Here is a 144,179-nt window from a genome sequence, read left to right on the forward strand (position 1 = left end):
TTGAAAAAAAGAAAGTCTTTCACAGATGTCTTTAACCGTGTGTGTATGTGTGTCAAAGGGACTCCCGATACTCACACAGTAAGCGGTGCATCATCAACAAACGACTGTATAATTACACAGAACTCATAAGATATATTAAGAAGGTGGACCCCGAATAAACTCCACTAAACAGTGAGACGTCCTGTGACCTCTGTGGTCTTTAATTTGAGATTGTTTTACCTTTGACATGAACCAAATGTGACTGTGACTAACTACCAGAACCAAAAAGCTCTCTTATTACTATCACTACTTAAACACTGAGATCTCATTCAGGTTGCATGATTCCCAATATATCTGCTTTGGAAAATATGACTTTGTTCATCATCCGAGATCTTAGAATTAGCTATTTGCCCCTAACTCTAACCCCCTAACCCTAGCCCCTAAATCTAGCTATCTAATACTACCCCCTTAACTCTAACCCCAACCCCTAAAACCCCCTTATCGTAACCCCTAAACCCCCATAACTCTTATCCCCTTACCATAACCATTGTACATTTACTGATTTGCTGTTTGATCTTAATATCAACAAATCTGATCTAAAACACTTAAAATGTGCTACAATAGCTTAAAAGCCAAACACTTTCACCAGGACTTGGAGGAGATCAAAAACTAAGTCAAACTTTTTTTTTTAATGTAAAATCACCAGGTTGCCAGAAACAACTCCAGACAGCATACTCTTCAAATTAATACTAATATTGGTTAATGTTTGCTGATAATGTGAACATAAAAAACGTTTGTCTTCCAAGTTTTCATCAACAACAAATCTTTGAAAACCAATGCATGAGAATGAAGGGGATCGATTATTGATGTTTTACCTTCTAAATCTGTCAGTGGATTAAATTAAATCTGTAAATACAATCTCCAGATTTATGGCTCGTTTCTGCAGCTGCACTGACCAGAACAGGACTCAGAGCCACAGCCATAATCATAATAATTAAAGTCTTTCAGAGCCCCACTCAACCCAGACAACAATTAAACTCCCTGCCTGGCCGTTTTCCAACTCTATTACTTTTGCCTTTCAGGGAGACATACTGCCAAGAATAAGAGGATCAAAGGTATCAAGGATAGCCCCTTCACCTTGCAGGAGAGCACTTCTCTGTGGAGTGCCAGTTTGGTCCTTGTGCGTACAGGACTTTTACATGAGCAGAATGGAGAGGACAACTTTGCGGGGAAAGAACATTAGGAAGAAATATGATGTAGGATTCTAGGCAATTTCCGAGCCACCATCATTATCTGAAATGATCTCATTTATTTTTATTTCTGTATAACTGAGGGTCCTTTCATAGCCACCTTGTTCGGTCCAGACCTTCTGACTTTTCAGTTTAATGCAAACCAAAGGTGTAAAAGATGCTGCAGACCACAATCCAAACCAGTGGACATAAATTTTGTCCAATCAACAGAGGTGGTCCAGATCAAACTGAATGAGGCTTGCAGGATTGCTTGCAGTCTTAACAAGCTCTTTTGGCATATTTAAACTAGTCAGTCTATTTCAAATTTAAAGGTTCATTGTGTAAGATGAGATGAAAGTGATTGCGGCTCAATGGCATATGTTGATGCCACCGGGGTCTCACCACAGCAACCAGATACGAACCACTCGCATTTTTTATTCTCAAACTAAACAAACATACATTTCACCAACTCAACTCAAAGTTTCATGGCAGCTTTGCAGCTCAGCTCTGTCTACCATGAGTCTCTTGTTTCTCTCTTTTTCTCTTTCTCTCTCTCTCTTTCTCTCTCTCTCTATGTTCCTCCTTGTGTCTCTCATACGTCTCTCTAGCTGCTCTGCTGCTTCCTTTTAACAGCCCTCAGCTGCACTGATCGATCCCCGGCCACAGGTGGAGGTGCTCTCCCAACCCCCTCCATGCCGACACACCGCCCCTCCATCACCGAACTCAGGCAGGGTAGCCATCCGTTCAGCTGCAACATCCTACTTCACCACTAGATGTCACTAAATTCTACACTATGAACCTTTATTTTTTAGGAAAAGCAACAGCCTCAGTGCACCTTCATACCAATGGTAAGACTAGCTGCCAAATTGACAATATGTTGACACATGCCCATCTACAAACCAACTAAGTATAGGTTGACACAGCCTACATAGGTCATGAAGACAGGACTTATGTAAGTCAAGATTTCTTTAGTCCATTCCCTAAGTGAAACCAAACCTAACGAGACCGTATTGGAACAAAGAAAAGAACCTTGGTTCACACTATAGTGTGGACTTGCGTGAAAATGCCCCAAAAGCAAAACCCTATTGTAGTGTTTTACAGAAACCACAATGAGAGACGGAAGCACTTAAGACTCGGACAAGCAACATATTAACGGAAACGTGAACAATGTTCTCTGTGTGGAGAATCAAATGTACCTTTCTCGCGTAATTGTCACATTTATGAGTTCTGCCTATTCCAGTGCAGCAGGTAACAACATAACAGCTTCTTTCAATAAAACCTGTGGGACCATGTGACGTGTGTCCCACTTGTGGCTGACCTCTTTTCACAGTTACACAGCTGTCAACAGCTTTGGATCGGTCATCTACTGTTGTTTTTTTTCATGCAATTATCACTTCAAGCTCGACTGATGTGACTGGTGCTCCTAAGTGGTAGGTAGGTGAATATTTTTAACGGAGCTGTGGAAGGATACGTCCCCTCTGATTAAAATCACTGACCCATGATTGCTGTTTAATCAAATCAATATTTATCTATAGCTAAAAATATCAACCTCTTCATTATTGCCTCCGAGGACTGTATGGAATATGTAGAAAAACTGGAAGGTGCATGGTCATTAATGAAATGGAAACTGGAATATGTCCTATTTAAGGATTTTACCTCCATGTTTACAGAGTTGTCATGTGATCGCACTCTCTTAATGAATTATTCCAATAAGTACACTAATAGAATTCTGAATAAGATTCAACTGTGTTTTATTTTCTTTTGCGGAAAACCATATGAGTGGCTGCCCTCAACCACATCTATTCCTTTTTTTCTTCTCCCCTTTCAAGGGCAACTGTCTACAGTAGGTTATTCACAAGTGTTTGCCCTGGTTTCTAAGATACTGAGCGAGCATGTGTGTGTGTGCATGCACATGTGTGAGTGTGTCTGTTTGGGTGTGTGTGAAAGCTGCCAAGTTTCATTTTCAATTTTGCTGTGTTTATCCAGCAGATTCTGTGCAATCTGTTGACAAAGAGCCGGCCATGACAGCTAGGGCAAATGTGGCGGGATTTCAGAGCGGCTGACAGAAGAGGCGAAACTGACGGCTGTCGGCCCTGAATAACTCTTTATAAGGGGGCAGATCTGTGGAGACGATTTTCTCCGACGATCAAACACCAAATGTTGAATATTAAGATGATCCAAACAAAAATTATCCTGCATTCACGGCGGGAAGGAAAACTGGCGTGGTGGCCTTTTGAACACGTACACAAGCAACAGGTTTTTTAACTTGAGAAGGTTTTATTGAGGGCGCGCAGGAGGCAGTGGTGCCGGAACGGAGTCTGGAGGTGATGAAGACATTGATTAGCTCCGCGGCAGTGAGTTACACAGGTGGTGCCAGAGATAGGCAGCATTTCTCTGCACTGAGAGGCAGCCGTTTTTTTTTTTTTCTGTGTCATTGACATACTTGGAGGCAAGGAGGGCGCCGCGGTTGAGGGTTGGGGGATGAGGTGACACTAGTGTTGATGAGAAGTTATGAGTGGAGAGGGAGAGTGGAGTAATTGGGCTGCAAATTTACGATTTGAAATTTATCACTGTTGTGTTTGAGGAAGATTAGTTTCTCTTAAAGCAAGACATTGGCGAGGAAGGTGGATGAATCTGGTGCTGAGGTGCCGCAGCGACGATAAATCCTATTTTTTAATTCTTCATTGAGATATATCACTATGTGTCACAATAAAAGTTGACGGAGGAACCAGGGGAGGAAGCGTCTCATGATGCAGGGAGAGGACTCAGACTGTTGCAGATGAGAGAGAGGGGGGGGGGGGGGGGGGGGGATGCCAAGACATCAAAAGCTGCACTTATGGCAAAGGAGGAGGATGCCAAGACTTTGTCTGACATCAGGAGAGACGGGGCAACATTCAGAGGTGTCAGTCAAGTTAGAGTTTCATACATTCAAAGGTTTTAAGATTTGTCAAAAGTAAATCTGCATTTGGAGGTCAAAGAATGAGGATAATGCAAGTGGCTGTGATAATCCGTCAGCCAATGAAATCCAGACACTCATAAGAACAAAGAGTTTCTACCACCTCTATAGACGCCCTCCACGTTTTCAGATGCACGGAAATAATCTGCTTTGAATCATAATTTGTGACCGACATGATTTTTCACCAAACAAAAGAAGAATATACCATTATACTCTGAGTGCTTTGAATTCCTCCTACTCCTATCTGCACTGGAGGTTCACACATCACAGATCAACTTAGACAGATCTTCTTCAGCAGATGAAAACACCCTTCTAGTCTCAAACTCTACACACCGTGCGTCGTTCTATCCACTGAAGGTTGAAAGATCCCAGCGAAGAGTGGAGGGGGAAACTAGGGCTGACAGGAGGCTGCTGTTGTCTTGAGATTCATTTGAATTTCAATAGATTTTCGTGTAACCTAACAGCTGGATGCTAAATGCCGACGCTGTCGTTTTACTCTGGGATTGCTCTGTGATTGGCTGGTGGGATGTTGCAGTGACTTGGTGAGAGTCCCATGATAATATCAGCAAACAAAGTGTTTGGGAAAACTGTTGAGAATTATTCGGGCGACAGAGCAGAGACGGGCTGTCATAACCACAAAAGCTTAACTATACAGACGTTCTCTCTCGGGGAGTTTTCCGACTTCAGATGGTTTTGGTTCCAGGATTCCAGGGCGGCAGCAGTTATCTCTGGCAAAACCTTGAGACTGTGTCTTACTTACAGCAGAGATACACATTAATGTCATTACTAATAAAATAATTAAACATCAATCTCTCCCAGAGATGGTGCTCACTCTCTCCCTCTCGAGCTAGAGCCACAGAACCCATATAGTATTACTCTATTAAATTTATCATTTTAGTATTACAATTGTTATTGTATTATTGTGGTACTATCATTAATAACATATATGTATATATATATATATATAAGTTTCACTTTTATAATCTTAAGTTCATTATCAGTCTAACAGAGCTAAACAACTTTTCCTAGTCTATCTCTCTCTCTTTTGATAAAATTATTATTAGCTCTCCCCCTTTCTCTTATCTCCCCACTCTTCCTCTCACCTATCCTCTTTTCCCCATATTTCTCTTCTCACTATATGTCAAGTGGCTTGAGATAACGTTGGCGCTATAGATATTAAACAAATAGAGTTGAATTAACACTGGCATGTAAATGTACTTTTCTGTAATTATCGATATGAGATCTACAAGAGATCTCTGAAGGAGGCCTTGCTGCTTCATGTCAAGCGGCAACTTAAAAGAAGCAGATGAACCATTAGGGTGAAAAAAAGATGAAAATAAATTGGTCACACGGGAAGCTAAAGGCCAGGAGACGACTGGCCTTTAGCTTTTAGCCTCGGGGTAGCAGAGTGGGACCGGCGGTCTCATGTGGGCCGCACGTAAACCACCGGCACCATTTGAATGTTGCAATTAGCCAAATGTCATGAGTCACAAACCAGCCGTTCCCAGGCAAGGTTACACATAATCGCCGTGAAAAGGTTGTTCCACCTCACGTTGGGGAAATTTCATGAGAGGATTCAACTCGTGCAGGAGTGAGACCTTCAGAAAAGATAGAAAAACAGAGAATGACACTCTTCCTCCTGTGAAGCAGCGATGATAAATATTGTACTGTGTTACCAGACTCAACAGAATACAGTTCAATTAATGCAGTGTGGATTCTTGCCTGAGTCTCACACAGTGAAACTTAATAACCTACTTTGCAATTCATGATATTGTGTTTCAAAATACACAGTGGAGTTCGACAAGCTCTCTATTCACATGGTCTCTTTTCAAAATATGTTCGTCTACGTCGACAATCTGTTCTGTTTGGAAACACTGCAGATATGAATAACCTGCATGTCAAACCTTTATGCTAATTACTTTTGTTATATGTTGAATAAACATGTCGACTGTTTGATTTATGTGTAGGTAATTTTCTTAATGTAAATTACAGCCGTTCATTATTCTTCTTTTCAATCCATGTTCTCTTGATGAGATGCTGATTTACTCATAAATTATGACTTTATTTATTTATCAGAATCCATGATGACAGCCCCACTTCCAGGGCACATGGCTGATTTTGTTCGAATTCATTTTATTTTAATATGGTCTTGTGAATACTGCAGTAACGATCTTTGACAATTTCTTTTAATGAACTATGTGATTCTCCTGATGTGTTATTTGTCATAGATGTTTGCGGCACATAATTCTGCGCAATGTTATGATGATGAAACCTGGCACTCTTGAGTTTTATAACACCCGTTTTCTGATATTCTGATCACACCATCATACATGTAATGCTCATATTCACTTTTCTTTCGATAAAATTCTGTAATATTAATAAAAAAATACGGACGGTTTAAACCTCTATGCTCTTTTTTCGTGTCATTATTCTTGCCTGAAGAGAAAAAGCTGCATCGGGAAAAAATATTCTCCGCTGGCTTGAAGCTGTGTCCAGAGAAGTGCAGCGGTTTAAAGCCAAATTGTTCCCTTGAGAGCTGAAAAAAAGGATTTCAGCAATAAATATGTTCCAGCGAACAGATTTTTCACCGAACCAAAACCACAACATTCCGTGAAGTTACCGCTCCATTCAGACACCAGCATATTAAGCTATGTCTTGTAATTGGGCTCTGTGGGCTCGGCCATGTTCCCTTGTCTTTTTCTGTCTGTCTTTCTTTTTTTTTTTTTATTGGTAGAGGAACACAAACATAATGGGGGTTTAACATAGGTAGTTTTAAAAGATATGTTTTTAAAGGGCAGGACAATAGGTGACTGGATGGGGGCTGGGTGGTAGTTGTCACTTTCCACTGGGATATGGATTATTTTTTTCTTTTTGTTACAGTATAGTGAGACAGGGCTGCTCCTAAAGTGGTTAAGCTGCAGACCCTTGGGAGGAGACTAAAAACCAGGTGCCAAACCTGAACTGCCCACAGGCCCTCAGGGAGGTAGTTTATTCCTTGTGTTTTATATATATATATAAATATAATGCAATCACCAAAAACCTGCCATTCCAGATTTACACACATACAAAGGCCAAATTAGATTGGGGTAGATTGGGCTGGTGGTAATACATACATTCTCTATATTCTGCCCTTTATTTCTCTCCCTCCCTCATCATCCTCTCCTTCTCCCTCCCCCCTCCCTCCTCTCCTCTCATGTTTTTCCGTTCTTCCGATCCACTTGCACGCGAAGCTGAGGAGATGAGGACGAGCCTGTACAAGACTTGGAGCTGAGATCGTGGGTCAGTGTAGCAGTCCATTCAAATTGTGTCAAAGCGGTTACATGACCGACTACACAGCACCAATGGTTCTGTCCTCATAGCAACACTGGACACCCAGCCCATTTCTAAAGATAAATATCTTCCATGATGGATTGTGCTGTGATTCTATTCCCCGTCTATCTGCCTGTGGATACAAATATTGACAGGATTGTCCTGAACAATGCAAAGCACCTGTTTCATCATCACCTGCAGATACATCTTCCTCAGAACTGTGCAGATCTGTGCCAGCAGCAGTGAGATTATCTGCATGTGGCCGCCCTACGTTCCAGAGATAACACAGAAATAAAGCTGAATTTGAGGCTGAAAGAATCCCCGCCAGACAAGGTTCAAGGTATGATTAAGATAAAGCATGTTATTTCCATATCTACCACTCTCATGTGTACAGGAAGGTTAAGCAATTTAAAAATCAAAGCATGGCCTTTACAATATGTTGATGTATTAGTATCTATTAAATGAAACCAAAGCAGGGGCACTGGCACATATGGATTCATTTTGTTTGAAAGATTTCTGTCTTCCAGGTTTAAAGTCCTTAGTTTCACTTCCTGGCACCTGTGTGAGACAGATTTCTAACAGAATGCTCAAATGGCCATTAGGCCCATATACCAAATGTTGGATGGCACTGAATCCTCATTATAAATATAAACATATTTTCAATTGTAACTGGTTTGGTGCAAAGAAACAACCCACATTTTAAATAAAAGTCTCTGTGTACGTGTTGTTATCTGGCTCCGGTTTCTCGCAGGTGGTGGCGTTGGCGTTTCAGGCATTTCTGTTTACAAGACAAGTATTTTGAATATGTCGTCTGAGCAGCATTAAAGCACTAACCAGCAGGCACTAAAGCAGAGCCTGCTGGGGCTAGCTTGTTAGCACGCTAACTTCAGTTAAATCAAAGATATGACTGAGATCGAGGGAGAATTAGTCTTCACTTGCTCTTGACAAATAAAGGAATGAAGTTAGATGTTGAACCTGCAGCATTCATGCTAGTAAATAATAAGCTATAGGCGATGTAGCATTAGCGAAGACTAACATGTAGTCCCTTTAAAACTTTCCACCATACGAAAACATTTAAATACAAAATACACGCATGCAAACAGTGTGTCAGACTCACAGGCGATGGGCTTGGTTTTCACATACACATTTTATTTTGCATCAAGGTATTGAAAAACGGCCCTACTGTATGTGGCTGTGTATTCCTGAGGGCAAACCAATCTGGCAGGTAATGATTCTTCAAGGGGATCGAGAGCCATTCCCAGAACAATGATCCCAACAAAACCATCCACACAAGTGTTAAATTGCATCGTGAATCTCATTGGCAGAAAATACTAATTGGCTATAATTTAAAAACGTTCCTACTATTGGCAGTCTTTCAAGTTTATATATCCTAGATTGATAGTGTGAATCCAGTGTAGTGCATAACAACAAATCTATTATAATTCCTTTGATGTTTAACATCACATACAGTCGTCATTGAATGTTGCAGCTTATCTGCCTTCAGGTGACACCAGGACATTTTTAATGCATCTTTATCTGCTCCAGCAAGGTAACACATGGCCTGTGGCTTTCAAAGACTCACTTTCATCTTCCTGTTTCCCTTTACTGTCACGTTGTCCTTTGAATATTGCACTATCGCCACGCCACTGTGTGTAATTGGAAAAGAAACAAATAAATATATATATTATTAGCATACTCTTCCTCGGAATGGCAGAGATACTTTTTTTTTTTTAGGTTTTTGCTTTGGATATAACAACTGATGTGTTGCTCTGTCACCATAAAAAGGTTCTGGTAATCCTTTGCTAGATCAATGTTAGTATAAGTCATAATCCCAGTATGAAACACAGTTAGTTATTTTGGCATATTATTTCCTGTGTTTTTTCCTTGTAACTCTCAATATATGGGTATTTTTACAGCACAGCCAAGTATATATCCTCTGTTTAGGTTCTGTTTAACATAGACATCCCTCTTTGCCATTATGATTCTCCTCCTCAGCTCAGCTGACAATGGGTTTGTGCTTATTTTCACCAAAAAACGCTCTGTGCAAAGTACAACAATACAGTAGCTTCATTGAAATCAGCTAACATTTTGAGCATCAATGAAAAAAAAAGAAGATTCACAGTAATAAAACACAAAAGAGAAAACATTAGGTTTGGCTTGCATAGCAAAGCAAAAGAAAGAGAGAAAACATTAAAAAATATATTTACAAATTATGCAAGTCCCTTCTTGTTTCAATTAGTCATTTCCGTGTGAGTTTTCTTCTTCATTTCCACCGTGTGAACTGTTGTACACCATGTGACAGAAAATAGAAGCGGACATTTAACATACTGTTCACTCTTTTGGAGAGGGGGGGATGAAAATAACACTGTGAGACTGGTGTCTGTGTCTGTACATGACATTTACAGCTCTGCATTCTTTCTCTCACTCTTGTTTCCTCCGTCTTCAAGTCCGCCTCCCCTCCGTCTTCACAACATCATTCCGTGTCGCTCGCAGAGAGAAAGAGAATTTCATAGCGCTTATAAACAAGGTGTCCTGGGACGGCAGGCAGCCACTGCAGGGAGTGAGGCTTCACAAAGACTCTGAAAGAGACACAGGCCGACAAAACATCAGTGAATACTTCTGCACTCTGTTAGTCTGCATCTTCATTTCCCCCTCCAAGGACGTGCTGTGTCTTAGCATTAATTCAAGTCAGAAATAGTTGGCTAGTTGCTCCGTGGATTTGCTTTGTAACAGTAAGCGAATGTATTATATACCACTGCTAAAATTGTGTACGTGTTACTGTGCCCTCAAGGTCCTGCTGATACATGCGCTAAACCAATCACGAGTCAGTGTCAGCTGTCAATCATAACTTCTCCCTCCTACCTTACCTGGAAAATTAGCCCTTTAATATAAAAGTGTGATAAGAACAACTGAAATATTTGGGAAACATTTATGAAACGTGTACTTTCTAGGACTTTGATCCATGTCCCATCCACTGTTAAAGAGGAGGCACAGTTTATCCTCTATATACTGCAGCCAGCCACCAGGGGGCAAAGCAAATGATTTGGCTTCACTTTCGGGAAGCTATCTTATCATCCATCTTTATAAACAGTGTTGTAGTGACACATGCTGCAGCTGGTTGTTGTTTCTGTTTGTGATGGTCCTTGTGCAATCACAGGGTAGTCAGGTGACCCCGTGCAGATATCCACAATGGCTGCTCTAGGTGAAGGTGTTTTTAAAAATCATGTTCATGTTGAAAGTTGTGGAAGGCTTGTGAAGGAATTCACACAGGTTTCCATAAGAAAAACAATTTGACACAGCAGCATCCAAAATCTATCATTTGAATCATCTTTCATCTTCACGTCCTGTCATCACATTGTTTTTATCTCTATACAGAAGAGTCTCTGTACTAGGGGCGTTCTCGAGAATGACTAGAGGAGACAAATTTGATTTGTCTAATCATTTTCAAAAGGAAGTGACAGCCCCAAATTACATCCAAGTGAAGTTTCACTCTGAATTATGTTTTTGAAATCGGAAAAACTGACAGCTTTATTGTGCTTTATTCTCTGGGGTATAATTTTAACAACATGGCTTCTGTGTTATGTTTTCTCAGTTAGAGGTTAAAAGTGTTAAAATCAAAAAAGTAAAAATGTAAACAAAGGGTCAACTAAATCTGCATGTTATTTGCATGGGCCTGTATCCATTTTGTGCACTTGGGTTCGTCCTCATGAGGATAGATACTCACAGTGTTCCCTCCTCTCTGTGCTGTTTGTGGGAGGATGCCCGTTGTGGGAGGCATCTGTGCCAGGTCTCTTGTGGGAACCCCTACTCAGGGTGGCCCTGTTGGATGTTGTCGTGCCGCTCCAGGAAGCCATATGCTGCCGCTCCAGCGTTGACACGGTCACCATGCACTCCTCAGAGGGGTCTGAGCCTGCAGCAGCCCACGAGCTGTGCATGCGGGAGCCCACGCTGTGCAGGGACTTGATGGCCGGTGTGTGGGCTGCTGGAGTGGATGGTAGACAAGCGCATTTGGCAGAGGATGTAAATGAGGCATCATGATACCTATCCTCCTCGTTGGAATCACTGACAAATTGTGTCTGAGAGTGTGAGAGATTCAACTCACCGTCCGCGTTGGCGTCCCTTCTTCTGGACAGAGTCCCGACCTTGTCTGTCTGGGGTTTGAGGCCAGTCAGCGGTGCCCTCTTGTGGCCAAGGCTATGCGTGCCCTTTGCGCCGTGGTCGGCAGTGCCAGAGCCGTCTGAGCGACACAGCTGGGGGGGTTTACCTACGATGAGTAGGAGTGAGAGGGAGAGTTGGTGAATAAAGATAAATAAAGATTTGGCTAAGCATCGACCTGGGTAAGTATTTGGCTCTAACACACACACACAAACAAACATGTGGGATGGAGCCAGGAACTGAAGTGAGAAGTGGAATTTCAGAGCTGCATGTCAGCCAGATGTGTCAGATCCAGAAAACGACAATAAAAATTAACAAACCAAATTAACAATTAAATCTAAATGTGAATACTTGAAAAATTATGCACAAAATATTCACACATCTATATATCTATCAATCAATTGTTTGTATGTGGCTTGCATATCTTGAGAACCTATCATATTATCAGCTGTTTTGTTGAGGGCCCAAGGAAGTTCAGGTCAATATTAATAATCTTCGAATGAACATGAGACCAGCCCTCTGTAAAGGCAGGGGCTGGGTCACAAGAAGCTCTGGTGTCGATCAGCGGATCAAGGTTCTGCGGCAGGTCTTTGGCTGCTGCAGGTCACTTTAACAGTTTCAGAAAGAAAAGCTCCAACCAGCATCAGCACAGACCAAACAAACAGCCCATTCCAAACAGGAAGGTTTAGAACAGACACTGCACTAGTGCTTATTAAAACCAGACACCAGACATCACTGAAAGACGCATGAACAAACATGCCATTTAAAGCAGTAAGCCACAACTACACTATGGCACCCCCTGTGGAAATACTGCCAGCACGTTGGCTTTGTTCACGTTAAGGTTCACCCGATACGACGACTTACGAAAAGTGACAGCTAAACATGAGCTGAAAAAAATGTTTGCATTGCTAATGTTTGCAAATATATTTAGTCACGCTGACCTGTTTTTCTCCCTGCAGCGGGTTATTCAAAGTGTAGAAAACACACATATTCTCAATGCACAAGTCAATCCCTTAACCTGTCAAACAGTGGAGTCTAAAAATGGTGCAGCTGTGTCCCTGTGGGAGGAGCTTTGAAGTTTGACAGGGCCCTATTTATAAATGCATCAAATCTTAAACGTTAGACATGTGACTTTTAAGTACAGTTGTTGAAAGATTATACGTTATGGTTTCGGTGTGTGTTTCTAAGAATGGCTTGAAGTAACTTTGAACAGACTGAAGGAGAGTGAAAAGGGTGACCATGATTTACATTAGGATGTCTGAATAATTTGAATTTGTGAGATGATAAAAAACTCTTCTACTTGACGGCAGCTTTGATGGCCAATCACCGTCCCTGCTGGCAGAGCTTCTATGTAGGCTAATAACCAAAAGTACATCCACTAGTGTGTGTGTGTGCATGCATGTGTGTGTGTAAATTGGCTATTGTCTGCCTTGGTCTTTTTGATAATACAGTGTGCCCATAGGTGATAGTTCAGCCAAGCAACAGACTGCACAGTGATTTCTGCCTCAGTGGCCCAAACCCTATTGGCAGACCAAACATTTATATTGGACAACACTGCAAAGACCTGGATTATGTTAAAATATTTGGTTTTTGTATACTCAATGCCAGTGTTGTGAAACTGGGATGGGGTGGACAAGAGTAAAATGTTGCTCAGGCCCAGGACATGTCCATTAGGAGAACCCTACTGCAAATACAGAAGCGATGCCAAATTCAAGGCACACAAAGAAACAATACAAAGACGAATACAACAATGGAAATTTGCTGAAAATATAAAAGAGCAAACCTGCTGCAAGGAGCCAAAACAAATACATTAATGGCAAACTCGCTTCAAATAGAAAAATCAATTCAAAACCACAAATGCATGCAACAGAGAGAAAAAAAAAAGCTGCAAATTCAGTCAAGAAAACAGAAGTTCTCCTGGCCTCTGGGGGGAGCGCTAAGTGGAACAGCTTGAGCTTTCGACCCGAGAGACGAAGACCAGGGCCGCGGTCGAAATAACTAAAATCACACAAACCCAACCACTTTTCCTTGACCTAGATGGAAAACATCAAAAGGAAAGGACAACCGCTGTGCCAACAAAATCTGACTGCACCTCCACTGGGCGTTTTCCTTATTTTTAATCCAATTTTCTTCCTAACACATGGAAGTTAAGTTACGTTAAAAAACTCTATGCAGTAGAATTCAAATTCTAAAGAGAATCACACTTCGTAAGAGAGCGTGGTTGTATTCAGGTTTTTCATAGACCGCACACAACAATCAGTTACTCATAGTAACAAGTAAACAAACAAGATTAAAAAAAATCAGGAAATGAGTAAATAGTATTCAGACCGAAATACACACAGTTCCCTGCATAGTAAAACAACATTGAACATCGATTCATAACAAATGTGTACTATTACTGAAATAGTTTTCTTGGCATATATTCTAACGTGTTTAAAGACGCCCATGTGTGGTTGACATTATTATTCATCCGCCTGCAGCTGCACTGGAAAACATTTCCTCAGATTTACCGCAGTGGAAACCATGAGATGATGAGTTCCGTTAGTTGTGGGTCTGACGTCTTGCCGTCGCTGACCTGCCGCTCTACTTCTTCAACAGCGACGGCTTCAGTGAAATGAGTTTCACCGTGTGTCAAACGTACCTGAGCCCTCCAGGTTTTCCACGCTGTGACCGGGAATGTATTCAAAGCCACACAGATTCTTCGACACCATCGCGTATCTCTGGTCCTCCTCCTCGTCCTCGTCGTCCTCGGAGAGGAGAGTGGCTCCCAGATCGGAGCCCAGGGTGCTGGACATGAAGTCGATCGGAGGGATGGGGGTCTTGGACATGTTTGGAGTGCTCTTCATGTGCCTAATTGATTGTCGGGGAAACACTGTGTATTAATGACCAAAATAAATTTTGGACGGAGGGATGATAATGAGTGAAACTACTGAAAAAAAACATGGATGCTTAATGGCTGCGTGGGGAGAAAGGCAGAGATGCAACGTGCCGATACGGTAAACGCCTGATGTGGTTTCACTGATTACCTTCTCAGCACTGGTGTGTGATGTGCGAACACAATGGAGTTGTAATTGGACTGGATAGAGGATATCTGGATGGGCAGGGCTGTCACCAACATGCCTGTTATCTCCTCCACAGCTGTCCTCCATGATGGCTCACATCCCGCCATGGAGGAGCATGCATGCATAATTACCGGCTCTATTTACTGATGTCAGAACAGCGTGTTAGACTAAACCCAGTCATTACCCTCCAACACATGTCGCCGCCGACTTGTCAAGATTCTCCCATGCTCCATCACAGGTATAATCAATGGAGGGCTGTTTTTATCGGCCGCAGGAAACATGCGCAGCGGGTTCCAGCTGACACGTGTAAATACCAGCCTTACAACACGTTCACACACTGGAGACGGATATGCAGAACCTAAACTTTTGACAGAATACAATGAGCTTGAGGACAAGCACAGCTAATAATCAGGCAATGCTTACTTTTTTGTATTTTAATAATACAATTTGAAATCTATAACAGCAGAGCCCATACCTCCGAGCCCATACCTCCGCTAAGGCCCAACAGGCCCCTTTGATTTACTAGATCCAGATTTTCATTTGGATCAGAACCGCATTGCACACACTCATAAATATCAGTTTCCTAAATATATGCGTTCAAGATCCTTGGATTATTCTCTGAGAAATCAAGGGAAATGTTTAAAAGCGCCCTATTTCACGACGTTGAAGAAAGACCAAAATAAATCCTTGATCGGCCCCCTGATTATGAGCTGCACTGTATAATGTTAAAGTTTCATTCTGATCTTTTCATTCTAATTCTCATTCTAACTAACAGACAAACAAATGCTGATGAAAATATCCTATTGGCGGAGTTAATGACATCATCACCTTCTATACTGTATGATGGCAAATGATTGGTTCATCTAAAAAAGATGTAGATCAGGTCTCTTACGTTATTGTACAACATATATTATTTATCTAATATTTATGTTAATTAGCATTATGGCTGTGTCTATATTCTTACAGGTTGCAGAGATGCATTTTGTGACTTCTTCATGATGTCATTATCATATTACATCATATAAAGTGTGGAATGCACACATGTATAAAACAAAAACAAATGTGCACACAATGATAAATACACACAAAAAACACAAAGGCTCAAATTAAGGTCTCAATAGCTCTACCACATCCTTACCACGTCTGCTTGGCCACCTCGTACTGGTAAGCTCTGGTCAGCTCGTCCAGGTGGGCCTGTAGGATGGATTGCATCTCTTCATGGTGGGCAGAGCTGAGAGAGGAGGACGAGGGCTGGCTGAAGGAAGATGCAGCTGGAGATGAAGATCGTCCTCTCAGCGGAGGAGTGGGACCTCGCTCCTCCTCTACCTCGTTGTCCAGACTCTGGTGGTGGTAGGTCTGGACCGACATGGGTGGGGCCCAGCTGTTGCTGTCATATCTTGGTCGTGGACAAAAAGAAAGGAACAGGAAATATGGAAGGATTTTATTCCAGAAAATAAATTCCCATTCTCATCTTCTAATTCCAGAAATCTCTGTCTGTCTGTTTGTGGCTCACATATCTCGTGAACCGTTCATCTTTGCGGCTTCACACTTGACACATTGGTCGAATTTGGTGCGATTTGGACACGTGATACATCCAATGTTAAACAAGTTTTAAATTGACAGGCAAATAATGCCTTGCAGTCAGGGGGGGGCGGGACAGCATGCCTTCAGTCTGTGGACCAAGCTGAACAGCAGTAATATCTGTCCCGCTCAACCATTTTTATAATTTGATAATTTGTGTTTCACCATAACAGACAAAGACATTCATGGGAGTGTGTTAAATCGACCACAATTACAGAGCTTTTATTTTGAAAAATTGGTTCTGTTAGTTTGTGTCGATTAACAGAGGAGTTTACAAAGTGGCATCTGGAGACCCCTTTGGGATCCCGGTGAATTATTTCCCTCAGTTTGCAAGTTAAATCTTGACACCAGCTGAACACAAACCTATTTTGTTTAGGGACAACACACAGCTCGAGGTTTATTCAAACACTGTGTGAATGGTGTGAAGCTCTCTCATGAATCCAACACACACTCTGGCCACAGGTGCAGGATATTGTGACCTCTGTGTTTGTATGTTTTTCTTCCGTCCAATTCTATTATTATTTTTTTTTTTTCCAGTTCAGAGATTGATGAGATATGAGAGTATCTTACCCTCCTCCGTGGTTTTCCTCGGGGTAGCGGTCAAGGTCGACCTCGGTACCAGGAAGCGGGTGCATGGGTGGTTGAGGCAGGGGCATGTTAGCCCAACATGTCCCATTGGATTTAGCGGTCTTTGTTCCACCCTTCACCTTCTTTTTCTTCCCACCCTTTGCACCTGAGGGTGGGTAGAGAGGGAAGGAGGGTTAGCTGTCTCCGCGCAACACTGAGAAATCCCTCTACACTCTACCCACAAATACTATTCCACACTGACTCCATGCACACAAACAGGAACACACAAACACTCGCCGTCTGACTTAAAAAGCTCTCCTCTATCTTCTTCTGTTATCCTAACTTTTCCAAACCTGTCTCCTGCCTAGCAATCCTTATTTTTTCCCTTCGCTGACAGCAAATAAGGACTTTTTCTAAATCTACCACGTTAACTTGCTTCTATGCAGCTCCACCACTTGCTCCACTTCATCTCTGGAAAGCCTGACATTTAACTGAGCACGCAGCCTATTGTGCAAAACTACAAAAAGACAAACAGACAAAAAAACTAAAATCCCCTCTTGGCTTCGCTAAGTGTCAACACGTTGCACAAATATCTCAGAACACTGAGGGTTGTTTTTTTTCCCCGCCACCACTAATCAAGTTAACCCAAAGAAATGCGTCATGATTGTGTGACATTTCTGGGCTAGATACGCTCCCAGGGGGGAATTGTGATGAAGATAGAAGAGTAATTAAGAGCATTATCCTAAGGGTCTGTTAACAGCAAATATGCTAATATAATATGTGAATAAAATCCTTTGCATTCTGCTCTTCCTCTGGTATACTTTGCCAGCTGCAATGTAGTAATTTCACTGGAAAAATTTAAATAAAGGTAGTTTTCGGAACAGAATTGTTGCTTTTGCTGTGTGTTCAATCAAGGCTGCAGTCGTCTGAGATTCAAGACGCATAAAAAGGAAAAACAAAGAAACAAAACTCTCTGTTGTGCACATTTTTCATTATTCGTACCACTGCCAGGGTGTCGGTCAGTCAGCGAGTAGCCAAGGTTTGCCATCTCCTGGTGGGCCTGGAGCGAAGCCTTCCAGCGGGGATCTGGCCTGTCCACAGCCAGCTCGTGGAAGCTGTTGGACTGCAGTATCTGAGTAGTGGCGTAGGGGGTGGGCTGCGTGCCTCGTGCTGGGCTGCTGTAGCCGCCCTTCCCCATGAAGTCAATGCTGCTGTAGATGGCACCATCAGACAGCATGGTGCCGGTCTTCTCCACCGCTGCGGACGGTAACACATCTGAGACAAAAAGGCGGTGAGCGAGAGAGAGAGAGTGAGAGAGAGAGCGAGGAGGGGAAAAGGGATCATGGAGAGACGCGTTGATTTGAAGTTAACGATCTTTAAGGTCATTAACGCTCCCCGCTGCCGTGGCACTCCGTATTAGTTAGATACCGGTCTCAAATGGACTTGATATAAATGAAAGTGATTATCTACTGCCATAATTAGCATGCAACACGCTGTTGGAGCCCAGCGGAGTGCTCGCGAGAGGGACACTCAAACAGCGCTAACCTTCAGCTCTACTAGCCTGCGCACATGGAGCCTGCAGCTCGCCGGGGTTCCAACGAGCTTAGAGAGCATGCAAATATACGAATAATTAAAATGAAAACTTACACCTACACCATCTACCTCATGCAACTTTTATAAAAATGCACAACGGCAGGGCATGAGAAAGAACGACAGGCAAGAAATATATGCAAACACCACAAATTTAAGCCAAAGATCATCCTTGTCAGATCAAATTAGTAAAGCGTGGCCCTCAAAGGCTTTTTTAATTTGTGTTCGTGTGTTTGTTTGTGTGCATGCTTGCTTATGTGTGACGTCCTGTCACTGCTCTTCCCAGAGGCTGAATGTCAAAACTGTCCGACCAGGCATTGCTAAAGCTGCGTCCTCCCGTGTCTGTTTATGGCGTCTTACCTCCTCTGCCAAAGTTGTTGCCGCCCTTTGGACTTCCTAAGCCGCGGTTGGCCGGGAGGCTCGTTGAGGGCCAGGAGTCGGCCAACCAGGGGAGGCCTTGGTCGCCCGCTTTCAGCAGCCCCGGACGGCTGAGAGAGGATGTTTGCAAAGACACGAGACAGCGGAGGAGAGAGAGAGATAGAGAGAGACATTGTTAAATATCCTGTCTGCACCCTGACTGCATTGCTCATTTTCTTCCTGCTGCATCAACAACAAATTGATGCGAAAACTCATTCAGCATATTCTCGCCTGTGGAGCAGCCCGGCGCGCACGGGCAACAATAAACAACACACAGACATAAAATGGCAAGTCTATAAATCAGACTTCTGCCCGCCCTCGACTCCAGCACCCCTTAACTCTCCCCGGAGAAACCAGGCAGGCCTAAATACACACTAAATCCACTTTAGAGCCTTAGCACAACAGAAATTTACATTTTAAATTGAGAATCATGGACAGCCTCTGGCAGATCGGCTACTCCGGCGCCCCGTCGCCATGGCAACAGAGACAGCAAAAGCCCATTAGCTGGTTTGGGAAAGCTACCGTGTCATTTTGTCTTAGTGAAATACAGCAGTCATGAAAACCGGCTTTGACTCCAAGGTAGGGAAGTTGTGGGCAGCCATTCAGGGAGAAACAGACGACAATTTACAACTAACATTGTATCAGTTGCTATCATAAAATGGCTAAAACCCTCACATGCTTCATGCATCCGGTTTGCATATGTTTGCTTAATGTGCGGCTACACAGTGCATTTTCCACAGAGCCTGATTTGCCAAGTGCCAGGGGAATTGTTCACAGCTGACTTGGTGATGGCTCAAAGGTGTTCAAACAATTATGTCAATAATTTCCCCCTTTAAAACACACAGGCGTATACATACATTTGCATTCATTTGCTCAGGAACACATGCTGAGAGCAATAACACACATGTGCATATTCAGTGCACATAATAAAAAAGGCAAGAAAGTGTTTATTTTTAGTGCCATCATTTGCCACATTTGCTCTGTCTCCGGGCTTATCTGTTTGTTTAGGTGTGCCAACCAGGAAAGAGGGAACGGGGAGGGGGGAAGAAAAGAGGACCTTCATTCTTTCACTTTCTGCAATAGAAGTTCATCTTTTCCTCCTGTGGTGTTTCGCTACACGTTAATATTGTGGGTGGGTACAGGGGTGTCACGATACGGATTGTGCAGTTCTGTCATCGCTAGGATAAATCAACAGCCTCACTATCAAAATAGATCATTTGAATTTATTCAAATGCTCAGTCGTGGTTGGAATACGTGTCCTCATACTGTGGGACTTATAGCAAAGTGGAGCAAGTCGTCCTCTAACCAGAGGGTCGGCGGTTCGATCCCCATCTTCCCCATTCCAGTGTGAATGGGTGAATTGCAAAACTGTACTGTGAAGCACAATATGAATATGGATAATTTTTATCAGCGTATCTTCATGCGAGTGCCTGTGGTAAAAAGGGAACAGCCAAACGGATCAATTAAAGCGTGTTGAGGACGCGTCAATGGCCCCTTGAGCTTTAAGAGATGAGGGGAGTGTGGGAACCAGACTGGGACACAGACGCAGCCACAGGACGGGAATCATTCCCCAAAAAAGGAAATAATAAATCAAGTCGTTTGTGCACGCAACGTGACAGAACCCGACCTGAACACAAATATCAATTTATCATTTTGGTCCAAATCCAGGCCAGGGCCCGATGTGCTCGGGTCGGGTATCCACACTCTACTACGCAAGCTTTGTCGAGATGTCATGGAAACAAAAGCAAACTGTTCTAACATAAAAAAAACATCATGTCTGTGAAAATGAGGCGGCAACTCACATGCTGGTTTGAGCCTGGCTGCAGGTCAACCAGTGCGAGTTGAGCACTGTCGTTTATATGTAATGCCATATAAACGACAAAACTAGTGAGAGATGGAAGATGTTAGGAGAAAGGACCGGGTTCTCCTCTGAAAACCGTGAGAGTGAAAAATACCGTGTTATCATCTCCCCCACTGCTACTTGATGTTCAGTGGACACAACGGAACAGTACGCTTCACTGTGGGCATTTACATGTGAATTCCTGAAGGCTCCGAGCTGAGCCTCAAGGTCCAACTGTATGCCGAGCTTTTCAAACAGCACATTCATCACCTCTCCCCTCCCCCTCCCACGACCTCTCACTCTGACAGCCACCTCGAATAAACCGAGACGATCCCGTGAATAAAACAGCAGCCACCTGCGTTAATTTGGTAGCACTCACGTCAAAAGGAGTGATTAATGATTTCATCAAGTGCATATCACACACCGATATGAGGAAGCCGGAGGGGGGGGGAGGGGGAGTTACTGGATCATCGAGTTGAAGCCAAATGATCAGGTAAAGAAGTTTTCATTTCAGCTCTTACAGAGACTGTGAGCTCTGAACTGTGGCAATAACATGTCAGTGGGAAACTTCCAGCAGTAGCGTGTCTTCGATTTTATCAGTGAAATTAAAATCTCACCTTCCGTTTCTGATCAGGCCTCTGTCTCTCTGGAAAGTAACTTGAGGAGAGAAGAGGGAGGACAAAAAAAGAGTTTCAATCATAAAAATCGAGAAAACCAACATCAACTTGAATGAATGATACATCAACGCTGTCAGAATGTTGGCAGCTGCTGTAGTTACAGTGGTGTTTTACACTTTAAACCACAATGTAGAGACGTACCTGCACGAGTGAAGGTGAAGGACTGAACTGCAAATACAAAAGAAAGGAGAACGTTTTCATTAGAGCCCAATTATATAGATTTTTGGGGACGATGGCGATATTAAGGAGAGAAAACAATAGCTCCTTAGATGTCGTTATCAAAATTGAGACAAAGAAATGTGATTGAGTCTTGATATTTTACATTTATATTAATTTTTTTTTTTTTTTTATATTGTTTTTTCTGAAAAATTTACCTTTTCATATTGTTGCATATCTGCAAACATAACCATAGTCAAATCTGCAGATATATATTGCTCATAAAAAAGAAAAGACGGTGAATAATAAAACTGAATGTAATAAGGTGTGGAAATTCTTTCATGTCCTTTTAGTTTTGCTTGTTTGTTCAAATATATATATCTTGATGTCAGCACTGGTAAGCTTTTTATAAAATGGGTGGTAATGCATCAAACTAGAGATTTGAGCATTTTTCTGAATTACATTGATCGTCCTATAGGGGTTCAAGTTCAAATGAAGGTGACACCTTTGACCCCTATTTGCTATGGGACATCTTCATCATCATCATTTCTATATTAGCTTCCATGGAAAAGAATAAAAAAGAGAGCGAGTATATGGGATATTAAAAGGAAATCTCGAATGGAAATGGGATGTTTTGGAATTAAACTCCTCAGTTTGTATTGAGAGAGGGGATCAGAGAAGCAGCGCTCAGTCGTGTAAATCCCCATTGAATTAGGAAATCACGGTTCCCACTCCCAAAGTCACAACAATGAAAAGCTCCAATACACATTAGGGTAATGGCACACAGCTATATGCTTGACTCGCGATGGGATGAAGGCGAATTTCATACCTGAACCTGAACACACCTCATGTGAATGTGCAAACACCACCAGCCATGGTCTGATAATAGAAGGGGATGTTAAATTACTTATCTGGCGTGAACATATTAGAGTGGTGAGGTGTGGTGCTGATGGAACCCGGCACGACTGATGCACATCAGTGCACAGTGAATTAAAATAAATAGGGCCTATTTCCATCTGGGCTGAATCTCCTTCCTTTGTTCTGCATTTTAGCTCAAATGGAGTCGCGTGTGTGACGACATCAGCTTTCACTGGAGAAGCTGAGAGCGAGAGTCCGACTGTCCTTTGAGAGTCTGTGTTGGTGCAGAACCATGTGAATTGATTTTTTGTTGTCTTTGTACCTGCATAGTTGCTGAGTCCCTTCCTCTTTTTTCTCCTCCAGTACAGCCAGGCACTGAAGCCCATGAGGACAATCCAGCAGGCCCCTCCCAAACCGGCGATGAAGGCCGGCTGCTTCACGACGTCCGAGATGCTGTTGTTGCCCTCAGATCCTGTCATCACGTCCCTCAGCTCTGCACCTGGGGGCACAACACACACACACACACACCCACACCCACACACACACACACACACACACACACAGGAAAGAAAGAACGAAACAGTTAAATGCTGGTTTTACTGCACTTGAATGAACACATGATTGTATTTTGGTCATTGCTGTGCATGAAAATCCATTGGGATATTAAAAAAAAGAAGAAAAGAAAAACAGAAAGAGACCCTTTTTACAATGTGGTCCCTACAAGACATTTCTAATATAAGAAAAAATAAATTAAACTAAAATCAATTGGTGTTGGCGCTGTGATACACTGTCCAGGCTGCACATGGCCCCTCACCCAGTGTCAGCTGGGACCGGCTCCAGGCCCCCCCCCCCCCCCCCCCTCCCCTCCAGCAACATCCAATGGATAAGTGGCACAGATAATGGCAGATAAAATAAACTAAAATTGGTGCTGGCTCTGCAATATGCTAGCATGTCCTGCCTCACGCCATTGTCGTCTGGGAGTGGCTCCAGCTCCGCCATCCTCCCTCCAATGGGTGGAAAATAAAATGAAAAATTGGAAGGAGGACAATGAAAACAAACAAACAAAAGAAACGCCATATATAATATTGGTCTAACTGTATACAATGATATTGATTGATTATTTTATCATATGAGCAAATGATCAATTTTCAAAATATACAGACAATAAAAGAAAATCAATACTGTATATCAACCCACATGGACCCAGTAACAGGCAAAAGATGAGACCATGAATAAATGGAAAAAACACATACACACACACACACACACACACATGCATGGAAGAAAAAAACCTGCATCAGTGCATCCAATATGTCGGCAGAGTTAATCAATTCAGCGGTGCACTTATCAACTTGAGCTGCAAGACACGAGATTGACAGAGCAGCTCTGACAGAGTTTGATTTTCTGTTGCGGCTACTGTGCTGTGAAATTAGATTCACAGTCTCCAGCAGGAACCCCCCCCCCCATCATTAAGCCTCAGTCCACATGTCTGTGTTTCCCTTTCTCTGCGCGTTAAGGGTGTTATTATATATCAGTCAAAAGTCACCGATGAAGAGCATCTGGCCCGGGCTCCCATATTGATTCAGTGAGCTTATACACTCCGCGCATCCTTTAGCTGTTTGATAAGATGTGATAGGCTGATAAGCTCCCCACGAAAACACTGTATACTTTGTTAGCGCCAGCTGCCCACATATTGAACAGGATTATTGATATGGCTAACAGTACTTGGCACTGTGTTACCAGACTGCTACACTTAATGAACTGCTATCGATTTCTCAGCAGGCGTCGGCGTTGTAAAGCGCAATCTTCTTTCTTCAAGTGCGATAAATTGATAAATCAGTTTTCCAGACCCCCCAGTGATGGAGACCCAGGTCCCGGCATTATGAGGTGCTTTCATTTGACTCCAGTTTCAGTGTGTGTGTGTGTGTGTGTGTGTGTGAGTGTGTGTGGATTACCCAAGATGATGAGTTGCGGTTTGCTCTTGACCCCCACCCCGGCGCTGGTGCCTGCAGCCATCTCCACGCGGTACTGCACACCGGTCTGCAGACCCCCGACAACCACTGAACGGATGGCCGCGTCCACAGACTTATTGACATGGAATCGCGTTTCGTTGGCCAAACACCAGATCTGATGAAGACAAACACGCCAGGTGGAATACATTGGAAGGTGGAATATACAGTGTGTTAATAACAGTTGTGTGAGTTTGAATCTACCTTGTACTCCTGGATGATGCCGTTCTGCTCGTCGGAGGGCGGGGGGTCCCACGACACGCTGATGGACGTGCTGTTATGGCTTCCCACTGTCAGCACTGTCACTTGCTGCGGAGGCGCGCTGGGTGCTGATGGGTGAAAGTGGTGAAAAACATTAAAGAATCCGTCTCACCCCAATATTCAGTGGAATCTGTCTCACCCACTACTTCGATTCATATTCATACAGTGAGCCACACACACAAAAAAGGTGCTTTCTAAGCCAGTGTGACAGATGGCTGGCAGAGCACTCTCAATTTCATATCTTAATGGTAAGATTTTTTATTTTTTTGCTGCATAACTGCGATGCACTGGCGATGATACTGAATTTAAAATAGCTTTATATTACCGACATCCCTGGATTATACACATCAAGCATTCAGGTCCAAATAGTGCTTTACTAATTGTTTAAATGATAACCGTTCCAAGCAGAGCAGGAAGTTTAGATATGTGTGGAATTGCCTCTGCCGGGCCCAGTATCTAACATCACTTCCATAATGGATTACCACCATTACAAGCACATGCCTCCAAAGTAGCGTTATTCAATTTTGCATATCTAGATGATATGAAAATCTCCATGTCCCATAATGAGGGTTTTGACATGGTTTTTTGACAGAAACGCAGAGCTGTGCCTCACGGTGCCAAATCGAAACCCTTCTCTAATGGGACATTTTTTTAACTGGGCCCGATAACCTGCGCGGACAGAGATTTAAAGCGACTGCGGGCAACAGGAGGCAGACGCCATGTCTGTGCAACTGAGCAAATCATCCTTTCCCTGACCGGGAGGACTGTGAAACCACTCTAGGCACATAGTACCTCATGATTCCTATTAAAAAATATCATTATGCTCAGACTGAGTGAATGGAATAAGTACTCGGAATCCAGTTAAGTAAAAAAATAATAACGCTATCTGCTGCGGATCCGTGTCAGCAGTGAGATCAACAGCAGCAGAATGCAGAAAAGCCAGAGCAGGTGGGTCGGGGCTGTTGTCTTGTTTGCCACCTGGCCGGAGAGGAACATGGATAGCAGGACTTAAATTCTCCAGATGGACCTGGTGCTGTGAAAATGGCTGGTGAGAAATGCAATAAACATGTGCACAGTGCCTCACACAGGCATGGTGCACGGTGCACGTATAGGGGGATATGATCTAATAAAGCCAGGAGTGCAATAACGAGAGTCTGTGCCCGTCCTGAGACTGACATCTGGATAGCTTCCAACATCTGGCTCAGTTAACTTGTAAAGTTATAGATTTTTTTTTGGAGTTGGAAAGATGAGACAAGCCCCCCCCACAAAAAAAATGATTTCACTTCAAAGAGAGGCTCAATGCAGACGCTGCATGTCGGCAAAATATCTGACAGCCTTGAAATACAAAGGAATTTATTCAGCCGCATGAGATGCAGTTTATTTTTATTACATTTAACAAATTGACTCAACCTAGTTTGAGGGTGGCTATATTCAGCTACTTAGACTGTATCGACTTTCTGAAGCAATTACTGTTAAACCGAGTGTCACAGATCTACTGTCTCAATACATTGAGGATTCTCAAGCTCCAAAAGCTAAATCGGTAATATAATGACAGGCCGGCCCAATTTAAAACTAAAGAAAACTTTGGATACGTAGGATATATTTATATTGAATTCAACCATAGATCATGGACATATCACAAACACAAATGAAGCTTAGTTGAAACATGTAGGTGGGCTGTATTAGAAGGAAGCCTACTTTTATGAGTTATATTGAGAGCCTCGGGGTGAATCAACATTACTGTTTGTTTGAAAACGCATCAAGTCGGCCTGGCGTCCACATAACTCAAGGATTGTGGAGCCGTTAAAACAGAGAAGTTTCAAAATGAGGTTTGGAAATGATGACTTAGACCCTCGCAGCCGCTTGCTGATGGTAGCCTTCACCGATTGGTCAGGCTCCTATCACATGACCCCCCAAACCTGAATAAAACAGCTGGCATTAGCCTCGACTGCCAGTGTAGAAGGCGACATGGATAATCAAATACAAGTGTTGCTAACCCTAACAGCTGTGGTGGAGTTATTCGGTATTTTACTTTTATACACCACCCTTACATAGGAGACAACCTATTGTTGAAAGCAGTCTGCAACTGTCTTTTTTACTCCAGAATGCAACGCTCATGTGGACAGAGGTTGTTCATGTTTCATAGAAAACATAGTAGTATTGCTGTAGTTCATCATTAATTAAATCAACTGAAGGAGAAAATCAATCTGATCCAGCAAAACGTATCATTTGTCAGCTGCTAAATCCAGATGTTGGACTTTTGCACTGGCACATGAATGCAGATTAATAGCTGGAAATTTAAAAAAATGTTGAGACACTACACATCTGGACAGTCACCAAAGTCCCTGGGTTTTGGCCAAAAGCACTCAATTGAGAAGTTTTTTTTTTTTTTTATATAAAAGCATCTTTACAAACAACCCAACATCACTGGACTAGTGGGAGTTTTTTCTCTTCTATGCTAGGCAGTAATACTCTACAGTAATTCTGTGATCTTCTCAAATGTTCAAATGCTCCATCCTTCTGAATAATGCTCATTGCTGCAATTAAGCAAAAAATATGTTAAAAGGTAAGAGTGTTGCATTACAATTAGATCCTATGCTTTCTGCTTCATATAATTCCAGGGTGCCAGCAGCGAGCATAGAAAAGTAGCAGCTGCTGCACAGTGTGGGTGTAGAAGAATAGAAGGAATAATAATAAAATGAGGGGAATGGGGAGAGTTGCAGAACGTCTGCACAGTAGCAACTAAAATATACTTTCAGTTTCACATAGTTTTCATGTAAGCAACCAGGAGGATTTTTAATTTATAACTACATGTTGTGTGCATGTTTGTTTAGCTGATGTTCGTGCACCAACAAGCCACTAAGCTCCAGCTTTCAAACCCGTCACGTCCGTGCTGCTGCTCCCATGCAGCAAAGTGACGGAGCTTACAGTCAACCGTATATGTCAGGAGAAGTCAGAGAGCATAAAGTGCAGCTCTGTAATTTCCGTATATGTATGAAGAACAATCCCCCTCAGATGAGTAATGGCTGCAGCACCAGTAATGACTCAGGACTGCATAAACAACAAACGGTCACAGCGGCAGAGAAAAGGGTCAAAGAGGTCATAACGTGACTAACACTGATAGTAAGGCCGATGAACGCAGTAGATAGAGAGCAATTTAAAGTAATTAATGCCCCGATGGCAGAGGGACTGTTTGGGTTTTTACTCACAGCTATGGTGCAATTAGACAAAAGGCACTTAAGCTGCCTAATGTCCTGATATAGAGGTTATAAAGTGATAAACACAACCTGTTATGCAAATATCTGGAACAATTAAGCTAATTAATTCCGGAATTAGCAAACATTTCTAAGTCAACATACCTGTCCCCATATAGCACAGGTTAATCTGGGAGGATCAAGGAGCTGTGTTCCGCACTGGAAGGCCTCGTCGTTTTACTGAAGCCTTCGTCTCATAATATCAGTGCATTGTCATCTTCACAGCTAAACCTGCCTGAGACTTTGTGAAGCGGTTACCAGTCTACCAGACAGCTCATTCTACCGACTTATTTGTTAATTATTGTAAATACCGGGGTGATTTGGTTGATACTGTAACAGCATGAGAGCAGCAAGTGCCCTGTCTACAGCTAGCAAATCTAGTAAGTGCATTTGATTTGCTTATTTAAAGTTGTGTTCATTTAAACCTGCATTACGGTAATTTTGCTTAGCTTCTTTCCTTCTTAAACACTTAAATATGGGGCTTTTTGGTGCTATATTATAATTTGTATTCTTTAGCAAGCAAAATCCCTCCTTTCTCATTGTTTGTAAATGTTGCAGATTTGATAACAAAGTATATGGTGCTAGAGTGAGTTTTTTCATTGATAGTACATATACATATGTCAGTTAAATATAAAACTTGAAATTACTTTAGTTTGTTTATCATACCTTTGACCATTTTCTGCATATCAACACAGCAACAATAATTCTAATGCAAATGTTTATGTTTCCTATTGAGCTGTGCAGTTTACACAGTTTTAATTGTATATTTCAGTAGGAATAATTACACAGCATTATTGTTGCACCTGCATAATTAAGTGTACTGTTACATAGGTCATTGATTAAATTTCATAACCTAGAACTTTAATCAGTATTTACTTTATGTATTTTCACTTGTAACATTTAAGTTGCTGCTGCGTGTCCCCTTGCCATGGAGTTAATTGTTTCCTACCTGTTTCACAAATGGATGAATGTAATCGGGTGGAGTAGTGTCGTGCAACAGAAATGTGGGAGTCCTGTTGTGAATCCAGATGTTTATGAACTCGTGTGTCGAGTTGATATTTATTAAATGAAAAGTTTTCAAGTGAAGTTGTAGCCTGGTTATTACCCAGAGCCCAGAGGAGACTTGAGAGTTTCATCTCTACCTGCGACTTCAGCACTAAATGCGTTAACTTTTTTTGCAGCAGTGCAGGATGGAAAGCCTGAGCACCCTGTTACCGACAGTGATGACGCTGACGTCAAGGAGCCAACTGCCTCCGGCCACATTGCCCACAACACAAAATTCATCGAAGGGTTTCAAGGATCATTAATCTTGATACACATTTCCCCCCCCTGTATGCAGTGAGAAACATCAGCTGTTTTGACCCCTGAGACCCCCGAGATGCCCCCTGTAAGGGTTTCACAAAGGCAATGGCACATTCCCAATCTACCTTTGATGGATAGCAACTGTTTTTCCTCATGATTCTGCAGAGCTGCACATTTCCAGCCTTAAATTTTTCGTGTCCCACGATGCCTCGTTTCCAGAAGTACAAGTAGACACAGCGTCGGCAAAAACCTCCAGTGGCATTTTAATTGGACTCCAGTGTGGTGAGTTTCTCTTTCTTCACCAACTGCATCCCCTGTTCAAAACCCTTCCCACTGTGATCCCCTCATCAACAGACTTAAATGCTGTGGGTAGTTTTCTTTAACACTCATTCTCTCCTCATTACTAACTCGGAGTACAAGCCAGGTTCCACACAGTCAAACTAATGTAGCACTTCCATGAAGAGCCCCCCCCCTCTGACCATCCAGCAGGCACAACACAACTTTTGTCAAATTGAGCATAAAAGTTCATTTTGACCTCGGGGATTGAAGTTTGACGAGACAATCCCATCCCAAGGGCCACTCCTTCACTCTTACCCACAGAAGTGGATGGAGCTGATGTTGGATCCGTTGCCATGAGGGCTCTATAGCTGTTTAGCTGAATGACAATCAATAGCACTATGAGGACTTCTGGGTAAGGAGGTGGTGCTTCCACAAAAAAGGTAGTAAGTGGACCTTCAGTTGGGATTGCATAACGACTATTTCAAAGTTCAAGATCACATTATAGCAATCAATCGATGGATAATGTGTAAGAATTCAACAGAACAAATTTTAACAGCAACCTATAACTGGTAAGTCAACAAATGTATGCCAATGATGGTGATAACCACATTTTTAACTGTTAATAAGGACAATGTGCTTGAAAGCTCCAGAAAAAAGCCACTGAATGGGACTTGGTTTGGGATTGTTTTTTGGTGATATCTGATTTTCTTTAGCCCTTTTTTATTTGAAGGTGTTTTACAAAAATTTGCCACATTTTTCGTATACTATTTGTTTATTTATTACCAAGATTATGCCATAAAAGGGATTGATGTTGACAGAGTTTGGAGTTGGCTGGGAGTTCAATGTTGTGACACAAACTGTGTTAAAATTAATGGATCAAAGCTTTAGTTAACTACATCTGCCAAGGAGCTTGTATTTTCACCCCTTTCTGTTGTTTGTTTGTTTATTGTTTGTTTTTTTGTTTGTTAGCAGGATGACGTGAAAAAAAAACACTGAACAGAAAATGGCTAAACCTGGGACAGTGTCCAAGAATGAACCAATTCACCAAATTCCCCACAAATAAGTGGATGCATTTTTACATTGCTTTGATTGAGATTACAAAATAGGGCATTATTTGAAATTTCCACTGATTTCCAAAGAAATAATTCATGAATCTTGCTTAAAATACATATTGATATGATATCTATGCATGTGTTTGGTGCCAATCCAAATACAAATCTATGGATACATGTTTTCATAAGGGAACTGTTGGGCCTTGGGGGAGTTATGCACTCTAATAGTTAATCAAATTATACTGCACATGGTACATTACATTAATTAAACGGTTAACCCTAAGAAATATCTCAAGAGGTGTTAACACCACCAAAGCCTATTGGTGATGAGATTGTGTGTGCGTTAGTGAGGATGAGGGGTCGTATCACAGAGGTCTGGTTGGTGTGACACTGAGGCGGGGCAGCAGGGGTCCACCGAGGAGCGGAGAGAGAGAGAGTTGATGTGTTTCTACTCCCCCACCCCCACCTCGGCTGCCCACCAACCCCTCCGAGGCCTGGGCTTGTCACGAACCCCCACTGCGCTGTCTGGGAGACCTGTTTTCACACAGGGGACATGGCACTGCAGCAGCGTGCGTGCGTGGGTGGGTGTACTTGAAATGCCATTATCCATTAATTTCTCGCAGTGAAGCCATTACCAACAGCAGCTAAATAAAAAAAAAAAAGGATGTGCGCTCATCTACACCAGAGCTTCCACTCACGCATTAGTGACTGAGCCTTACATTTCTCTCAACACGGAAGTCGGCAGACAAATAGATTTTGTCTTCGAATCTCTCCGCTTACCTTCCTCCATGGTGCGTGCTGTCATGGATTCACTGTCTGCACCCTGGAACTCGTTGAAGTAGGGCCGCACTTTAATCTCATAGACGATGCCCTTCTTCAGGCCGGGGAGAGTTATGTCCCTCTCCGAGGCAACCTTCAGGTCCTGTATCTGCCACGGCCCTGGGGAGGGCAGCCCTGACGTTTGCCGGTAAAGAACCCGGTAGCCTTGGATAAACTGGGATGGATTCTCCACCTGAGAGGAGGAGAGGAGAACGGAAGAGAGGGGGGGGGGGGGGGGGGGGGGGGGGGGTGAAGACATTGTGTGCGGTAATGATGTGGGAGGCGTCATACATCTGTGTTGAAACCGCTGTGGAGCCGTGGATCAACATTCAGTTTGTGCCCCCTTGTCAGCGGCAATGCACGCTCGGTTAATCATGAGCTGCAATTAGCAGCTGAGAAGCAGGAAACCATATGACGATGGTAGCGGGATGTTCGCCACAGCTGAGCAGTGTCTCCCGAGCTACAGACCCTCAGTCAAAATAGTCCGAATTTCTATTGATTTTTATTTTTGCCTGTCCATTTGAAGGGACGAGTAAAATATGTGACAGACACAACTCATAGTAATGGCTTGTTAACAGGGACAGAAGCAAGAAAAAGCTTTTACAAGTGATATAAAGCAGCTGTTTATCATCGGAGCAGTCAAAATGTATTATATCTTTTCTCCATCCTCTCTGCAAACCCGTCTCTCCCTCCCTCTCTCTCTGTTGTCTGCATGTCATTAACTAAATGATTTGGGCATTTAAAAGACTTATAAAAACAGGAAGCAGCTCCGCCCACATTTTTGATCCCCAGTGACACTTGAAATAGAATTTATGGTTGAGACCATGACTCAAAATGAATTACCCTCCACCAGCGCTCATTTCACTTTGCCATTGTCTTAGAGGACAGCTGCGCAGTAAATCAACTACTGCAGTTTATGTTGACTCTGCGGCCCCTCCCGCAAAACCTTGCAGTGATGGTCCACTCTTCTAAATCACACCAGTATTAATTATTATCAATTTGTATAAAATAACATCCCCAGGAGGAGTAGCCTGTAGACACTAAGATGGATAATGGTGAACACCTTTTTGATAACCTCCACCAAGGAGTGTTTGTTTGTTAGATGGCAGGGTTAGGCAAAACCAACACAAACACACGTTTCTTTCTTATCTTTTGTGAGAGTTTTAAGCATTTGTGTAGATTTTCAGTGTATGAGATTTGGTGCCGATTCCTTTAAAAGTAGAGTAAATTTAAATGTGGTTTCTGTAACGCCATGGTGCCCTCCGACTGTCATTCCACAGTTCTATAAACATTTATTATTGGAGGTCTTTCAAACAATATAAGTTCACTATTGGATTTGTCAACTGGAATGATGCTAATTTTGTTTTATTTGCTTTCATAATTTGCTTTTAAATACTTTAGCCGTTTTGTGCAGTTGCTTTTTGTGTATTTTTGTCATTATTTCTGACAGTTTGCTCACTTGTTACATAGTTGTAAATAAGAATAAGTCATTTCTTGTGAATAAATAAAGCTGTTTTTTGATTTTGGTAAAACAAAATGAAAAATATTCTGTTAAAAAACACGGACAAGGTGTTGGGCTTACTTCAACCTGTCCTGGTCTCAGTCATTACTTGGAATCTTGATCAATCCCAGACTTTTGTAGGACGGATATGAGAAACTAAAGCACCGAGCTTCATGAAAATATACACAATTCACATGATGGTTATAAAATACACACTGTGGGAGGCATATCTCACACCAATCTCTGGTCCCCTTCAGATCGATCACAAAATGCAGGTTTATCCTCTCACTGTGTCAGTCTAACAGCTGCATTACAGACCGTGGCTGTCATCCTGACAAGCATGAAATAAAAGACTAGTGTAAACCCATCGTCGGTGTGTCATTAACCTACACTGTATAGACACCTTGCCAACAGACAGAAATAACATTCACTGACTGCAAACTTGTGACACATGTAGCACCTAATGGTGATGTATTTGTCCTGAATGGAAACATTATTCTTGATTCCTGCATCATCTCAAACTATTCTAAATTGATGGAGCACCAGCTGTTCTGTATGTGACTGTGTAGCTGCCCCCATAATGTATACTCTGTGTGTGTGTGTGTGTGTGTGTGTGTGTGTGTGTGTGTGTGTGTGTGTGTGCACCAGCTAATCAAAAACACAGTGGCATGCCAAGCATATACTTCTCAAACAGGATTAGAGAAAAATAGCTTTGCTGCTTTGAAAGTAATAGTATTAGCATAACTATATATTGTATTTCTTTGGTGTCATGTTTGATAAATGTTGCTGTAATTTGTCAAGTCACAGACACTCACCATTACTCAACACTATCTTTAAGAAAAATCACTTTTTACACTTTAAAGTCCCTTACGCACAATACTTTTTTTTTCTAAGCATACAATTAGTATGCAACAAGAAACTCCATCAAGTCCTGTTGAACTGTTTTTCTCCAATATTTCTCAACAAAATTATTTCAATCTGTAGTAAAAAGTTGTATATTATGTTCATTGCCTCAGCATTTTTTGTTAAATTTTCTAAATGTATCATTTCTTTTCTTAAATGTTATGAATACTCACAGTCCATGTGACCTGCACTGACGTGGAGCTGAGGACCACAGGGTTATGCATGCTGACCAGCACGTCTCCCAACTCCTTCTGCACGCGGCGGTGGTCCACTCCCTGTGCTGTAGGACTAATGTCTGGGAGAGAGGAAGAAGAGGGAGAGCACTTAGAGTGGAATAGTGCTACTCACCACTTAGAATCCATTACAATATAAAGGCCACTTATATCTCTACCTTGTGTCCGGACAGGTTCAGACATGGGGCTGGGGTCTCCGAGCCCTTGAGCATTCACGGCCCTGATGATGAACAGGTAGACTGTGTTGGGTCTCAGGTCCTTAACTGTGTACTCAGTGGTCTTCACATGGTCTGCCACTGTCTGCCAGCTGTTACTCACTGACTGACTGCAGAGAGAACCAATCAGATCAGTTGATGAGAATCGTTTTGTTACTGTGGAAGAAACTTTCATTGAGGGGGCAAAAATACACCACTGGGACCGGGAGAAACATTTCCTGCTTAGACTACACTTTTATTGTTTCACTAAAATAACAGTAGAAGTGTAAAAGATACCGTTACTTTCTGGAAACTGTCCCCCCCACATATGTTACTGCCATGAGAGTTCGGGGTCACTGAACGTAGCCCGAGGCCAAAGGTCACAGACTTACCCAAAGGCCTCAATGACATAGGAGGACACCGGGGTTCCCGCCTCTGGCCCCGGTTCCCATGACAACGAGATGCTGCTCTTGGTAACATCGGTGACCTCTGGCTTGGAGGGCGGCCCTGGGAGGGCGGTTGCATTGTGAGACATGAAGTCTACGAGGTCGGTGGAGTCTGAAAAAAGAAGAGAGGCAAAATGAATACCTGTGATAAATAAAAAACAGTGATAATTATTCATATGGGTTTTCAGACCTCTGACATCCAAGAAGGCGCTCCACGATGTTTCTCCACTGGAGCTGGTGGCTACACAGGTGTACAACCCGGAGTCAGCCAGCTACGGAACACAGATTACAACATTATTTTGAATATTTAACAAACACTTACAATAGTATGCAGCTTCCAACTTTAATAAAGGAAATAAAGCTGACTGGAAGACAGTAAAATCAAAGAGGTGAGGCCCTATTCTGTGAAACTGCCCCCTAAAGAGTTTCTCTGCTCATTTAAATAATACAAATACTTTCGGCTGCATTCAGGCCGTGCTGCGTGGCCGTGTTCCGCTAAAATCCAATAACCCTTTAAAACTCCCAGGCGGTTCCTACAAGCTCCTACGTCAGTCTGGGCTCCTGAAGGTGCTTCACAGCTCGTAGTACAGTGAAAAAGCATTAACCTTCCACTGGCCTGCATTTGGATCGAGAAACACCCGAGAATGGATGGAGAGGAATTTTAACACCAGCCAATGAAAAAAGAAAAAAAGAAAAAGAAAAAGCAGAGCTACGGTAAGAGCTTACATTAATTTTCTTAATTGATTTCCTCCAATAATAGCCGTCCTCCTTTCCCAGAGCTATCAACATTATCATCATCAGTGCTGACACAGGAAAGAAGAGAGATGACTCTTCCATTGCATATTGGCAGAAGCTTCGGGAGTCCCGGACAACTACGCCATCTCTCCGGAGAGAGAGAGTGACATCGAGAGAGCACTCTGACACTGTGAGAGGACACTATATATTGCACTTCCTCCATTATATTACCCCCTGTAGACTGGGCTCACTGCTCCCCGTCCTTGAGTCCAGACTAAACAGCACACTTTAACGACTTATAAAAATCAATACACACTATTCATCTTTTAAAAGCTACCTGACTGCTCTTGTCCTTTTGAATTTCATACGACTGATAGCAGCCGACAGATGACAGAGATTTAATTTTTCCTCCTGTAGAAAACAATAGACCTGTGTGTTTGTGTTTGGAACCCTGTGTGGACAATAAATGTGAATCATCTTTTATGGCTGTTTTTATTGACAGCGCAATGAAAGCTGGGTAATCAAAGTAATGCGACACAGTTAAAGAATTAGGAGTCCTTCTTGCTTAGTGGTGAATCTAGGCTTTATTCCAAATTAGGGGCCAATTCTGTGTCTAACCTCTGTGCAAAAATCCTGATTCAGTAAGAGGCACCATAGATTTGAGCTGGGGCCATTGCCCCCCCTGGCCGATGCCTTTGGATTCACCCCTTTTACATGGCACTGTGCACATGTATGAGTTGTAGGTAAGTAAAATGTTAATTGTGTGCACACAGTACGATTACTTTTTGCAGACATACATTTGCAAGAGATTCAGTTGAGATGGTGCAAAGCATTTGGATTAAATAATTCTCTCCAAGACTAATTAACAATTCTTTGTTCTTATTAATTACCCCCCGGGTCCTGATAAAATCACTATCAAGTGGTGGTTTAGAAAAGAGGAAGGAAATCTTGGTCAAATATTATGTTCATCAGTGGGATGCTTGCTATCGTACAGTTAAATCAGATAGCAACCAAAAACATTTCAGTATTGGTTGGTCTTATTCTGGGGCTTTCGGCTACAATTTCCGATTGTTAATAATGTGTGTGTACTCGCCAACCGCCACTCCAGTTAATTGCTGAGATCTGAGAACACAGCCGCTTGTTAGAGTCGGATAATCATACATTTTAAAGTCCTTGGGTTGGTGTGCAACCTGGATGTTCATTAACTGCAATGGTACCATGTTCCCGGACCTCAGCAGTTAAAATGCAAGCTCGGGAAAGTAAGAGGTGGAATTATCTTTTAATGGTTGGGCATTACAAAGCTGCATGCTGACTCCTCTCACGCTCAACTCTCTGTATCCAGTGTAACTCACCCTGGTGCTCTGGATCTGGAGGCTTCCATGGTCGAGCAGTGAGAACCGCGGGTCCTTTCCCAGCAGGCTGGCCCCGTTCTTCCGCCAGGACACCGTGGGCTCGGGCTCCCCGGACGCCTGACACCTGAGCAGGGTCACGCCTCCCAGCGCCTGCGTTTGGTTGGACGGGCCCTGCCGGATGATGGGTGGTGGGCGGTCCTTCAGGGCTAAGGATAATAATCAAGGAGCAGGTGTCTGAATGAATTCCAGTCGCAGTGTAATTTCGTTGTCATTGTGTTGGCAGTGACAAAAAGTGAGGAAGGGAAACCATGTGACCTTAACGCAAGGTGTTAATTTGTTGCATTAGTGATTGCAGGCCCAGTATGTTACGGCTCAATCTGACGGATGTGTTGTGAGAGGAAGTGTTTTGTGAGCCTTTCCCACAGTAGGACTGTGCGCTCGTGGCACCGCGTCGCACCTTTGAGCTTTAATTACTAGGTGAGGATTAACGACGCTTCACCCATAGTGCTAATTACCGTACCATCCTCCTAACACCTCTCAACACATCCATGCCCGTCCTCGCCCTTTCTGCTCTGACTCATGGCTTCACCACCTCCTTCTTGGCATCGCCCCCAACCTATGCACAGAACTAAACTCTGAATTAACATGCCAAGCACAGCAACAACACTTCTCCTTTAAAGCCTTTTAAAAGCATGTTATATCATCCAGAAAACAACTTATGCTCTCTGGAGCAGTAATTTCTCCACTGTAGAATCTCTCTAGGCCTTGTAACTAACGCCCCCCCCCCACGCTTTTAATTTCCTCACTGCTGCTCTCCAGCTTTATCAGTTCTGTCTCCTTTCACGCAAGTGTTTAGAGCTGGTCCCCCCCCCCCCCCCCCCATCTTATCTTTCATCACAACGAGGAACACAACAAGTCCTGGACAATAGGAGACACATCAGGTACAACAAGGTGCAGCGCAGAGTACAGTAAGAGGAACCGAGTGTCGTCTGCCATTTTTGTGGAGGCTGAATTGTTCGCATTCATGAGTCGTTAAAAACGTGGACTTTGTTTTGTTGCTGTGTTATGGAGAGGAAATAAATGCTTCAGCTAGAATGGCACTCAGTAGAATACATACCTCCACCAAGGCTCGACAGTCCCCTAATGAGACCACAATGGATTTTTGGGAACTGCACCATATTGCATTACTCATAAATGTCAGTCCCCTAAACATGGCTGTTTTTTTCCACAAACATCCATAAGCAATTAACAAAAATGTTGAAAAACGTATTCTTATTATATTAAAGACAGTAAATATTTAAAGGATATCCTTTCTACACCAAAATTGAATGGGCTCTTCCCCGACTCAAACTGCATCCTTCCACCAAGTTTTGCGTTAGCTCATCCAGTAGTTTTTGCATCATTCTGCTAAATAACAAACAAACCACAAGGGCACTCTAAGAGCGCATACCTCTGCCAAAGCCGATGCCCTATCTCGCAATGTTATTCAGATTCACTCTAAAATTGTATGGATTCTTTCCTGTCCTATGGGTACGTCTGTGACCTATGTCCTCGGGCTACGTTCAGTGACCTCGAACTCTCATGGCAGTAACATATGTGGGGGTTTCTGTGGGCATTCAATTCAGCCAGGACAGTTTCAATATAAAAAAAAAAGAAAAAAATTGGATGGGTTGTCTTTTACGCTTCTACTTGTAATTAGAGTGAAAAATGTTTTGGAGAAATAAAAGCGTTGTCTAAGCAGGAAATGTTTCCCCCGGTCCCAGTGGTGCTTGTTAGCAGCATTGTAGCCTCCTCAATGAATAGTGTCTTCTATAGTCCCACCTTTTCTCAAAATTGAACGGAATTCGGTTCTGTAGTTTTTGCGTAAACCTGCTGACTGACACACAAAAAAATGCTTATGAAAACATAACCACCTAGGCGGCTATATAAAATATTTTTTATATTAGGCTCTATACTGACTGATATACTGTGTAGCAGAGCATTTTCAGAAAATCATTACGTCTACTGTACAGCAAGCTACCCGTATCCCAAGTGATCCCAGAGCCCACAGCAGCATTATATTGCTGTTCCTGATTTAGCCGTAGTCCAATAAAAAGATAATCATAAACTCATTCCTTTAGTGGCGAGGAAATAAAAAAAATATGGTGTTCACCACTTTCAGGCAGAATGCTTACTCGCTGTTCATGTCTTATTGTTAAAACATGTATTCGGTAATTAAACATAATCAGAGCATACATTTCTATAAATCCAATAACAATACTGCACAAAACCGGAGTTGAAAGGTAACTCTCAGGGTTCAGGCTCGTGCTCTCTGATCAAGCACCACAGCAGCGGCTACTATTAGCCTCCGGGCCTCCTCAGTGTCTGTAGGAATCTGTCAGACAGGTTCAAGTTCACCCAGAGTCGAGCTAGTGTCAAATACTCACTCCCTATGTAAGGCTTGAAATATGGCCTCAGAAAAATTAGTAGCTTGCCCCTGCTTGGAGAGCGGTGGCTGTGGGTAATCTTGCATTCAGCGTGGTTACAATGGAGTGGAACAATGACCCAGTTTCGCATCCACAGAAAATTGTCAGACCACTTCTGTGGCATCTCAACTGTCTGTGTCTGTATGCTCAGCAGGCTGCAAACAACTTGCAGTGAAAAAAATAATGGCTGAATATGACGCCTTTGTTTCTGTCCTCACACACAACCTCCCTCTGCCTGCCAACTGGAGTAAATGTAACCACGAGAGTGTATGGCACTTCTTACACTGGCTGGAAGAACTGTACTCACTGAAGCCGGGCACACACTGTGCGACGTTAGAAATGTTGTTAAATTCCAGCTCACACTCTACGGGTAAATCGTCTGAGATGTGAAGCCAGAGCTCAGGATTTATGTGCTGACACTGGACACGACCTGGCTGCTCACGTTGTACTCTGCACCAGCTCCTCTGGACCAGCTCAGGACTCGTGTCTCTGTCAAAGAACAAGAAGTCGCAGTTTGCTTGCTAACACTGCCAACCAGGGCCGGGTCTAGGCAGGGGCAAGAGGGGGCCTGGCCCCCTCAAATAAATGTTGTGCCCCCTCAAACTAAATAGGGTTAGGGTTAGGCACAATGCCCCCTCAAGATTTGTGGCTGCCCCCTCATACATGCCTGTCTAGACCCGGCCCTGCTGCCAACTATAAGAAAAACGTTGCCTCGATCATATGCGTCAATCTCTTTGTCCAAACATCCTAAAGAGAGAAAGCAAACTACATTTGATTCTACTTTGTTGTATATTCACTACCTACTGTATTTTAAAGCCCTTTTATATCTTTCTTTTTCTTACTTTCTGTCCAATTGCTTCAAACCATAAACTCCGTCGATTGTGTTAAGCCTTTTTGCTCAGATGCCTTGAGAGAAAAAAAAGGCGAGGAGCTTGAGGAATCGAATGGAGTACTGAGGACGACCAAAATTTCTGACATGCCACAGAATCCCCTGATTGTCCGACCGGCGATCTGGAGCATCTGATCGCTCCTCGCACCCCCCTGTGCACTGCACGACAAATAACTCACTGTCAACAAAATTAAAATTCAGTCCAGCTCTGAAATCAGGTAAAAAGCAGGCTTGAATCGCACAGTGAATTTTTGGCTTGATTCTGCACAAACACAACTATAGAGAATGCAGCAAGCCCCTTTATTTCACCTCTAACTGGATTATTTATAAACCTGTCTGTCACATGCCAGCGTGAAGCACTAATCCAAATCGGAAACCATCAGTGGAGAAGCCTCTTGGACAACCAGAGGGAAAGTGATGATCTCCCACTCTCTGACACCAAACTGTCCGAGCTTCGAAAACTCCGTCCATCTTTGTTCAGCCATGAATCAAAAGGTATGCCTCCCATCCATTGTGCTCTGCAGCAAACATTTGGATATTGATCCATCTCTTCTGAGTGACAGAACAGGAGTGATTTCCTCTCCAAAAAACACTTCAACAGATGTTAATTTAATAATGTGTGGAAGGACACGCCAAGAAACAAATGGAGGAGAAGGGCATAAACAGCTCCCAGCTGGCAGCGGCTCAGCACTTAATGCCGACGTTAAAGCTTTGTCAAAAAGAGAGAAAAATGCGCAAAAGCGTCTCTCCATCAAGGAGACAGTTTTATTTCAGTTTCAGTCTTTTAGTCGAGCCGCTCACATTTACCACAGCCGGGTGATGATGAAAAGGATGACTGTGGGTGACTGGCTTTTAGAACGTACAGATGCATCTTCACCTTTATGTGTGTGGGCAGACAAACAGCCGGTGATGTACTGGTATTCAATGTTTTATTAGGTCTGGATGATGCTGAAAGCCTGTGTGGGTATGTTTCATCTCATTCTAAAGCTCAGTCTGCACCACAACAAAAAAGGCATCAAAGACAGAATAACATTGACAAGGTTTTGAAATTATAATGCATCTTGTTATAGCTGACCCAGTTAGTACCGCCTTAAATCTGAATGTTGGGTGGTTGGCACTTTTAAGGGGCTTTCAGTTCCATCTCCTCTATAAATCAAATTAGTTTGAAAAGGCTGAGTTTAAACTTTATATCAGAGAAGCAGTGGTGTCTCTGTTATCTACTTATTTAGCTATTTGGAGAAATCCCTCTGGATGTTATCGTTGGGGGGAAAGTAACGGCTCCATTCCGGTGAAATGACCTGTTTATTGAGCCATACAATCATGCAATAGTGTTTTGAGTGTTCACCAATACTGTGCATGTGCTTTGCCTCCCTGATGCCCAAAGTACCTGACAGGGTGTGGACCAAAAGAGTAAAAGTAGAAAATGTTTTAAAGTATTTTTTATTAGCAAATGTTAGTTTTGTTGGTGTTTGTGTATATAAGTGTATGTGTGTGTGTGTGTGTGTGTGTTTGGCCAGTCTTACCGTCTGCCACTTCAAGCTGAGCCTTGGCCATGATGCTGCCTGCCACAGTGAGGGCCTGGCAGATATAGTACCCGGCATCAGAGCGTTGCACAGATGAAATGGTCAGCTCGCCGCTCACAGACACAGAAACTCGGCTGTCTCCCTGTGTCGGCTGGTTGGGAAACAGAAGGTCCTGCAGGGAGTGGAAGTGGGAAAGTGACTTGAGTATTATGGGATTCATTTGAGAGGAATTGAATTGAGGAAGAAGAACCTCTCTTATAGTTAGGGTTGGGTAGTGTTTTGGGTTTTTCGCAAAACAATTCCGGGGCCTAAACGGTGCCAGAGCTGATCAACGATTAAAACAGGTTTTTTAATTGCAAAGGAGAATTGAAATTTAACATATCAACTTAAAAATACAATTATAAATAATTGCAACACTTGTTACACAATTACCTAAAAAATATAAAAATACAGTCATCAATTTTCAGTACCCAACAACTACGTTCGTTAGAAAGTTGTACTTTTTATGTACTCTTTCTTTTTGAAGGTGAGAGATGAATGGCTGCACAGTTTTTCTATTGTTCATGATTATCTTAGTGAATAAAGATTTAATCGTCGTGAAAATGTCACAAAGGGGAACGACTGCGCTCATCTGAATTTGAACTTTACAACATGACTGACTGTTTAATTTAAGACAAGCCTTCATTTAACTTCCATGTTCTCACAATTATGTACAATTCAGTCACAAAAGTGGGTCAGCAACTCTTTCCCACTAGGCCTGAATGGCAGTTTACCCCCCCGAGTGATGATCCTGCCGCGGTAACCCGCAGTCCTGGTCATGAAAAAGAGGCATCATCTCTCTGCACCTCGAGCACACAAACTGACGGGCAGCAAAGGACATTAGCCTGCTTTCATTATGTCTAATGACTCTAATGCAGCACATGACATTGTGGCATGCTAAGTGACTTGGCTGGTCAGACTGGTGCAGATTGAAAATAAATGACCACTTCATCTTTACGTGGAGCAGAATCGCTCCCTGCTCTCCCCGGGGTTTGATCCTTTAAGTCCGATGATTGGACGTTTTTACATATTTTATTTTTGATGCGGTTGCAGAATTTGTGTCTGTACAGAGAGGAATAATTAATTCCCCAGCATGCACACATCCGTACAGACACGCAAACAAGTAAATCTTTGAATTTCTGCACAGTAGAGTCCAGACTTTCTACGGAGATCAAACGCATTCTCACAGCACAGATATCTCCGGAGCATTATGCTGAGGGTTGGAGTAGCAAGCAGGAGATAGGACTTAATGTTTAAAAAACTGTCACAGAGATCACAATGTTAACAGACAATGGACCCTGGGGACACCTTATCACCAAAAGCTCTTGAAATCTTCATCAATATCCCTTTAAGTGTGGCACTGCTCTTATATCCTGACGAATTAGTATTCTTTTTTTTTTTTTTTTTTGCATCCGTCACGTGTTAGAAATGTCATCAACATGCCCACTCACTCATGGATAATTGTGGACGATCTTATTCTGTTCTCACGTGCAACCCTATTATCCAGGGTTTTTACTACAGGGCTACCAGGGGAATGCTGGAGCCTCTCGCGTTGACATTTGCGTTCTCACATACAGCCCCTCCGGAGATTACCCGGAGTTCAGTGCATGTCTGAAAGCAGCTTGAATCAGTATCCTCACCTGGCTGCCCTCTCGCTGCCAGAAGACAGTGGGCTGAGGTTTGCCCCTGGTCTCGCAGGGAAAGGTAGCTGCGCGTCCTTGAGCCACGATCTGGTCCCGGGGTCGCACCACAAACTGGGGCGCCTCTGAGGTTAAAGGTAAAACAGACAACACAATAGCAGCATATTTGCACAGAGATGTCTGCGTACAGAAAGACAGTTTGGACTGAAGGTCTAGCTGCAGGCTAAAAGGTTCATGCATTAGGAATTTCTTATTGCTTTAAAAGCTATTTCCTAATTATGCCAATCTCGCAAGCCATTCATCCAGCTGCCAGAACATCAGATTGATTGATACCGGCTGATAAGCAGGGCGAATTGATGTCCTTTTGAATTCAAATGTGTCCACTGAGGTGCATCATCCATATCTGGACGCCCATCCGGGAAAATAAAAAGTGAGGTGGTCAATCCATTGCTTCTACAGACGAACGCCAGGGGGAATTCAGGGGCTTCAGAGTAACTTCGTGGATATGCATGTCCAATATTAGTCTGATGAATGTGTTTGTGGAATGCCACAACAGTGCATGCATACTGCAAGAGTGTGTGTGACCATAAAACTGAAAGCAACGCATGCATACAATGGCATCAGCTCTTACTTACCGACGGGGCGAGCTGGTGACACAACAATGGTGTGGGTGAGATAAACACACGACACAGAGAGAGGGACAGCAGAGGAGTAGAATAGAGGGACAGAAGAAAAAAAAACGAATGAAAATCAGAAATGGATGAGGTGGGAGTTGGGCTGTCATCCATGAAGTTAGAGGAAGAGGAGAAGGGTAAAGCTCAGTCACCGAAGAGAGGTGATGGCATGGGCCTGAAGGAAATGGCGCTTTGGCAACAGTCGGGGGTGGGGAGGGAAACTGATGCCGAAAACCACTGAACAGATTTATCAGCAACACTTAACTTATGTCATGATAACAACACATTCACAAAGTAAACAGATTGCTTCATGGGGTCCCTGACTTTTTAATCTGATGGTAGCCTGCTGCGGAGATGCTACGTGCTGTTTTGCGGCGAACTTGGTGAAATAAACAGGAAACCCCAACTCTTTAGAAGATCTGGCATGTGGCCTGTTTGGCAGCTCTAACCTTATAACATGGCTGCTGTAATGAAAAGCAAGACATACTGCCATGCTCACGTGACGTTCACTCATCCAGGGCAGCCCAGTGATGGATGAGTTGAGGGTTTATTTATTTCTATCGTCTGACTGTCTAGCATCTCTCAACATCCGCTCAATATATCCAATTAACTACCTTACACCATGTTGCAAACTCTGCAACCATCACAGCACATAACAACTAGAGAGATGCATTCAATAAAAGTATATATCTTTCTTCTATAATTGATCATTTATTGGGGGGAAAAAATCTTTATCCTTACAGAAGCTTGTTTTGTATCATTGATCGGTGTTTACTGACTCATACTTAACATTTCTTATAATAACTCATCTAATTATAAGCACAACTGGCTTTATCTAATGGTTTTAACTCAAATGTATTGACAACAACACAAATCGTAAACATTACCATGGAGCTTTTCAACGTGTAAGACTGTTCATGCAAGAACGAAAGCAAGAAGAATAAAACTCTTGTTATGATAAAGACAGAATGAACAGTTAATGTCATGAGATCTAGAATGCTCGGTATGTATGATGATGTATGATGGACTTACTCGAGGGGTTCAGAATTGGTTCCAATTTTGATTGTTACTCAAGTTTTCACACTCGTCGGTTATAACGAGCAGGAAGCAGAAGGGGAGCAATTTTTATATTTTCTACAAAATCAAATACGAAATAGCTTCCTCCCATTGATACGTGTAAATATGGAGCGAGTGGACTGGTTGGAGAATAAGAGCCCCAGGAGAGGTCATAACAGTTCACTTAAAACGGGTTGGATTGTTCATATGTGGAGCCTGGCTGGAGACCTGGAGCAATCAACTACATCAGCTCCAGTTATATGAAAAGGGAAGCCGTGGCCGGGCCCAGCCTTTCAGCAGGGGGGCAATAACGCTCGTAAAGTGGGCAATAAAGGGCTGATTGTCCTGCGGCCTGCTTTGGGAGATACAAAATATATCAAGGTTGGGTTATGAGCTTTAGTCCACAAGCGGGTTACCCACCTCTGATGGTCAGGTAGGCCGAGGCCTCCACTTTGCCCACGCGGTTCTCGGCAAGACAAGCGAAGGTGCCCTGATCGCTGACTGAGGCCTTTTTGATCCGCAGCAGGAAGTCCTCTTTTTCGTATCTGATGTCGTACCTGATGACGGAGAGAGCGACACCACAGGTTGGTTGCACATTTGACTACTGCTTTTCTTTTTAAGAAATTCACATTTTTAATACAGTAAATAAGTCAATAACCACTGAAATGAAATCAAGGCTGTGACAACTTGTGTACTGTTTGTTGTGTCATTTTTGATATAATAAAGACAAGACTTTCTAGGACAATTAAGACTCTCTGCTGCACACACTTGGCTACAGAGGCAGAAGAAAGGGGGAGCAATTACTCCAAGATGAAGGCAAAGCAAAATGAAAGGTGCTTTCAGCTGGAACCCTGACTGTTCCACTATTTCAATATTTATAAAGACGCGCCACCCACTGTGGTGTGGGCTGTGCTATCCTATATGTGTGAGTTTGTGTGTGTGTGTGCATGGGAGAGAGTGAGCCGAGGAGAGAGGGAGACAGAGGGAGAGATAGACAAACAGTCTGAGAGTAAGGGTGTGGCACAGTCTGACAAACTGAATTTGATGAATGAGCCGAGCAGCAAGATATGACTTATTCATAGAGATACTCCATGCATCGGTGTGCGTCCACCAGCGCAGCACGCTGTAGTGCAGCGGCGGCACAGTTAAGAGCTGGCAGAAACATCTCAGCTTCCAGAGTTTAGATAAGCGCCTCCGAGGGGCTGCGGAGGGGACGAGCACGGGAGCGAGGAGTCGGGCTCTCCCTCTCTGGGGTCCCTTTTGAGTGTGAGAGATCCTGTGAAATTGTCTAGCCAGCCATACTGATGCAGAGATGGGAGAGAAGTCAGGCAGAGAAATGGCACAAGGGGTGAGAAAAAGTCACATCTGAAATAGATGTTCCAAGGGGTGTGGGCAGAATATCGATGGGGGCTGCGAGGTCCGTCCAGATTCTGGTGAGGACTCCATTCACAGCACATCCCTGACCCAGATACAGACTTCCCCAGGAGGCCGACGGGTTTAGGAGAAGAATGAAAGCACTGGAAGGAGGGAAGTGAGGCGAGGCAGGTCTGAAAGTAGGACATGTTTCCGGAGTCAAGGGGCACTGAGGTAGAGGGCACAACGCAGGTAGAGGCAGACAGACCGGTGGACAGACAGACAGGCGGTTGTCCGCAGTCATGGCTTGTACAGATGTGAGTTAAAGGTGTGTCGTCTCTCTCTGACGACTCATCAAGTCCTGAGCATCACAGAATTTGAGTATTTTTTATGCACTTTAGTTAAGTTGTATCTGTTACATTGACACAAATGAGGTATATTGTCTATTTGACAGCAATTTGAATATAAATTTAAATATTTCCAATTTACAGTTCATGTGTCCATCAACCAAAACCAGTCCAAAGTGATGCAAGTTCTCACATGAGAGGGACAACTTGCGGGTATGTGCACAACTGCAAATAGTGCTTCAAACAGCTATACAATGCAGCAAAGGAGCTAAACAGCAAGTTAGATATATTATGTTAACAAGAGATTAAAAAATTGTTGGTTCCTTATAAAATTGTAGCAGGACAAATAACAGTATTGCCGGCCAGCACAGACTAGATCATTCATGAGAAACACTGCTTTAACAAGGTGAGATAGGGCTTTAGCCTAGGCAGAGGTACATTATCTCAGTTTGTTTGTTTGTCTTTTTGTTGTTTAGCAGGATAACACGAAAAGTACTTGACAGACTACCATGAACATGGTGGACAGAAGCGGTATGTGACAGGAAAGAATCCATTAAACTTTGGTGTGGATCCAGGAATTGTTTTTCACTTCCTTTAACATTGTTCTTTCTTTTCAACATTTTTGTTGATTTCTCAGAGAATAATTCATGAATCTTGATGAGGAAAAATCTGGCCGTTTAGGGAGCTGATATTTATTAGTGAGATTCAAACGAAAATCTGGATCTAGTAAATTTAAATGTGGTTTCATTAGGGGACTGTTGGGCCCCGGTGGAGGTGCGAGCTCAACTGAGTAATCTCAAAGTTATATCTCTTCATCAGAGTTCCCCAAATCAGATATTAAATGTCTAATGCATGCATACAGTCATTAGCATAATCATTTTGTGTTTGATTAAATTGTTGTATCATCAACTTTATCTAAAACATTGCTCAATATAGTTGTAAAAGCAGTTTTTATTTGCCATTATGAGTTTGAATGCATTTATATGATCCTTTAGATTTAATATGTCAAATAGTAGAACTCTCTATATGCCAGTAATCCTTGTAGGTCTGCTATAGTACTAGTAAATATCAAATGTTTCTGCTCTGTGTCCACCCTTGGATCTTTCAGTGCCTCAGAGCTCTCCTTCAACATTTGTATTTTAACACATTCACTGCATCATGATGCACACAGAAGCATACACACACAAAGGGCTCTACACACACATTCACAAATGTCCCTCACCTGCCACGGGGAATATCCACATCCTCCTTTTTCCAGCGCAGCGTAGGCGGAGGGTCACCGTGGACTTGACACCTGAACTCCACACTCTCATCTACCAAGACCACCTGGTTCACAGGTCGTTGCACAAACACGGGTCTTTCTGGATGTGGGGAGGACACATGTACTTTTGACAAAGCGCTAAATACTGTATGAGCTTGTAGGTACTAAATAAAAAAAGTCATTTTCTGTTGCATTTTTGACTTGGTCTTACCAAACACTGAGAGCTGAGCTTTTTCACTCTCTCTCTCTCCGACCATGTTGGCCGCCACACACACGTAAATCCCTGCGTCGCTCTTCTTGGTGTTAGAAATTGTCAGCTTGCCTCCACGTACCTGATGAAAACATTAGATGAGATAACATGCATTAATCCTGCGAAGAGGAAATTCACAAGGAAGTAGCACTGCAAGAGGAAAATGTAGCAACAAATACAAATAAGAGTTCAAATAGAAATTGCATAATTAGAATCAACCAGTTCAATACAATGTCCTGCACCTGGTAACCGCTAGTAGTTGTGTTAACATAAAAAATAAAATATTCATATAAGATCTCGGGTACATGCATGGGTAAAAGTGAACTTATATAAAGCCTACGTCAGCCGCATGATTTATTTTATTGTGAAAGAACTTCAACACCACTTCACTGCCACTCAAATAACTGCCAATGCCAACAGAGAACAAGCTAGTCAATCAAAATGGATCACATTCTCATTCTGGCTTTGCTGCTTGTAAAAAGCATTAATACACAACTCAACCACCAAAACTGGGCAAGGAGGGCATTTGAAGTGTGACTGTGTATATAGCATGCGTGTTTAATCACTGGTGAAGGCTCCAGTCACTGGACATTGGTTAAAGGGTCTGGGCGGGTCTGTATGACTTGGAGATAATTGCGGGTAATGGTTCAAGTCTTGTGTGGAGCTTTGCGGGTGCAGGCTTGCAAAAACAAACCTGTGCAGGACTCATTTAATATTAAGTATTTACACTGTAAAAGTGAATCCATGATTAATGTGTAAAAGGCAGAAGAGGGACGCCTGGAGAGTGACCCACCGTGATCCTGTCGTCCTTGAGGTCGAGACGAGCCTTATCTTTCCTCCAGAAGGTGGTGGGCTCAGGGTGCCCGCGAGGGGCCTGACACTCGAGGCTGGCGGTCTCCCCGGCCGCCACCACGGCGTCCTGCGGGTTCTGTCTGAAGTCATCGCGTAACACTAAGAGACAAAAGAAGAAGAAAAACGCTGACTGTTACAATACTTCATTCACTTAATGAGTTTGAATTGTTTTCTAGGTTCAGATGTTCCATTATGTGAACCAGAGAGCCGCTTCAGGACTGAGCTGTCATGGTCCGCCTGACATCTGCAACCTTCTTCTAATGTAAGAATGTAAAAAGATTACTCTTGATGCAGACAGGACCCTCAGCTCCCTGTCTGTCCGTCTTTAATAATACAGTTATCTACCTGAGGCTATAGGTGCAGGCTTCTGCTTTCATCTCAGCAGATAAATGTAAGAGTGTGTAAGGCCAGGTGCGATTAACAGAACAAGGTACACTGTGTGAGACGTCTCGAAGAGGACCGAGACGCTGAGGAATGTCAAAACCATAGAGGCAACAGAAATAAAGAGGTCAAGAAGGAAACGTGAAAGATCAAGCATTAAACATTAAAACAACTCTAAATTTGTAAAGCCCCTCCAGTGGCTTCCTTCAGGCGCCAACCCACAATGTGAGGGTGTTGAACTGAACAAATAACCTACTGACACTGCACATACCTCCAAAACACACATTACACTCAGGTGACAGCAAATCACATGAAGGGCCAAGTGAACTATTGGACCCGAGGAACCTGCTAAACAAAACTAGTCCAAGATGGGACAGGATCCTCCTCTGGGGAATATCAATAAGCAAATGCAATAAGGTTTGTGAAATATTAAGATATAAGTTTTAGTCAGTAATTTAAGTTAAAAATGTTAACCTATGACATATGAAGGAATCAGATTGCCCAAATGAGCAAGGTGTTTTTTGGCAAGGCAAGTTTATGTATACAGCACATTACGGACACAATGGCAACTCAAAGTGGTTGACATACACTTAAAAGACACATAAAACATAGCAAAAATATAAAGAGAGGAAACAAAACAAACTAATAGAAAAGACATACAGCAAGTCTAAAAAAAATTAAACAAAAATTTAGTTTTTAGGTTAAAAAATCAGTTCCACACTGTTGTTGATTGTTGTAGTTTGTCTTTATAAAAGTCTAAAGAAAAAACATCAGCATAAGTATGACCTGCCTAAATGTTTTTTAAGCCCTAGTATGTAATATTTAAATATCTGTAAGACTTTCAAAGGACTGAAACTCTGATTATTGGCAGTCCTTTTTTTTTTAAATGCATCAAAGTCATTCAAAAGAATATTATAACTTGAATACAATTTATGTGAGAGTGTTAACTATGGATGTAAAGAGTTTTCCATGTAATCCCTGCTACATTGAATACAAAAAGTAGGTATGTATGTATGTATGCCTAGGCTAAAGTAGTATGAAGACTGAAAACATTTTATTGGTAAAGGTCAGAACTGAACCAAACTAATTCATCAGTATATATTCATCTAAACACAAATACTGAGGTCGTCTTCATCGTATTGAAGGCTGCACTGTTCCTTCTGTAAATACAAGGCTGATTCTAACCAATGTGTTGTGAAGTTCAATAAAATCCCACACTCTCACTTTCTTTTTGCGGTATAAGAGTATCGCAGTTTGGCTGAAGGAGTATTTGAGACCAAATGAAAACTGCAGTTTGTTGACAGGCCTGTACTTTATAGCAGATACAGGGTCAGACCTTGGTCCGTTGAAAAGAGATGGCACCGCTGCGAGTAGAGATAAAAAACACAGATGGAGAACTCATCGGTGACCAGGGAGAGTGAATGAATCAAACACTGCTTTATGAAACTTTATGAAATGCCGGGGGAACAGGTGCAAGGTCTCATTTAGTACCAAGGGTAGAACAGTTTCAGCAGCACATCTCACTGAGAGGCTCCTCTTAAGAAGACAATTGTGTAACTTTGGGGAAAACTATATATCGAAGACCTCTATAGTTCTCCTGACATGAATCTGTAACTACTATAAGATATAATAAAAATAAAAAAAAACATGCAGAATGATTGACAATGAACAGAATTCAGATAAAAATATAATGAGCACATATTATAGCGTTTAGTTTTTTTTTCATGTTGGACATTTTGTCACGTCGCAGTGGGAGAAGCACAGGTGTTAATAATGACCCTAATTAGTGGGAGCCTGAAGTGAACAGAGGCCTCGTTAAAGTTTCCAGTAACACCTGTGCTTTTCTGGGACGTCTCAAAATGTCCGTCGTGAAAATCACGGTCACAGAGCTGTGTCTCCATTCAGGGACCGCGTCCTATTCTGTCGGCTGCCACCAGACTCCCCCAATTTAAAAGCTCCGAAAAACGCAAGCAACAAATGTGTCGTTCCGACGGGTGGATCCTTCCCGGTCCAACATATCCCAGGATTCATTGCACTTCAGTGTTTTTTTAGTTCTCAACCAAAAGGCTAACGGTTCATAGCTAAAAAAAGGATTTCAACAATTCGTATCAACTTAGTAAACATTTTTGTCCGTAGCTTTGTTTTCCCAAGCAACGGGTATAACGGCGGTACATACTCTCATCTCTCAGCCACCTTTCCATGAGGGTATTGTTCTGTCAGTGTCCACTGGTTGGACACTACTTATTATCATGTACTGTGGAATTCATTAGTCCACTATATGGCGTGTGGAAAATTTCACTGAGCAATCGGACAGCATTACAAATGGCCAACTCACTCAGTGGGCAGACTATGGCACAGGAGGGTGAGCGGGTCCTCCACTAATTAGGAAGTCACTGGTTTGATCCCTGGCTCCTCCAGATTGCATGCCAAAATGTCCCCCTGGGCAGAATGCGGACAAGACTCTGAACCTTATAATGCCCCTGATGACTGTGCTCGCAGTGTTTGACTGGTATAAAACGCTAAGTAGAAGAGTGGTATAAATATGTGTGTTTGAATGGGTGAATGACTTGTACTGTGAAGCGCTTTGAGTGGACAATAGGACAGGAAAAGTGCTATATAAATACAGTCCATTTACTCTTTCAGACTATTTCTGTATTCTTCCAGCGTTGGACAAACATTTCAATTTATCCATGGCAGGGGTGTCTGTGCTTGATTTTGTGCTTTCAAACAAACAAGAACATCAAGTGCTGCATATAAAAGCCAGACTTTTTGAACACAAAGGGTTCTTCTTCAAGACTGCCCACTCCTGTCTCAACTGTTCTTCCAAATATCAACTCAAAGGCTGGTGCTTTGTGCGGCTACAGGAACGACTGTGCTGCAAGCCATCACTGGAATTATGGTTGAAGACAAAGGGATCAAGATTTGGATCGTGCGATGAGTTGTGGCTGCTTTGCATTAATAGCTTGTGACATGTTGTTTTTGAGAAGAGCCTCACCGTAGGGCAGGTTTAAATAATAAAGCGTACTTTGTGACAGACATCATGACTGTAAAGAATTAAAAGTGAGGCTTGTTTTTCCGTTTTTGTACTTGTGAATACAAATCAGCTGTCTTGTGCCATTTCTGATCGATCTAATCTATATTATAAATGACTAATTAATGAAAAGCCGGTGAGCAAATTCACACTAGCTGTTGATGACAATGGTTAAAGTGTAAATTCAGCACCAGTTTTCTACATGCCAATTAGCTTGCCAATGCAAAGTTAGCTACGTTGTCTATGAGCTAAGACTCCAGTAGCAGCACATACACCTTTCAACACAAATGGCGTTTCTGGTAGAGAGCTTCGCGCCTCCAGGGTTTCCTGATGGCTGAAACCATGGTCGTCCTGAGTCGTCTGATGGGTAGACTATGTGATGGTTAAATTTCAGCAAATATTTGAAATTGTGCGCAGCTTTCTAGAGTCCCACTCACAAACAGTAACTAAGGGCGGGATACGCACACCTTTGATTAGAGGGCGTTAACCTTTTCAAATATATATAAATGTTATGACGAAGAGACTTCCCAAATCATTGACTCTACATCAGCATCGCCCTGAAAGATATAAGATGGTTTGAAACACTAGGTGGTGTTATGTTTTAGACATTTGGTAACAAATGTGATTTCTAAACCAATGGGAATTAATGTGTTTCATGAAAGCACATCACATAATTCAGATTACTACTCAGAAACACATTTAGGTGCAGCATCACTTTATGTTTAACTAATAATTATTAACTTTCCAAGAAATGCAACCGACAAATACAATGGTTCACTACTGAGACTAAATGATGGTTCTTAAAACTCAAGGCAGCTAAAAAAAAAGAAGACTCAGTGTTCAGTTTGCTTTTCCTCCTCATTACTGCCATAAGCTGTTCTGCTGATATACTCGAGCATGAATTCCAGGTCCCTGCGGACACCTCTAGTGAAAACGAAAATCAGGAAGGAGCCAAAGGCCCTTTGGCCCAGCTGTCAATCACAACCAGGCTGTGCCGGAGCAAATGAGTCTCCGTTGCGACGACTACTCTGGCACAGACATACTCCTGGCTGGCTGTCACATGGTACCATACACTTAGTGACCCATCCCGTCTTAGGCAGCGCTCCACTCATCCAGTCACACTCAACTACCTTCCTGTTCCTGCGTTGTCACATTAAAGATGCTTCTATCACAACAAAGCTCGTCTCGGGAGACATGTGAAACCCAGGTAGACGCAGGGAACTCAGGACTGCTGGATAATTCAAGACATGACGTTAAAACCCAATTATAGAAAGACAAGCGGAAGAAATGTCTTATTTTAGGGTGAAAGTACTTCAACTGAACAGTGGTTCATGTAACCGTAACACTAATGCAAACACATTAAGCCAACACGAGAGATCCATGTAATCTGCTACAGATACTGATTACAAACTCAACCATTTGCTTTATCTATATCATTTAAAAGCCAAAATAAATCTATATTGAGTTTTTGTCTTGTTCACTTTCAATCTCCATTTGTGGGATATTTCCAATTTGCTTATCAGACCCCCCCCAAAAGATGTTGAAGGATTTCTGATTGATTGCATAGATAATACATTGTGTCTTGACAAATGGGAAGTGAAGGAGGTTATGTTTTTGTCTGCACTTGTTTGTCTGTTAATTAGCAGGATTACGTAAAAATACTGGACTACCTTTTGCAGTTTTTTGTGATCGTGTCTATCTATTTAGTTATCTATAGATTTATTAAGTGGATATTACCATTGTCATAACCACCACCATTGGTCACCACTATTATTTTTTATATAGGCCAACATTCATGCTTTAGTTTGTGTTAAAAGGGGAAAAAAGTCAACAAAACACATTGGTTAAATAAATAACCAATGTGTTTCTGCCAAAGGGGTAATGTTTTCGTCAGTTTTTTTTTTAAGATATTGCAAAAAACAACAGGATGGATTTCCATGAAACATGAAGGAATGCTATTTACGAGTGGGTGCAATTTGGTGCAGATCCAAATACAAATCTGGATCTAGTGAATTTAAATGTGGTTTCATAAGGGCACTGTTGGGCCTTGGGAGAGGCATCTATTCTACTGAGTGCCCTTCTACATATAATGTCTTGGTAATAGGCCACCTCAAATTTAAAAGGCTAAAGGGATGGGGTCTCTTATCCAAATACGTGGCTGGGATTTATTCAGGCGTGACAGTATACATTACCTTCCCCCTACAGTGACAGCTCCCCCCCAATACTGCCGTGGTGTCCCCTCTCCCGCCCTGTTCTCATTATGAGACCTTTGCAGGTTCCTTTAGATGGTGTCCTTGAGGGAGTAGCGCGAGTCAAGGGGTGGGGGGTGCTGTTGTTCTAATCTACTGGCCTCAAATGTGGAGGCAGCCCCTGTGTGTAGTCTGTTGTCATGTGGTAATTATTTCAGTCGGAGGTGCTGCCACCTCCGCCTGATGTTGTCTGATTGAGAGCTGCTCAATTATTCAAACAAGCCATTCCGAGGACTCCACTCGTTCCCATCAGTTTAATTTATCAACTCGGAGGGAGAATGATTTGTACACAGGCTTAGTTTTAATGGCACAATGGGTGGTAAAAATATGTGACAAGGTGGAAGTATCTGAATACAAATAGCTATACAGGGATGAACAGGAGGGAGGGGGGGAGGGGGGGGGGTTGTAAATGTTTTATATATTCCAGCATTCTGGGTTCTCGAGACCCTCCTCAGCCAGAGCGTATCACTGAATTTCATTTCACAATTTCCCCACAATGTCAAATCCTTGAAGATCCCACTTGAGGGCTGGATGCACGTTGCTCAGCTCACAAGCAGAATATCAACTCCATTTGGCTTCGCAGCAGCTTGTTTATGTCGATGCAGCAGGTGATGTTTCAGAACACTGGAAAAATCATTTATCAGGCAGGGCATTTATTATCTTCTCCGGTGCAGTTAATGTCTTGTGTATCCATTAAGCTTGCATCCATTTACTGCACTGTCTGTCTCCAAGCATGCAAGTCATTGCTGCTGAGTGTCGAAGCAGAGTAGCGCAGAGTAACTATGTTTTAGTCTAAAGTTTTTTGTTTTATAACACGGCTGACTCATATTTATAAGCTGTCCTCTGGTTCCACCTTTTGCCTTAAAATTTGGTGCAGACAGTGTTGGACCTCCACTCCGAAAATGACTTACTGCACTTTGAGATAACATAGCATATGCTAATGGTCTAGCAGTATTCTGACATGCTTAATGTACAAGCTGAATGCAAAGATCGTCACATCAGTTGCCAAACATTTGCCTATCACGCAGAAACACATTGCTAGAATCCCCTTGCCAGCAAAACCATTGTTTTCCAATGGTAAGCGAGGCCTGGTGTGCACTTCTTTCATGCAACCCACATTTGTTATTAAGGTCCTATTTAGATTAAAATAAACGATGAAGCACTGTTGCAGTAGGCCTGCGGTGTCCCCAACATATCTTTCAGGCCCACAACCTCTCCAACCCTGCCCCCCAAATAGTATTACTTCTGGTTATTAGTAAAATCAAATGGCGCGTTCGCCAAAATAGCCACAACTTCACAAACCATCGCTGACTTCAAGGTGAGTTGAAACAAAGATAGGTTGTATTGTATGTTGAATGATTGCATCCCACCAAGAGTCTACCACTTTTGTCCAGACTAAAAATGTACACAACAAATGGATTGACTGAGATAACAGTTTAAGTGGACATTGATGTATAATTCCTGAAGGGTTATTCTTAAATAGATTTTATGTAATTTAACATGTGTTGACAGCTATCGGATAGACTGTTATTAATATCCACATGATGCCCATAGAATGAACCCCTAAGGACATTGGTGATCTCCTGACTGGTGCTTTAAGTGCTACCAGTGACATCTTCACTTATTCTCAACATCTCCCTTATAAATTGGCACAAATTATGGGACAGAGATGTACGGTTCCCTCTGGTAATGGCCTGAGCGCCATTAGGAGGATTAGATGTGTAATGTTATCAAAATACAAAGTTAAGCAAGTGTAAGAACCAGGAGAGTCTGTGGGATGCTTACATTGGATGCAAATAAGGAGATGCATTCTCTAATTACTTTCGACCTATTAATTTAGCACCGATTGAGTCAGCTAAGGGCATTCATTAATTGAAGGAGACAGTCCTTCACTACATAATAAAAAAACGGTAAATAAACAAGGTGTGACAGACAGATGGCGATGGGTGACAAAACTCTAACCCAATTAACTCATGCACAGTAGTTTGTTTATTTTGTAGGGATCTGCTTGTTTGCTTGTGCATGCTTGTTGCCTGTATGCCTGTGCAAGCTGGTTAGTGGTCCAACAAGGGAATATATTACCTCCCAGCCTTCAACACCCCCCCCCCCCCCCCCCCCCCCCAACAAAAAAAACTGTTGCAATATGTTGTGCGGCAACCGCGCAGAGGCAAAAAATAAACAGAATAGAATATGAGTGGAGAGGAAACACGAAGACACTTACGCCTTGCCAGTGGTTGTAGGTAACAGATGGCTGTATTTCCTTTCGGGAATCACAGATGCGGCGGAGAAGTGATGTCTCGCCAAACGGCAGGTTTTAAAACAGCAATCAGGTGGTCTTCTTTCATAGACGCCGTTAAAGCACCAGCTCTTTTTCTACATTGTGTGGAGGCTATTGTCAGCAATTGTGATGCTGCGACAACCACAACAACACACAGTTAGCGCTGCTGTGTCAAAAACGGCACCGAAACAGCTTCTGTAAGTGTTTTCTTATGGCAGTGGCCTGCCTAACTGGGGTTTCGTGGTTTGCTGAGGCTCCTTCTTGAACACGCTAGCCTGCAGCAGTGTGTCACTTTCTCGACGGCAGTCAGGGATGTCCCATATCTGTCACATGCATAAAACGCATACACAAACACACACACATATACAAAAAAAACAGCTGTCCTGTTCTTATATCACAAACTTTGCTGATGACCACAACATCTCATCCCCGTCCGAGAGACAGAAACAGAAACCAAGACAGATTTATTTGCCGACGCACAATCGGGTGGGTGGGGGAGGGGGGGTGTCTAGAGTGGAGAGGGCCATTTGCATTGGGGACTTTATTTTTTTATAAATAAACAACTTAACATGTCTCTGCCCTAAAAAAGTCATCAGCAATCAGTCAGGACTACGATCAGCGGGGAGATGAGCTGCGTTTACACAATGTCCCCGGAGGCTATGAGCACAGCAGAGTGGTACATTACCTATTATAAATACGCCTTCCCAGCAGCAGCACATAATATAAGCCCACTTTCATATAAGGAATATGGTTCACAGGAAATAATTCAGATGTTGGGGTTCATTTAGGGCACGATCCCCAGACAATATGGAGAAAATAAACACATACAAACCTGCATTGTTTGGAACGAGGGATAACCTGAATCCTCACAGTCTGAGTCCAATTATAACTCATTGGTTATATGTTACTGACCAACGCTTGAGCGTGTGACTGTTTTTTTTATCAAATCAGCAATTGCTACACCCGAGCTCATTTCCATTTTCGGAACCCAACATTAAAATCTTATCTCAGAGGCAGCGTGAGATCAGGAGGTCCGTCGTAACCCAAGTCAGCAATCTCTGAATTTGTAACTAGGCGGCTCGAAAAAAAACCTAGCGCCGCTTCGCTTCGCTTTTTTGGCATCATTAGCGTCGGGTCCAATTAGTGTCAATATGAAGGTTGGAAATAGACGTGCGGTGAAATTTGAGCACGCCTGTGGCAACACAAAAATTTGAGCTGAGCTTTAGATGCAATTTAGTTTGTGTAAACTAAGAGGCGAGAGTAGATACGGCAACAGAGGCAGAATTTAATGACGAATAAAGTTTTTCTGCTGTTACTTGAAGAATTATCCTCCTGGTATTAATCATGAATATGGGTACTGCTTTTTCATATTTTTTGCTAATTTGTACCATGCAGAACCCTAAGGCCCATTTTGCCCATATTTTTACACATAACCTCTTTTTCCACTGTGAATTTACACTTTGGGGTAGAATGCATATTTGTTATGCATTCTTTGGCCTTTGACTTAGGAGACAGTCAGCCACCGTGAAGGGTTAACAGTAAAAATACCCCCACCATTGTCATGTTTAATTAACCTCCATTCTCTTGTCATGTAATGTAAATTGAAGTTGTTGAGAGGAGGCTTTCTCCCCCCTCCCCCCCGTCTACATTCCCCCATCTCGCACTTGCCATGCCTCTAGTTACTGTAACAGCGTTCCCTCGGACCACATTTCCACATCTATAATTAATTACTCCTGTCGCCATGCATTTCTTCACGAGAACACATTCCTCTATGTTTCAAAACTAACCTAAGTGAATCCAACTCTGCCAACTTCCCCCAGTCTATCTCATCTACTTACACCTGTAAATCCACATACAAATTTGTTCACGGCATTACACGAACATGTGTGCATGACCTAACTTTATGATTTTACTCTGGGTCCTAGTGGAGGGGAAAGTAGGAAAAATGGATTAAAGCAAAATATAGCAACAAACCATTTCAAGACCACGGATATCATGGACCCTTACAGCAATATTGCAGAGATATGAAACATGAGCTGGAAAATGAGTCAGGGATCAGAATCTAGCCTTTTATCCGCCTTGTTTCACTAAAGCGGTGGTCACCCAGGGAGAGAGAGAGCTTTTGAACATGCACTCGTCATCTCTCGCTGAAATTAGACATCATTGTCGTCATCGCCGCAAGACTGAACTGGATAAACTCGCACTATTTCTTTTTCTGTTTATTCCATAAACCACTTTTGCTTCAGCGGTGATGCATGGGAATCTTGGCTCTGCAGGCGATATCATATTTCGCCATCACCCTGATTCTCCGGGAATCTAATAGAAGAATGTGATGTTCAGAGAAGGCGTGCAGGAGTCTGAGCATCTGCTCCATCCAGCAGGATCAAACACATCTCATGATGGCCACCAGAGATGGTGGTGCTGAGCTGTGTTTACCCCAGCATCCTGGTTATATCCTTTTTTTCATGGGTACATACAGATGGGCCACAATATGGGCATGTTTGGATAGTATATAGATATGTATGAGCGCATTTGAATAAACGCTTGGAGCTGCGAGGCAGAGCACTGCTCCCCGCTACCACCGGCTTTCGGCACAAAGGAAAACTAATTAATATGGTAATGTCATGCTATCACATTAACTGATAATATGAGGCACGCATTGTTGCTTTGATTACACTGATTTGACCTTTGATCTCTAAATGAGCAAATGAACTGAAATGATCAAATATGAGTGTTGTACAAAAGGTTCACGTGACCTGGTGCTGGTGCTACATGTAACCACAGACACACAGTGGCCCTGCCTGTCTCCCAGCTAAAAACTCTGTTATGTGTAAAATATGTCAGCAGCCATATTCAGATATGAAATTCCGGAAAATGTTCGGATCATTGGGCTCAGACGTTTTCCCGACTTGGTCTTTCCCTGAAGAAGGCAGCAGGAGATTCTCTGGGTCAGACAAGTTAAAAAGGACAAGAAATGTCTCCTGAGAGTTTAGGTGAGGGGGGACATCTGGGTGGAGGATGCAGGAGGCAGGACATAATATATAAATTCCTCGACAGAGATCACGTGTGTTTTGTTTACAGCCCATCGACACTTGGCCCTTAGAGACAGCTGCCGATTTTGAGGACTGAAGAAGATGCATCACTTGGATAAACCCCCACAAGGTAATCAGTCCATACTTGTTTAGCCTGTGTGTTTAATTATTTTTTTTTTCTTCTTTTCAGTTTTGCAGCAGCTGAGTTTGTTGCACTGTGTAATAACCTGGATCATATGTATCGTACTGTTTATCTCACTGTAATGTTATATCCACACATTTCAGATCTCATTTTGTTGCATCTGTCACTTGTTTATCCCCCAAAAAGTTACATAAACCAGCTAGCACGTATCCAGGTCAACCCCTGACTGAAACCATGTTCCCTCAAGCAAACTTGTTTGTAGCTGCCAAGAAACATGATGAGACGGATATTACGTGTCAGTCCTCTCTACTGGACATACAATGTAATGCCAGTATAAGTGACTTGTAGCTATTTATTGGTCAACATATATACTGATTCAAAAATAAACAAGAGAAAATTTGATAAACACAATGCTGATGTCATAATCACACATTTAAAATCCATTAAATCAACTTCCAGGATGATGGCGGGGGGGGGGTGCAGGTATCTTTCATTAACCCTCAGCTCCTCCCTTCTCCAGCCCAGCCCCCAACACTACTGCTCCACCGAGCCGCTATAAGAAGATTATTCACCCCAAATCTGTGTTAATCACATCCATGCACAACCCCCGGTGAGCCCATGGCCACCCAGCACAGATCCTGTACACACGTGCGGACTGGAAGGGAGCAGCTGTCGGCGGCTGCCGCTGACCCGCTGCTCTCTTAACACCTTCCCAGGGTCTCTTTCTTCCTCTTTTAATCACATAAAGTGTCTAAGCATATTAAATATGCACTATCAAATCCATCAAAACAAAGGGCTGCAGTGCCACTTCTGAAAATGGCCTGCATTGTTTAAACAGTACATATGACATTTCCATGCACAGAAGGGTATGAAGGAAAAAAAAGAATAAAACGGTCCGATCTTCCAATGATCGGCCATCATGAGATGATCAGCCTCCACTGAGGGAGCACGTAGTCTCCCCCCCGTGCGAACACACACATGCATATTCATGCACTTGCTGGGGAAAGTACACACCGACAAACACATAGCGAGGTACGTGTGTAAACACAATCGCACATAACATCTCTGTCTTTCCCTCGCACACATCCTCTTGGATAAGATAAAACTGCTCAATCGATCAACGTGTTTATGCTGCAGTCACGCATTTTCCAAGTTAATCGCCCCTCTTCATCTTCTCTCAGTCTTCCTCTCTATTTTTCTTTATCCATACCTCACATTTATGGTGCATTTTCTGAACAAAGGACTTGGCTCCACACAGATCTTCACACAGTTCTGTTTATCCACACATCTTAGTATCTGTCCCAATTATCAACAATCTATCTCAAACACACCAACACTATCTTTAAAGGAAGAAATACAAGCAATGCATGTTGCAGTCTTTTTAAATCCAAGGTCTACTAAGAAAGGACGAGGAATTCAAGCATTCCAGTTTATTATTTAAATTGTGCGTGTGGTGCGCTGGTCGACAAAATAACTGTAAATACTGACATGGCTAATCTCGGCACAGCTGTTAGTATAAGGTCCTTTAATCCTGGTCCAGATCGGTGATGTGCTCACACTGGCTTGGGGACAGATGAGCAACCGCCACCAGGCTGCCAAGTGGGCGACACGCAGCAGACTGGCCCGGCGCTGCTTTTCACACACGATAAGCTGTGAATCTGTGGGTCCTGGAGAGCAGCCCCCCGAACGCCGCAGCCTTTGTGCTGCCTCATACAGCCTTGTGACTGAATATGACCGACAACGCTGCTATATCAGAGCACACTAACGCTCTGAAATTTGTCTTTATTTTTATTCTAGCACATTTTGTAAATACTTCTGCCCTGACAGGAAGCCTGGGAATACAGGGAAAAACAGGGGTGGCTAAGAAACGTGCCCTGCAGCCTCGAACAGGATAGATGCCAGTATTGTTTTTCAAACATTACTATGAAGTCACTTCTGTAATAATAGTTAATGGAAAAAACATACTGCTGTTCTCGTGCAGAATTTTCTAAAAGCTGCATATGTTCAAGGAAATGTTGTATGAAACTAATTGTGTTATCAATTAATTTTACTTCAACAAAAGCAATCTCCACACAGATGCTTTAGCTCGGCAACAGTCATGATTCCTGTCCATACAACACATTTGAAAATGCAAAGCACGTACACTTGGTGTGGGCGTATTGTTGTACAGGGGAAGTACTCTGCAGTTTGTTGCTTAGTTACTGTAAATAATACAAATCAGCAACAACAAAGTGAAAAGTGGCAATCATTTTCTTGGACCAATAATGAGGTAGAACAGAAAGTGTTTGCATCTTTTTTTCACCGCTTATAGTCGAGTATTGACAGATAAGAACCAATCAGGAATCAACCAATCATAGTTTCTAAATGTCCTGTCGAGACTACGACGCGGCCGCAGAGTTTAAAACAATTTAACGGGCCCAGTAGGGTTTCCAAACATCTTTGCTTTAGATCCTCAAAGCTCCGGAATAGTTTTGACAGTAGACGTAAACATAGCAGCAGTGATTGATTTAAAAACCATAACATAGTAGTGTGGCTATAGCCCGAGCTGTTACCGCTTTATGAGAAAACTACTGTAAGGATTTATCAGGTACTCTATCTTTGTAATTCAGATAATAAAACAGCTGGGTATTACATGTACCGTGGCAGATGCTAGACCCGTCTTTTTATCAGATTCTGTCAAAATCTAATTTCATTTGTTGATGCTTTAGTAACCTGTCAATCACAGCTCTCACAGGGAGCTTCCTCACTTGATGAAATATGGCACACGGCAGACGGACTGTTGTTTTCCCTGCAGGCCGCGTAATAACCCTTTAAGTCATGGTAAAAATGGAGTGCTGTGGGAGGCTGACGCTGCAGTGTGAAGTGCTGCACGTCTGCTGTCTCTGGCCGACCGGAGCTGCAGTCTGCTCCACCTCTACCGTCTGATCTGCATAACAATGCCCATGTGTCAAACCGGATCGTACGTTGTCAGATGAACAGGAGGGAGAGGGAAAAAAGCGGCGAGACAAACATCTGTGTCACGTTTCAGTAAGAAGAAAGGTCAAAAGTGTAAGACATGCAGTGATTGACTGACAGATGCAGACGTGGGCATGGATGCCAACCCATATTCTCTGAGGGACGAGGCGTAAGGAAACTGACAATCCTGTCTTAATCTTCTGGATGAGGAAAATAAACCCACACCCCCCCCCCACAGCAGGCAAACAGACAGCGCAAACAAAATATACCCATTTGGCTTCCAGAGCCTGTCTTCCTTCAAGTCATCATCATCAAAAATCCTTCATTATACTCAAAGAAATCAAAGAGACATTAAAATATAAGAAGTTTACGGGAGATTTTTATGTAAAAGGGTGATGTCGAATAAATCAAAGCTGAGCTCAGAAACTTACTGGGTATGTACAAAGGCCAAAATGGTTATGTGATGGTTAAATGATTTAGACGATTTATTCCATTAAATTCTCAAAAGCATAAACAAACAAACAGGTTTCCTTTTTTTTGTCCATTATATGAAATGTTCCAATCTCCAAATTAAACATCCTTGCTCACATACTGACATTGCCAAGAATGGGATTACATTGTTTTTTTTCCCCATTAAAATGTCCTTGTAACTTGATTAGTGGTGTTTCCTAATGTGAAGTACGAAAACTGAGAGGCCGCAAGTTTTGAACAGAGGCAAATGCAGCGGGGGTGGGGTCACTGATTAAAAGCTGCCTTTTTACAGTTACTAAAGCTGTAGTAAGCTGCTGCTCCCAAACACTGTACTTAAGATTGTTAAGTTGCTCCAATTACTGGCTGGCAGAGGCATTTGAGAAAAGCACCATTAACTCCGGCAGCGGAAGAAACCGAAAAACAGCCGGGTGTTTTCTCCCTGGGAATGTAATTGATGAGACACCGTGGAACAACACACCCACTGGAGCATCCAGTCCCACGGCAAATTATGACTTGGCTTACAGTGTGTGTGGAGTCTACCTGGATGTTGTTTTCATTATATTTTGGTTCCTGCATATAGTACAACTGACATGGGCGAGTCAGGGAGACAATCAATTCAAGACATCTTTACTGAATTGTCAAGTTGGATGGTAATAATGATCATTTTGGGATTGAGGATGTATTTGTGTAGGTGTGTGTGCAACACAGACATGTTTTTTCTAGGTGGCGGTGATTTAAATAAACACAGCTGCATTCAGAACATGTTCATCAGATGAGCTAATCCACATGACAGCAGAGGAATCCTCCCTGACACTGAGTCTCAAATGATGTCCTTCCAAATTCACTTTAATCAAAGGCGACACTAAATAATAATTTCTTTGTTAAACTATCTATGGATATTGTAGTTTATGTCCGAATCAAATCCATAGAGTGAGTGATGTGAGAAAAGTGCACTTGGCCTAATGAAAAAACAGGAAATATCTAAGTGGTATACAACAGCAAGAAGGTCATGGGCTCAAATTGAGTTTGCATGTTCTCGCTGTATCTGCGTGTGGGTCTCCTATGGGTCCTCTAGTTTCCATCCGCAGCCCACTGACATGCAGGTTAGGTGACTTGGAAACTGTAAATTGCCTGTAGGTGTGAATGTGTTTCTCCGTCCGTGTTATCCCAGTGAAAGACATGCAACCTTCTCAAAGTGAACCCTGCCTCTCAGCCAGTGTCTGCTGGGAAAGATTTCCTCTAACTCTGGGCAGAAAGGAGCCATTTAGAGATATTTTGGCAAATCAAACGCAGACTGAAGAACAACACTAGGGCATCAAACAAGTATTTTGTCTGTTACATATTTTATTATCACTAATTCAACTAATTATTGGACAAACCATTTATCTTTAGCACTTTGGTCCTGGTGGATATGTATCAACACAATGTTTGAGGGATTACCTAGGAATTTGGTAAAGACATTCATTGCTCCCTTGGACACCCATTGATTCTTTATTTTATTTCACTTTCTATCTAGTGATTAATTCTTTATTTATTATTGAAATGTCTATTGCCTGTCATGCAAGTTCATGTCCCCTTTAGGATGAACCATGCCCAAGCATAATCAATCAGTGACCATCACAAAACCATGACCCATGTTCTTGTGGATTAGATCAAAGGTATCCTACAGAATGTGGTTGGAACTGTTGGTTTAGTGAAGATTAGCAAATGTTAACATGCAATTCATGCAAAATGAAGATGGTTTAAATAGCAAACACGTGCTCGACATTAAAGATGTTATTATCATCATCGCTAGTGTAGCATGGGGACATTAGCATTTAGCTTAAAAGCCCCCCTTCTCCCAGCAACAGCTTCACAGGGCTGTTAGCATGCTGTCGTACTTGTTAAAGATGTTAGTTATATTGATGTAAACCTGACAGTTAAGATCCAGTTTAGTCCCTTTTAATTAGTCTTTTGCCACAGATAAATGATTGTTTTAATTGAGATAGTTAGTCATGCACTATATTTGAATGGATACCTACAGTTATGTGAGCTGCAGGAACTAGTTAAGTCAGATTGTCTGAAAGGGAATAGGAATGTCAGTGATCAATATACATGATGCATGTGCAGCCAAGGATGTTAGGATTTCACCCATGTCTTTGTTTGCCTGTGTGTTGGTTTATTCGTGAGCACAAATACACACATACACAGACACACACACAAACTGAACTGATTTTCTCCAAACTTGATGGAAGGGCCTGAGAAGAACCCAGTACATTTCGCTGTGGATCAATATTTTTTCTTTTTCTTTTATATTTCTACTATAACAAGAAATGGCCCGCACAGTCCTTGTAAATGCACATATAAGTACACTAGATCAAGTCTTTTCATTGGGTCTGGACCCAATTACAATTTATACATATCTGTCCCCTAAACATGCCTGGTTTCATTCATCAAGATCCATGAATTATTCCCTGTGAAATGAAGGAAAATGTAAAAAGAAACTTGCAATGTTAGAGCGAGTGAATCTTCCCCTTGATCCAGATGCACCAAAATTAACTGGGTTCTCTCCTGACCAATACTGCATCCTTTCACCAAGTTGTGGTAATCCGTGCAGTAGTTTTTCATAATAATCCTGCTAAATAACAAACAAATGAACATAAATGAACATAATCTCCTTGATGGAGGGAATCATCTATTGCGTGCCAATCTAGCATCACAGTTACTCTTCAGTGTGTTACTTGTAATGGATCATCATTTCAGCTAGTGACACATTCACATCATGCACTGCTTGACATGGTAAGTGGTAGTCCTTTTAAAAAGAACGGGGAAATGAGGAAATGTTATCAGTAAAAGTCAGGTGAGAACTATCTGTGGTCATATGCTGTGGTGTAGCCAGATAGATTACTGCGGAGCTTAAAATTCTCCAATATCTGGAAATCACATCTCTGCCCCCACTGGCTTAATGGACTGAATCCTATGGGAGCTGTCACTGCCGTGTCACTCCGCAGCACCACTTCTGGTACAACAAATGTTAAAAATATTACAGTCGAAAGGTGAGTGGACTTCAGAAATTTCAAAAGGCTATGATTTCTCCCGCGAGTGCAGGAATCTTATTTCCGAGCATACTTAAGAGCTCGAAGGAATCTCATCCAGCTCGACAGCCATTTGGTGTAGGTATTAAAACCACCCACCCCTCATGATCTCTGTGCATGGGAGATAGGGGCAAAACATAATCAGCTCAGATTACTACGCTGTCACCAGGGGTGCAGGTTTTCCATATGTGCTGTATCATTTCTGAGTTACATTTTCCACTGGAAATTTTTCACTTAGCTCATTTGTCCTCAGCCTATGGAGACTGTCACAATTATTGCCGAGCAAAGCGGATTTCTTTGTTTCCTTATCATTTAATTGATCAGCGGAACAATCTGTAATAATGAATTGTTTCCGAGCAAATTCATAAATTACAGAGCGCAGCATGTAGTAACAACTTCATTAGCTGCGGAGCTTGAGGTTTTATCAGAACGCAGCGCTCATTATGGTGCTACCTTGCATTCACATTTCTATCTGTAACCAATCGAAATGAGAGCAATATTTCATAAAAATTTGCATAGTCCATTGTAAGCAATCAGACGGATATATATATATATATATATATGCTTCCCTAGACATTGTGTACCTTTACCTCTTTGTTTGAGGAGTATGTCTGAATTAGTAATAAGCCCAGTGATCCCCTTGCTGCTAAATAGGTTAGAGGAGAGAATACATAATTATGTATGAGGGGAGATGGGGGGATGTGAGAGACAGCTCTGCAGAATAAAAAAAAAGAAAAACAATGCCAGATAGCAAGATGCTGAGGGGGGATAGGATGTAGAGAAGAGGAGTGTTTATTCTGGATGGGTAGCTGTATAGTTCCAACCTCGGTGGGTGTGCTGTCGAGCGCCGCATGGCTGAGTTGAGCTGCGGTGCAACTTGCCGCGGCTCACTCTCGCAAGCCCTCACCCACCGAGAGTCCCCCAACTGTCACATGCCACTGAACCACGGTAAACATCGCAGACACACATGTACACACACACGCACACACACACACACACATACAAGCCATTTTCATTAACAGAACCACTGGCACACTCAGCCCAGCTGGTCTCTGAGTCGACACTGGAACTGCACATCTGGTGTCAATGCTCTGTTAGAAGGAGGCCATCTGGTTGGATGGAGGGAAGGGATGGGGTGGAAGGGGAGGGGGGGGAGACGACAGGAACAGAGACAGAGAGTCAACAGAGGTGGGGGAGACGGCGGAAAAAAAATATCTCATCGATACAGTACCATTCAGCGCGTGCACATGAAAAAAAGAATGTTGTTTGTCGGATGTGCTGCGTGCCCTGCCTGCATTAGTCCTCTCCTGAGTAAGAGGATTAGATGTCAGTCAGGTTTGCTCTCTGAGCATTTGCAGCTAATGGCAATGAGCAGATAGCATGTTTAATGGCCCTAACTCTCAGCAAAACACACGTCTCCTCGACATGAATAATGCTCCCTGTGCATTGTCCTTTGACTTCCCCTGGGAACTTAATATTACATAATACACAGAGAACGCATTAATAATGCTAAAGTGTTTCCATGTGACATTGTGCAACATTTAAACTTCCCTGTTCTTCCTGTGGTGTTTTATGTTAGTCAGTATGTCAGTGCCTACCAGTCTGTTTGTATTAGGAGACTGGCTGCTGAAGACATGCCCGTATAGGATCCATTCAACGCTCCAATTAACTCTGTTGAGCTGCATTTATACTCCAGCGGAAGCAATATATGCAGAGCTGCACAGTGGTTGAGTGTACACGGTCATGCAGATATTCTTCATCTAAAGCTGCAAACATGGTGTGGTAGATGGATAAAAAAAGCCATGAAAAATCCTGCTGATGCAATGGTGCAAGTTCAAAATAAGGTCCTGCAGTCATTTGTAACTGGAGAGAAGACAGGTGCATAAACAGACTAATACCTCCATGCTGTTGTTATCATGTACTGACCTTGGATCGACCCCTTAACCAACAATGACACATATTTAGGTTCCATCTTGTGTAAATAGAGCTCAACAGCATGGTCAGTATATTTTAACCATCCGAGGTAGACTAAACACAAGCTTGGAGATTGTCATATATGCTTGTGTAGAAGCTAAAAGTCTGTACGATATTAACTGCGTTTAAGAAAAAAATATGCTTTATTTGTGATGTCAAAGAGAACTTCTACACTACCCACAATCCTCAGGTGTGGTAGCGATGTTTCTGATAATGTACATCATAACCACGAAGATCATGTTTGGCTATGATCTCTTCATTCAGAGTTACATTCCATCTGCTCTTTTCTAATCACTCACACGTAGAGCTGATCTTTATAAAAACCTGCAGAATTCATAATTATGTTCCTGGATAAACGGGGCATCACTTCTTCTGCAACAATGAAGTTAAAAGACTGTGTCGTGTCATAATCTGCGGGAAGAACTTCTCAGCTGCCTGCAAGAGTATGTGGGACACATTCCTCCTGCATATGTGTTTGCAAGGAAGACAGCAGACACTGTACATACACAGTACATGACTGCTCACATTGGGGAAAATATAAAGCAGATCAAATTTGGTTGGTTAAAGGTTATAAATGTTTGTTTCCGATACATTTAACGGTTAACTACCTAACCCTGATTTATTGGATATATATTGCCTTTACTCATTCATCAGAAGTGTTGCTTGAAACTCTTTTTGTAAGGATTTTCTAAAACGTCAGTGGAGAAATGGAAAGTGAAATTTACCTCCGGCACCAGAGGAGCTCTATGGGTGGGCTGGTGCTGTTACATTCTACATGAGCTAAAAAAGTCTGATGACAGAAAGCACTGGGAATGGCGGTAGTAATGCACTCATACTATACGTTGCAAACACACATATACACACACACACAAAGTGCCTCCTGCCGCCAATGGCTTACTGAATCATGCTTTTATTAAACCTTGATCGGAATTCGAGCTAAGGCATTATCCACTTACAGTTATTAATGCTGCAGCTCTCCAGGGAGGACAATACAGGCAGCGAGGGAGGGATACATACCACACATATGGATGCCGGCATAAAAACTCTATGACTGCAGGGAGGACTGTTTACATTATATGCATGGTTGATCAATGACTAGAGGAATTGCTGCTCCTGTTGGGTGAGGAATTGGACAAATATACTGTGCAGCAAATATAATCCTTTAACAGACATGTTATTATCAAAGCAATCAGGAGAGTGGTGAGTACCCAGATACGATAACCCCGCACTAGATGCTTGATGAGACATAACAAAATTGCTCCCTAAAATCCCAGCCTCCGGGGAGACAAAAGAAATGGAGATTCTCATTTTACTTTTGCAATAAACCTCAGCGTCTGTTAATTAGAAATCCAAAGACATTCCCCCCTTTTTGGCAAAGTTAATTAAAATGTGCACCCTTAACTGCAAGTATGAAGAGGAATGCAGAAAGGAAACATAAGAGTCAGAAAAAGACAGAGCAGGAAGGAAAAAAGAACAGAAATTAATGGAGAGTTTGTGTTGCATGTGCGTTAATGGCAGACAGAAAGGCAATTAGAGGGAGTTAAGTGGCTGGCTGATTGAAGGTCTGTGAGTTCAGTGAGAGAGGGAGGAGAAGTTTTAAAAATTACATTATTTTTCAACATTGAGGGCTCTATTGTGCCATGTTACAGAATAGAGAAGGATTTTTTGGCTTCCAGGTGTGCTAGAAGAGCTGCGGTCACGAAACACAGCAAAAAAATATTTTTATTTTTATTAACTTGGTGATTAATCTCTGCCTAGCCTTCAACTGTTATCTCTCTTCAATTGGTTTGACATTAGAGCAGTAACAATTAAGCCGTTTACACAAATTAGTTTTTGTTTATGGTCGAGAATATTCGGAGTTCAGTGGATGTCTGAAAGCAGTCAATTTTAATTAAACTTTATTCTGCAACAATTTTCCAGCAAGTATAAATATTTTCTTGTCTTACCTGCACAATGTGATTATTTGCTTGTGTCATTCATCTTCTATCATAACAAAATAATTATTCTCATTTAACTATAAGGTGCTGGTCATAACTCAGGCTTTTGAGAACAGTAACGGAACTTTTAATTATTTTTCTACACAAAGTCTTCGTCAAACAATTAATCAATTAACTGAAATTAATTAAAAGATTAATCGATCAAAAATATCCATTAATTGCCCCTCTATTTGAGACTACTCCGAATAGCAAAGTCACCTTGTACATTAAATTCACACAGGCTATTAGAGGAGATTTAAAGGCACATGCACATACTTAATTACAGTCATTACTATAGTTAACCTTACTGTCAGTGACTGTTTGGCATTTCCAGGCCCAGATGATTAGATTTTCTCTGTCTTTTAACTTAAGATATGTGGCGTCAGTTAAACAGTTCAGTGCCTCTAACTTGTGCTTCTGTTTGTGAGGGGCTTTTGCTTCCAAAGGGTAAAACGTTCAAGGGTAAGACTGGAAATCACATATGTTCGTTGTCAATTACACAGATAACATTTTTCAGAGGGCAGGAGTTAAGCATGTAGGAGTTTTCTGTTCTATGTTGGGGAAATACAAATAAAAATGTCAGCATAGAGCTCAACAGTGTGATTCCGGAGGTAAATATCCCATTCATTTTTTCTAAATAGATCAGCCGTAATGTTTTAACCATCCATGGTAGACCTAACAAAAGCTACGAGATTGCATTTTATAGATTTCATGTAAATTACATGATCCTGTAGTAGAGGACACATGTGTAGAAGGGGAATCACCGGCCTACCAACAATCCTCAGGTGTTATCGCAACGTCTCTGATTGGTGGGGCTCGCTGTAACCATGGAAATGTTTATCACAACGGTGGAAATCGTGTTCAATCACATTGTTCAGTGTTATATTCAATTTACCACAGAGAAACAACAGTTTTCCTTCCTAACATGCTGCAGCATTTCAGACACGAGGAAAAGAGTCAAACAGGGTGAAAATCACTATAACAAGTTTAAATCCCAGGAAAAGTGTACCGGAAGTGGAAAAGGATTATTCCCAATGCTCATCGGATACGTAGCTCCTTCACTCTTAAAATAACTCTGTACACAGTGTTGTACCTTTGCCTTTTTGTATGTTTGTCAATGTTATTTTCGTCAAATCAAATGTTTTATGTTAGATATTCATTTTGTAGCTGGTCATCCTGGTTCCAGACTAAAAAATATTTCCAACAGGATTTTCTGAAAAGTCAATGCAGATAATAAATGAGAAATACACTTTCGGGAACCAGAGACGTTCTAAAAGAGGGCCGCCACTGTTACACTCTATTGTTTTCACAACCATACGATGACAGGGTATGTATAAGACTAAACCCTAAAACTATGTCCATCACAGCTTAATGTTTCCTCTGATTTTAACAAACGCTTGTTTTTTTGTGGTTAACACATTACATGACTTTGTTATAGCTAAACCATCTGACTTGCATGGTTTGCTGTAAAATGAGCTTCCTTTCACTGCAAGCTAGCTTCCAAGCTTTTAGTAGTTTGTCATCCCTTTTAATCCTCAATAGTCCTTCCAAAAAGTTAAAGCACCTGCTTGTATATCCGCCAAACCGCAAGATTTCTCCGGCATGGTCGGACTGCCTGGACAGACACAGTGTTTCGTATAGAGTTGATGGGGAATGGTGGCGGCTGCAGAACGAGAGCCAGAGCAGCTAGATGGAGGGGGGAGGAGGAAAGGAAACGACAACTGTGGCTGAAACCGGCTTTGATGAGGAGGCATGAAAAGAGGGGAGGCTCAGCCTTCGAGGGAAGCAGGTGTGTGAGGAGGTGATAAGAACACTGTGGCGGGCGCTACACACACACACGCACACACACAGATGTGCAAACACATAAACATGTTCTCCAGCAAAAACTGAAACTGCTCATTCCACTTCGACGTGAAATTTAAATGGCATCCATTCAAATAACTGAGCTTGCACTGGCCTAACTCTTCCTGTTTCCTCTTGCATCATGAGACAGACAGAGAATTATGGTGTAAGAAAAGTAAAAAAAATTAAGCAGATGATGACAAAAAGGGGAGGGGGGAGATGGAGGTTGATTTATGGAGCTAATATTGTGTTGAATATGTTTCTCCCCCTTGGTGGAGTGGATGTGTTCACTGTAAGTGTTTATGCTTGCACAAATACACTATACCACACTCGTGTACATTAATGTGAGAGAGTTAAAGCGTCCTTGGGGAGTGCTTTGTGGCAACGCGTGCTACGGAACAGAGAAAAGTAATTTATGGCTAAGATATTTGTTTGGCTGGCTTATTTCAGAATCCATTAAGATTAATTAAGTGTCGCTAAATGTGGTGCTATAGAGTTCAGACTTCGCAGATGCATTCTAATCATTAGCACAGTATCTTTTCTTCTTTTTTTTCAGCGTGCTTAGCGGCTGCTAATAGTCTGAGCGAAGCCAGACCAGAGTGTTCTAATGGCTGGAGAACAGCAAGTATCACTGCCGGGCCGGCGGATGGTGAATTAGTGATTGAGGACGTCTACTGCGGCGTTGACGTATAAACCCACGTTGTGTGCATGTAAATCTAAACCCCATATACATCAGCATAGTATGCACCTGTCCATGTTTGTTTGTTAAAGGCAGGGGGAGTAAGAGACAGAAAAGGAGGCAATTAGACACTCATCAAATGTCCCGTTTGTAAGGCAGGAAGGCTTTACCTGAAAGGGAAGGAGACACAGACAAGGACACTCAGCCTCTGTCATACCCAGTGCTGTTGCAATTAGCCACAATCAGGGATTAATTGAGCTAACGCACAAGGAGAAGGATGTTTTTGCAATTGTTCTCCTTCAGATTTCGTCCTAACGCCAATTAAAACACCATTGATTTGATTGCCTGTCTGCACCAAATGCTTTTGCATTTGTCATGGAAGAGACCGTACACGTATGTCTGGATGTGTGTCTGTACCACAGCCAGACTCCATTTCCGTCATGTAAACAATCAATTGGTACAAAATTCAATCTGCTGATCAGCACTGTGTCCTATCGCAGATAGCTTTAGAACAAGTGAAGGTGGAGCTTGAGATTGTTCTGTCGGCAGCTGTTTCCAAGGTCTGGAATTTTGTTAGCAGTACATCGTGTCATATTTTCACTGACACACAAAGACACTGCGTTCAGATTAGACATTCCCGTGTAGGTTATTGTTGGCACAAAAAAACCAGAACATTTCTGCGCTTTAACCTTCTGAAGACGGACCTCCTGTGGGCGCCCCTAGTGGCCACGAGAGATTGTTGTTAGCATGATCCTGTTCAAATCGCTGTAAAACAAAGAAACAAGCTCAAACATTCATTCTTTTGGCAGCAGCCTTATCATGCCCCACGCTCGTTGTGATGTCATCATGTTTCATTACATGGAGTGCTAAACATGTCAATAACATGGTTGTCTCATAGAGTGGCAGGAGAGGAGCAGAGACATTCGGATATATCTCAAAAACAACAAAAAATGTCCTCGTTTTGAAATTTATTGGAACATATTTTTTATTTGTTTGAAAATGCCAGATTTTTTGTATTTTTTCTAAATTTATGACACATTTAATATGGTTTATTGAAATACATCCTTCTAATTTTGGGGTACAGACTCTAGAGATATGACGCATCTGAAGATACTTAGAGAAATACTATCGGAGTAATTGAAAATACCAAGGTAGGCACTTGAAGACCATTTCTACTGCAGAGTTTTAAGGGTTGAAACTAGATTCTAGAGTCTGCTTTGATTACCTGAAAAATACAGCTACTACACTGACATTAACCAAGCCTTGAAAATCATTAGTCAAATCAGGTCACATCAACTGACAACCATGAAGCCCACTCTTATGCAAGGTATTAAATTCATAAAGTGAAAATACTTATTTTGGTTATTTAGAAGCGTCTTGTACTATTGAGCATGAGCAAAACTAATGAAGTTTAACAATATAAATAAAAATCTACAAACTTTTCTCTTTTCGACAACAGTGTTGCACGGGGCACTCAAGTACAATCTTGTCATGAGAAAAAAAACATCTAATATATTTAATATTAAATGAAAACATGAATTAATTCAATAAAATATGCAAAACACATACAAGACAAATTTTCATATTTGATGCCTAAAAACATTCTGTGTGGATGAGTGCACAGGGATAGACCGAGTGGTGAGGGGAGGCAGTTATCCGAGGCCACTGCTTTGCAGGAATAGTCTTTCTATCCCTGCAATCACATAAACTTCTACTACATACTTCTGTAAATTCTAGGACACTATTGCTTTCTGTAAGACAGGATTTTGTTCAGTCTTTATAGGAGTTGTGTCAACTAAATTATCATATTTTTTAGAAAATGTGGATCTGTGTGTCATCATCTTCTACACATCAATATACTCTGAACACTTTATATGGAAATGAAGATCTGCCTCTGATTCTTCTCTAGGCAAACAGACCCTATAATTTAGCTTCACTTGTCAAGTCCGATATCACAAATTCAAAGCAAAGAAATCTTCATCCTTTCTATTCTTCTTCCACCCTTTTAGCTATTGTTGTATAGGCAGGTTACTATGTGCATCACTCTTAGTGGTGCTTTTTGGCTCAGCGAATTACAGGAATGGAGTCAATCTGGTAATCTTCTCATCCGTTTTTCCACTCAACAAGTGGCACATCTCAAAATCCAAATCAATTGTGTTAAAAGCTCATAAAAGGACTATCACGGAGCCTTCCATGTAACAGTCATGCAAAAATTGCTTTTACAAGTGGACGGCAAAGAATTCTTCATTAAAAAAGATATTGAAAAGCCTTAAGCACTTCCACATGTGACTCCGATGTCAGTTAATGAAGTTTGAGCGGACTGTCTCAGAGTTGAATAAGTTTGATTGTTATTATGATACTTCTATGAACCGTCAAAAGAAATTGCTAATTCCAAATCAATAGGCAGGTCAAGCGTTAATATTGTTATAGACTTGCAGTCGAATGGAAACAGGTTTGAAATTAAATCCATATTTATTCCTATTTCATTATCATTGAGCAAACCCCCTTACCCATGAGGACATGGCTTAAGTCAGAGTTAGGGATATAGTTCACATTTTCATTCTTCCCTACGTAATCTCAAGCGATCAAATCCTGATTCCAAAAATTCAAACAATCAAACTCAGGTAGAGGATTGAGTTAAATAACATTAATATCAATAACACAGAGCCAAGACGTAGCCAAACAGATCTGAACATATTTAAACAACCATGGAAATACCAGGTCCATTATCTTGAGGTGTAAGGTAAAATGCATCATGAACTCTACTGCAAAACCCTGTTGCCAAGAAAAGTGCAACTAAACCAGTATTATGTTGTAATACAACACACCAGTCAACAGTGTTCACATCCTCAGTATTAAGTGTGGTTATTGGTTTAAGTTATAAAAGCACAAAATGCATTGTTAAATGTAAATTAACATGTGTCTGAAGTTGATGGGAACTTATTATGTATTAAACCAGACAACAATCTTTCCCAAACCTTTGCCAAACGCAATGAGAGTGAGAGCCGAAACATAACCGTTTAAAAAGTTAAACCATGATATCGTCCTAGCAAGATATTGTACTGGAAGATCAGAAAAACCAACACAACCAGCGTCTGTGAACATTTTAATACAGCATCATCATATTTGCAATTTGCCAAAAACATAAAGTAACAACACATCTACATCATGTTCATAAGAAACATAAGGTGTTGCAAATTCGCTGTTTACAAACCTAATTTGGCAGAGACAGGGTTGACCACAACGAGTATTTCGCAGATACAAAACAGTGCAGCCCTTATCCCAATAGACTCGATGAGCATTTGTCATACACAAACAAATCTTCCCTTAATAATCAAGTGTGGAAATGATTATGAATGATTATGTTTTGCTTACGCTGTGTAAAATTACAATTTAATTTAATTTGCTAAATCCCAGCAGCACATGCACTCCACCACAGTGGTTGGTGTCCTGTAGATATTGTAGCTGCTGCAAGCTGCTGTTGGATATATTTAATATTTGCTTCAGTCATGAGTCCTTTATTTATCAATTGTTACTCTGAAATGTGCAACAGAACCTCTGAAACCTTATCTCAGGCTCTGATTTTGATACTTGGCGTAGCAATGGTGTTATGCTATAACATACTTGAATTAAGTGAGTTGAGTACATTTGATTTACATTTTGACATTTGTTATGAACGGTTTTCACAAGATAAGATAGGATACAATAAGATTTAGTTCACTCCCATTATTGGGAAATACTCAATAACTGTACTAGAGTAAGTACAACATATGATATAAACACAAGGAAGTATAAATGCACAATGTTATCCAAATACAAACAGTACAACAGCATTGCACATTTGCAATTGCATGAATAGAACATGATTATTGCGCAATTAAATCAGTTGAAAAGCTGAGTGAGGAAGATATAATGTGACTGTGATCAGTTGAATTTGCTCCATGAAATAGAAAATAATCAACAACAGCTCTGGCAGTAACAGTGAGTGAAGGACTGTCACCTTTTGTCATTGGTTTTTGTGTATCCAGATCCAGATCACAGCCGTATCCTGGGGCAAGGCTAAAAGAACACTGTTGACCATAAACTGCTTCATCTGTTGGCCATCTGAGTGACTGTTATCCAATAGGAAGCAGATGCCGGGCTGTGGTATAAACCAACAGCTTGATTGTTTTGGGGGGCTTTTTACGACCCCCCGTGACAGCAGCCTCCCCGCCCCACATCCATCATGGGAAATGATGATGTGTATGCCTGCCTCTACTCTATATGGATTTCTGATTTTTTTTGTGCACACTCTGACAGAAAGCTGTCAGCTGCGGGGGCTGGACGGATTTTCCACTGGCATCCATGAAGAAAATCCTGGTTGGATTCGGAGCCGCCTGGCTTTTTCTGATGTGTTAGAGCGCTGGAGACGGGCCTAGCAGGTTTAAGCAGATTAATTAGGGTGTAGCAAAGACTGCGAAGAAATCTCTTTTTCCAAAGATGCTCTATCCACTGACACAGCTTTGCATACCAGCAAGTCCCTGAAATGTGCACACCACCACCACCACCCGGCATCTCGCTTTAACTCTCATGGGCATGCACACACACACACACACACACACACATACACACACACAGGGGAAGGCGCTGCTGGAGGGCCAAAAGTCTGCGAGGGCCCTCGCTCCATCCTCTCCAGGGTTCGTCTAATAATCATACCCCCTCCCTCCTCTTTCCCCTGAATGTGTTTATCCTCTTCCTGCTTCCCTCTCACTCCCGTGTTTTGCTTGGAAACACATTTCCCCTTGTTAGTGTACTTGCAAGAAAAAGCGCTGCGCTATTAGGGACGATTTTCGCTTCCTGTCTCTTCAACCGAACATGGCGTTTGTGTAAACAACGTTGCCTAGAAGAAGCACACACACACACACACACACACACACACACACACACACATAAGTGATTCATAACAACAAATAGAGGAACAAACAAATTAGGGATTAGCAGCTGTGAAAAGTGGTGTGGTTGAAAATTCAAAACCGACTGAAAACAACACCAGTAATGACGGGAGGTTGGCTCTTAGTGCCGTAGCCCCTGAGTAACGCTCCCGAGTTACGGAAAGTGAAAACAAACTGAACCAAAAGTGAAAACTTGTTAAAAGCTGTCATCCCTGCTTCGTTTTTGTTTTTTTGTCTTTTACTTTATCCCGCCACACTGATTGATATTGAAGAAGAGACAAGGACATAAAGTAGACACCCCCTCCTCCTCCTCCTCCTCTTTCTCTCCCTCCCTGAATCCTCATCACCATCATCATTTTCATCATTACATGAAATATGACCGTGAGCAGAATCCCAGAATGCCGTGCAGACGTCGACGCGAGTTAGCGTCAAGGAGACACAAGAGATATGCATGCATCATCTGGCCAGGAGAACATCACTTGTGGGGAGACAGCCAGAGGCCCTGAGGAGGAGAGGAGGAAAGGGAGGAGGGAGGGGAGGCTGGAGTGAAGAGGAGAGAATGAAAGAGAAGAGTAGAGGGGAGAGAAAGAGAGGGAGGCAAACTGAGAGGAAAGTAAAGAGGAAGACAAAGATCAAATGAGTGGTATATTCACTGCAGCACAGGCAGGGGAAATAAAACCGAGAGGCAATCAGAGAAAATGGATGCATAATATCCCCGGCGCTGCATAATCTCCACAGATTCGAGCATTATGCATAATCTCCACAGGTTCAACAATACACCATGTGGCCTAATTCTGAGCCAATTACATCGGGTGCACCATTTGGAGGGTTTGCATGGGTATGGATGGGACTGGGAGGAATGTGGGAGCGGGTTTAGGATTCGGGGGTTGGGTGTCCTCTGAGGTGACAGCTGGGGTCCAAGCGTGTACAGCATCTCTCCCCTTTTCGCCTTGTGTATCCTCTAATGCCCTTCACTGACCAGATTAAGGCCCAAATGACGAACGCACAAAGGCTGGAAACATCTGTTCTGGAACACGCTGTCCATCCCTCCCCTCATCATGCTCAGCTTTGTTGGTCACTCCTCGGCTCCAAGTCCCCACGCGGACAACATCTGCAGCGATGGACTAGTGCACATTAACCACTGGAGCACGAGAACGAGCTAACCCACTGACCATGAGAGCAGCCTCCCTTCACACAGGAACATTAACGCTTTCCGAGTCACCTTGTTTATCATCAAGTAAATGCTTCTTGTTAAATGCCTGTTTCTGTGTTTCTTAAAAAAGTACCGTGATAAACATTTAAGTGCAGTTACATTTTCATGATAGACTGTTTGGGCGACATAAACCTCCCTGGTTTTCTTTTCAAACCCAATTTCAAACTTAAATGATCTCTGTTCAAAAAAGCGTTTCAACCCCTGTAACATGCCTACAAAAGGCATATCACATGACACGTTCTCTGGGTACGCGTGTGCCAGTGAAAGCATTAGGCATTAGTCTGTTAGTTGTAGAACAAGTTAGGTTAGGCCACTCCTAAGCATCAAAACAGAAAAAAAAAAGTAGTGGTGTGGATGTAGCCTCAGTATTGTCATGAGTCACCTTCCCCTCCCTGCTGAGTCTGGGGTATAAAGGGTCGGAATAAAAAGTGTTGTGGCTCTTTTGATTCAACTAAAAAACCCTGTTATTGTGCAACATTTACTTGTTGTGTCTGATCCATCCCACTCAATTCTTCCAACAATAACCATGTACAGCAGCCAGGCCAGTGTCTGGTTAGACTACAAAACACTGAAGCAGATTTTCCTCTTCCAACAAATGCAACTACACAGCATTCCATGTGCAAACATGAGATGATGTTGGAGGCGTTGATCCATAATGACAGGCTAGAAAATGGGTTCGTGAATTCTCTAAAATATAAACTCTGCCATAGAACAACAGATCAGGTTGGTGGGATGAGGAAGTGCAAAGTATAAAAGACACTGAAGAAGAATGACACCCAATAGAGTGCAGACGTCTATCAAAGCTTGCACACACTAAATATGTATGTTTTTTTTTTTCCTTTTTTTTTAAGATATCTGCATTAGTTCTTGAAATGGCTCCAAAAGTTAATGGATTCTTCATTGACCCTTACACCATGTTTTAAAACAAATCGGTTCAGCAGTTTTGCAGGATCCTGGAAACGGACTAACACACAGCAATAAAAACACACACTCCTTTAAGTCGCAGATGTAGAAGTTCCCAACATCTGCTCGGTGACGCTTCCCAGTCAGCTTGCTCTCTCTCGCTCTCTCTCTTTCTCTCGCACCATTGCAGGATTCTGTCGGAGCCGATTATCATAAATATCAAACATGTTGGTTTAAGGTTAGATCTTTGAGGCTCCCACTCAATGGGTAGCATTAAGATTATGTTGTAAACCACACTTCAGGATTATTTGGGCAGATAGTCGGCACCGAGTGACCTCCCGACGAAACGCCCCCGGGATTGTCGGAAGGGGTAAATCGGGTCTAAAATCGGCCCGATTATCCTCCAGTGTGCAGCAGCCTTAAGGCATGTGTTGCTGGATGGTTAGCTGCTGTCGGATTCTCCGATATCTCTCTGGTGCATTGACTCTGACTCTGCCATTCAGTCCACACCCTCCTGCTCCGATAACACCAACAGTAGCCGCTGCTCGCTTTACACCAACAGACACCAACAGGGACGGGATTGTATTTGCTGCCTTGTTGCAATTACACTCTGAACAACTGTGGAGAATGTATTGACACACACGGGGGGCAGGCTTGCAGGGCAGTGACCACTCACTCTGCTCTAGTATGGAGGCTTTTATTTATGAAATAACCTGACCCAGGTACAAAAAGGTGGAAAGGGGGTGCTTGAGTGTGTTGGGCGTTAAGGGTCGGATAAAAGGAAAGATACTCCATTCAGTGGATTTCATGAATTAATCAAGCTTTCCGGATATTCCCTTCCCTCTTTACTCGCTGAGGTGTCTACTGGGGGAAGTCTGATGTCACTTTACATCGCCGCCCCGGCCCTGGCACTCTCTCCACTCCTTGTGAATCGGAAGTTACGGCGGATGATGTTGTTGATGATTCCCGGCCAAAGCGATGTGATGGAGGTTGGATGAATGGGTGAACAGAAGTCCAGGATGTAACGTTTATCAGCTATAACAGGGCTTTTGGCCTAGATCGCGTGGGACGTTGGGTAGGCCACATGAATAATAAAGCGACTACAGAGCCCCTCTGGCTGGCTGCTGATGTTCTCCACTCTCATCACCCCAGCCAGACTGGAGACCACTGAAGGGAGTGGTTAAGCTTACTCAAATGAGTGGTGTTGCACCATGAAAAGGCAGATATTCTAACAGAGCGACTGGCTTCCATGTCCTGCTTAATAAACCAGAAAAAGAACAAGGGTAGCGCTTGTGCTTCAGTGTTTTTCTTTTTCTCCATTAGTAACAAATCTGCCTGAAGATGCCCTCTCACCCTCCTACAGAGACTGACACATCAATCACTGCACACAGCTACAATTATGAAGCATTTCGCTGAGAGACACAAGACACTCAAATGCACAGTCGGTCACACACACTCTCACAAACAAGTAAAGCGACTTACATCCCCCAATACACGCCTGCAGTATGAGCACATGGGAATGCTAGTATAGCCAGTTTCAATATTGCATAGCTGGAATCCTAATCCCTTCTGTACATCCTAATGTTGACACCTGGCTTTGTATCACGCTATTATTAAACATGGTGGCGTTCAGAAAACACAAGGTTACGCTGAGCTGCAGCTTCAGCACATGACGGCAGCCATAAGTTACAGCTGTATCAGTAATAGTGTGAAGGCCTCATTCAAGGTCTGCTAATGCAGCAGCTTAAGCTGGCGTCAGCTCATCTAAAAGGAGATGTATGGCCATATTTCAAATTCAAATGTAGAAACACGACTGCATTAAATTAAAGCCAACAATTTACTGCGTATGGCGTCGCGATACACTCCCTCTGAAAGGTAGACGGTGGCATGTAATGAATCATTTTGCGGTCCGTCGTACTGAAAATAGATTCCGTGGTGTGGTGTTTGCCAAACACCGGCCAAAATATAAAGAAATTTGCCAAAGGAAATCATCAAATGTTTGGACTGTATATCAGAGCAGTGGTGAATGTTAATCTTTCCCCCGTGCTCCTGTCTAAGAGGATACATTATTTAATTTGCTGTTGTTAAAACACTATCTGGATTCACAACAGTGTTCTGCAGCCAAAGCATTAAAACTCACAGTCGCTGTGACAGATTTGAAAGTGTTTTTTCTCCCTGTGTGTGAGGAGTAACGTCTGTCAGAGAGAGGCAGGGTAGCTGGGGAGCTGCACACATCCATGCTGGTTTGCAATCTGCAGGGAGAAAACCTCAGGTGGACAGGAATATTTGGTTTATTCATGGCAGGGATCCTCAGTCAAAGGCTGTGACAGGTGCATGGGAGCATCTTGACCCAGTCTGACCTTTTACCAGAGTTTTGCCAACAGCTTCCTGAACTCATCCGCTGTTATGGTAAAAGATGGCTCGGAATATAACCCATAAATCACATTTACTGTATTAACCCCTTCATAACTGTTAATTTCATGCATTTAAAAGCTCATGTATGCGTCATTTACGAATGAAAAGAGATACATCCGCTTCAAACAATGTTACCGTCCCTGCCCACCTACATCTATGAATAGTGTTTGTTGTAACTTGTTTTTTTTTGTTGTTTAACTGACATTTTTGAATGTTTTTTTGTCGAAACAAAACAAAATAGTAGAATTTTGTGAAAGTATTTTAACTATATTATTGAACTTAAAGATGTATTCCAAAAAACTACAATATCCAAGAATGTTAAATTATTTATATTGTGATAAATGAAAGAAAAAGAATAATAAAAATATCCAAATAACTGAATTAATCAATTGTTAATCATATTGCAGTATTTTCTGTAATAGACTGTATTCTCATAAGTTCATTTTTGGCTTGGAAACTACATATAATTTATTCAATAATATAATAAAGATATAAAAAGCTGACATTGCCTCCTGATGGGAAAGGAGATGCACTTTAATGATATGCTGGCATTATTGATAAAATGCAATGTGCACATTACCTAATGGACAGACGTGAGCTTATTGGAAACAGATGATTTGAAGTAAAGGAAGATTCCAAATTAAAGGGAAGTTGCCAACTCAGTTTAAATGATTTCAGAGAAGGGATTGGGAGAATGCCACGACCAGTTCAGAGCATTAATTCATATCAAAGTCTTTCATTTGAAAAAGAGTTAAAAGCCAAGGTGGAACATGCTGATATATCTTGCAGTAAATTAATTGAAAATGTCCTAATTGACTCTAATATGTAACATGTTGAACTGTATAATGAATTTACACGTCACATTCAGCTGCTTCTTGAAAAGAATTAGACACATACAAGAAACTTCAACCCAGTGAATCAATTCAGCATGCCTCTTCACAACAGGCATATGTTTCCTCCAACCAACTGTAAGAAAGTGCACCAGAGCTCTTAAAGGTGTTTGCACGGTCCAATTAACAACAGATGCTAGCCTTTAGCTAACTTACCGAGCCTCGTAATGCACAGACCCTCCGAGGAGTGAGCATGGTCCAGTTAGCACCAGATGCTAGCCCCTTATCTCACCGTCTTCAGCCAAAAAAATATGCATGAATTAGTTCTACTTGCTTGCCCTGGCCACCTCTGCATCTGCACCGTTACAAGCACGAGACAACATCAAACATAGGGAAACATCCTCTGTCCCTTCTTGGTGTGAAGCTGATACAAAGCTTACGCAAAGGCCACATAACAAATGTTGTTCAGGTTGTGCGGCTATTTCATCAGCTTTATAACAGACAGATATGCCATCATAATCAACTACTGCGCTGGACAGCAATTGTAGACCTATAGGTCAGAACACCGATGGTAACCAGCTATACATTACAGCAGCATTAAAGGTGTTGTGGAGATAACATCCTAAACTGTAACAAATGAACACTGCAGGCCTTTCAAGAGATTGGTCTCAATTGACCCCTGCAGTTATATTGGATAAAAACTCGGCACATTGTTTTTTCTTATTGATTTAGAAGGAAACAATAGATAGTTTTAGTACCTTGAAATAACAGCTTCAAAAATAATTTTAATGGTACACAAACTTATAATAGGGAACTGGTACTTCACTATAGTAGTGTGGTGTAATGCGCTGGAACATTACAACCTGCTTTTTTTGGCATATGTCACACGCCAACGACCAGAGCGGGCGCTACTAACTCGATATAAGATGCGCTGTATTCATAAAGTGCTTTTCTAGTCTTGATGACCACTCAAAGTGCCTCGCAGTAAATTTGTTTTGCCATTCTCACATTCATTCAGTGCATCTATGTGCAGCACTGTCTCTATGAGAAGGGGAAATGTTGGTGTTCAGTGTCTTGCACAAGGAGAGGCGGTGGACTAGTGGCAGAAACTTGGACTATCGGCAGAAAAGGTCTCTGGTTCGTCTCTGGTTCGACTCCACGGAGAAACAACAAAAAGACAAACCTGGATTGATCTGTCCAAAAATCCAAGAGGATTCTCCCTACCCTGTCTACTGCCCCTGAGCAAGGCACCTTACTCCCCCAACATCTGCTCCCCGGGCACTGTACATGGTCGCTCACTGCTCTGTGTGTCCTGCACCAGATGGGTCAAAAGCAGAGGTTAAATTTCCCTACCTGCATGAATGTGCTTGTGCATGTGTTTGGGACAAATAAATGCATCTTAATCTTAATCTTAACTTGCTATAACAGACAACAAGCTTGTGTCTCAGTGTACGTTACAGGAGTGAATATCGGAGTATATGTCAATTGTTGGCGAGAGCTCAAAGAGGCCAAAGGATGCAGGACAGATGCCCACCTGGCATACTTATTCCACAAGTAAATCATACCTTTGCTACATTTTGTGTAGTCTGCTTACTTAACATTGGGCTGTGTAAATGAAGTTGTTACCAGTTTAGCATCAGAAGCCATGTATGCTTCATTGGGTTTTGTCTCATCAGCTGATCAACGAGTGCACATTTGGGCAACTGTGTGCACGGGGAGGCTCAGATTGGAACTTTTATTTATGAAGGTGAATTTTGTGATCAACAGCTCGAGCATAGCCGAGAGTGAATCTTGCATTATGTCGTATTATAGCATTTTGAGCATTTACGTGTTTTGTGTCACTCTTAATGAGCGCTCTAATTGTTCTGGGAGTCTGTACTAATAGCTGGGGGGGGGGTTTCCCAAATACATTGTCAAAAAACAAAATGGAGAGCCTGGAGGTGCCACCCGCTGCAACACTCTGCAGAAACATCAGGCTTGGAGGAACAAGTTGGATTTCTGTTGGCCTCAACATGGCTGCTGTAAATACTTATAAGTAGCTCTCACACACAAGTCACTGATATCTGATTACATGCTGCCTAGCAACAGCAAGAAGCCCCCACCACAAAAAGTGCCTCGGTGCGATTTGGATAAGAGATATGAATGTGGGCGCATAGCGGTTTTTCAAGTGTAATCACCGCCTAAGGCTTTTAAAGAATTATAGTCCTGCAGCACTGGTATATTGACAGCTTTACACATCTTAGTCGTATATGTGCTCGAAGGGCAGCTCTTATACCACAAATCAAACTACATACCCTTCATTCAATACATATAGGACATTATTATCATTATCATCTTAATAGACTTTTCTATCCCTATATACATGTGTGCTTCAACTGTGAAATGTGTTTCTGTGTGCACTGTATCAGAAACTGTTGATTATTGTAAGATGGATAAATCACAGTATTTCTACTGTAAAACATCTGAAATTGGGTTTACAGCGTTTGCTTTTATGGGACACGCACATGTGGACTGCTAGTTTAACACCAGTATAATTAATTCGACTCTGCATAAACTGAGCAGAGCAGACCAGCACAGAGGACATGTTGTAGTCCTGTTGCATCATAATAGTCCAATTAGGAACTAATTAATTCAACTTAATCCAATCAGAATGAGATAATATGACTATAACAGTTAATGGTGGGGGCACATGATGATGACGACATTGAAAACAAAAAACAAGCTTATTTTTGACTAGGGTTTGGTTATTATTCTCATAAGGATGCAAAATTGTTGTTTAAATGTTTAAAATGGTATCTTGCCTGAATGTTGCCAGAAGTGACTCTTTTTCCAAAAACACAAACTGTTGAATGATGATAAGGGATACGACTTTTTTTATTGCTCAGGAAAATCGGAAGAAAGTTGACGGATTTGAACAGTCAACAGTTCACATCTCCATCATTAGCTTCAGGCACTGTGTTGTCAGATTGACTCGCGCTTGAGGTAGCTACTAGCTAACTGTAGGCTACTAATGTGGTACCAGAGCCATGTTTTTGTGCCACCAGAGGTAAATGCTAGGAGCATGCAATTATGTTTTTGTACATAGCTCAGAAACTGAACTGAAACACTGACATCTGCGCTGTGATTGGTCCCAGGAGGTACCGACCTTGGACAATTTTGGTATCCAACCCTATTTTTTAGACCTAAACAGCTGAGAAAGATCCATTGTGATGAAATGGCTTCTAAAAACTCTATACCCAGTTACCAGCTAGAACGAGCAAGGCAGAGGAAGGCAAACAGGGGATAAGTACACATGAGGTCTGTTGGACTGGCACAGGTCCTGCTGGCCCACCTATCTACTCTTATTGACTATTTGCCTGGGAACACACGCTAACTTTGGATGTTGTCATTGGATGAGCATGAGATGATAATGGCAACTTGCCACTTTCCAAAGCACCCCCTCTGAGAAACCCCCACTGGCCATTAAGCTGTGTAGTACATTTAGAGAATTCCACCACCAGTCCTAACTAAGTCCTAAATACTATTAATAGATGAGCACAATCGTATTTCCAGTATCACAACCAATATCTCCCCCTAGATCCTGCACCGAGAATCTGTTGGATGCATCACCAAACACAAGTACTTTCTAATCCACTGCCCACGTGCTGCATTTCAGCTGTAACGCACAAATATGAAAGTGGGGATAAATGATTGCTTCCATGCGATTCACTTTGCGAGAGAACAGTATTTCATGCCCAGAGAAAGAATGCCTTTGGCTCTCAAATTATGCCAATTAGGCCAATATTGTTGACTGGGGAGTCTGCAGTGCTGAACGGTTCAGAGACAATTCCCATCACTGAAGACAACATGAGGAAGCAGAGAGATGAGGGACAGGGAAGGGCCATATTCACGTTCCTGTTGAGGTGCAGTCATTGCTGGAAACACATATTTTCAAATATTGGTGACTCTCAGATGCTAATATGTGCTTAGGGTCGGAGTGCAAAAGCTTGTTTGAAAATTACAGATCAATTTGTTGGCATTACAGTCATGCTTACACACTGGTCATAATAATGTTGTTTGTTTTTATATGTGAGGCATCTGAAAATGAGCAAGAGGAAATACAGAGAAAGCAGATGCCTGGTCTAAGGGGGGAAATATTTAATTTGCTTCTCTCAAAGTAAGTTTTCCGTTTTCAATTTTTCAAAAATTCTGTCCTTGTTCTTTTTATTATCATACGGTAATGCACAAAATATTCAAGTAGCAGACTTTCATCTTCAGATGGAGCTGACTAGTCTACAGTGACTAATTAGCTGGTACCACAATTAGTTTTCAGCTGAAAAGCTTTTTTTTGTTAGTAATTAGCTTAAAGTCAAAATGAAAATTTGACTTTAACTCAAGCCACCATCAAATCAAAATGTTTTTTTGTCCAGTTCTTTGGTTTTGCAGAATCTGTAGGTGATGGACAATATTTGTGGTTTGTAAATCTTCTGGTTTCCGTGTCTAGATTGACCAATCACAGGCTTTGGTTGCCAGCAGGTAAACAGTCTACCGACTTATTCATTTATCTATATTCCTATGAAGACAGCTGTTCATAGAGATGAGCCAAAACGTGGTCACCAACAGATGGTGCCATGATAATCCTATATTTTGACATAATTTCATGTTGTATACAGGATGCACTTGATTTAACCAGCATATAGCAGCGAGGTTACTGAACTTAACTGCTTGTTCAATAACAAAGCATCCTGGCAGGGTTGCCTTCAGACCACTGCTTGTAGCCTGAAGCTGCAAGCTTTTGATTTGTACGTGAAATAATGCCAAGCATCCAAGCTTTTCCATTTCCATGGGATGAATGGAAAATGTAATTTATTAACCTGCATTAGCATAGAAGATATTTGTGTATTATAGGTTTGTCACTTTAGATTATAATGACATATTCCCGACAAAACTTTAAGTTGCGTCTGTTTACATCGACGACTACTGATGATGTAACAGCTAATTGAAGGGCTGTCCCAATTTGTAGATGAAGATTTCAACCACCAACCCTTGTGACTCCGTTTCAAGGGGAAAATAACTCTCGAAAACAAGGGGCAGGGAGAAGGGGTGAAATGGGATTGGTCCTTAGTCATGCTTAGTTTATTTGGACTCGTTTTTGGTGATGGAGGTTTTTTCTACCACAGCATAAAATATCTCTGTAATAACAATAATAGTTTGATTTATTTGTTATTTACAGGCTCCTGTTTATAGTTCTCCGAATCCATTATCCTTGAAGTAGAGTAGAATTCTATTCATTCTACTAAAACCTCAAATAAATGTCTTGTGTGTCTGATCCCTCATCAAAATAATTACTACAGTGTACGAACACTAACACAATCCAGACACTGGATTTATTTAGCATTGTGGCTGCTTCGTGTTTTTTGGCATCCGGGGACCTGGAGGATTTAATTGATTATTGCCTGGCTGAGTACTATACTTCTAATTCACTTAGCACAGTCCAACAGAGGGGGACTCCTCGTGCTCTGGAGTTTTTCGACTAATGAACCTTTGCATCCACCCACACCCGCCTTCAGCACATCGCTGTTTACGTCTTTCTGTCCCTTCTTAATAGTTTGAGGGAGCTGTTCTAATTCCATCAACAGCCACTCACTCTGATGATTAGTGCCAGTCCACTGGTGGCCTGGAGGTCGCACAGTTGTTTGTCGAAGTCGCGCCTCCGCTGCAGCGTCTGACGGAGCAGGCTGAAGATGTGAAAAGCTGGCTTTAGTAGCTGGCAGACTTTGATTGTACACACTGACAGCGGGGAGATTCTTGATTATTAAAATTGCACACACATGGAAGTGAGAAAGAAGTCTCGCGCTGCCCGACTGAAACGCGACGACTCTTGTTTATGAAGCGAAAATACAACAACCTCCAAATAACAAACAGACGTGGCCTCGTTTCTCGGTAAAATAGCAGATGTTATCGCTTGTGTCAAATATGCAGCCAACAAGACTGTTCAGGATATATAAATTCAACAAGGGTGCAAATACCCGACGAGGCTTGGATCAAATTTTCTTCTTTCCTTTGTCTTCATTTTGTCCTTCTTATTCAAAGACACCGAAAATACATGGTTAAGGATATATATGGCTTTTTTCCAGTCTTTTAAACAAAGTAAAGCAAGCTTTCTAACAATATGTGTTCTCCTGTGAACCCGTTGTCCACAGAATACACAAATTAGAGAGATGAAAGGGCCCAAAATGTATTAATGGATTTCTTAATGTGTCCGAAGTGATACGGCACAAAAAGAACAACCAGTAAGGAAGACGTTCAAAACAAAGTGTGGAATTCAATACTTGGAGAGGTAAACTCAATAATTTACTTCAGATTTAAGAAAAACTGACACTGGGTGTATTTGTGCCATGTTTGCTTCTTTACTGTCTTATACCCTCTGTGAGATGAGAAGACCAATACCAACACAAGACATATTCTGCAATGTTACTCTCTATTGATTTTTTGGTCATGAGCCTTAATATACAGCCTGTATAAAGAAACAGCTGTGTTGGATAAGAGTGGGGTTCTTTTTGTAGGGACTGGTTCATTTATAAGACAAACAAGTGTTATGAGGCATATCCCTTATTTTTTGCCGGGCTGTCAGCTGTAGATTTGTCTGGCATATCTGCATAATTTACATATTTTAAGCTCTGCTGCCATCCGAAACAGCTGAAGTTTTTTTGCATCACATGGAATGAATAATGCCCCTTCAAATTTCCGTCAGACTGCAGCTCATAAAATGCACGACGGACCACCAAAATTGAGCTTGTGCAGCACAAACGTTCCCGGGGGAGCAGCGCCCCTCTAGTTAGCTATATTTTCCGAACCAGTGGCTGCGATACAATGCTACAGCCCATTAGAAAATTTGAGGATGTGTGCGGACTCCTAAGGAAACAAACCGTTTTGAGCGAGGCTCGCTGACAGAGCCTCCCCACAGCACTCTCATCTACCCGCTCGCTCCCACCCGCAGCATTGCATGACAACTTTGGCTGCAGCCGTACTGGCAGGATCCTGCAGCCCCCCCCCCCCCCCCCCCCCGAAGGAGTCATGCGATTATGCATCCCTGTAGCCCTAATTTTCTGAATTACAGAGGCTGCCTTGGTCATACAGTGAGGAAAGAAAACAACCTATTGACACTGTATGAGGGGGAAACATGGATCAGAATAGGTTAGTGTGCGTCATTTGAACTCCCAGAGATGATACATAGCCTCATAGCTAGTCAGCATTGATTCATCAACACAAGGGGGTTAGAAAGAGGCGATATGCATTTGATGAAACAAAACTGCAAAGCCTACACAGTCGTTATTTGCAAAGTTTACAGCTACTTTAAATTCAAAATCCACTGAAAATAGGGAAACTTAGGTCCTGTGGTTAGTCTGAATGCTCGTAGCAGCAAAGGAAATACAAAGACATATTGAAGAATGAGGTGCTCCCCATTGTGCAAACACAGGTTCCTCAGGGCAGCAATATATGGTGCTGTTTATTTTCCTGATACGTAAGTAGCCTTTACATCCCTCCCAACAATAGAGAAGACGAAAAATTATTCCTTGCAGTAATTGCAGCTCCTACGCTGACAATGAGTACGACAATTAACTCAGAAAATGAATTCAGAACAGCGGCTGGAGCTGCAAAATACAAAATAAGCTTTATTGTATTTTAAGGAGAAGCACAAAAATCACTCTGACGCCGTCATTGTGTTCCCAAAACTCGGCCTCTATTCACTCAATGGAATCAGCCGAGCAGCTATAACATTCGTCTCTTGAAGCCACCCCGACAGTTTGGGGTCTCTGTTTTCCTTACGAGAGAGAGAGAGAGAGCTATTCTCCATCTTCAAACGCGTCTGTGCGGCTCAAGATGCGCGATGTAAATGTCATGTATGGCGCACAGTAAATTCTGATTAGAGGGTTTAGAGGAATACTGGTGGAGTGGCTGTAGCACCAGATAATAATCAACTGAATATCAAGCACCACTGTGTCTCATTTCAAAAGCAGTGTTATGTGCTGTGACACCACCACACACAAACACACATTTCTTTTATGAGGCAGGTTTGAATGTCCTCTGATGTACCCGGCCTCTTCTCGAGCATTAGTATTTCCAGGACAATTCACCCACTATTGATTTGAGAAATCCAAGTGTCTAATGTGGAAAACGCAATAAGACAAAGACAGGATGCGGTGCACAAAACGACAAAGATCTCAGATAATGTCTGGACTGAGTCACCATTAGGTTCAAGGCTCTTATCTCAGCTTTCCCCCCCCACACACACTTTCTGTTCCATTATTTCCAAAAGTAAAGCAGCAAACGTTATAAGAGAGCACCATGAAGAAGACAATTATATCGGAGGAGTCTCTTCCAGTTCCTGTAAAAACAATCTGCAGCTTAAAGTACATCAGAGTCAAGATACTAGGGGCAATATTTCCAGAGCATGCTTATTTTTAAGTAAATATTTTTGCAAATCCAAAATCACATTATAATAAACTCTTGGCCTGGAGTTCCCTCCCTCCCTGTTTGTGTTTCACATCTGTGCGAGAGCAAGAGCCAGTGCGCAGGGGAGACAGTGTGGGTGTTTGTGTGTGCATGCATGTATATCTGCGTGTGCGTCCGAGCGTGTGTGCATCCTGTTCATGGCAAGAAATCAGCTCAGTTTAGCACATAATGGAAATGTGAATAGCCCAGAGCGCCTCTCTCCCACACAGGGAGAGAACTGGCTGGGACTCGGCTGCATCCTTCCAAATCCAAACAGTGAGAGGGAGTCTGCTGGGTTAAAATCATCCCTCTTCTTTTTCCCCCTCTCTTTCCCTCCCCGGAGCAGTTCACAGCTCAGCCTCTCCCCATACATTACTAGAACAGGTCATCCAAACAGGTCTCACTAGCAAAACATATTCGCACACATATGCCATGCACACGGCTAAGCACTGACACATACAAACACTTGTAGGTTCAGTGGATAGGGGATGCTGCTTGTATTATAACAGATGACATCTTAAGCATGGATCCCTTGGCAACAACCCCAAATGTTATGACTAATCATAAGCTCTACCTTTTGAAATGTGACATTAACACAGATTCATACCTCCTTATACCCAACTAAAGGTTAACAACCTCGATATATTCTGTACAGCAATTGTCCCATTCTGCTGTCAAGCACAAGTGAGATTAATTTCACTGGAGTGACCCGGAGGAACATGATTAATGAAAAGTCGGACTTACGTGCTACTTCCAATGACGCGTTGCGGCTTACGGCCTCGCCCAGATAGTTTCGGGCCACGCACACGTAGCTGCCGTCGTCGGGCTTGCTCCGCCGTCCGTGGACAATGCGCAGGAAGAAGAGCGACCCGCTGGGCAGCAGCATGCGGTGCGATCGGGGGTTGTCGCGGTCCGTCTCGACGCGCTCCCCGTCTTTGTGCCATTCGACCGTGGGGGTTGGACGGCCTTCAGCCTTGCAGTTGAGAGTGGCTGGTTCCCCTTTGGACACAATAAGGTCAGAAGGGTGCTCCACAATGCGAGGAGAGAAGTCTTCCTGGCGGAGACGAGAACCTACGGGAGGAACAAGAGAGTGAGAACTCATTTTGGTGGTATAGTCATAGTTTGTGGGAGGTTTGGGATGAACTCATTTTACCGTTTAGTTAGCATGAGCAGCTACACATCTATGGCAGGTCAGTGAAGCAACAGCAAAGCAGTGTAAGTATAACCACAACCTATAGATCTTGTTCCAAACCTGCCTGTTTAGAGTGGGCTTTAGTTTGGCCTGTGGTGATGCTGGTTGAAGCTGTTAAAGTGACCTGCAGTAATCGAGCTGTGTCGAGTAAATAGATGCTGCACCACCGCTGCTGCACTCAGAGCTGTTCATCTGTTTATTCAATGTTAAGTGAAGATTAAATCAGTTTACAGAACAACAAACTAAAAAATAGACTGTTGTGAACATGTTGTTGTTGTGATCAACAACGTCCCTTCTGCTGACGAGTCCCAGCCGCAGCTGCTACAGAGCCATGGTCGCCTTTCTATTCAAAGTTTATTAATATTGACTGTATCATGTGTCCAAATCACAACAAATTCACTACTGCTTTTCCCTTAATAATAAACATGACCGGCGTGAAGCGGATCAGATGAGGGGTTCTCAAGGTGTGGGAGCCACATTACAGACAAAGATTCATAAAAGAATACAAAAAACTGAATTGTTTGTTTTTGTTTTCATTCCTCTGTTGACAAAAATATGATGATAAGATAAAATATTGCCATATCCCTGAAAATAAGAAACGCTAATATTATATTCCCCACTGCTTTTCAAACAAAAAGCCACAGATTTGTGAATGTGCCTGGTGGAATAAAATGTATGAAATTAGTATAAATTCAATCACAGCTCCTGATTAGTCTCAGCTTCTTCCTGACAGAAATGATATCACACAAAAGCTCCTATATTTACTTTCACAGACAGGAGCTGAGAAGTCATTACATCTCATTAGCTTTTTCATTAACACCTTTCATCAAACACTGACATCATCAAACATGTTGTTTCACTGGGGGGTGTGTAACAGCAACTGCGGAACTTCCCTTTCCTCTTTAAAGGCTACGTTACATTAACATGAATCCTATTTAGATTCATATTTGATAGTCAGTCCTCTGCAAATGTCATGACAGAGTCTAATCCTGTCCATCCTGATGGGAATAATGTCATAATCTGTGTTACCGCAGCCCAGTTAACAGCCGCCGCTCCGCTCGTTCTCTCCATTCATCTGGCCACGTGAACACCTTAGCTCGATCCAGCCCCGCCGCTGCATAAATCCCACTTCTAAATGTCACAGAGGACTGACCTCAATGTAGTGTCGCACAGTTTGTTTACAGACCTGACAGCATCACGACTCTCATCTGTTTCATGGTGTATGACCACATTATAATATCTGTGTTAAAAGGTCTTCCCTTTTCTCTGTTGTGCGCGCGTGCAAACAACCGCAGAGTGTGATGTTTGACTCACCCAAACTGATTTCTTTTTTTTTTCTTTTTTGTTTGGGCTGTCATGCGACAACAAAATATATACCATACAAACATTAAAAATGATGGTCTCTTGTATTTTCGCCACTCATGATGACAAATCGCGAATCGGATTAAAGCTGCAAATGTGAGTAGAATGGATGTGACAGTCCATAATGTTAAGAGGTTTGTTGACAAAAGAACTCCATTAGCCGGCGCCGACAGACCCAACCATGGTGATACATTACGTTTTTAACACGCTTTTAAAACCATACACATATGTCTGTGATTAACATTTGTGTGCATCCAGGATAACACACACACAGAGAGTTTCCATAAATACTGACTTTCTATAATTGTTTGTCCCATTACCCAGTCCCCACTGTGCTAATGTAGAGTTTCATGCTGTCAAACAACAGCATTTAAATGAGATGATTTAAAGTTGTGGGTGGCACGTCGGATCAGTGTCTGTCATCTCACAGTCGGAGGGTCCTGCAGGGTCCTGTCAGTCTCTCAGCCCTTTTAGCAGGAAGCAGAAAAAAACCATCCAGGGGGGTTGCTCCAGCGGCCTGTGACCCTGAATACCAATAAGTTACATAGAAAAAGAATAATTTGAAGGGATAAATGTTGGCATTTTACCACCTCAACAGAACTGATTTGAAGTGTTCTGGTTATAAATTTGGCTGGAGCTTTAAAATGAAGAGTCTTGCCACATTTGCATACTTGTTGTGCAAAATGTGACTGACGTGTTTGTCTTTGTTTCCTTCAGGCTGTCCAGCACCAAACCCTTTAGTTAAGGGGGAACTGTCCGTGGTGCTGAAGCTGAAACTCAAGGTCAGGATCTTGTTAGTACTTCGAAGCAGGATAAACAACAACAACAAAGTCACTTTTTAACATTGCAGCCGAAGTTAACTAAGTTTGTGCTTATAACCAAATGTTTCTTTGATTGTCAAATAAAGGGAACGAGAGTTATTAGTGTAATTTAAAAGTAAAGTTTGCAACGCCAAGTCGGAACCCTGCAATTTGAAATCCGTGAAGTCAGATGGGAACTCCAGATAATGTCCAAACGATTAGGTCTGGACTTTCACAGGAGTCTGCCTTTCACAGAACGCCGCAGGAGATTCTCTGGTCAGACGCCTTCACAACAACACAGGAATCTCTGCAGCATTCAGGTGGAGGGTGGCGCAGCAGGCCGGACATAACAAACTCATTCTGTGACGGAGATTTATGTGTTTTTAATTGCAGTACATGTTGATCCAAGTTTACATCTTCTATCTGAATGGCTCCTCTTTTTCATCCTGAGATATTTGTATTCTTCTGGGTTTTGTTTATTGTTTTGGGGTCTGCTGCGTGTTAGTAACAACATTAACAAGACCACTAGCTGGGGGTGAATCCTCAGGATAATATCCTGCTGTATTTTCACATGGGCCCGTTTGGAAATTATCCAAAGTTTTTGACGGGGGGGCTCACAGGATAAACCCCAGGCAATGTCCACAGCAACTGACTCGGACATGTGCCTCCTTACATATAGCAGCTCCGGGTAAATTCAGGGGAATATATGAAGTTCAGCGGATGCCTGAAAGGAGCTTAGAATGGTCAGTGCCTATATAGTAAAAAAAATCATCGACAGGCAGAACCTGTATATCCTTCTCAAACAAGTTTGATTGTGTAATTTCACTGTATTATGAATTAATAACGTGTTACCGTATCTGCAGAATCTAACACAAAACCAATGCAACAGTTTTGCAATAAATTCCGCCCAAGTGAAAGAAAAATTAGAAAAACCTATCTAAAGCAGTCCAACACAATGCACTGCCTCAGAAATGACCTTAGAGTTCGATAAACAACCTCGCTGACCCGAAGTCAACAAAACCAAAACCATCGCACTGCCCCCCCCATAGACCGCGTGGATGTGCACCAGCGAATAAACTGGCTGCACAAAGTAATTCCAGTGTCCTGAAATCACCCATGTCCACACCCACTCGGTGAGCCGGTCACACCTGCACTGCATTTACCCCACTGACACAGATTTATGTCCTTATGGGCTTCAGGGGGACAAAGCAGCACAGACGTCTCCATGATAAGGACGGACCTTCCTGTCAGGAACCTAAGATACGTTTCCTCTCGGGTGCAGATCTATGTGTGTGTATGTGTACAGTAGGTCATTGGATTGTACGAGTTACCTCTAGACACAAGCAGTGAAGGATAGATTTACAGACTTTATGAGTAAGCATTTTCTGTGTGGCACATTAGACATATTTCGGCTGAGCCCCCCCCCCCCCATATAAGCAATCAGAGCATTATTGGCTACACTGAATATGACCCAAGATGGAAATAAACATAATGAACATCACATAAAAAAACATAGATTTTATAACACTCGATGGACTATACGAGATTGAAGACTCCAACTGATGAAGAATAGCCATTAAGACCCTATTTCTTTTGAAAACACTGAGAAAAGTTAACCTGGACTCAATTTCCAAACTCAAATGTTAAAGAAAAAAGGAAGCACCTTTGGAAATACAGCCAATTAAAAAAGCTGTCAAAGATTTTACTCACGTAACAAATGTGCTCAATTAGAGCAGCCCTTATGAATAAAAGAACAACCTAAATGCCTTCAAATATCTGGCCTGGCACTGTCTTGTATCCAGACTGAATTAACCAACTGTGGTGCATGCGGCGCATTTGGCTTTTTTACGCTCAAGAGGAAAAGCAAATTCACAGTAAATCGTGTGAGATACCACGCTGGGTGTCTGGATGCGCTTCAGCCGTGGGTCCAACACGCTCCAGGTCACAGCCCTGTCAAGCTTTTCTCATTCGTAATGTGAGACCACAAACACTTTCAGTCACAACGTGTAGTTATCGGTGCAGTGGTGAACTTACCGTGGGTTTGGGCGTACAGAAGTCCACAGAGAAATAAATACTGTAGAGGATCCATTCTGGCATATTGGCCCCGTGAGCTATCGACGCATGAATTCCCTCCTCAAGCGCCCAAAAAAATACAAATAAACGATCTGTGAATCAGTTATCACTTTGCGATGGTTGGACGAGTCAGGTCAGTGAAGTAAAAGAAGCGAAATCAGCCGCTGAAGGAAGAAACCATCCTCATCCACATGTCCGTCCCTATTCCCTCTCTCTCTCTCTCTCTCCAAGAGCGCACCAGTAATAAGCAGCGGTCGGTCTCGCGGACACGTTGGGGAAAGAAAAAAAAATTCCTGCAGTCACAAACATCACCGACGCCCGGAGACACCCCGGTTACTGGCTACGGTCCCCGCGTCTGACCGCCGCATTCCCCGCACACTTTTTCACCGGCTCCGACCGCAGGGGAACGCATCCATCCTGACGCGGGACAGAGTGTGGGGTTGGATGAAAAGACGCGGGGATGGATGGGACTGAGTCAGTCAGAGGTGAGAGTGACTGCACGGTGCGGCGCAGCAGCCCGGCCCCTCCTCTCCGCTCCCCCGCTGCCCTGGGAGAAACTAAGCAGCGAATTTAACGCACACAATGGATATGAGGAGGCTTTTACTTAAATCTACTTTCCTAGTGACTGGATGGTGAAGCTCCTGCTCGGTGTAGACACAGTCCTTGCAGCAGGATCACTGTTATTTTGCCTTTGTGTTGTTCAGGTTTTCCTTGATTTATTTCACTTTCCTGAAGGACTGATTAGATGTTTAACATTGCATTTGGTGTGGGCTTATTGAGATGATGAATTCTATTTAAATGAGAGGCAATAGCTTTACAATTAAAACTCTTCTTGTCCTCTTCTGTTTCTTCTAATGTTATGAGCATGCAGCATCAGGAAACTGTACATTATTCTACCAGTTTTTCTTTTTAGAAAAACAATGTATGGTCTGTATTTATACGAATGGTCAGTATATACGGTCTGTGTTCATTTAGCACTTCTCTAGTCTTGACGACCATTAAAAGGGGTTTATAGTACAGTTTTGCCAATACCCCACACAGTTGATGTGTGTGCAGCATTTTCAGCATGACTTATGGCACAGCCGTCAAAGACAACTTGGGGTTCAGTATCTTTCCAAAGACTCCAACAGCAGGTTTTAGTTTGAAATTGAAGGGGACATGTGATAGGACCCTGTCAAATTAGGGAAGAATACAGTGGGACATATAAGACCAAAATCAGCACACGGCTGTGAGTGTTGATTTCCATTGTTTCCTCAACATCTCTCTTTCTTTCCTTCCAGACAAAAACTCTGCCCCCAAGTCTTCAACCTTAAAACACGACTAGCATCCTCTTTAAACTTCTCTGTTTTTTAGTGGCTCTAGTGTGGAAACCACGCATGAAAAGCCAAAGTCCACTTTATTGTCAATTCTGCCATATAGGATATAGATGGGATTAAACTGCCATTTCTCTCTGGTCCCTAATGTAAGCATATAAGTAGACAAAACATATAAGTATGCAAAAACAGGGCATGTAAGTACGTAGCATATTAAGCACTCAAAACCATGCAGTCATAAGGCACCTATAGGATGAGAAAACCTAGCAATGTGGATGTGGCCATAGTCATACAGCCTTAGCTACCTAGAGGTAGCTTTATTGGGGATGCTGGGATGGAAGCGCCAACCTGCTGGCTAGCAGACAACCTGCCCTTGTGCTTCACAGCCACCCAAGTCCTGAGAAGCTGATGCTCCAGCTCCAACACTGGAGCCATTTTGTTTGTCTGGTCTGTCTTGAACGTCTGCCTTCAAAGAGTTGATGGATCCTATCTGTGTTAGTAGTTCTTTGTTATTTTTTAACCTTTAAGCCGTTATGTTTAAGGATAAACCATTTTGCCTAAAACCACAACGGGGGGTGTCGAGTAAAACCATTTAAACAAAACTGCCCAGTTTTGTCGACTTGCATTTTCATTTTCCATTCACGGTCGAAAAAGCTATCACAAAGGTGCACAGATGTAAAGAAATGGCACTTTGCCCCCGCCCACCTCCCGAGGTGCTTTTCCCACCTTTTCGTCAATACTGCTAAATATTGTCAATAGCCTTATAAATGCGGTGCCTCGCAGTGAGATTAGAAAGAGACGGGCTGTATCAGGTGCTATTGATCCAGAGAGGAGGAAATTAAACCATTTTTGAGTCTGTGTTCAAAGCAGCGGATCGAATAATAATTGTGGGCGATGGTTAAATCCAGTCCATATGAAGAGGGTGTAAAGTGAGCGCAATCATTTGGATTGAATAGAGCTCATCCATCAGAGGATGTTGTTTTCAGTAGAATGTTCCTGTCACGTTGTTCTTACGACAGCAGCTCGGTTTGTGGTGACTCAGGGGCCACTTTCCTCTCAATAACTTTTTGGTGACACCTCAATAGGACACGGTTTAAACAGAACTGAAGAGCGGGGATGGTCAAGTGGCATTTCCGGTGTAAAAAATACCACTTAATTTCCATTCCGGGGACCACACAATGCAGTGACGCATTCAAACCACTCGTCACCAGTGACTGTTTCTCCGATTTCCTGCTGACGTGACCGTATCCCATAACACTTCCCTTTTTTTTTTCAAAGGAGGAGATGATGAATTGGCTTTTCAAGAAATTAATAACCTTTCAAAATCCATCAAGGTGAACTTAATGATGTGAGAAGGAAACTTCAAGAACGTGGTTACAGCTAATTGTAGCAAATGACTCGACTGCTGTTCCTCATTAGAAGTAAGAGTAAAAGACGTGTTGGTGTTATTTTCGTCTCTCACATGTTTTCCCACGGAGAACCTGGAGCAGTAGGAAATGCTGTAAATAATAATGCCAATACTGTGTAACCAAGGATTAGTGAACTGAGCATTATCAAGTGACAAATGTGACAATTAAGAATTATATATAGTCATGGAGGCTAACACAGTATATGAGCATTAGTCTTTATGTATAATGTAATGAAACACATGCTATACTGAAACCATTGAAATGTTGCAGATGTTGGGATTTACTGTACATATTCAACATGAAGGGCATCGGCGGAGCGCAGACCTCTGTCAAGACCCAATAGTCCCCTTATGAAACCGGAATTTAAATTCACCACAACCAGATATTTATTTAGATCTGCACCAATTGCACACATTCATAAATATCAAAATATTCCAGATTTTCTTCATCAATATGTATGAAATAGTATATGAGAAATCCGAGAAATATGGAAAAATGCACTTTCTTGCAACGTTAAAGAAAAAGAAATTCCTTTATCTGACCCATGATCCATATTTTTTTTATTAGTAGTTGTTGCGTTATCGTGCAAACTTACTAACAGACAAACAAACAGACCCAACATTATAATAATAATAACCCACTTAATGTCACTTTTCTCATGAGATCCAGTTATGCCAGTGCTTTTATTGCACACAATTAAAACCTGATCAAATGTTACAAAGACATCGTGTCTCATTGATGAATCAGTATCCATTAACCATACAGTGTACATCCAGTTAACAATCTGCCCAGGACCCTGATGCTATGGAGCTGAGATGATGCTTCCGGTTTTTCTCACCATATTATGTATAATTTACAAATATCTATTACTGTGCCACCTTATTATCTTACATCTTGCTTCTTATGTTAGGTGTTGTTATCAGAGAAAACCCAGTTAATGGCTCACTCATGGGGCAGCTGTGGCTCAGGAGGTAGAGCGGGGCATCGGCTAACCATAAGGTCAGCAGTTCAATCCCTGGCTCCACAGTCCACATGCAAAAGTGTCCTTGGGCAAGACGCGGAACCCACTAATTGCTCCTGACAAATAATGACTGGCAGACAAATGCGTGTGGAAGCGCTGTATGAAGAGATGTGTGACCTGTAGTCTAAAGAGCTCTGAGTGGCCGATAAAATGAAATAAAGTGCTACATACATGCGGCCTGGTTAACATTCACGAGTGCATTCAAAATCCCAAACAGTATTTAATAAGTAAAATGTTGGAAATGAATAAAACATATAAGATGCTCTTCGCTGCCTTAAGATAGTATAAAATCAGACAACACTGTGAAGTACCGAATTAAAATGGTTAATGTTTTTCCAAATTACAATATTCATAATAAATAGCTTAGAGAAATTAGTCACAGAAATGAGTGTGTTAGTTACTGTCTCACTTTTGGATGAGCCACAAATTAATACACAACCTCTGAATATAGCTATAGTAAAAATAGGAAAGGTGCTTCAAGGCGGTGGGATGAAAAATGTCATAAAAATAAAGAGACGGGAGGAAATGGCATGTGGGATAAGCGATCGCATAACGGCATTTGATGTCTATAGCATAAGGTCAAGAAAAAAGTGTGCATTTATTGAGTGAGGTGGTTTGATGTTAATCTTTGATGCTGAATAAGATAAGAGAGGCAGTGAAAGACTCCATCTCTCATCACACACACACACACTGAGAGAGAGATGGACATGTTTCCAGGCAACGTGGGATTCTGCAGCCTCTCTCACACAAACCAAAATCAAAAGGGCTACTGCCTCTCATCAATCTCCCTCTCTCGCTCCCTCTCTCCCTCTCTCTCTGTTGATCACACATAGGAGACAGTGTCAAGGTCACAAGTTTTGTCCGCACCATTACCTACTCATAACCGTGTTTGTCCAAGCCAGGCGTGTTGGAGGTAACAGATGGTGCGTGTGACAGTGTGTTCACCACCAGGCCTGCTCAGCCTCAGTGAGAGTAGACGGAGTCGACATGTGTCCGGACGACGAAGCCTGGCCCTGCACACGAGTGACAAACCTCAGTCTAACAGCTTAGGGTGCTCAGTCCACTGAAACACGGCCTTGGATCTCAGACCAGTGATCTGAGTGTCTTCAGTGCATCACACAGCATTTGAACTATAACAACCATATCATTGTTTTATTCGGACACTTCATTTCCAGAGCTAATGATGTAAATGGTAAATTAGCCGTATTTATAAGGTCCTTTTCTAATCTTATCGACCGCATTCATACAGCGCTTCCATATACTGAGTTTTTTCTGTCGAACTCCATTCATTCACATTGTGTGAATGCTGTGGTGCACAGTGTATTACCCAAGGACACTTCAGCGGTAATGTTGTTTTTATTTTGCATTTGTTTGCTGTTTTAGCAGCGTTACCATGAAACACCTTGTGGAAGGATGTGGTAAAGGTCAAGAAAGAGCCATCAAGTTGCAGATCCAGGAGAATGATCCTGGAGTTTTATTCACTTTCTTTGACATCAAAATAAAGGTCGTATTTCAACGTTTTCTGTCGGTAAACATTTCTTGATGGACTGATAGTTATAAGTGTGTGCAATTTGCTGCAGATCCAAATAAAAAAACACGTCTTGTGAGTTAAGGTATGAGCTCTACTGAGAGATATTCCAGTTCAATCTTGTCTGGAGGTCAATAATAGCACTGAGCTTTGTTAACCTTCAATCTTGTTTTAGGTAACAGACAAGTAGAGGGTCTCCTTTTTCCTTTGATAGTTATCTATGCATGTTATAAGATATAAACATTCAAATAATTAACTGTTTATTTTTTAAAGCACTCCTTTACTGTATTCCAATATCTTGTCTGAACAAAGAAAGCCACAAATTAAGAGCAACAAAGAGAAAACTATCCATATCTTATTCTATTATGGGCTACAGTTCCCCTTTGCAAAAAACTTCAAATCAACATTAAAACCAGTTAGTGGGGCATTGAGAGTGTTACCGGTTATGGATCCAACACCTTATGCTGCTGGTTTTCCGCTCATCATTTTGTCTAAGTCATTCTGGCTCTCGAATTGCTCCAGATGACACATAAAATTCAATGGTAGCGAGCTGTAAATGAACATCCGTTATAATTTCATGTGATATTGCATTTTATGACTTATCGGCAGCAGTAAGCCGTGGTTAGTTTCTGCCTCGCTCATCTTTCCTTTTATTCAGATTGGCTGAGCTCCACAATAAATTAGGATGATGTGTGGGTGTGGTTTTCGATTGCTGGAAGGGAAATGTGATCTGTGCTTCTTTACGAATAAAGCATGAGGGAGTCAGGAACTGCAAGATGGCTGCAAGATGGCTGTGGATATTGGTCCTCTCTGTAAACACTGCAAACACAACACCCTTGAGAAGACCTTTGCACCAATTATTGAAAATTGATGGTCACATGGTAAACTATTGCTCAAGAACTGTATCACTTAGATCCTTTTAAGTCTAATAATTATGCTAGTTGTCCGTATTCCAGTTGAGGTTCCTCTGGTTCTGAAGATATTCGTAACCGAATAGCGTTAACCATCACACACCAATGACCTGGTTCATGGGCATATCAATTATTCATATTTCTTTTGTCTGAAACGTTTGTTTTCAGCTCCTATCTCTTTAAGCCACCCCCCCTGATAAAGCTATGTCTGCTCTGATTGGGCAGCTGACCCACTCTGTCGTGATTAGTCAACTGCTACAAGTGCCTTTAGGAAACGTAAGCCTCCACTCTCACTTAACCTGGCTTTACTAGGGGGCGCGCCAGACCAGCAGCTGGGCGTGGATTATGCAAATGTAGGTCACTGTGATGTCATATGAAATCACGCTGGCGTCAGAAACGACTGGCGAGACGTTTCAGGAGCTTCATATCAGCATTTTCTGTGGGGTCCAGAGCTTCGTTCATAGCAGACCTTTGGCTTTTTTTACTTTGCAGAACTAAAGAAAGCCTACAAAACACAAGAGGAAAGAGAAAAACTGAAAAAAGCATAACAATTATCCTTGAAAACTTGCACCCAATCTACAAAGTCTATGAATGCTTTTTGAAAACACAAACATGAAAAATATGTCTTGTTGAGCCTAGGTCGCCAGTTGTTGAGTTTTCACCACAGTGCACATAGTAGGCATGTTATTTGTTTACAAGTACCAACAGTTTAAAATGGTCTATGTCAACCACCACATGTGTAGAGAGCTTTCTGTGTGACACACCACCTGTTTAGGGACAGAGGGCTTCGCTCATTGACCTGGAAAGTTACCCCTTGTCTCTTTGAGTTTGTGAAGGCAGGAAGTGACCTCTGAACCCTACAGGAGGAGGACACTAACCCAATGCCTCAACACTTCAAAACAGCAACCATGATAGAACATCTTCCACTGCAAAGAAAGATCATTTGAAAAAAAAAATAATATATATATAGTCATGTTAACAATTGTCTCTACCATGGGGGCTATTTTGAGCTCTTGTGCTACCGTTGTTTTCAAAACGGTCCTTCACAACTCAAACTGTTCCATACCTCTTGAGACACTTTTGAAGTAATGTTGAAAGGACTCTTAAAATCACATCACAAGAATGTGTCTTCTCAGGAGATGGAGTTCTCTCTCCTGGAGATGAGTGGTGCTGCCAATGCATTACTATCACTTTCACGGAGAACACAGTGCTTCTTCTGTGTACCTTCACGCTCCATGAAACACCGTTGAACTCCTGACACACCTTGCCAGAGTGGAGGGAGAAGGGCCCAATCCCACCAACTCCATTTGAAGGCTCTCAAGGTGAAGGCTCCATTCAGCTTCTGGAAGAGGTACTCAGAGGGGGTGGGGGGAGGTTATGAGATATTGCTATAGTGATATAGACGTGGAGGGGAAAGAAAAGGGTTTGTGCTTAATCAGGCGCAAGGACATTTACACCATTTGTTTTTCTTCTGGAAGAGCAGAGGGGGGGGGGGGGACAGAAAAAGAAAACAAGGATGAAAATGCTGTGAGCAATACGAGGGAGAAACCCCAGGAAGAACTGTGCTCTTAACATTTTCAAAATGGCAGATAATAGACTTCCCCCATGCGTGTAAACATTGCATTTCCATAGGAATGGCCTCTTTTTGGGTCTCAGAGCGGTAGTCATGGGTGAGAGAGTCATGTGGCACTCAACTCTTAATCTTGTTAGATGTTTCTAAAACGGTGGTGGCTCTTTGGTTTAAGACGGACATAAAAAAAAAGGCAGAATAAACTCAAATAGAGTCTTAATCTGTAATGGCAATTAAAATTCAGTTTTAATACTTATGGTTATCCTTATCAATCAGATATTATTTGATTGTTCTATTAATAAATGCAATGACAGCCTGCAGAGTTGATGCCATGTTATTTCATTTTGTTTTAGAATATTTACTATTGCTCCATTTAAGGGATTGGATGAAACAATAAGTTTGATATTAAATGTATAGATATTTATAAATTAAAAGCAAACTCCACAATTATAATAATTCCTGTTAATAGATGTAATAATAGACAATGCATCTATTTTATTGTCTGCCATCTGCATGTGTCACATGACTACTGTGGTCCAATTATGAGGAAGTGATCAAGCCTAATTAAACTAGGCTAGTTTAATTAGCTCAGGAGGGATAATAACCCAGAGATTGCAGACCCCCGGGCACATAGGCAGTGTGTGACCATTTTGATTTTGGGAATTTTGCGGTCTGGTTTAATAAAGAGAAATTATGTTTATTTAACTTTGACGAAAACCACACTCTTCCCTTAACCAAAGTGCTATTGTTGCCTCAATCTAACCCCAGGCAGGACTGGGGAATGAACCCTGGTCTCTGGTGTGACAGTCGTGCACTGTGCACCTGCTACCCACTTCAACCTCCTGCTGGTTAATCTTATGCCATTAATAAATGTATATGTAGCCTCTGACAATAATCTAGTTGGCAATTACATTTCCTGTAAAAATATTTTGTTAAGCGGTTTAGTTGTATAGAAACATAATTTCACACAGCAAGGGTTGACAGTTTGGGCTTTTTCATTAAATACATCAATGCACCCGATCCTCAAGACCTGTGCGAAGTACCTGCATTCAGACAACTCTGGCCTTGTAGGAGAAGAGGAATTCTTCTTTGTGCGACTGGTCCGGGCAATAAGCCAGGAAAGGTAAATATTACTGAGGCAGACAAATACAGGCTTCTGCATCATCACTGGCTTTTGTCATTGTCAGTCAATGGTTGATGTTGTGTAGATTTACACGGAAACTATATTGAATTATTTCTCCTTTACACTGATACTTCTTCAGCGAGGTAGCACGGTAACCACAGCCGGCCTCTGCCACACATCACAGCTTCAGTTTCCCTTCTGTACATTTTTTTTTTTTCAGACTCAAATGAAGCCACCGTGACCTTTGACTACAACTCATCTTTAAGTCCAAGTAACAAATGGATAAAATATGAAGCATTGGTTGTGGCCATAGCCTTGACATTTAATCACCCAAAACTAATCAGTTAATCAATGAGTTTAAGTGTACATTTGTGAACTAATTCAATCATAAATACATTCTTGCCTAAAAACGTTCATGAGGCAAATAAAGGGTTTTGTGAGGTCACAGCAACCTTGACCTATGACTAATAAAACCTAATCCGTTTATCCTTTGGCCAAACTGAAGAGATTGTCACCAGAGCGGGAGTTCACTCCTGGTTTAATATGGGGCCCCACCAGGTCCCTTTTGCCTGCACCCCCACTAATTCTCTTGAAATGCTCCTGTCACAGAGGAGCTCACGGGTGAAGATGTCAAGGCAGAGTGCACCGAGATTGCGGTGGATCACTGAACCCCTGACACTGCAGAGAGAGAGATTTTCAGCTAAAGAAAGACAGGCTGCACATTACCATGATACTCGATAGGCCACGGATTCAAGAGAGATTTATACCACTGCTACACTACTGTCATAAAAGGGTGTGTTCTAGACGGGTTCATATTTGTCTTGTTGGTGTAGTAAACAGCTGTTGGTTGGGTGTGTGTGGGGGGGGGGCGGGGTGTTTTGTTCTGCTTGACTATCTGTAAAAGTCACTGCACGCCACCGCTGTGTAGTAATAAGGTAAGAAATGGCTGCTACACATTGTTTCTCATTCCCCTGCAATAGGTGAGGGACTTGATTCATCGCTGTGGCATCTGTCTGTGTGGGCACAGCTTTGAGCACACAATTACTCAAGAACAATGCATGCCAGAAACCTAACACCCTCTGGTTCCCCGTAAAAACATGTTGAACAGTCCTCTACAGTCGATGGTCTGATTGGATTTTGGAGGAGGGCTTTTTGTCACATACATTTTCATTCCATGTGAAGAAAATTCATTCATTTTACATGACTCTCAGTCGCTCGCAGGAAGCACTTCCATTCCGGAGTCCACGGTCTCTTGTGGATGAATGTGCAGGCTGCTCCATTAATGAGGTCATACGATCCAAGCCGGAGAGTTCAGGTGTGTCAGGAAGTGGGAATAAGAGGGACGGTGAACTTGACCGCGGATTTCGTGCATCAGTTGAAGCTCTTGCGTTTCCGGTCAGTCTCCCGTCTGGCTCTGACCTATATGGTCCCAAGGTTTCTGGGTTAGTGACCGAAAGAATGAGATTGCAGCTACAAGTGACAGAGGCTTTCTGGCCTGTGCCTGTGTGACAGTGTGAGGAGTTTAGTGATCCACGAGGACCTTAGCATCAGTGCTGCTCCTTCACTTTGGCAGAAAAAGCGATGGCAGCTCAGGTTGCCTCCCCAGGGGCTTCACCGAATCCATTTGGGAACGTGGTGAAAAGTGTGGCAGATCTATGATATTTTCTAAATCAGGGGTCACACTTTATACAGGGATTGGGGTTATACATCCAACATCCATGCACTATTTCTGAATCAAGGTGCACATTTAAGTCATTCAATGTTTTCTGTTAGCAAAGCCAAACATAGTTGAAGGTATTTGATAATTGTCCTTTGTTCAAGCCTATTGTGATCTTTAAAAAAACCTTTTTAATGAATTGTTATTAAAATGGTTTGACTTTCCTTTTTCTTTATAAAACTGACAGGACAGGAAGCTTCAGGGGAAAACAAGATTTCATTAAGGGCCAAAATCCCCTGGGCACCACATCTCGGTCCAAAATGACCATAAAAACAATTACTTCTCTAATGGAAATTGAGAGAGGATACTCTTCCCCGAAAGTAATCACGGAAATATTAAATGCTGACGCTTTCTGGCTTGACGACTTGCTGACTATAGGAAATTGGCTGTGGTAATTGGTCAGACAAATTATACCTTTTCACAGTTTTTTTGCTGTTAGGTGTTATAATTATTTTCTTCTTGTTTATTGCGGATTTAAAATATCTGCAAAGTGTTATAAAGGCACCTCCTCTCCCACAGAAGACCCTGCTGCTGCAGCTCCTGAAACAACTTGTCAGAAGTCCAGCTGATACTTCTAAGGAATTGTGATGTCATGTGAAATCCCCCTCCCAACATTTGCATAATGTATACCCAGTAGCTAGTCCGGCACGCCCCAACTCACAGGCAAACAAAGCAAGAGCATAGTCGGACGTTTCCTTTACATGTTGAAAGTAGGCCAGCCAATCAGAGCAGATTGGGTGTTATCAGGAGGAGGGTCCTAAATAGATTGGAGCCAAAACCTGAACATTAGCACATGAAAACATTTCTAAATAAAACCCTGAATCAAAATGAATGAATCTTATTATGAAGATAATATGTCTATAAATCAATAGAACACACACCCAACTCATTGTCTATGCGCAATGCCCGACTCGCAAACTGTGTCAACCACTCTCTCTCACACACACAAAAACAAATGACTCCAATTAATCCATCATGTGTAGGATACACTCCCTCCCTTAATCTGCCCTAATGCACCATCAACTATAGTCTGGGTGCAGCGGTGATAGATGTGTGATAGATATGTGATAGATGTCGATTACTTCATAGTTTGGTAGAGAGATTATTGACAACAGGGACATAATAGGACCCGAGGGAAAGAGACAGAGAGAGAGAGAGAGTAATCACAGTCTTTTGCACAGTATTTCTGTTATTTATTACTTGACAATGAACTTTAACAATAACTTCGGTAAATGGCTACAGGATCACTTCTGTTTCTGAATCAATGTCCCTCTGACTGATTTTATTAACAAGAGCATTACATTACATTTCATTTAGCTGATGCTTTTATCCAAAGCGACTTACAATTAGTGCATTGAACCATGAGGGTACAAACCCAGAACAACAAGAATCAAGAAAGTACAATTTCTTCACAAAATAAAAGCAAAACTACAAAGTGATATAAGTTAGTGCCATTTAAGTGCTACTAAATTGTTAGCTTCAAAATTTGATTAGTTTAGCTCGCAGTGAAGGAGCAACGTGCCGATTGGCCGAAGCAGAGCGGAGTGAACGGACTGGGGTGTAACGTTTGACCATGTCCTGGATGTAGACTGGACCTGATCCGTTCACAGCACTGTACGCAAGAGCAAACTAAAACATTTCTGCAAATGGCCTGACAGAATGATGCTTGAAATATGGATAAGTATATTTAACCAACATCTCCAATTGTGTTGAAATCATCAAAGTTTATTGTGGGTTAACATTAATATCAGTTTGCAGTTAATTATAAAGTAGGCTAATATGATGGATTCTGACAATGTCTGTTGTCCAGCTCTGGTTTCTACTGTATGACGAAGGCAGCAGGACTCACATTTCAATTCATCTGCAGCCTCAGGCCACTTCAGATCTTTAATGTTTTATTTGTTTTTATTGCGTTTTACTTTGGAAATTTGTTACTGTTTAAATATTTTACTTTGTCTTATGTAGATGGCTGAATTTATATTTGGTGTTTACAGAGGCCAATAAAAGAATGAACCTAATGAGCCTCAGTTGTCCTTACCGGAATATTTGGGTTTATACAGCGACAATGCTTGGTCTAACGCACATGCTGACAGACAAACCAAGTAGCTTGAGGTGAAAGAAGCAGTTCAATATTATACCAAATGGAAGGGAGGAGATAGCGGTCTACATCACCGCAGGTCTGACAGTACGCCCATTATCCTCATGAGATACAATCTCCCAAGGTTCACCTTATCACAACACCAGACACAGGACGGCAACTCCCAACACAAAACATAATGCATCTAAAGCCTTTCTGCTGGGGCTTTCAGAACTCTCAGGTCAACCATCTGTGAAACATAGTTCACATCAGGCATAATATAAGTCAAACACCAATTTAAAGGAATAACAAGTAAGAAGTGTCTTCAGTTACAAAGATAGGTCTGTTTCATCCCATTTCACTGAGTGATGTTACAAGTTACACTGAGATAAAGTCAAAAGTAACTGAAAAAGCATTAGCTTGATGTTACATTGTGTGTCCAAATTATGTTATTCTGAAACATTCAGAGAACAATATATTTTGAAATATGATACTTTGATCCACTGGGTTATGTGCTCAACTATATCTTGGCCAGGTGCATGAACATTAGACTGGAAACACTTTATAATTCGGACACTATTAAAACGTTTGTTGGAATCAAAGCTCTCAATGCGCACGTACACACGTTTGGGTTTGGTTGGGTTTAATGTAATTGGGCAAGAAACTCTTCGTAGGGAGCAGTGAACGTTTGACTGCTGATTAACTACAGGCTTTGTCATTTAAACAATGCCCATGGGGAAGTGGAGGGGCTAACCAAACCTGTTCCACCTGATTTACACAACAGTATCAAAATGAGGACACCTGCTGAAGGAAGTTTCTTTTTTATAACACCCACACATGACAATGGTTTATGGTTTACATTAAATGTGGTTGATGGCTTTGGTATCTTCAGCTCTGACGTATCATATGTTTTGTTTTACACCATGTTGACTTCATACTAGTATTTTTGAAGATAGAATCTTTCAGCTGCAATAAGCCCTGACAATACTGTAGTTGAAGCATTATATTATAGTCTACCATGTACCTAGTGAAGACAGGAACACAGGGATGAGATGGAGCATAGCTTGGAGGTGACACACACAAACGCACACACACACACACACACACTCCGTGTGAAAAACTCAATACCTAAGGCTCTAAACCCTGGTGGAAACAGTGAACTAGACAGATAAAAACACATGGCTTGTACAGCGTTGTTTCCTGTGACACATATGGCAGCCTACACAAAAGCCTTAGCTAACCTACCATTCCTCTGACACTTGCTTTTGGCACAACACTGAGCCGAGACATTTCTGTACTCGCCATAAAGACAAAAAAATCACGTGAGGTCCAGCAGAACTTGAGAAGTTATGACATATTATGATAACATACCTCTGCTAAAGTTTCACATACAATATTATGTATCCCATTAATGGGCAGATCAATGCAAAATCTGCTGCTGATTATCACATTTTTAATTGGTCGAAGAGTGACCGAGACATTTCACAAGAACACAACTGCAAAAACCACAAAACAAATGCAAAAGCCACAACACAGCAGCAAAAGGTTGATAAAGGCTACGTTACTCTGCTCAATGCATCGTCAACATCATGTGTTGCTCACTTTCGTTGTAGTTGTGTTTCCGTTGTGTGGCTTCTGCGTGGCTTCATGTTTTCTGTTAATGTGCTTGTCTGCGGTATGGAGAGCATTGAAAAACTGAGGTGTTCGCTGCGATTGCACTTTACTGCGTTACTTAGCCTACACAGTTCAAGCTGTGACACTGATCCTAAATGTGCAAGGTTGAAAGAAGAGGATAAAGTAAGAATAAGTGCACATGACAGGGAAGAGGATGTCACCTTCACATAAATTCTGTAAAGCTTTCAATTTCAGTGGCCATGTTAGTGGAATGGGACTTTTTCAATATCTTTCAATTTGTGATGTAACCTTGAGCACCATCGTTCAAGCTGTAGTTGCTCTTTATATTACATAAGGTGTTTTTTTTATTGCTAATGGGCTGTTTTAGAGGGGATGAACAGCAAATTTAACAATGCTTTGAGAATGCATTGTCGGATTTGCTTTCTAGTTTAAATGGAATCTCTGGTCGTTCTACATTTTTATTGAAATTCAAAACATGCGTAAAGGGGAATGTGAATTTAATTACTATTACTTTAAATAATTATACAGTCACAAAGCTCTCAAATAGGAAGTATTAACCTTTACAGCAGTGTAAGTGTAAAACCAGACCTTGACAAACCACCACATTGCATAAAATATAAAACGCTCATTTATTTCTACTTCCTGTTATATTCCCATGTTTTTCAGTCAGTTTCAACATCCCACTCGTTTCTCCCCATTGATTTGTGGATTAAATAATGCAGACACCGAAACACATATCGTCAAGACCATGCAAATATTGATTATAATTTACAATCACTGAAATATTGTTCCTTGTGCCAGGTTTCATGAAACAATGTGACAGTAGTTGGGAAATAAACTGCAGATATTTGACTATCGATGACCATTGAATGAAATGGTAACCCTGCTTTATATCCGTCTACATTTTGGCCAGTTTAGCCAGTTTTTATGCCTCTACACCAGCTCCACCAGTGGTCGGAGGCTTTATGTTTTCAGGTTGTCTCTATGTTTGTATGTATGTCTATCCGTCCAGTTGGACGTGGTCAAAGGTCAAGATCATGATATCTCAAGTCTGCCTTTTGGGAATTTCTGCCATTTTTGGTCCAGTTGTCACAAAGACTAAAAGATGATTGGATTAGATATCGACAGTCAAATGTCACGATGACCTTGCATGAGTCTTGAAAGAAATGAATGTCTGCTGAAACTTCAGTGGTTGGCCGAGGCATACAACCGCGGGGCAGTGGTTCTAAACTTTAAAGTGCATCTTTGACAACCTGACTGTACTTCACAATAACACTTTTATAATAAGACATTGTCTCCTCCTCTATAGCTGCCAAGGATTAATTCCTGCGTGAGAAAATGTGGAGCAGAACTCAATCAGGAGGACCGTGATGCAGCTCGGGGCTGGTGTGCAGTCAGCGGGGGAATAGACAGGTCTTGGTAGATCTTCATTAAATAGATCAATGTCCGAGGAGAAACTCATTATTTGAAGCTAACTCAGGTAATAAACTTAGATTGATGAGTGATTTCGTTTAGGGGGGAAAAGGGCACTTGTGAGGCTGTGGGACTGAAAACATCCCCGTGAACACGAGACGGTTATCAGGCCATGAGAGGCTCGGCTGCCTCTGTTGGTATGGGAAACTGAATCTACGGCATAAATCTATGCTCCTAACTCAGTTAATGTTATAACTTCATTCGTCAACTATAATAGTAGACGTAGCTGCATGTACAGTGATGCCTCAGCGGTGGATGGCGGAGGCAGCTTCTATGGTTGGCCTCGGTGAGAGAGAACACTGTCAAATATCATTAATGTTACATGCCATCCCTAATACTGATTAAATACTGGCTGAGTGAACTCTTGTAATAAGTGAGAGCATTTTTTTTCCCCTTTACATAAGACTGTTGATTTGTATGATGAGTGATGGAGGGGATGTTTGCGAGAGGTGATGATAATATGAGCAGGCAGATGGATCATCCCTGTTGTTGTCATTAGGACTAATGTTGTATTACTGTGTTAAAGTCACATACCTGACAATAGAAAACTCAGTGCACGGTCGAGATGACACACGATTACTTATACCTTTCCATGTATCTGGCATTTTTGAGGTACACAAAGAAAGTGATGAATCATTGCATTTCTTATTATTGTTATTAATTAGTCAGTGATTCAGCTGGGAATTTTTTTTAGATTGATTAATAACTAAAATTGTTGCGACACTGCTTATACTAAGGAACCGACTCCTTTACTTACTTTACTTTTTTCTGTTGGCAGTGAAGAGTGGGATCCCGAATTACTATAAATTTACTATAAATCTCATTTCAGGGAATGTACAATAAATGTAGAAATATCCTTTTCCCACCATCAACAACTGCTAATGTTAAATTAATCAGTTTTGTGATGAAAATGGCTGCTCTTATTCGCTGTACTCACAGCGATGAACACACAGCACGGTTTCCCATTAATTATCCAGACTGTGGCAGCTCGCCACTTTCTAATTTGTCCCGACACACTTTCATGATGAACCAAGAATTTGTTTGTACAGATCTCTAATGTGATGTGTGAAGCACTATTTGCAGAATGCTTGCTCATGCCGTCCCTCTACCACGTGCTTATGGTCCATATTTTTACAGACATCAGGGTTTTACCTGCAGTTCCTCTCATGCATGAACTTGGGTTTCACTCTTGAGGCTGTGTGCTTGTCACTGGAATCTACTGCACATGGGAGTGACCTTTGTGCATGTGCATCCCAGCTGCCTACATAGATGGAATTAATTCAATTAAATGAAATCAAATTCTGATCCCTGCTTAATGTTACATGAGAGGACACAATCTTTTACACATTACTGGTTCTTGTATTTAATTATCTTTTTAAAAAAGTGCTCCTGATTCAGACAGAGAGAGATGATGCAAAAATCAGCAGCTCAAACATGAATGTTAAATTAACACTAAATTGTTAATTAATCTGATATTTATGCTTGGACAAAATGTATTTACCATAGTTCAATTGGTGAATTAGTGAACATTTTCAAATGAGCATCTGCTCGTCTTCTCATTAAATTTGGGTTCTCAGTTGTATGCATGTACTTAGTTTTTCTCTTGTCAGAATAAAGAGCAAATGGGCTCAGAGCTGAGCGCCACAGATGGAGAATCTTGGAGTAGTGAGAGACAGATGAACACATTGTTGGTTTAGTCTTTGTGGAGTTTGTTGACAGTAGGAAGAAGCGAGAATAACGGCACTGATGATATCAAATATTTTAACCATCCACTGTCACATGCATGAGGAATGTTCAAGGCAGGAAAGCAACTCAACACAGTTGTGAGTTATTTAGATTATTTTCTTCTAATTGAATTATGTATTTAAAGATATTTCTTCTAATGTTTTCTCAGTCTTCTGTTGTGGTGTGGTCGATCTACTCTTCTCTGATTTTAAATTTAGTTCTGTTATTTTTTTTACTTTAATTTGGTTTAAAAAACAGAACTAGTTTCCTGATTGCTTCCAACAAGGAGGTTATGTTTTCACTTCTTGTTTATTGATACATCTTTTTGGTTTGTTTGTCAGCAAAAAATACTGCATGGCTGTCTACAAGACATGGTGGAGAGTAGTCACGAACATGATACATTTTAGCATGGATCCGGTCAAGGAGGCTGATGCAGTAAAGTATTTTATCACTGTCTTGTGATTACCCAGGGATTCATTTAAAGGATATTTATGTGTCAAGTGTGTGTAATTTGATGCAGATCCCAATAAAATCTTGATTTTGCAGATGTACATGTGGTTAATAAGGGGTCTGTTGAACATTGACAGAGATACATATGCACTTTACTCAGTACCGGTCCAGTTCTTTCTTTTTAAACTGAAATTGGACTCAAAATTAATAAATACTCCAAACACATTGTGTTCATTAATGAAATGAAAAGTAACTAAAACAAAGGATTGTGATCGGAGTTGAACAGCTGTTCAAGCTTGAAGTTAAACTGTTTGAGAAAGTTCCACCAATAAGCTGTGTATCATTTTTTATCCATTGGTTAAGTGGTTTGCATTCAACCGTCCAAGTTTTCACTCGTCAGCAACAGTTAGAGTTCTTGAATGCTCATCTACAGTTTCAATAGTCAATCTCAAACTCTTTGCTGTGTACACAGATCTGTTGTGGGCAGATTGCAGAGAGAAGAAAATCTCAGCACAAACATTTGAATGCATGTCTGAGGAATGGCCTTTGTTTGGAATACAGATCTGTGTATACAATGAGTGTGTTTCCATTTACCCATTATCATACGCATTTTATACTTGCACTTTTGGATTTGAGTGGAAACAGGACATTAGAATTTCTTTGAGCTTTTTTAACAATTTCGGTGTTGCGTGAGGTGTAAAAGTAATAGAGTTGTTTAAAACCAACGTTAAACAGGTTCAGTGAATAAAAGCTGATGTATTTGAATTATGTGACTTTAACGTCATTAACCACTCCCAGCGAAGCAATGAGGAGACATGAAAATATGAAATAGAAACAGGAAATAGAACTGTGACATTTCCGTCATGGTTTCCTTTGCTTTATTGAGCTTTGTATGGAGCGGTTTTAATGACCTGGTAATGTCTTCTGAAGTGGTTTAATGGTTTAGATTAGCTCACCAGCTGTTTCTTTCCATCAACCGCTCAACTCATACTCAGACAACAGGAGAACATGGAAACACATTAGTCTACATTTGGAGTATTCGTACCACTATGGATTTGCCATTCGTCCATTCATATCAAATTGCTGAATTCCTCTTTCGCTCTACAGACAATGATTTTAGTAAAATGAAACATTAATGACTATCTGTGACGGTTGTGTACAAAGCTGGGACTCAGATGCAAAAGGAAGCACGTGAGACAAAAAAATAAAGTACAAAATAAAACGTAACTTTGACAATCCAGAGGTTATACACGGGTAGGCAGTCAGAGAATCAAACAAGTCCATTTAGGGAAAAGGCACAAAATCCAAAATCGGTAATCCAGGCAGAGTCCAAAACCAGCTAAGCAAACACACAGAACTTAACACTGGAGCACACGAAGGAGACAATGACAATCTGGCAGAGGGTCAGTGGACACACAGGGTATAAATAGGGAAAGCTTAACAACAAACAAGGTACAGGTGTGTGGGGAAACCAACAGGAAGTAAAACTAGAAACTAGACACAAGAACCAAGACAACAAAATAAAACAGGACGTGAATACAAACAGAAACAGACGGAACAGATTATTACACTATCGTTGAATTCTGACAGTTGAGTGAAATTAAACTAAATCATTTGAACAGATTCCCTCCTGTCGCACTGACCAATCAGGATTAGGATAGCTGTACTCAGGGCATCGTCATGGAGATGGCCAGGAAGCAGAGTGGCTGCAAGAGGAGAGAAAACACGTCAACTGTGTTCGTACATCTGCAAGAAGACCTGCTCAATTATTTACAAACTAATTAAGTAAGAGATTATCCCCTACACTTGACTAAGCAGTTGACCAATCACAGAACAACCGGCGAACTGACTAATCAGAGTGATTTTTGGGAGGCGGGACAAGAGCCAAAATGGAGTAATTCAGACAGAATGCGAAGAGAGAAATAATTAGTATTTTGAACATTACAGCATTCAAATTTGCTCTAGCAAGGCGCCAAATATAATAATATGAACTTGTAAATTACAAAATTTTGTAACAATTTATAATAATGTTCAATCATAAGTCATTTATAAGCCTTTAGTTAATGGTGAACTCATCAGATGATCATGTAGAAATCAGTAGCACATGATCAGCATATAATTTGTTGGTGTATCTTTAATCACTTATAAATTAGCACAAAAAACTAATTATAATCAAGGAATTTTTAAATGAGTTGAAAATAATTAGCTTTTGAGTGACTAAACCTTTATAAATTATTTACAGTGAGTGCAAGTTGTACTGAATACTTTGAAGACTTAGTTCGCCATATTTAAATATTCAGGACATCTTCCCATTTTAGTAGAAATCATCTATTCTACTCAAAACAATGCAAGATAGTAAAAAAAAAAGAAATGACGGAAGCTGTCAGTGTCTCCGGCAGCGTGTGAACACTTGTTCACTCAGTGCTGTTGTTTCACGTGTCAAACAGACAGGAGAAGAGCCGACACGATGCACAATGGATGGCACTCTCAAGCCTGCAAAGATGCAAAGGAATATATCCTACACATCCGTATTCATCCCCCAGAGAGGTGATCTACACTGTACATCAAGGCGGAAAATATGCCTCTTCTCAGATCATTCAGAAGAAGATGTGCTCTTCACATACATAAAATATGGTGTTATCTGCGGCAACGAGAAATACTCCCCCGCTGTAAGCTCACCTCCGGAGGTGAATTATTCTACAGGAAAGAATCTGCCGTTTTTCATGAGCTCGATATTTAAATAACTACACAGTAAGTCCACACAGCCGTCCACTGACAGGCATATTTTGAAAGCTGTGTTTACGGAACACACACGCTGGACAAACAATACGATTTCCTTGCATATTTCCACCGTGCTCTGGTCTGAATGCTCAACTCAGTGGTGGGGGTGGGGATCTTGAAGGGGTCTGCAGGAAGAGATCAGCGCGGTTGCCTGAAAAGGTAAATAGTTGGGTGGCAAAGCCAGGGAAAGGGGGTTGTCTGCTGAATCTACACATGCAGCCACTACTAATAAGGAGTAGCTAAGCCTTTAGTGAGGCTTAAAGCAGCTTACAGATGGAGAGGCTCAATTTGCCTGCAGTATTTCTTACCCCCCCACCCCAAAAAAAAAACCTAAAATCTTGTGAGGCTTAGCCATTTCTTCACATATACTGTATTCCAGACAGAATGAAAGGAAATCCAGCTCGGTTGAAATGCATCCTCCGCCGCCTGCAGCTTAGGTTGAGCACTTAATATGTAGTAAAGGGAGCTTAATTGGAAAGGAGATGTCGACACTTTCATTGCCGGCTGATGAAATTTTACACAATGTTAACATTAATGCAGGTGAACCATCCACATCCAGCCGTGTCTCCGTCAGATTTAATTTTCTCCCGCTGATATATGTTTGAATTCAGATTAAAGTTGGCGCTGAAGTCACGCAGACGAGCCGCAGCATCTCATCATGGTGGAGAGGATGTGTTGAGCCTAGTAGGTAACAGTGAATCAGTTATCAACATTTAGAAAATAGTAAAATGTTAATATTCTATCTCATTATTATTTCATTAAATAGACCAGCCTGTATCTATAGAAACATTTTTTTATAGCCGTGTGTTTAATGTTGTACAAGCGTGAATACTGCCAACCTCTACTACTGTGCTTTCTATTGATATAATTTTGTTTAAAGTAATCACATTACTACTAATCAGAGTTCCAATTCATAATTAATCATTTTTATGATACTGATGAATGAACCTGTTCCTTTCCTTTGAAGAGTGGTGCCCCGAGGTGACCTAAATATTAATAAGGTAAATGTTCCACATTAATATTTAATTATTAGTATTTTATGAACTTCCGATGGTCAATAACTGATTAACTGTTCAACCACAGTGTCCAACAAGATTGACGCTCTGGGTGAATATATCAATGCCCAAGAATGTGAAGAAATCTCAACAGACTTTCGGATATGATATATGTTTTTTGGGTCTATTTGTTTTTACAAATGTGAATCAATCACTAATTGATAACATGCTATGTTGCATTGAAAGTGTCTGTTACACATTTAACTGAACTTGTAAATGTGATTAGTCCATTAAAATAAATCGTTTTACAGCAGAAAAAAACAGTTTCTCAATCTTTTCAACCAAAATCGGAAAAAAAGAAGTTGTAGTCTGTACGGTTGTGATATTAAAATCCACTGGACCCAAATTCAGACATATGGACATGTCTTATGTGTCCCTTCTTTATCCAAAACCAGCTGTTAACATCCTTCTAATCAGCCACGTTTGCAGCGTTTTGTCACGTCCTCATCACCAGTGAATCTGCATATCGAAACAACAGCAGAGGCAGATTCCAACCTGTCAGCTTAACCGAGCTGCTTGTCATTTTCTCCAAGAGCGTCCAACTAAACCAGGTAGATTATTCCACCTCTCTCCTTCCCCCTTCATTTTTCCTCTGCGCTGCTCCCACACAGTCGCATCAGCGTTTTCATTTGCGACACATTTCACAGCACCGATTAGTCATATGTTCTCCACTTCTTTGCATTTATTTTATCGTGATTACAGTTGTCCTTGTGGATATTGTTACACACTGGCACACAAAGAATCCAGTTTTTATCTGGTAATCATTTTAGTCACATAGCCATATGTGCTTTTATGAAGAGCAATCATGACATATTGCTTCATTACTTCTTGCCAGCATGAAAATAAACAGTTTCAGGGTAATACTCTGGATGCAAAACTTCACTGAGTCGGGGATGGAATATGAAAAATGTATTCTTTGTCAGTTGGAAGCTGTCTGGGGAGGTGCAGGTAGAAGGTGTTTTTGCTCTACTTGTATTTCCCCAGGGACGCCACAGTCAGTCGGCCACTTGGTCCGCTCCTTTGGTCCACACACCACACAGTGAAATATCTTGGCAGCTATTAGACAAATTGCCATGATTATCATTGTCATTTTGAATGCAATATGTGTATATATTAGGGTTGGGCAATGCAACAACATTCCTATTTATTGCAGTTACAACAAACTTTCAATACATAACAGTGTCATGCTATACAATGTCTAAGCACAGTGAGAAGCTATAACAAATAATTGATCTACCTCAGATATGTAAAATGTTTATCAAGAACAAATTCAAGAGCCAAAACCTTTCTTTAAAACAATGTATTTATGCTGATACATTTATCGTGATAATTAGATATATTGGCTGACAGGTAGCATGCTACTTGGTGTGCAGGTCACATTTTCAAAATAAAATATTAACACACAGTACATATAAAGTGCATTATATTCTGGGGCTTATCCCTATGTCCTCTATGTATAACAAAACAACATTTGCAAATCATGGGGGGCCATACACACTCACATATGAACGAATGATTACATACTCCAGCTTTATTTTTGTTCAGCTGCAAAGGTTAACATGCTTACACACAAAAATATTAAGTGGTACATGTATTTATTAGCACATTTTCGTTGGCATATTGTATTAGCTCCAAGTTCTGCTGAGCCCTAACAAAGTCTCCCAGGCTCCAGGGACACATTTTACCTTGGACATCCTGGAGCCACAATCGTGTCTCAGAAGCAGACATCAAGACCTTTGTTGTCCCCTTTGTGATGTGTTGAGGTCAACAGCAGCTTTCAAACCTTTGATTTCTTTTTGGTTGTAGCAGCTCGGTCGGGTTTTGAGCACACTGTGTTCTTTTTAAGACTGGAAATACTGTGCAGCAGGAAGAAGGGGCTTCCAAAAAGCCCAGGGACAAAAAACACTGAGAGGACCTTGCTTGAAAGATAAGAATTTTTTTGTGAAGCTTCAGATGAGAAGGAATCACACAGAGGAGAAGACAAGAAAGGCGTATTCAATGATGTACAGTACATGCAGATGTGGGCAAAGGATTTAACACAGGCAGCAGCACAGGGACTGAGAAATAGGAGAAGAATAACCGGCGGAATTGCTTGAGCTCACCTGAGTCGGACCTCTAGTCTACATAGAGAAAAATAAGCACAAGTAAAAAAAAAACACTTCTTTTAGAGGGAAGAACATACTAAGAAGGATTGCACTATTAATAAAAAGAAAACAGCATTTTCAAACCTCCCACAGTGTTTCCCTTGTACCAGACACTGCCAATTTGACTCATCCATCAAGCGTGACAAGCGGTTGGACATATGCTATCAAGGAGCTGAGCCCGTGCGACCCTGCCTTGCCAAAGCATAAAGTCGCACTCTCCCAGGCTCACTTAGGACCGCGTGATAAAGCACTCAACACTACCTTCGTGGCAGGACACAGCGCAATGCTCCGTCTCCCCACAGCAACAGCCCCACTGCTTAATCTAATCAGTTCAAATTAACCTTAATACCCACTATGCCCCGGGCTTTTGACTCCGCTGTATCTCGCTGACACACCTTGTTCGACTTCACCGCGTTTCCCTCCCGCTGAATGACAGCCGCCGAGCCTAACCTGAGCCGACACGGAGAGCTCGGGAAAAAGTTCATTTTGCAGATAATTTTTGACAGCGCCTAAAATCGGAGAGGTTGGAGAATCAGCGGAAAACGAATCCTGACACGTTCTAACTTAAATATCGCTTGCAATGCTAAACTTTTACTACCTCTTTTTTTATTTCCAACTAAAATTAATGATGGAGCAAAATATGACTGGGAATAACATCAAATCTCTCCGCTGGTCCATCCATCCGTCCATCTTCAAAACACGTATCTCATCGGTTTCGCACTTGCCATGTCTATTGTTAAGGGCCCAAGGAAGCCTGGTGTTAATCTTTTCAATCAATCAATCAATTAACTTTGAATAAGCAGACGACCAGCGCTCTGTAGCAGTGGCGGCCGGTACTCATCCACATAAGTAAAGTTGTGGATTATTGTGTGACTCTACGGTGGGGCTGATACTTTTTATTCAAACATTTCTGGATGTAAAGTTTCGTATTCTACCTGTAATAACCTGTTCGAAATCATTTGAAGCACATCGGACCATCTGGAGTAGTTTGTTCTCCTGATCCAGAAGAGGGCGCTCACTCTCGGCTTGACCTTTCAGTAATGCTAGCAGGCAAAGCCGTCCTGAGCGGAAAACAATCACGACACCGGAGCGACTGAGAAGTGTGGGTGTGTAAGTGCGATGGCAGAGTAACAATCAACAATACAACATGAGATCGTGGCTGAGCAGAACAAGGAAGGAAAACAATGTGGCCCTTCAAAATGCCTACGGATCCTCCAGTTAGAGATGTCAAAAGCTACAAACACTCACAGAGAAGTCCACTAGGTGCATTATTACATTATATTGCCCTCATGTTGCACCACACTGGACGCCCATTTGACCCGAGAGCAGCCCGACATCTTCAGGGCAAAGATTCATCTAATTATCGCTGCCAAAGCACTGCACGGAGAGCAGTGGGATACTGGTCATTTTATACAGCGGCGGGGTCATCTCGCTGCATGCCATGACATTCATAATGAAATATTCATCTTAGCACAGTACACAGCGCTTTGTTTAACATTAAAGAAGTCAGCCAGCGGGCTGCCTCTAGTCTTCACAGCACTGATGGCGACTGTTTCTCAACACGCTGTTTACCATTTCAAACAGGGCTGTCTGCTGGACTTCTTCGTGCTCCACTGGATGAGAGAGACATCCACACTGCAGACACACTGAAGTGCACCGGGTACTCCGAAATAGAAAAATCCACATCTTTTAGCAGTCTTGACATTTTTAAAGCAATTTGTTTCCGTTTGACACTTTTATTCCCCGTGAAATAAGCCACGACTGCTTGGAAATACAAGAGCAGAGACACAGCGGCAGACGCACAGATACAGATTTTTTATTCTGTGTTTAAAGGATGGCTGTGTGGTGAAGCAGTCTCGCAGAAGTTCTACAACCCCCCCCCCCCCCCCATAATTCTTTGTGTTTGATTCAGTGAAAACCAGATACAGATTCATTCTGTGCTCTTGGACAAATATCATGTGTCGCAACACCCATGTATTTTAGGGAATGTTTGTGGCATTATCTCATACACACTCTGCTGTATATGCTGTAAATGTGTTCCTCCTCATTTATCTTTCAAATGAAATACCTTTCACGGATTGACTTGATATAAAATGGCCAATGGGTCATTTTTCCCAGCAGAGCCACTTTGCTTTTATCATTTAGACAACTACAGATGTCTACAGTTACACTGCCATCAAGTGGCCAATAACAGAAGTCCGGTGTTATTGATGAGCATCAGTCCTCATAACAAAACCATTGTTCTCTCAGTCTGGAATCAATACATGTCTTGTTTCTGCCAGATTGTTATTTTTTAGTAAAAGCAGCTGAAAGAAAAGATTCAGCTCTTGAGTTCGACTTGCTTGGACGGTTTTGGGAAAATAGAACAATATTCCGCCAGCGCACACAATGTGTTGTGACATGATTTTGAAAACCACATGGTGTGCGTGGTAGAAACAGGTGATTCCTGAAGGCGCTGAGATAAACCCGAAATATAGTTTAGGAGGATAAGTGTTGAATTTTAAGGAGTTAAAGCAGATGACGTCCGATAAATTGAAAGAGTAAAATGTTCTGTGTCAATAAAAAAATTGTCTCAACCCAACATGTTGTGTGTATGATCTCCAACTCAGAAACATTGAATAAAAACGAAAGGATAAACAGTGGATAAACAATATGAACAACCGATCTGCCGCCACACCAGTCAGAGAGTGGGGCTAAAATACTTGTGTCACCGAAACTGAGTTTTGCTTCCATCTCCTGGTACTAAAGAGTCATTGCAGTATTAACATCTTACTAGCCATATTTATTACCACGGTTTCTGCACCCAAAAAATAAATATATATAGTCATGTATTATAATTAAATCATGATTTTTTTCACCACGTCACCTTTAATTAGGACCTTAGTCCTATGCTCAAGTGACTTCAGTGAGCAACTACAGAAACACCAGTTAGTGTCTGACGTAATATTTTGGGTTCCAGTGAGATAAAGGTTACTTAGTATCCAAATCCAGCGTAAGCTTTTCTCATCTCATCCTCACCAGAAACCACACCACGGCTTAAAGTTTAATATTTCCAAGGCCACAATAAGGCTCTAAGGCACACAGGATCAGGGGCAGAATAGCTGCGAAGCAGCTTGAGCCATTGTTTAATTTTGAAGCGAGACGCAATAGCAAACCTTGCAGAAGTGGAACCATTTGGAGTTTAACTCTTGTTAGTGACCTTGCAAACTGTCCAGAGAAATTGCATTCGATCAAAAAGACAAACAAGAGGAGAACATCAGATTTTCCAGAGCACAGAGCTGCAGAGTGCTCATAGAAAGAGAAAAAGGATGCATCACAGCCACGTTTCGCTATATTGAGAGCTTGAAATGTGTGATGTACAATTTGTTCCTATGTTTTGATACATTTACTGACACATTTTGTATCATTTGTGTGCATAATATAGACATGTGTATACGGAGAGCCAGCAAAGCAGAGGAGCCTTTCCCATAGTGAGCAGATGTGCGGTGCTAGTAACCTTTATTCTGTCATTCTGCTCACTTTCCAAAGACAAGTGTTGCTGTATGAAAACCACAGTGATGCTATGAAATCATAATTGTAACCCAGTACAACAGATTCTATACAATTAAATATAACTGAGCTTGACAGAGAGGGAAGATATCGAATACATGTGTTTACTATTCATTCCAAAATATGGATTGAATTGTATCTTATGTACAAGCAGTGGGAGTTTATTTAAGGTCAGTGTTCATGTCTATTGTAGGAGGTTGATTGTAAATCCTGACCCTTGCAAGTGTTTCTGCTGTATGTGAATGTTACCGTGAAAAATGTTGAACTTACTTTAGACAGAAAGTGGAATCTATCAGGGTCAATGGCTTGAACAACTTTAATTGATCTTGATTCCTCAGAATTAAACATCCTGAACGGCTGACTTCATTCTAGTTTCTCTAACCAAATGTTTAATATAGTATCCCCAATGGAGGTGTCCCTTTTTTCTTTTGGATATAATGTAAGCAAATTTTTTATATCGGATGTAACTGAGACGATTTGGCCGTGGTTGCATCTAAGTCTAACTCTGTATAGGTGGTAATAAGGTTCTTGAAAAATATGAACTTATTTCAAATTTACCTTTTAGAAGAAAAATGTGGCTGAGATATTTGCTGCAATGGAAGAGAACGGCACTTCAGAAACCCTCCACTCTGGTTATTGTCAGCGTCACAGCACAGAAACTGCCCTTCTTAAAGTAACAGATGATCTTTTAGTGACCTATGATGCTGGTACGTGCTTCTATTCGTGTGCTGATTGATTTGAGTTCTGCCTCTGATGCGATCGATGATGGCATTTTATTTAGATAATGAGTGGGCACATCTGGTACACCTCTAAAACGTTTTAAATTATAATAAAAAATGTGTTAAAATCAAGTATGGAGTACCTCAGGGATCAATATTGGGATTGTATTTTTACATGCTCACATTAGGTAACTTTATTTATAGGTGTGGTTTTTCCTTTTACTGTTATGCTGACGAAACACAGTTGTTGGGTCCAAGGCCTTTCAACTGAACTCAACCAAAACAGAAATTCCTGATATTGGCTCTAGAAACAGAATAATTATTGGTTTCTTGTTTGACACAAGTGACAAAACATGTTTTTCCAAACAATATTTTATTTAAAGGAATCTTAAAAGATACAGAAACTATTTTACATGATTTATCTCCTCAAGCATATTATTATTATCCTTTTTTTTTACACTGCTAAAACAGTAAAGCAGTAGACTGTCTACACATGGAAGAGAACCAGGCTTTTAACCAAAGTAATGAGGTTTGAAGACATCACCCAAGTTTCGCTCATTTACATTTGTTCCCAGTTCATTTAAAATTGATTTCAGGGTCATTAAACCAACAGGCATTTCATGGTGGGACTGCTTACGAGCCTGTATGTCAGACCTTTTATCACGTGTGATCCTGCTCGCTCTATAAAACCACAACCAGGGGCCTCCTGTCTGTTCCATTCTATCCGGTGACAAAGCTATAGACACAACACCCCTGAGGCTCTGGAACTCCCTGCACAGGGAGACATGATATCCTAATTTTGTGGCTTCTCTTAAGTCTAAAATTCTCGTATTGCATTTCTAATTTCATCATACTCCTTTCCTTATTCTGCTTATGGGTTTTGCCATTTTAAATTTTTAATGTGGTTGGTTTAGTAGTTTTATTCTCTCATTGCAGTGTATTTGTGTTTGTGTCAAGTTCCGCATTCTGTAACTGTTAGTAACATTAAGATATAAAGATATTATTATTATTGTTATTGTTTGTTTTGTACTTGCTTGGCATTTAATCTCCTTTACACTCATGTGGGACAAAGAGGATAATTGGTTTGGATGTAAGGATATGAGAGGGAATGGGGGGGAGACATGAATTGCAACTGAAAACCAAAAACTTTGCCTTGTTAAAAATGTTAAAATGAATCATACAGAGAGTTCGGCAAAATAAAGTAAATGCTGCATGAAAGCACTGCGAGTACCATCCGTCCTACAGCAGGCCACAGATTATTTATTACTTTTTGGTGATCTGTTTGTTGGCTCATGTTGCTTTGGCAGTCATGTTTTATGGTTGACAAATATTGGATTTTTATTAGGCATTGAACTTAAGAAGAGCTACCTTTGCTGCAGTGTTTAGAGATTGTTATTTTACCACTGAAGTCTTTGTCCTTGAGGCGTTCTCATGATGCCCAAACCCAGAATCGCATTCCAGGATCTAACACCAAACACTTATTCATCCTAATTATTTGTAATTAAATTAAGATCAATTAAATAAATTATCAAATTGAGTATTTACGCCACAGAAAGATCATGATAATACCATTATTCAAAGTAAGCAACGCATCATCTGAACAATCAGCTATTAAAACATGGAGATTTTGCACAGCTGACTCCCATTGATTCCCACAGATTAATTAACCATATTAAATCACAACCAACTAACAAGGAATGTGCCGGAGCATCGATGACACCGATGTCAGCCTATCAGCCGAATGGAAGTTTACGGGACAATGGTTTCTCACAACATTTTGTATTGAAATTAAAATAGTTAATAACCACGATACATTACGGTTGTTATATTCTCTCCTGATGAGTCACAGCCTCTGAATTCTAAAGTAAATATTGCTGCTGATGTTCCTGTGCAGCAAAAAACTTCTGCTCCAAGAACAGTCTCACAAAACGCTGAATTCTGCTTCTTAATAACTATACAAATGCACCTCTGAATGTACAGTATATACAGTTCAAGTGGTGAAAGTATTGCTTGAGGTTCGTGCCAGTGAATAGCATTCAATGTGCTATTATGTTGTCTATGTGAAGTGTTGGGGACACAAAGCTGCACCTACCCAGCATATTGATAAAATAAGACACTGGTCAAAGTAAAGCACAAGGTCTTTGTCCAGGTGCAGTAAAAATAGAGCTTTGAAAGTACATGTATTGACTACATGTACTTTCAAAGCTCTATGCATGGGGTTTGTGCTGGGTAGGTTGGATAAGTTCACAGCCCTCGTTTAAGTAAGGTACAACTATCTGTTTCAAGACACATCATAACGTACATGAAGCCGTAGACAATGCCCTTTAACATTCAGCAAATCCTTTACATACCCGGCTATTCAATCTGTTTGGATATATCTTTGTAAACAGTTTTTTTAAGAATTGACATTGTGTCTCCACTTCCTCCCACTATCCAGAGGTACAAAAATATCCCTATTACAAACGCTCCCATCGTGCACATTTGGAGTCTGAGTTTGTGCAGCAATACACAAAAAAAAAAACATAAAAAACAATACACATGCTTAATCAATGATGAGTTAGTCTCAGCTGGCAGTCATGACATTTTTATAACATCGAATAACTAAATTACTGCCACACTTAAAGGGAAAATGAGCACTTGAACATTCATCACTGTTATAATAACTACCTACAATTAAAGAAACCATCTTTGAGAAAACCTCTTGGACGAGTGTATTTTTGACTTTAATGTTTGTGCATTTCTCATTCTGCAACTTGGAGGAGGTAGGATTTAGGATCCACACTGCAGCCAGCCACCAGGTGGCGATCAAGACACTTTGGCTTCACTCCTGGGGAGCAGTCATGTCGTCCATCTTTAAATGGAGTCTATGACATTTTTGTCCACAAAAGACATGGTCAAAATAAACCTATAACCATGTTCAAAAGAATATTTTGTTTGACTTTTTCTTGAAACACAATTTTTTAATTTTAATGTCGATACTGTAAACCGTGAAATGGATGGCAGGCTTTCTACCATATTCACACACTCAATCAATATAGGACATGTTTTACAAGTGAAGTGGTACATGTGTCTGCCCATATATATATATATATATATATATATATATATATATATATATATGTAATTAAATCTATGGGATTTCTCCTTTCCTGCTGAATTATATTTCTTGCAATATATATACACATTTATCGATGTTGCAAAGTCAAACTTCAAAAAGATTTAGGCAGTATGTACGAGATAGACCAGTACTTACTCCAAGGTATTGTGTTTAGTCACATTCAAATACAGTAGGGATCATTAGTCGTGGTCATGCATGTTAGACTGTACACTGCACTGGCTCACACTGCTTTCTAACAGTGCTCTGTTTTTTCCAGGTCACAAGCCATTTGACAAACTGTGACATTTTTATGTCTCTGCGCTCGCTCATATCACAACTGCCTATAAATCCCAAACTCTGTTACTCAGCCTACTGTAAACAACCGGCATCTGAGGGGAAGAGATGCTATTGTGCCTTCTCAGCATTTACCAAAGGACAGTGCTAGCCTCAGGTCTTATACTTTAATGTCATACTGTAAGTTAGTGTCTGAGGAATACAGAGGAATCCTCCCGTTGAAGAACAACTGAGCCTTTGTCTTCTTGTGTGTCGGGATAGAATTGGAATTTAAGGATTTAGCAAATTTCTTGAATGTATTTCATTACATTTACATAGATAATCATGCATATAAGGTTATTCTCCTTGTCAACGTCCAGTTTAAAACCTGAATTACAAGATGATAATACCCACAGCGCGGTCTCTGATATGTTAGCACAAGAGAGATTACTGTATCTATTAAAGATTGTTTCTTTAAGATGCCTGCCGTGCTCTGGTGCTGCTGATAAACATGTCTCATTAATTTACGGCGGGGCTGTCAGATGGCTTTTAGCGGTTGTAAATATCAGGCTGGTATCATTTTGGAGAGGGTGTCACTGAGGCGGGTTAGGAAAAGGGTCAGGAAGAAAGGTGGGCTTTGTTCAGAAGAGAATTTCCAAATGAACACACGTGTTCTTGGCATCAGTCTGCTGTAGCATGCACGTGTTTTCTGCTTAAAGCCTCGACTTAGACATTAATATTTTATCGTTCCAAAGACAAATAGGGAGATATACCACACCCAACACAATCACTATGTTACCACACCCACTGTGCTATTGTGCGACCATGAGAGGGCAGTGCAAGCAGGGGCGTCTGCCTTTAAATGAGTATTTTCCTAAATTAAAACCAATCTCAAACAAAAAATATATATTTAAATAAAATAACTACAAAAAGCCAAAACAAAATACAGAATCAAAACTATGTTTGCTCACTAAAGGTGTCCCAAAATCCCAAATTACAACCAGCTGTTACCACATTCATTCTAGAAAAACACTTTTCCCCAAAACTGCTTTCACCAGCTTCACGGTACAAAGGGACAATATAATTAGGGACTCTTTCATTTGAAAAAACGACAATTTAATCAGGGATTTGTTATTATTTTTGCCGGGGGAAACAACACTAACGAACTGATGTCTGATAAAAGCGCAGCACTGGTCAGACCCTGATATCAACATACAGTAGCGGCAGAAGTAGAGTAGCCTTTAATGAGAGGCAGCCAAGCATGAATTCCTTTCACGGTCAAACAAGCGCTGGAATCGGTTTGTTAAAAACTTAAGCAAAGTGCCGTCTGGAGGCGACTAAAACTGCACCGGGAGTGATAGGACGACACACATGACTACAAATGACAGGGGCTGTTTAACCGGTGCACCTTTTTACAGCCGACTCCCTAACTGGTACACACTTGAGTTAACAGAGGATACAATACTGCCCTGCTGGGGTCTCATTGCACGCAGCATAAGCCACACAGAGGAAAGCTCCCAGGCTCCAGCTTCCTTCTCTGATTGTCTTGTGTAACAGTTCTCATGCGCTGAGAACCACACTGTTCACTATCAGCTCTAAATTAATTTTCATATAAAGCCTGCAGGGGGTCTGACCCTTAGAACGGAACTATTTTAATGATGCATAGAACACATTGTCATAAAATGATGGGGAATTTGAACAAGAAAAGATAAAATGAATCAAAAATGTTCAGTAGTGTCATAACAGAATGTGATTATGGACACAGAGGGTGGATAAATCTAAAAATGATTGTATTTTTCGAGAGATGCAGTAAAACAGTGGTGTAGCTGATGGAAGAACATGGACCTTTTACACACTTTGTAACTTTATTATTTATTTTAAGTTTAAATACTGATGATTTCTCCTGAGTGAAGATTTTGGTTTTAAACTCTTCTTTATGAGCAAAGTAGGACAAACACACATGTATACACATCTTAATATGTTACAAATATGAGGTAGATATATTATATGTTATATCTCCTCATTGTGTTTGCACAATACATAAACAATATAACAATATATATTAGATTTTTGTTGTATTACAATTGCTACACAATTGATAGGGATAATTAATAACATTAATTTATTGCCCAGCCCTAAGATAAAATTACCAATACAATGACAATTTGTCACAGGATACATCTGAGAGAATGGAAAGGTGAAGCTTTTCCTAACTAAAAATAATACTATTCTAATAATGCCTTATTTATCATTGATTTTAACTTTGTCTCATAATGTTACGAATATCTTCTCGTTAATTTACAACTTTATCCAATGACATTATTAGTCACAGATATGATGTTCTTTAAAATGGCTTTAATACTCTGTCATACAAAAATTATAGCAAAGCTAGACAGTAACATGTCTTATTATTATTATTTAAAAGTAGTATAATTCTGAAAACTTTAAAAGGGACTCTTATGAGGAACTGCTATCATTGTGGTGGAAGTCATATTGTACAAGCAAATATACTTTTTTTTAATAAAATAAATAATACTAAATTACAAGACAAATCCCCTGTATACATTTATGTAGATACATTCGCTCTGAGTAAACATCACTGCACAGCATTTTAAAAGGGGAAAGCAGGGGGATGATACAATGCTATATGCTGACAATAAAGAAACTGTTGAATGACAAAACATACTGTGTTTAGGCTTCTAGACGTAGATGCAATGGTATTTCAATGCACACACATGCACTCTGCACAGGCGAGAACTGCACCAAAGGCAAGTACTAAATTCCAGTCAGGCCCTTGTGCAGCCTGTGCACACAGCTGATAACCACTGCTCAGAGAATTAAAAGCAGATTCAAGCAGCAACGGAGAAAAAAAACACCAGAGACGTAACACTACGTTACCAGAAAATGTATCACACCTGTCTGACAGTCACTGTGTGAGGCAGCTGCACATCATCTCCTCCGCAGTCGGCCTGCTCCACATCCAACTCCTCTGCTCCTTCATCATCAGAGGCAGCAGAGAGGTGGTGCACAGTCTCCTGCTGCTGGATCCACTATCCGTGCCTTAGCATAGAGCATTTAGACAGACCCAGCATGCACCTGTGGGTGATGAATCCTGCAGCTCCCTATCACCTGCCGATGCTGCTGTTGTTTATTGAGTATTTGTCTTAATAATGATTTCATCTGTAACAAGAGTATATGTAACTTATTACTTCCATCACTGCTTACAACTCATAGATATGACCTGAAACCTGAAACTGAGACCCTGCTTAGACTTGTTTGTGAGGGGACACATGTGCCAATAAGGAGGGCATGCCACTTCGACTTTGATCTGTAAACATCAAAAATATATAAGCACCTTATGTATAAATGTATTAATACATACATTAATCACTATTAAAAGCTAGTACAGTATTTGAATAAACATATATGGTTCAGTCAGATGATGCACTTACAGAACAAACGAAGTCTAGATATGTAGGATGTTGGCCATCTTCTTCCCTAAACACAAACCTTCAACCAAACCTCCACCATAACATTGCGACATCAGAAAATCAATACACGTTTTCAGCTGTGATTTATAACGGTTTTGAAATAGCGCCGGGCTATCGACAACCGATGTCGATGGTGGTGTCATTCTAGAGGGCAGAGACAAATGTATTGTGTTATTCAATTTGGAGGAGTTGTTGGGCCATTCATTTCGAGCCAGTAGATACTTGTTATCGCTCCAGTCGGTGGAGAAAGACATGTCTTGAAGTCGACAAAGTAAAAAAAAGAAGGGAAAAATGTTGAAGAGAATCAGATTTTCAATATAGCGACACGCTACATCTGTTCGATCTCTTTTTGAAACAAGCGCATATGGATACAAGTGTGTTGACAATGTGACAAAAACAAACGAATGACAGCTTTACCATCATACACAGTGAAATAAAGTCACTCATGATGGTTAATATAACTTCAAAAATGTATAATTAGATAATAACACAACCTTGGCTATTTATCATTTGAGTTTTGGCCAGCAGATGAAATTATCCTAAGTAAAGAGACATTCACAACATTCATTCAGTGTGTTCTAACCATCTCTGTGTGGGTTTTTACTCCCCGCCTTCCTCCCCCAGTCCAAACACATGCAAAACAGTCATTAGGTTAATGGGACACTGACCATAAGGGTGAATAGTTGTTTGTATTTGTACGTTGGCCTTGTGATGCGCCGGTGCCCTGTCCAGGTGGTACCCCGCCTCTAGCCCAATGTCAGCTGGGATTGGCCCCGGCTCAAAAGCGATATAGATAACAGATGGACGGATAATATTGATATGCGTGGCTGCTGAATGTGAGTAGCATGTCGCATAGAAAATGTTACTTTTCAGTGTCTTGCCCAAGATGGGGGTGACTGGGATTAGACAGCCGGCACTCTGGTTAGTGGACAACCCGCTCCATCTCCTGAGCCACAGCCGCCTTGTGACTACAGGGATGTTTAACTTTTAATGTTCAGCCTCTCACAGCATTTGGTTGCAGGGAAAGACTGTTGTCTGGCTTAATGCTTAAAATGTCACAGTGAAAGAGTACTGCCCTCTTTGTGAGGCTTTGGGCTTTTGTGACAGGAATCAATTTATCGTGTATCCAGTGCAACACTTGATTCCTCATAACCCCACCAGCATTTGATGTTTTTTTTTTTTCATAGCATCAGTACTTACGTCCGAATAAGGCAATTTGTTCAAGCTGTTTGTTTACACTGTCATGCCACTTCTTACTCTTGGTCGAGGCATCTTTCAAAATCTTGATGAACACTGAGTAAACAGAACATCAAGCAATTACAGAGCGGCATTAACACTGACTAACACAGCGGGGCGAAAAATGGGAGAAAGAATTGCCTCTCAGCACTTTCACAGCCCTAGGAGATTTAAATAATAAAAAGCACTGGGCCTCTGAACAAACAGGATAATTATGGCCCACAGTCTTTCTGTCTCCCGTCTGGCACGGCCAAGCGGAAAGAAACATGTTATTACCACTCAAAGGTTCTGCAAGGAGAATTAGGAGAAATAAATGTTTCATGCAGAAGGATGACTTTACGGTGAATCCCTTTGACCAAATCAACGGCCACATTTTATTGCTTTCATTCATTTTATAGCATGGCAGCGACGGCAACATACATGCGACTCACCCTTACACGCAAAACAACTGTCTGTCTGTATGTCTGTCTGTTTGTGGAATGCATATCTTGATAATTGTTAATTTTATCGGCTTCACACTGTGCATGTGCTCAGGGCCCAGGGAGGTTGCAGTGTAAATCTGGTGCTATTTAGAAACACATTATGTTCAATATTAATACAAATTGCATGAACAGAAAACCAATGCCCTTTAGCAGCATAGGAAGTGTGCCTGCAGTCTGTGGACCGAATTGAACATGTCTTCTTCTACGTCCTCGAATGAACGACTCAAAAACTGGATCAAACTGTAGTTTAAAAACGCCCTCAGTTAATTGCGATAATCCGAAGTCCTTTTCTTTTCAATGTATCAGACTTGCGCAGACATTCACGGGGTGCACCAGGTGGCACTCTTCCCAGCAACAGTCGGCGAATCACTTCCTCTGGCAAGTTGTCTTCAAAGTAAAAGCATACTGTTTACATGTAGCTGTAATACTTTATATCAAACTCAATTACAGAGCTTTTATTTTGAAAGGCTGTGAACTCACTTGATTGATTGCTTAACGGACCTCTGTCATAACTGATATGCAATGTGTGAAGAACTTAAACAGGTTAGGTGAATCATACAACCTTTTATATTTGTTATATATATATATATGAACAACAAACGAACAGTAATAAAGCAAAGTCAGTTTAATTTAATGATACAAATAAACTATACAATATTCACTGCAGATAAACTAGATAGGATGAACACAAAGTTGTCTATCTTCACTCTGCACCATAGACTGTTTCTAAAATGTTCTGCACACAACGTCCAGCACACAAACAAGTACAAGTGATGGCAAATTGTAACTGTTTGAGCAGGACTCACTATGGACAATGAATAATTCAGAATTAGCTTGGGATAATTAAAACAGGCAGGTTTAGAATGGGCACTGAAGTAGTATATGTAAATAAATAAAGAAATGTGTGTTTTGTTCATCACATCCTTGTGTTAGAACAAATATGAACCCTCCTTTGTTCATTGTTTGTTGTCATTGATACCTTAACCCCAGTCAATTCATTGTTATATTAGAGGATCTAAATACTGATCAAGCAGAGGATACAAACGACTCTCATTGATCTGTTCACCTAATTGGATCTTTGTCTCGAAATAAGCAGCTCTGTCGGGTCTTCACAGAGCACGAGGCAAAGCTGGTCCTCACTGTCTGGTTGCTAGGTCCTGCTCCAACATGTGTGCAGCTGCCAGCAGAACTGTTCAGTGGAACAGATGGTGTCGTAATGGAAAGAGCTTGTCTCCATTAGCTACCCTGCCTCTTCTGTAACACAGTCATTCAAGGCACCCACCGCTTTCCGGCCGACGCATTTTTTTCACAACGCAACAATGGCAGCACGACGTGACCTTTACTTCTGACGCTACACACCGCTCGCCACAATACAAAGTGCGACGTTTCACATCTGAGCTGCTTCTTCCGCAGCCTTTACGGTTTCAAGGACAGCGATTTCAAAACGGGAGAAAAAGTGCTTTGTATTGATTTGTTTATGTACTCTGAGAATTAAGAGCATTTTCTTAATCCAGTGCTGTTAGTCTTAAGGTGTTAGGAAAGATGTAATCGTTTTTTCCACAAGCTGTTGGCCATCCTGAGGGTTTTATATGGCGTTTAGGTTGAGAGTGATTTGTGCTGTGAGATGCTCGGTCGCAGATGCGTGAGACTAAGAAAACCTGATGTTGGTAATGAGGTTTTATGATAATGTGAAGGGCTTCCTGTCCTTTACACACAGAGAAATCACATTCGGCCACTATAATTCAAATTTAATGAGAGCTGCGTGTTTAATTCAGATGTCATATCCTTGCATGCCAAATTTACACAGTCTTTTTTATATATATATTTAGCCCGGTAATGCAGGGAGACCTTTCAATCAATGAAAAAAATATAAAAGCCACCTTCCACCAGACTTTCTGTATTAATTATGAATATGCTCTCAGGGCAAGGCCATCCAGATGTCTTGTGGCAATTGGAAAACCTTTTTGCTTCTTGTTTTTGAATTTCAGATTGTGGAAATCCCCAATGAGACGCGGGAGGACATTTCCACAGTCCAATTAGCATCTAAAGCAATTAGAGAAGAGAAGGCGCCTGTGGTCATTTTCAGCCCCGGCTGTTTGAACCTCGGGTTAAAGCACGCTGCGCCGTGGAAGGTTTGTCAAGGGAAAACAAACATGCAACCAAAAACAAAGGAGGAGGAGGACCCATGCAAAATAATACTAATGAAAACTATTTTATAATCCTGCACCCTGTGTTTCCTCTTCAATCCAAATATGATTCTGCAATTAACCCAGGGATGAAACAGAAGCCCTGTATCCGCTATCTTGATTTTATTTCTGAGTGTGATAAACACTTTGCCATCTCCTTTGGCATTATTTTACAAGCACAGTCAGGTGGAAACTACACTTCACTCCTATCACACCCTGCAAATAGGACTACACTGAATAATGAATGCTTCATATAATGTCCTATTAAAACCATGCACCCGAAAAGATAAAACAAAAAAGCCTCAAAGCCAACCCCCCGCTTACACATTTCATGGGAACCCTCAGACGCTAATAATGTTTCACATTTCAGTCAGAGATGACACACTGGAAATGATTGTTACAGCCGCAGAACATAGTGAAAGTTTGGCCTTTAGGTTCTGATTTCATCACCCCCTGCTGACTTGTGGATAATTGTTGGGTGATAAGCAAATATGCTGGTGCACGGGGCTGAGAGAACAAGCAGATATGATGCAGGGCACAGCAGTGGCATTGACGGAGAGATGGGGGAAGTTATGCCGCTTACAGGGATATTAAGGTGACCATGTAAATGAGTCAGACATGTGCATAGTGGTTCAGCTCGAGATGAACAACAGTCTATGGTTCAGAGGGATGTTAGAAACCTTTGTGATCATCCTACCTGGTTTATCTGCAATGAAGATTTTATAGTCACTGTTTTTCATCAAATGTATTCAGGGTTAGGGTTCATATGTTAAGGCTATATATACATGTAAAGGTATTCTTTGTGGAATAATTCTGGAAGTTTCAGCAGCCACATTTTAAATGCATTAAACGGAAAACAAGGAGGACATTTTTACTTGTATATTTTAGTTACTCATATCTGCAATGCATGTTTGCATCATACAGCGATGGTAGATTCAGGTATGCATGTGTCTGATGGGAGATTTATCAAGCACCCACACAATTTATGGTGTTTTCATAGGAACACTATACATCCATGAGAGGGGTAGATCTCTGTAATGATAATCTCTACATCACTATATTTGTCCTCTTGGTTCCCACACACACGCACTGCATTCTAACGGAACCACTACATTTCATGTCGCTTCAACATAATCACTTTTTTGATAGCCTTCCAGCCATGCACAAGTGGTCCATAAAGCAACAAGCAAAAACTCGACAGAAACACAGATTTCCGCAAACACAGATAGGTACATGTGAATCACAGCTCGTCCCTATTCGCCGAGCAGATAACGCTTGATAAATGACTCGGCAGTTACTACAACAACAATGTGTTTTGTTAACCAGCTCCAGAACCCTCGTTAAAATGCTGCTACTGCACCTTAGGTGCAGTCCTGAGCCTAAAGTCATGCGTTACAATTCCACCGCTACAACGCTGTGTTTAAATCAATCCATTGAGGGACAGAGAGAACCATTTAAAATTATTTTTCAAACATCTGCTGCGCACACAGAGAATATAGGACATTAACTCTGATCTATATGTCTGAGGAATCACCTGCCCAGTGACACCTGTGCTGTGGAGGGTGTGCTGTATTTATGTGCCCTATTATACGGCAATTAAAGAATTCCTCCTGGATCGGCTGCATAAAGGACCCGATCCATTCAGGAGGCTCCTGAAGAGACGACTCCACCTGAAGCGTTTTGCTACCACACGCTATCTGTGGGTGTTCCATATACCAGGTATTGCACATCTCCACACAAGGACACATAATAGCGAGGTCAAGAATGTACTACTTGGTGATTTGGTGACATTAGCAACATTAGACGCTCTTCTTGTCGGGGTCTCAACAACCTCATCCAATCTCAAGTAGACATAATAACGATTAACGAGGCTACGAGGTGATAGCTGTGAGGTCTTTTGGTCGGCCAGGTTCTCAAAATCGAATTTAATGATGAAGCACTGTGCTTTTATGTTATATTATATCCAGGAGAACTCATGGGGAAATGTTAGCCAGTGCTAGAAATCCGTGACTACAGAACGGGTTGAAACGCAGAATTCTTGAGAGATGGACTAATCCTTGACAGAAACATTTGTGCAATTAAATATTTGGCTCACACACTCTGCATTTCCCCAGCCAGTCCTCGCTCACTGCTGGTTCTCAAAGGTAGGACTTAGTCATGAAAAATAATACGCCTTTTTTAAGATTACTCCGAATGCCGAATTATGTCTGAGGATTACGAACAACAAGTTGTAAAATATCTTAGAAAAGATTTTTGTTAAGCCCCATATGAGCTGGTCAACCTTCGACTAGAAATGTTTCCAGCACCTCGTAACCAACAAAGTGTTGAGGCTGTGTTGAGACCTGCTATAAATAGGCAAAGTGTGTGTGTGTGTGTGTCATCAGATAAAAACTGTTAAATTAAGAGTGAGTGCCGGAATGATGGATGTAAGACGAGTGGCTTAGATGGAGAATGCAGATGGCCCACTCCTCCCCACCTCGGTCCCTTATCCTCTGTCCACCAAGCGCCGTGATGCTCTGCACACTACATCTCCTGCCACTGTCCTCTAAAACAGCCTGTACTATTCACAGAAAGAAGCTTTTAATTGCATTTTCATGTAGGTGTTTTATGGGGGTGTCGTTCCCCAGGCAGAGGGAAGAGTGCTCTGAGACGACGTTTACATGCTCACCAGTGCAGTCGGGCCCCACCGTGGGGAAGTGCGTCAGAGTGGAGAGGTGCTGGAAGTGCAGACAGCCCTGTAGGGACACTTGAAAAAGCCATAACAGCCCGAGTATAAATAAATGCATGGGGAAAGCATTTTTCCTCATGGATGAAAAGCCTTTAACCTTTTGGTCTTCATAAGAGCAGGAATCGTTCTGTGACATTTAACTTGCATATTCCCCTTTTTCTTTGCGGAAAGATAATTTTTTCAGTTTTTATAGGTGATTCGGCGGAGCCTTATTGGATTCCAGCGCCTTATTAAACATCCTCAGTCCAGCTCCACGCCAGAGAATTTGAATACATTTGGCTATTCCAGGGGAACACCTGTGAATTCCTGAGATGCAGTCCCTTTGCCCTTGAACAGTTTGTTCAGCATTAGTGAAGACTCACAAAGCTGTCTCCTCTCTGGAGCCAAGAAACATATTAAAAAAGGGAGTGTTTGTTTTAATCCTAAATCTAAGATAGCGAACTGAAGCATAACTGATTTGGAAAAGGACAGAAAAGGAAACTGACAGAACCAGAACAGCGTTTGATGTTTTAAGGGCAGGTTCACAATTTGAACAGATCCTTCAAATGATACTGAAAAGATGGAAGTATACTTAAAAATATTTGCCCTAATGGGCTGCAGCTGAAACAGTCAACACGTGACTGTACAATTGTGGATCCATAAAGCAGCTGAAAATGTTAGAAGTATTGGATGATTTTTATCCAAGTTATATTGCCTTCATCTATGGCACTTGGCGGATCGAGACAGAACTTACAAGACACATAACGAGACACAGAAAAGACCCAATTAGTCATTTTCTTGCTCATAATTACTGCCACCAAGGAGGTTATGTTTTCACGCCTGTCTATTTGTGTATATGTGTTTGTTTGTGAACAACATCACACAAAAAACACTAGATGGATCTTCACTTAACTTGGGAGAAGGATGTGGTATGAGTCAGGGGAAAAAACATACAATTTTGGCTTGGATCCTGAGATTCTGTTCATTTTCTGTAACTTTTCGGGTTTTACCGGGGAATAATTGATCTTCATGTAAAAATATATAAGAAGCGAAAAGAGCCAATCAGGAAACGTGAAGAACGCGTGGAGTCGTCAACAGTTTAATCATGTGACCTGATGGTTTCTTCTCCCATTTTCATTATTTCAAAACTGTAATTTCGTAACAGGAATAGTTAAAGTGAATACGTTGTAAGGGAACTGATATCGATCAGTGTGTGAAATACAAGATTCTAAGTGAACAACACTAAAAGCCTCTGACAGGATTGAGCACAAAGCCTCTGCACTTCTTTTGGATCTTTTATGAAATTTGGTGCAGCTTGATTGAATTAAAGGGAACTGTTGGGCCTTCACTGAGTTATGTGCTCTGCTGAGATTAAATAGCCATTCTACTTTAGCGGTATTTTCAAATACTGATTCACTTATACTAAGACACTTTTCTGCAGTGTTTCCAATATCATAGATGCAAACAATCCTTTATTACTCTCAGCAGACACTAAGGGCTTAGTTTGTTTTCCAGCTGAGGGTTTGAAAGACCTGTCAGTCAGTCTGACAGCAGGTCAATTCAGTTCAGTGCAGTCTAGTTCTTTATTGTCCCACTAGGGAAACCTAAGCTTGCAATAGAGCCCAGATACAAAACAATGACAATATACCTATACAAATGCACACACATTCCAACAATCAGGGGTGTTGCAGCTAATACTAGTTATGCCTGGGCTGAGCTAGACCCCCTGTGAACGGCTGATTATGTTCTCCGACTGAAACTGTTATTGTGTTGGACCCCCTAGGTCCTTTTTGCCTGATTCCCTTGACAATTAACACACATGAAGAGACAGTAAAATTTATAATATAATCAATACAATCAATAAAAGGTGTTTTTTTGTGTATCAATTACACCAAAAAGTCTGTCTCACGCTCTGGGACTGACATTTGTTGATCGATCCTTCTGCTAACATATAAACAGAAAAATTGCATCTTCAAAACACTGGAGTGGTTCAGATCAGAGGTTGCCATCTCAAAACTCGTATTGTGCATGTTTTTTCCTAGATAGCTGTGGGAATCAAGCTCAGCTACTACGAGCAGTGGCACGTGTGCTTATCCAGGGTTTCACTGGATAAATAATGGTTACAAAACCCACCCAGTCAGTTTCCCATCCATTGAAGTAGAAGAACAGCTCCAGGCTGTACATCAGTGTGACATCACAGATCATAGCCATGGATCTCTGAGGGCTCATTTATAAAGCTTGTATACACTGAAGATACACCCTAAAAAACTGTGCACAGCAGCTTCCAGTTTGAGGCTGAGATGAGGAGAGCGGGAACACACCTATACTTGTCCTCGGAGAGGGAGTCACACTTAAATGCCAAACACAATGGAAGAGCAATCCTCCTTGATAGTGTAGTGTTTAAAAAAATATGGAAATTAGGCGAATGCTTATTTTAATCATTTAAACTTGCACTTGCTGGAGTGTGTTGTGATCTACCACATATGACTTGCTTGGATGGCATAGGAGACACATTTAATTACCAGGTGTGAATGTGTCTCCATGTGCAGCAGATGAGCCGAGAACACATCAACCTTGATGCAGCAGTTTGAATGTCTCTCGCCTTTATCACTATATAGAAAATATATATAATAATATGCACAGTGATATATATAAAGGATGTAGTTATCCTTAACATTTATTCTAGACTATATCCAGGGGTAGTCAGGCTTGCTGTCTGCGTTTATTGGAGAATCTAACAATGTCGAGTCTTGCAGGAAATGTGGGTATAGACGACTGGAGACTTTGCTGCCACAGGATATGTGCCCCAGCTACTCTTCCACCAGGATGCCCCAGATCACATTTTTTAACTCAAGAAGTGATTTTTAGACTAATTCAAACCCTGAATGTTGAGCAAATAGGGAGACATAATAACATGTGAAGGTTCCTACCAGTTAATGTCCTAAGAAGAGGGTGGAAATTTTGGCTATAATGGCTGAGCTACTTTATTGAAAATGTAAGCTGGAGCATAAGTGAGTCATTTTGTAGATGGTATATTATACTGTTATTATACTGTGGCCAACTGCTGCAGCACTGTTGGAAAAAAGGCCATTTCAACTGAGACTTCATGGATGTGGATTTTCTTTCCCGTTGATTCCCGTGCACATGTCTGCTTTCATTAGTCTTGTATAAATGTACAATTATACAAGAAGCATTCATAATTAATGCCTGATTTTGGTTGTGCATCAAAGGCAATTTTTTTTTTATTATTTTGGCCTTTTTAAAAATCTTTTTCTGTCTTATGATGCAAGTTTTAACACGTTCTGATTTTTGTCAGAGTGACAACAAAGCTGCAAAACCTTTTAGCAAAGTGCTGGATGATAAAAAGGATAATCAATATTGAACTATGCTATGCATTGTTCCCCTAAACTAAAGGGTCTAGGCTTCAGTGACAAATGAAAACCTTATCAATGATAAAGACGGAGTACAGTCTGAAATATGTCCTTCATGACTGATTGTAAGTCGCTTGGGATGAAAGCGTCAGCTAAATGAAATGTAATAATGACCAATTGAAACTTTAGAGGAGTCCTCAGAATCAGAGCAGGGCAGAGTTGCATACTGCGATACAACATACTGCTTTAAGTGAAATTTACATTAAGACAAAATATAATTTGATTTACAGAGTATACAAGGGATGATACAGTACAAGCATAATGGAATTGAACAGAACAGGCCAGAAAGGAATTGGACTGACTAGAGTAGAACCGTATAGAACTGAATACAATAGAACAGAACAGGAGTAGAATAGGATATAACTCTTTTGACCACCTAAGAAGAACAATTGAGGACAGACATTATACAACAAGCAAGAATCACACTCTTAGAATCAAGAGAACAAATAAAACAACATTAAAACAGTGAGTAGAGTGAGTAAACCAGGCACATACTCAGTACAAGTATTTACAGGAGCTGCTTGGGTTCATCCAAATCTAACCAGTGGAGTTTTAGTGATGTTCTTGTAAAGGTTGAAACTTTGACCTTGTAATATTTTTGTTCCCCATGAGGCTCTCGAGGTGAAGCTAGCCACAGTGCTGAGAATCTTCATCTTGTCTCCTTTAATCAAAATCACAGCAGCGGAGTCAGTGATTCATTTTTGAACAAATGTAGCCCATGGTTATTTTTCCTTTTTTTAAGATTTAACAATACACTGTGTTACTTAGACTTCATCTTTTAAACATTTATATGCACTTTATTTTCAAACATTTTGATAATTGTTTTTCCAAATTGCCTCACGTTGTCTCCCGGGCCGTATTCCGCACGATTGCTTTAATAACAGCAGAGGGTATCTCTGGCACTTATGACTTTTTTACTGCGACTCTCTGCAGTAATATCACTGAACCACTGAATAATATATTATAATGGATGGCTCAGCTCAACTGAGTTTAAACTGCAAATAGATCAATGTCCAGCGATTCTACTATAGCCCAGTCTATACAGATCTAAGCGTTTGCTAACACAAAACGAGTGTTCAGGACAAACACAATTATTTTCTTCCTACCTTCGGGAATAACTTCACTTCTGGCTGGCTGCTCTCCAACAAAAAATAGAAAGAAAAAAAAAACATGGTTGATCAGCCACATGCACAGGATTTAATCATGAATCAAATGAACCAGTCCTGAGTGTATTCACTGCAGTTGAACAGCTTGCAAGAATTAAAAGAATCATCTTTCCACTCTTCTCCCACTTACTGGTGTTTCAAAGGTAGACAAAGCTTTCATCACCATCGTCATCGATCAATACACAAAGTAAAAAGGGTGCAGTCATCACGATTTCCTCACACGTCTATTGTCAAATTAAATAGAAGGTAAACTGAATACCTCAGTTCCGCAGCTATTCCAGTAAGACATGAATGTTTGCTGAAAATCTTTCACTTAATCGTTCACTTCTATTTCACTTAAATCCGTGTAGTGTGCTCTACATGCTACAGGCGGGTTTTCAGCAGTACCTGGTCTTACAGCCGCAGGTCTTCATTATAACCAAAGTGTCAGAGGCCAGCAACCGATTTTATTGATTTTCGGGAACGTTTAAGAGAGAATCACAATGCGCACACGCTGTTGGAGGATCGCTGCCAGCTTTGCCTCATTAAATGTACTTTTTAGATTCAACTTTGAGCAAAACACAGGAT

The 144,179-nt window shown here is 41.5% G+C and overlaps 1 protein-coding gene across 1 annotated transcript; it reads right to left on the reverse strand.

Annotated features, from left to right (window-relative positions):
- Positions 1-11,177: 11,177 nt before the first annotated feature.
- On the reverse strand, positions 11,178-97,359 carry LOC128457441 (roundabout homolog 2-like). Its single transcript, XM_053442123.1, has 27 exons — positions 97,305-97,359; positions 92,661-92,987; positions 49,007-49,164; positions 48,175-48,295; positions 47,925-48,063; positions 45,423-45,559; positions 43,908-43,919; positions 43,273-43,397; positions 41,594-41,765; positions 36,717-36,922; positions 34,820-34,901; positions 34,576-34,741; positions 34,148-34,314; positions 33,930-34,051; positions 31,314-31,545; positions 24,590-24,714; positions 24,332-24,503; positions 22,699-22,875; positions 21,504-21,530; positions 21,303-21,342; positions 18,789-18,916; positions 17,841-18,113; positions 16,842-17,004; positions 15,829-16,086; positions 14,270-14,478; positions 11,576-11,737; positions 11,178-11,452 (listed from the first exon to the last, which is right to left on the reverse strand). Exons 1-27 carry the CDS (start codon positions 97,357-97,359, stop codon positions 11,178-11,180), a joined length of 4,230 nt encoding a protein of 1,409 aa, XP_053298098.1.
- Positions 97,360-144,179: the final 46,820 nt, after the last annotated feature.

Source organism: Pleuronectes platessa, chromosome 15 (genome assembly GCF_947347685.1).
Source record: "Pleuronectes platessa chromosome 15, fPlePla1.1, whole genome shotgun sequence".
NCBI classification, from domain to species: Eukaryota; Metazoa; Chordata; class Actinopteri; order Pleuronectiformes; family Pleuronectidae; genus Pleuronectes; species Pleuronectes platessa.

Excerpts from the sequence above, each read along its gene's own strand:
- LOC128457441 (XM_053442123.1), bottom strand. The coding sequence starts at position 97,359 with ATGGATCCTCTACAGTATTTATTTCTCTGTGGACTTCTGTACGCCCAA. Across the intron at positions 24,715-31,313 it reads AGCACGCACCATGGAGGAAG|CACCCAGCGCGCCTCCGCAG; the intron begins GTAAGCGGAGAG and ends TTCACCCATCAG. Across the intron at positions 22,876-24,331 it reads ACCGCAACTCATCATCTTGG|GTGCAGAGCTGAGGGACGTG; the intron begins GTAATCCACACA and ends TTGTGCCCCCAG.